Here is a 133,795-nt window from a genome sequence, read left to right as displayed (position 1 = left end):
CACACCTGTTTGCACTCTGTAGCATCATGTCCCAGAGATTAATCTGTGTAAAGTTCTCTGTATTCCTAGACAGAAATGTGTCGTTTTCTATACTTCTCATAATTGCGATCCTCACAACATGTGATAATACAGAATGTATGTTGTCCTCAATGTTCCATGAATTTATATTGATCAAGTCTGATCTTTTTGGTCATGGAAAGGAGATAAGGAAAAGATGCCATCTCAGATATTGGGACACAACCCGAGTCCTACCAAAACCATAAGCTGAGGTCCTATTCTCTACCCCTCTTCCTGGTCTGCACTTCCCCTCATTGTTGAAATGGTCTGGTGTAAGAAATAGGATAAACCCCCACTAGCTTAAGCTTACCTTACACCAATATAATATATGGAGCCGAGCAAGTGCATACTGCAGACATTGGAGAGGAGGATAGGGGAGCAGAACGCCACCCCAACAGTTAAATGTCATTCCATTTTTACCTCTGACCTCATTACATCATTGCACTGACAGGACATGAGTGGCATTTGACCCTTGGGCTAAGGTCTACTAGTTGTTGACAGGTGAATGTCAACATGTTACACAAGTATGAAATACCAGACAGAATCACCTCAAGAAGCAGCTTTGAAGATTGTCATTGTAAAGCACTGTCCACATTAACGAAAAGGTCAAGAGCTTTATATACAATCTATTAACATCATTACACTTTCCAATCTGTTTATTGGACGGTCACACCGTCCATACCTATCTTTATCTGAGAGACGGAGAGAAAAGAAGAAGAGAAAAGCAGGAGGGGAAGGGGAGGACGGGGGTAAGGCACCACATTAAATCTCCCTCCCTGGTTGGCAGTTAGACAGATGTTTCCTGAATGCACAGAGGCCTCCTCTTCATTCCACACACTAATGGACACATTAAGATAGAATATTCACTCACTCTCCCCCGTGTGCTCACGCGCACACACACACACACACACACACACACACACACACACACACACACACACACACACACACACACACACACACACACACACACACACACACACACACACACACACACACACACACACACACACACAGTGTACCAGTTCTAAGTCAATACCATGTTAATACCATGTGATGCACACATCTATACAAAGCAGCCAGACCGTGACCTATTGACCCTGACTAAGCCATATCTGCCATTTTGTGCTAAACTAGACAAAATCTAATCTTGGTTTGGACTGAAAACTCGACAGGGCAAAATGTGAAGAGGTGTGATATGAAACTAAACAGGGAGTCAAAGAGAAGCGAGGGAGGGAAAGAGAGAAGGACAGAAACACGAGCGATGGGGAGAGAGTTGTTTGTGTGATGGAGGGAGAGACCTGTCTCACACATACAAACTTCTCCCTCGCTCATGTTTCTGGTGGAGGGATGGACAGGGTGAGGTGAAAGAGGGAGTGAGAGAGAAAGAAAGAGAGATAAAGAGGGAGTAAAAGAAAGAGAAAGAGAAAGAAAGATAGATAAAGAGGGAGTAAAAGAAAGAGAGTAAAATAAAGAGAGATAAAGAGAGAGAAAGGTCTGTGCTGTGTCAGATTGTTTACTGCTGGGCTGAGGGAGCTTCTGCAGGCAGCTCTTTAAACACCATCATCAGCCAGTTGAACAGCCCTCGATCACAGCTGAGTGTACCACTTCACTTCAACCACTTCACTCTGCTGACTGCCCTAACATGACAAGAAAAAAACAGAGAGAGAGAAACATGGACAGAGAGAGTGTGCTAGAAAGGGAGTAAGACGGAGGGAGGGAAAGGGAGAGTCAGAATCAGAGAAGAGAGAGAGAACAGTTGAGAGGTTTGAAAAGGATGAACATGAAGAAAATATATATATTTTTACATTTCTCCTTGTTAATTTTGATGTGTTCTACTCACTGTCGCAATGTGGGAGACATTGACTTGCCATTTCCCGAGAAAGCTCATTGAATTGAATGTCAATTCAACTGAGGGAGAGAGAGAGTGGTATAGAACCCTGGTATAGAACAGTAACATTATGCCATTATAAAATCGATGGCAGAGTTCCAGTGGAAGTGTGTGTGTGTGTTTTATGTAACAGGAAGTGATGACATCATGACCATGTGACCTGTTTACCAGGGTCCTGTTCGGGAGCAGATAGAAACGACTTGCGTAGAGACTGACACGATTCCCTGTCCTACATGACAGAAAAGCATGTCTCTTCCACATGGTCTATTTATATGTGAATGTTCTCTAACATTACGTCCCATTGAACGTAACCCAGATGAGCAGGAAAGCACAATAGTTCTCGGCAACATCCCAAATGGCACCCTATTCCCTTTATAGTGCAATACTTTTCACCAGGGCCCATAGGGCTCTGTTCTCTTTCTAATGCAGTACTTTTCACCAGGGCCCATAGGGCTCTGTTCTCTTTCTAATGCAGTACTTTTCACCAGGGCCCATAGGGCTCTGTTCTCTTTCTAATGCAGTACTTTTCACCAGGGCCCATAGGGCTCCGTTCTCTTTCTAATGCAGTACTTTTCACCAGGGCCCATAGGGCTCTGTTCTCTTTCTAATGCAGTACTTTTCACCCGGGCCCATAGGGCTTTTGGGACATATCTCTAGTTTTTGAATAGAGATTCATCCGACAGGGTAGGAAGCCACTGTTAATTAATTGGTTGTAATAATGGTGGTAAACTGGATAAAGTGATGGAGTAAGCCACAGGAAGGAAAGGATGCAGACAGACACGGACTGAAGCCCCTCGAGATTGGTGTTGAACACAGTAGCCTAGCACACACACACACACACACACACACACACACACACACACACACACACACACACACACACACACACACACACACACACACACACACACACACACACACACACACACACACACACACACACACACACACACACACACACACACACACACACACACACACGTCCAGGGCAGCAGCCTGAAGAGCTTCATTAGTTCCTTTAGCCAGTGTGCTGCTAGGGCCATCTGGTTACGTTTGCCTTGTCCATCAGCTAGACTAGCTACTACTTACAGAGGTGCCTGCCCGTCTCCCATCCAACCCTCAGGGACTACTGAGTGGTATTACACAAGTACAGCTGCCCATGTGGCCCTCCCTACAGCCAGCATGAGACAGAGAGGCCAAGTCATGGGCATAGAAAGCAGAACTAGACAACAGTACCTTCCTCAGTGCAGCTGTGACCTAACAACCTAGTAGAACTTTACTGTGATGGAAAGATGACTGGATTCCAATGAATGGGAATGCCACATATGACTGCCAATGCCATCATGGCACAATATAAATGGATTCCAATGAACCACAAAATACTTTTTCAGGACACAGACATCTTGCTCAAAATTGTGCCAAGCACGAGCCTAACTAGATGAAGCGGATAGATAAGTGCATCACTACTGCCTTCCTGAGACTTGGGAGTGTTCTGGATCTGGGCATACAGATCTAGGCTATTGGGGCGGAATTTCCACTCAAACTACTTTGTGACCCTTTTTTTGCTTATTGTAGGCCTACTATTGGATATTCAATGTTGGTCATTGGCTGTAACTTTGTCTGGTGCTATTTTGGGCCAGGTCTCAGCAGCAGGAAGGCAAAAGGCAAATAAAGAAAGTGCCTGGGTATTCTGAGTCAGTGGGACCAAAGACTAATTCTGACAGATTGAGTCAGAGGTTACTTTCTCTCTGTCATCCAATAATAGGTTTTATCAGGACGACTTCCAAGACAGAACTGACCTAATTTCCAGTTGCTAGTGCAAAAAGAGAGGGAGGAGAGAGGGAGAAGAAGTGAGTAAATCATACACTTTTAACATAGTGAGGTAAACAATTAAACTCTGAGATTATTGAGCTGAGAATATTCTAAGACAGCAGTTCAGACAACTGACACACACAATCTCCACTCCAGCTCGAAGTCTGACTCTCTCAAGGATCTAATAATATATTATATCTTATATATGCTAAGCATCTTCTTCTCTCCTCTTAACCACTGTGTAATTGAGTCAAAGAGACAGACAGCGCAAACTTTTCAACATTCCACACAGAGCACAGGCGAGATTTAGAAGCCATGTTGCTGTGAATACGCAGGCAGTGAGAAAGCTCCTTCTCTCCCTCTCTCTGTTTCCATCTGCCTGCCTGTCTGTCTGTCCCACAGGTCCTTATGTACAGGGGCTACAGTAACATTTACACTAACCACAGTCATGCCGCCATGGGACACAAGCATGTACCTCCCCTCCCCCTTTCCACCAAATAAACAGAAGACACAGAGATTAAGATAATGCACGAGAGGATGGGTGGGTGGGTGGGGGGGGGTACGAGGCATGGGGAAGAGAGACATTGGATAGAGGGAGTGGGCACACAGAGCTGAGAGGGGAGAAAAAGCTTGGAGGAGAAGGTGGGAGAACAAGCGCATTTGGGTGAAAGAGAAGGGGAGACCTTGGGGTAGACAGAGAGAAATAACGATAGAAAGTGAGAGAGAGAGAGAGAGAGAGAGAGGAGAGAAAGAGGAGAGAGAGAGAATGAGAGAGAGAGAGAGAGAATGAGAATGTGAGCGAGCATGTGAGTTAGTGAGTGAAAGAGTGCTTGGGGGGTATCAACAGCTGAAAATGCCTTTCAACCATTGAGACCAGACAGATTTTGGTAGACCTCCTTACTTTAGACCCTACACTGCTCTGAGCGGTCATCAAGGCATTTGTTTGTTTGTTCTTCCATCAACTCAGATCTCTACTTGCTGTTCATGTAACAGCTTTACAAAGTGTACAGACCCTGCTATTTCACCATGTTTTTTGACACAGGCTCTCTCCATGACGTAGACTGACCAGGTGAATCCAGGTGAAACCTGTACACACAAACCTGTCTCTCTCTCTCCCTCTCTAACCCTTTCATGCTTCTGGATATTCTACTTCCTCTCTCCATGACGTAGACTGACCAGGTGAATCCAGGTGAAAGCTGTGATCCCTTATTGATGTCACCTGTTAAATCAACATCAATCAGTGTAGATGGAGGGGAGGAGACAGGTTAATAAGGATTTTTAAGCCTTGAGACATGGATTGTGTATGTGCCACTCAGAGGGTGAATGGGCAAGACAAAAAATGTAACGGAGTATGGTAGTAGGTGCCAGGGGGAAAAGTTTGTGTCAAGAACAGCAGCACTTCTGGGTTTTTCACTCTCAACAGTTTCCCATGTGTATCAAGGATGGTCCACCACCCAAAGGACATGCAGCCATCTTGACACAACTGTGGGAAGCATTGAAGTCAACATGGGCCAGCATCCCTGTGGAACGCTTTCAACACCTTGTAGAATCCATGACGAGTTGAGGCTGTTCTATTGGCAAAAGGGGGCGGGGGAGGGAAGCTCAATATTGGGAAGGTGTTCCTAATGTTTGGTATACTCAGTGTAACTCATCTAGCCAACTTCCTAGGCAAAAGCAACTATATTTGATTCATAAAAATCGATTAAACCCTATGAATCCAAAAGTCATGCCGGTAACAAAAAACAACTTAAAGACCCTTTAAGCCTCAGTAGTACCAGAGGTCTTGCCATGGCCACAGCGTGGAAAATAGCAACCCTCTAATCCCAGTTAGATGAGGCCTATTGTTGTCTGTATCTCCCAGCTCAGCCACACAGGAAATGAAAAACCCTGGGTAAATATAAACACACACGTTGTGTGTGGGCACATTTTCCCTGTATTGCTTCCATACTAAGTGGGGAGAAGGCTTAAGACATTTACGCAGAATGCATCCACTAAAGCATATACAGTGCATTTGAAAAGTATTCAGCCACCTTGACTTTTGCACATTTTGTTACATTACAGCCTTTAAAATGTATTAAATAGTTGTTTTCCCCTCATCAATCTAAACACAATACCCCATAATAACAAAGCAAAAACTGATATCACATTTACATAAGTATTCAGACCCTTTACTCAGTACTTTGTTGAAGCACCTTTGGCAGCGATTACAGCCTCAAGTCTTCTTGGGTATGACGCTACAAGCTTGGCACACCTGTATTTGGGGAGTTTCTCCCATTCTTCTCTGCAGATCCTCTAAAAGTCTGTCAGGTTGGAGGGGGAGGGTCGTTACACAGCTATTTTCAGGTCTCTCCAGAGATGTTCCATCGGGTTCAAGTCCAGGCTCTGGCTGGGCCACTCAAGGAGATTCAGAGACTTGTCCCACAGCCACTCCTGCGTTGTTTTGACTGTGTGCTTAGAGTCTTTATCCTGTTGGAGGGTGAACCTTCACCCCAGTCTGAGGTCCTGAGAGCTCTGGAGCAGATTTTCATCAAGGATCACTCTGTACTTCGCTCCGTTCATCTTTCCCTCAACCCTGACTAATCTCCAAGACCCTGCTGCTGAAAAACATCCCCACAGCATGATGCTGGCACCACCATGCTTCACAGTAGGGATGGTGTCAGGTTTCCTCCAGACATGACGCTCTGCATTCAGGCCAAAGAGTTCTGTCTTGGTTTCATCAGACCAGAGAATCTTGTTCCTCATTGTCTGAGAGTCCTTTGGGTACCTTTTGAAAACTCAAAGTGGGCTGTCATGTGCCTTTTACTGAGTGGCTTCCGTTTGGCAATTCTACCATAAAGGTCTACTAGCTGGAGTGCTGCGGAGATGGTTGTACTTCTGGAAGGTTCTCCCATTTCCATTGAGGAACTCTGGAGCTCTGTCAGAGCTCTGTCAGACTGAGCAAAAAACAATTCAACCCATTTTAGAAAAAGGCCAGGTGGCCAGCTCTAGAAAGAGTCTTGGTGGTTCCAAACTTCTTCCATTTAAGAATGACGGAGGCCATTGTGTTCTTGGGGACCTTTAATGCTGCAGAAATGTTTTGGTACCCTTCCCCAGATCTGTTCCTCGACACAATTCTGTCTCGGAGCGCTACGGACAATTACATCGACCTCATGGCTTGGTTTTTGCTCTGACATGTACTGGCAACTGTGGGACCTTATATGGACAGGTGTGTGCCTTTCCAAATCATGTCCAATCAATTGACTTTACCACAGCTGGACTCCAAACAAGTTTTAGAAACATCTCATGGATGATCAATGGAAACAGGACGCACCTGAGCTCAATTTCAAGTCTCATCGCAAAGGGTCTGAATACTTATGTAAATAAGGTATTTCTGTTTCTTTTTTATACATTTTCAAAAATGTCTAAAAACCTGTTTTCACTTTGTCATTATGGTGTATTGTGTGTAGATTGATGAGCAAAAAAATTATTTATTACATTTTACAATAAGGCTGTAACGTAACAAAATGTGGAAAGGGGGAAGGCCTCCTAATTGTCCCTAGAACTTCTAAGCAAACAGCTGGAGGCAGGGCTTTCTTCTATAGAGCTCAATTTTTATGGAACGGTCTGCCTACCAATGTGAGAGACGCAAAGTTGGTCTCAACCTTTAAGTCTTTACTGAAGACTCAACTCTTCAGTGGGTCATATGATTGAGTGTAGTCTGGCCCAGGAGTGAGAAGGTGAACGGAAAGGCTCTGGAGCAACGAACCGCCCTTGCTGTCTCTGCCTGGCCGGTTCTGGGTTGGCGCCCCCCCCCTTGGGTTGTGCCGTGGCCTTGTCTCAGGATGGTAAGTTGGTGGTTGAAGATATCCCTCTAGTGGTGTGGGAGCTGTGCTTTGGCAAAGTGGGTGGGGTTATATCCTTCCTGTTTGGCCCTGTCCGGGGGTGTCATCGGATGGGGCCACAGTGTCTCCTAAACCCTCCTGTCTCAGCCTCCAGTATTTATGCTGCAGTAGTTTGCTAGGGTCAGTTTGTTATATCTGGAGTACTTCTCCTGTCCTATCCGGTGTCCTGTGTGAATTTAAGTATGCTCTCTCTAATTCTCTCTTTCTCTCTTTCTTTCTCTCTCTCGGAGGACCTGAGCCCTAGGACCAGGCCTCAGGACTACCTGACATGATGACTTCTTGCGGTCCCCAGTCCACCTGGCCGTGCTGCTGCTCCAGTTTCAACTGTTCTGCCTGTGATTATTATTATTTGACCATGCTGGTCATTTATGAACATTTGAACATCTTGGCCATGTTCTATTATAATCTCCACCTGGCACAGCCAGAAGAGGATTGGCCACCCCTCATAGCCTGGTTCCTCTCTAGGTTTCTTCCTAGGTTTTGTTCTTTCATGGGAGTTTTTCCTAGCCACCGTGCTTCTACACCTGCATTGCTTGCTGTTTGGGGTTTTAGGCTGGGTTTCTGTACAGCACTTTGAGATATCAGCTGATGTACGAAGGGCTATATAAATACATTTGATTTGAAGGGGTCTGAATACTTTCCGAATGCACTGTACATTACAGTAAATGCAGAGGTTTCAGCTGGAATGGTGACAGAGATGACCAATAAGCTCAACACCGTAACATCTGCTCAGTCCACTGCTTTTGCATTTAGTTCTAAGGCTGCATGTCCTTTCTAAAGAACAATCCACTTCACCTCCTTTGCTAATGAGCTCTAGCACTACAGTAGAGAGCTCTATGTAAACTGACAGAACTATTTCTGACTTGCAAGCAATCTCCTGCTATACCTAGAGCTTGCTATGAAGGGATAGCATGTCTTGCATCTATCGGGTTACTAGAACATCAAATCCTGTACGTGTCTTTGCTATGTTGCCCAAGGTATTCCACATGAGAGAATTTCACCCTATCAAGACACCCTGCTACTATCTGTAGTTATTTGGCTTAAATTATACATTAAATGTATTGTAAGCAGGTCATTGCACAGTGCAATACAAATTCTTAGTGGACAAATTAATAAAGTATTAAAAAAATGGAACAAACTCCATAAAAACAGGTGACCTTTTTACCCTTTTATATTCTAAACCATCCATACACTAATACATGAGTAACATATCACTCTGATCTCTACCTCAATTCATTTCAACAGACCAGTGCTTTCTCTGAACAGCTGACAAAGTGCATATATCATGTCAATCTGTATTGCTCAGACGACCAGAAGCGGTAGGTCCACAGATATTGTTAGGACAGCTGGCTGTTTCCCGAACACTCTGTTGCTTCTGTGTCCTCTCAAACAGAATCGTCTAGACACACACAACAGACACACGCGCGTTCAAAGTATTCTTCCACTGCTTTCAACTAGCTAGCTCTTACCATACTTCTCAGCTTTGCTGTACTGCAGTACTCTATATACACAATACTCAATAATCTGTACACAGTACTACTCAATACTCTCTTCTAGTCACGTCTGCCACTTGAAAAACTATAATAGATAAGGGTTTAACAAATCATAGTGCAAACACAGTACACAAAGCAGTGCACAAGATGGGAAGATACAAACAGTATAATCTTTCCATTCAGTGCCCATTATAAACTCCACACTACTCTATTTCCTCAATATCATGAATGAACCATGGAGCGCATTTTACCTTTCAGCAAGCTGCTTCAGTTCCCTCTTAACTCTCTCTCTGTCACAGAAGAGCCTTCTCTGTAGAGAGAGAACATTATACAGCGCCTCTCTCGCTCTCTCTCCCTCTAACAGTAACCCACTCTGCCGTTGTGCAGGCATACGATACAGTAATATTTTCCCTCCCTCACTTCCTTTCTCTCTCTCACAATCACACACATACAAATCCAATGTGCGGGCACACACTCCCATGGGCACAACTGGGCAGTCAAAGGGCTCTGGTTACTGACGCCCTATTCCCTCCCTTGGGGTGAGGAAGAGGGATAGAGGGAGGAAGGGAGAGGAAGAGACACTGAGTTAGTGAGTGAGTGAGTGAGTGAGTGAGTGAGTGAGTGAGTGAGTGAAAGATAAAAAAGAGGCAGAGTGGATAGGAGGGGAGAGGAAGTGGACAGAGAGATAGTGTTAACGCGAGAGAGAGAGAGATGAAGAGAGGAAGAGGAAGGAAAACATTGAAAGAGACAGAGAGAATGGGAGAGAGAGAGAAACAGAAATGGTATGAAGAAAGCGACAGATGAGAGGGAAAGAAAAAGGAGAGGACTGTGATAGACAGGCAAACTGATCAAATTATCATCCAACTTGTATGATCAAATAACTGTGTATCACATTAGTAGGGTAACACTGCATTTCACAGCCATGCCAATCCAAAACAATTTACCAGAAACATTTACAGAAAGAAAAATAAATATTGGAGATAAATACATAGTCATAGGACATGAAGTAAAAGAGATATGGAGAGAAACAGAGGGATGTAGGGAGAATGGAAAATATATTGACAGGAACAGAGAACAATGGGGGGGGGGGGGGGGAGAAGAAAGATAGCATGCTGTGAAGCTTTTAAACAACATTTGTAGCCTTGTTTCGGCTCAAATCAAACCAAATTGTATTGGTCACATACACATGGTTAGCAGATGTTATTGCGAGTATAGCGAAATGCTTGTTCTTCTAGTTCCGACAGTGCAGTAATATCTAACAAGTAATCTAACAATTCCACAACAAACACCTAATACACACAAATCTAAGTGAAGGGATGGAATAAGAATATATACATATAAATACATGGATGAGCGATGACCGAGCGGCATAGGCAAGATGCAATAGATGGTATAAAATACAGTATATATATATATATATATATATATATATATATATATATATATATATATGGGATGAGTAATGCAAAAAATGTAAACATTATTAAAGTGGCATAATTAAAGTGACTAGTGATCTATTTATTAATGTGGCCAAGGATTTCAAGTCTGTATGTAGGCAGCAGACTCTCTGTGTTAGTGACAGCTGTTTAACAGTCTGATGGCCTTGAGATAGAAGCTGTTGTTCAGTCTCTCTGTCCCAGCTTTGATGCACCTGTACTGACCTCGCCTTCTGGATGATAGCGGGGTGAACAGGCAGTGGCTCGGGTGGTTGTTGTCCTTGATGTTTTTGGCCTTCCTGTGACATCGGGTGCTGTAGGTGTCCTGGAGGGCAGGTAGTTTACCCACAGTGATGCGTTTTGCAGACCGCACCACCATCTGGAGATCCCTACGGTTGTGGGCGCTGCAGTTGTGATACAGCCTGACAGGATGCTCTCAATTGTGGATCTGTAAAAGATAGTGAGGATTTTAGATGACAAGCCAAATTTCTTCAGCCCTCCGGAGGTTGAAGAGGCACTGTTGCGCATTCTTCACCACACTGTCTGTGGGGTTGGACCATTTCAGCTTGTCCGTGATGTGTACGCCAAGAAACGTAAAACTTTCCACCTTGTCCACTGCTGTCCCGTCGATGTGGATAGGGGGGTGCGCCCTCTGAAGTCCACGATCATCTCCTTTGTTTTGTTGACATTGAGTGAGAGGTTGTTTTCCTGACACCACACTGAGTGACCTTACCTTCTCCCTATAGGCTGTCTCATTGTTGTTGGGGATCAAGCCTACTACTGTTGTGTCATTTGCAAACTTGATGATTGAGTTGGAGGCATGCATGGTCACGCAATCATGGGTGAACAGGGAGTACACCAGCCGGGGGCGGCCCGTCAAGAAGTCCAGGACCCAATTGCACAGGGCGGGGTTGAGACCCAGGGCCTCCAGCTTGATGATGAGACTACTATGGTGTTGAATGCTGAGCTGTAGTCAATGAACAGCATTCTTACATAGGTATTTCTCTTGTCCAGATGGGATAGGGCAGTGTGCAGCGTTATGGCGATTGCATCGTCTGTGGACCTATTGGAGTGGTATGCAAATTGAAGTGGGTGTGGTGACAGGTAAGATGGAGGTGATGTGATGCTTGACTAGTCTCTCAAAGAACTTCATAATGACAGAAGTGAGTGCCAGTGGATAGTCATTTATTTCAGTTACCTTTGCCTTCTTGGGTACAGCAACAATGGTGGCCCTCTTGAAGCATGTGGGGACAGCAGACTGGGATAGGGAGCGATTGAATATGTCCGTAAACACACCAGCCAGCTGGTCTGCGCATGATCTGAGGACGCAGCTAGGGATACCGTCTGGGCCAGCAGCTTTGCGAGGGTTAACACGTTTAAATGTCTTAATCACGTCGGCCACGGAGAAGGAAAGGGGGGGACCGCAGTCCTCGGTTGGTGGGCCGTGTCGGTGGCACTGTATTATCCTCAAAGCAGGCAAAGAAGCTGTTTAGTTTGTCTGGAAGCAAGACGTCGGTGTCTGTGATGTGGCTGGTTTTCTTTTTGTAGTCCGTGATTGCCTGTAGACCCTACCACATACGTCTCTTGTCTGAGCCGTTGAAATGTGACTCCACTTTGTCCCTTTATACCTACATTTCACTTGTTTGATTACCTTCCCTCCGCAAGGCAATCAAACAAGCAAAATGTGCAGCTTTTAAACAACATTTGTAGCCATGTCTTGTGTCCCTCATGTATTTATGAATATTCGAAGATGGAATATCTCTCTCTCTCTCTCTCTCTCTCTCTCTACCCACCTTAGTGTCTTTTTCAGATTGATCATTACTCTGTGTGATGCACACTCCTCACAAGCCTTTCGGCCCTACTGTTGTTTTTGGTCATGTTACAGTTACTATAATACCACAGAAGAGGAGTACCAAAATATATAATCAAATCGTATTTGTCATCTGCCAAATGAATCAAATCAAATGGATGTATATAGCCCTTCGTACATCAGCTGATATCTCAAAGTGCTGTACAGAAACCCAGCCTAAAACCCCAAACAGCAAGCAATGCAGGTGTAGAAGCACGGTGGCTGTGAACCTGACTGACCCCAACCCTGAATAACACTAACCCTAAACCTGACTGATTTTACTGAACCTTTTTACAATTATTATTATTGTTTTTATTTGTTATTTTACCCACTTTTCTCCCCAATTTCGTAGTAGTAGTTACTATCTTGTCTCATCGCTACAACTCCCGTACGGGCTCGGGAGAGACGAAGGTCGAAAGCCATGCATCCTTCGAAACACAACCCAACTGTGCACCTAGCACAGTGCACAGTGCACTGCGCCCGGCCCGCCACAGGAGTCGCTAGTGCGCGATGAGACAAGGATATCCCTACCGGCCAAACCCTCCCTAACCCGGACGACGCTAGGCTAATTGTGCGTCGCCCCACGGACCTCCCGGTCGCAACCGTGGTGGCACAGCTAGCACTGCAATGCAGTGCCCTAGACCACTGCGCCACCCGGGAGGCCAATTAACTTGTGCCGACTAACCCTGACCACTCTAACTTGTGCCGACTAACAGTGACCGCTCTAACTTGTGTCGACTAACCCTGACCGTTGTAACTTGTGTCGACTAACCCTGACCGCTCTAACTTGTGCCGACTAACCCTGACCGTTGTAACTTGTGTCGACTAACCCTGACAGTTGTAACTTGTGTCGACTAACCCTGACAGTTGTAACTTGTGATGACTAACCCTGACCGTTGTAACTTGTGTCGACTAACCCTGACAGTTGTAACTTGTGCCGACTAACAGTGACCGCTCTAACTTGTGTCGACTAACCCTGACCATTGTAACTTGTGCCGACTAACCCTGACCGCTCTAACTTGTGCCGACTAACCCTGACCGCTCTAACTTGTGTCGACTAACCCTGACCGTTGTAACTTGTGTCGACTAACCCTGACAGTTGTAACTTGTGATGACTAACCCTGACCGTTGTAACTTGTGTCGACTAACCCTGACCGTTGTAACTTGTGTCGACTAACCCTGACCGTTGTAACTTGTGATGACTAACCCTGACCGTTGTAACTTGTGATGACTAACCCTGACCGTTGTAACTTGTGCCGACTAACCCTGACCGTTGTAACTTGTGCCGACTAACCCTGACCGTTGTAACTTGTGATGACTAACCCTGACCGTTGTAACTTGTGCCGACTAACCCTGACCGTTGTAACTTTTGCCGACTAACCCTGACCGTTGTAACTTGTGATGACTAACCCTGACCGTTGTAACTTGTGCCGACTAACCCTGACCGTTGTAACTTGTGCCGACTAACCCTGACCGCTCTAACTTGTGATGACTAACCCTGACCGTTGTAACTTGTGCCGACTAACCCTGACCGTTGTAACTTGTGCCAACTAACCCTGACCGCTTGCACTCAGTCGATTAAATCCTCAAGAAATGCGACAACAGGAACGAGCGCGTGCGTATATTGTGATTTGTTTAAGACTTTATGGGTTACTACATGATTCCATATTTGTTATTTCATAGTTTTGATTTCTTCACTATTATTGCACAATGTAGAAAATTGTCAAAATAAAGAAAAATCCTTGAATTAGTAGGTGTGTCCAAACTTTTGACTGGTACTGTATACATCAACGAATTGGCGAGGGCACTAGAATAGTCTGCAGTACCCGGCCTCACCTTACTAGAATCTGAAGTCAAATGTCTACTGTTTACTGATGATCTGGTGCTTCTGTCCCCAACCAAGGAGGGCCTACAGATCTTCTGCACAGATTCTGACAGACCTGGGCCCTGACAGACCTGGGCCCTGACAGACCTGGGCCCTGACAGACCTGGGCTCTGACAGACCTGGGCTCTGACAGTAAATCTCAGGACGATAAAAATAATGGTGTTCCTGTCGCCAGGACCAGAAATACAACCAGAAAGTCACAGAATGGGACAAATTGAGACTCTGCATGCAGAATTATGCAAAAATATCCTCTGTGTACAACACCAAATAATGCATGCAGAGTAGAATTAGGCCAGATTACAGACCCACAAAGAATTAGAAAGAAAAAAAAATCACATTTTGATAAACTCCCATATTTATTGGGTGAAATAGCACAGTGTGCCATCACTGCTGCAAGATTTGTGACCTGTTGCCACAAGAAAAGTGCAACCAGTGAAGAACAAACACAGATGCAACCTATATTTATGTTGATTTATTTTCCCTTTTGTAATTGAACTATTTGCACATCATTACATAACAGTATATAGATATGAGACATTTGAAATGTCTTAATTATTTTGGAACTTTTGTGAGTGTAATGTTTACTGTTGATTTTTTATAATTTTTTTCACTTTGGTTATCTATTTCACTTGCTTTGGCAATATAAACATATGTTTCCCATGCCAATAAAGCCCCTTAAATTGAAATTGAGAGAGAGTGACAGACAAGAGGCCTCTTCTCCTATTTTCCTCAAAACAGGAAGAGAGGAGATGTTTACACAGCTGCCTGGACTGGCACCGTCCCTTTCAGTGGAAATCTATATTAGACAGTGGGCACCAGGCAGGCACTACCAACAGTTGCCTCCGCAGACCACCAACTTCAATGATTAAATCTAGGACACTAAAAACAAAGAAAGGTCAAATCTAGAACAACAAATGGCATATTGGAAGCCACTGATGCTTGTGGCTAAAGCCAGGGCTAGTCGTGGCTTGCTGAAACATAGCTTGGTTTATTTGTGGGTCGCAAATACAACTTGAAAGGTTTTTATGTGAGTCAAATCACAAGATGTTGGGGAGCCGAAGAGGACAGGAGGGGCGCACGGGTGCACACAGACAGTCTCTGTTAGGGCGTAGCTCTATAATATTTACATCCTCTCCTGCCTCATTGTCCTTTATGCTTCCATACACTCTTAGCTTATTTTGGGCAAAAAGCAAGGTATGACAAATGTTTGAGAACATTGCGGCAACGCCTTCCTAAAGCAGTAGCATCTGACTGCATGTGAACTACATTAGCTCTTTAATCTATCCTTGAGCGAGAAGGGAGGAGATGAGGAGAGTGTAGTCTGGGTCAACAACTTACATCAACTCCAGCGACAAACACAGGGGTTTCTCTTCTGACTAAATGGCTGGTGAATTTCTCTGGACTGAAAGAACATTTCTGAAGTTAGCGTTTTTCCATCTACCTCAAGAACAGAAGGGGTATTGAACTAGGCACCCAAAACACCATCTCACAGTCTCTCTAACTCCATCAGACACACCCTCACAAACACCTTGATTTATTCACTCACTCCATCACAAGGCACATCTCTCCGTTGACCGCCCTCCCCTCCCCCTCTCTCTCCTTCCATCCTAAATTCTGAGAGGACACACAATCACAATATGTAGCTTTGCCGTGATTTAAATCATGTTGAGTGAAGACTGTAAAAGCTTAATAGACCATTAATGGGTCTTAGTACAGTGAGTGCTTAACGTATGCTTAAGACATTATTTATATATGTTGTGTGTGTGAATGTGTGTATTCAATCAGGATGAATAGAGTTCATGTAGACCACTGATGATGCCCCTGGCATGCTTTTAACATGTCTAGCTGACGTATGTTCAATAGCATATTGGCCATCCTATTGACATTCAGATTGCCAGAGCACAGTGTGAAAATAGACACATAGAACATTTATTCAATGATTGATTGATTGATATGTGTCCAGACTGGTCGTGGTCCCATCGCACGTTCACTAAAGTGCTACTAACTGGGACTGGATGCATCAGAATGTATGTATGGATCCGCGTGCCTGTCGGCCGCTCGCCTATCTCTGTCCGTCTCGGTCCCTCTCCCTCACATTCGATACTATGCCTACATTTTGTATTAGATCAGGCTATACACTGTTATATAACTCATTAGTGAGCTCTTCTGGAATCAATTTGAGTTAAGCAATTCTGTGTCCAAACTCCAGTGTTCTAAAAGAATAGTCAAATGATAAGGGAAAATATGTGATGAATTTGGGTGGTGGACACAATGTGAACTCGCCTACACCCCTAGCCAAGACAAGTAACTTACAAATTAAACAAATTAAGTAATGCTTTCCATCCATGGAAAATTAGACTACGTAAGATATGTGGGAAGCATCTAGAAATTAACTGACTCAAACTCAATTGTAAAAGTGGATAGAAAGTTCAGTAAAAATTGAATGATGATTTTTCACAAGTATTCTAAACTTAATATTGTAGTGTAATATGAGATGCTATACTAGCCTATCCCTTACAAAACAGATTGCCGTTTTTAAACTGCAGTCCACTGGTGTTTTGGACACAGTAACTGCAGAATAACTGCAGTTGAACTGCAGTTACTCTGCAAAATTACTGCAGTTAAAAAAATTAAAAAAACGTATTTTGGATGCAGAATTTGCAGCATGCTACAGTTATATTGCACTCTAAATGCAGTTACACTGCACTCTGACTGCAATATTTTTTCATAAAGTGATATTTAGTTTAGTATAAATGCTGTTGAATGGAGTCAATGAATTGGCATAGCAGTTTTGATAAGAGTACAATAATTTGGCACTGGTAGAATTTGAAGTCATTCACTTTTGCAAGCAGATAATAAGCAATGAAAAAAACGTTACAGACCAATAAGTTCGCCATAAATATCTAACACAGAAGTTTTTACCGTAGTGACGTGTGTGAGGAGCAGACTACACAAAATGTTTCTCAATTAAATTGTCGATATATTGATAAATAAGGGCATGTTAGGCTATGATAAATATGAATACACTACAAGTCCTCTTACCTTACTCATATCGGGGTTTGGTCCTCTTTTAAAACCTGTTCACATTGTTCATATATGATTAATGACGTCCATACATCTTAGCATATATCATTGCTAACATTATGTCGCTCTTCTCGAATGTGCGCTCTTTCAGATCTATTGCCAACATAGGGAGTAACGTCAACAACAAAGCAGATATGCACAAATCAATTGGCCAGGTCAGACTAAGGGTTAATTGTCTGATTCTGATGTACACTACCGTTCAAAAGTTTGGGGTCACGTAGAAATGTCCTTGTTTTTGAAAGAAAATCACATTTGTTGTGCATTAAAATAACATAAAATTGATCAGAAATACAGTGTAGACATTGTTGTAAATGACTATTGTAGCTAGAAAGGGCAGATTTTTTAAAATGGAATATCTACATAGGCGTACAGAGGTCCATTATCAGCAACCATCACTCCTGTGTTCCAATGGCACGTTGTGTTAGCAAATCCAAGTTTATCATTTTAAAAGGCTATTTGATCATTAGAAAAACATTTTGCTGTTAGCACAGCTGAAAACTGTTGTTCTGATTAAAGAAGCAATAAAACTGTCCTTCTTTAGACAAGTTGAGTATCTGGAGCATCAGCATTTGTGGGTTTGATTACAGGCTCAAAATGGCCAGAAACAGAGACTTTTCTTCTAAAACTCGTCAGTCTATTCTTGATCTGAGAAATGAAAGCTATTCCATGCGATAAATTGCCAAGAAACTGAAGATGTTGTACAACGCTGTGTTCTACTCCCTTCAAAAAACAACGCAAACTGGCTCTAACCAGAATAGAAAGAGTGGGAGGCCTCGGCACAATTGAGCAAGAGGATAAGTACATGAGTGTCTAGTTTGAGAAACAGACGCCTCACAAGTCCTCAACTGGCAGCTTCATTAAATAGTCCCCGCAAAACACCAATGTGAATAATATTACCACATTAATTTGGTTAAAATATTAAAAACATTTACAATAGGATAAATTGTGCACACTGTATTCCCATCTTTGCCTGTCATGTCAGTCCCTCGCAAACCTACAATGAGAGCAGATTATAAAATAGCAGCACCTAGTGGCGAAAAAGGAGAAGAGCAGCTCAGTCTCAGCCACATTGCAGCAGACATTCGGTACCAAACCATTTTGGAATACTTCTATCTCAAGGGATTTAAACTTTTCAAATACCTTGATTGATTTCACTATTTGCCTTATAAGTTATGTCTTGAATCCCCCTCAAAATAAGATTATGAGCCTTTGGTAAAGGTGGTTAGAATCTTACAAACAATATAATGTTCTCTTTATTTGAATTGGAAATAAAGATGACATTTAAAATGTTATGTTACAATTATTAAATAATAATAATATTGTCCATCCTAATTGTATCCCAATAATTTTTACCTGATAGTGAATTAACAAATCAATTAACAAAGAAAGTTCCCCAAAGCTCTCCTTCTCTGGCCAGGCAGCATCGCATCAGTGGAAACCAAGACCGTTCACAGGGCAGGCCAGGTTGTAGCTAAACATGATGGTACAGGAGAACAAGATGTGGAAGAAGGTGCTGAAGCACTGCAGGGATCACGGACCTCACCTGCTGTCTAAGAGTGAGCAGCTCCAGATCCAGAAATTGATTCATTTAAATCGTGCCCAGAGAGACCAGTCCATGCTTCTTCAGTGGTTTCTGGATGTGGGTGAACAGGGACCCCTGGAGTACCAGGCCTGGCCCGGGGAAAGGCTGTCCTACGCAACCCCTCCGCTGTTGGACCCTGGCCAGAGAGCGCAAGCTTTGGGGAACCAGGGACTGTAAGGAGAGGAGGAACTTCCTCTGTTACAAGTGATTTGGTAATTCATTATTATTGATGGGTAAAATTAGTTTTTAAATAACATAGGATACAATGTTTCATTGCTAATTAAAAAGGTTGACTGGAATTAGCTTTAAAAAACTAAGAGGACCATCAGTGGAAGAGGACAGCACTATGATACAGTAAAATAGGCTACAATGAATAGTACAGTGAACAATGTGTGCAACATACAGTACCAAAAGTTTGGATACACCTACTCATTAAGGTTCTTTATTTTTTACTATTTTCTATATTGTAGAATAATAATGAAGACATCAAAATTATGAAATAACACATACGGATCATGTAGTAATCAAAAAAGTATTTAACAAATCAAAATAGATTTTAGATTCTTCAAAGTAGCCACCCTTTGCCTTGATGACAGCTTTGCACTCTCTTGGCATTCTCTCAACCAGCTTCATGAGGAATGCTTATCCAACAGTCTTGGAGTTTTCACATATGCTGGGCACATGTTGGCTGCTTTTCCGTCAGTGTGCGGTCCAACTCTTCCCAAACCATCTCAATTGAGGTTGGGTGATTGTGGAGGCTTTGAATTAAATAAATACATCACAGTGTCACCAGCAAAGCACCCCCATACCACCTACTTCATGCTTCATGGTGGGAACCACACATGCGGAGATCATCCATTCACTTAATCTGCGTCTCACAAGGACACGGCGGTTGGAACCAAAAATCGTAAATTTGGACTCAGACCATTTCCACCGGTCTAATGTCCATTGCTTGTGTTTCGCGTCAGAAACAAGTCCCTTCTTCCTATTGGTGTCCTTTAGTAGTGGTTTCCTTGCAGCAATACAACCATGAAGGTCTGATTCACGCAGTCTCTTCTGAACAGTTGATGTTGAGATGTGTCTGTTACTTGAGCTCCGTGAAGCATTTATTTGGGCTGATATTTCTGAGGATGGTAACTCTATAATGAACTTATACTCTGCAGCAGAGATAACTCTCGGTCTTCCTCTCCTGTGGCGGTCCTCATGAGAGCCAGTTTCATCATAGCGCTTGGTGGTTTTTGTGACTGCACTTGAAGAAACTTTCAAAGTCCATTTTATACTACCTTCATGTCTTAAAGTAATGATGGACTGTCGTTTCTCTTTGGTTATTTGAGCTGTTCTTGCCATAAAATGGACTTGGTCTTTTACCAAATAGGGCTATCTTCTGTATACCACCCCTACCTTGTCACAACACAACTGATTGTGTCAGTTGAATCAGAGAGGTGCGGGGGGCTGCCTTAATCAACATCCACGTCTTCGGCGCCCAGGGAACAGTGGGTTAAACTGCCTTGCTCAGAGGCAGAACGACACTTTTTACCTTGTCAGCTCGGGATTCGATCCAGAAACCTTTTTGGTTACTGGCCCAATGCTAACCACTAGACTACCTGCTGCCTCATGGAAGGTGGCGATTAGCAAAGAACTCCAGACTACACTCCGACAACTGAAAAACAAAAGGCAAAACACAATAGTGTAACAGAGTTGGAAACCATATTCAACCATGGACCATAAAATGGATAAATACAACCATTCAAAGCTAGAATAATAATAATCACAGAACTCATCATACCTTATATTTTAAACTCCAGCTGTGCAGATTTATTCAAGACGTGTTACTGTAAATATGCTATCTTTTTGGCAACATTTTATTTTTATGGCAATGGGAAGTCCAACATGGTACAAAGGAAATCACCTTTTTCACTGTCTCCTTGATGTAGGACTTGTTGTTTGACAGGTCATGACGAGGGTACATTTTAAAAACCTGAAACCCATCGTAAGAGAATAAGCAAACTGTAAGTAACGACAATGACTATATATTATTATTTTTTAAATTGTTAATCTATCAGGTTCTTAAGATGCACTGCATAGCCTAAATTGATCCATGAGGAAATGTGTGAGCGTTCAGTGTATGAACTCAATGGACTAAAAGATTAGAATGACTAACCTTCTTGAAAATGTCCTTCATTGTGACTTTCTCCAGGTCGACATGGGCACCCAGTTTCTTAACTGTTGTTTTCAGCTCCTCATTTGATGGCCTCCTGGTCATCATCTTAACCAAGGGTTCGTCATCTGAACTGTCATCGGTGATGTCATCATCCGATTCTGAAAGCAGCACTTAAACCAAAAGTGAGAGAAACAATGAAAAATACACACGTTTTTTTTAAAGAGTTGTGTCAGTGCTGTAAAAAACACATACAGCACCCTGTGAAAGCATTTAATAGGCTACCCTGCAGTTAACATTGTTGTTTGTTCCGGACCTACACATCCTAAACTGCAATGTCTTAACTAAAAACTCACCCGTCTTCCTTTGCATCAAACGCCTTATCTTTGCTCTCCTCATTGCTTCAATCTGTAATCCAACAGGGGCCAATTTAATATCTGGCACTAAGAAACCATCATTCACATGACATTCAAATAATCTCAAATCGATCTAGAGACTAATGACAACCTGCTATGCACAGCCATTAAGCCTAGACCTGGGACGATAAACCGAAAATGATTGACACCGACCGTACCGATCACAGGCATTTTGATGATATTTATTACAATGAGTATTTTACACTAGAGAAATGTGAAGTTTGCAAAGAAATAAGTTTGCTAACATGGTGATTGTTAATGGGACAATTGATGGCTACAACCATTAAACTAGTAGTAGTAGTAGTAGAGAATAAAAACTGTGGTGTACATTAATGTTAAACTTATCATTCTATTTACCATTATCGCATCAGTTCAGGCAATTCATCGCGATATGGATTTATGTCCATATCGCCCAGCTCTAATTTAGCCTATATCATCCAAATTAATTTAAACTAGCCTGCTGTTCATATTCGTTGTCCTCAAAATCTGTTGAGGTAAGGTCAGAGATCTCAGAAACATCCTCATCTGAACATGGGTGCCACATATTTCTGTGTACTACCTCGATCTTTGTGTGTGTGTTTGGCAATACTCTCTTCAGGGGAGAAATAGTCTGCAGGGAACAACGTGTGTTAGTATTCCAGTGAAGTTCTGCACATTACTGCATGTAAACATTAGGATGAGGTGAATATCTATGGGAATATTTACAGTATAGCTTAAATGCATAGATTCGGATACATTATAGCAGATTCAATATAGCCCTGCTTGTTCAAAGCTTTGCTCAGCCAATAAATTCAAAGTATTGAAAGACTCCAAGACCTGAAGAACTCCCATTCCAAATCAGTCAGGTGAAAGATGATTACATTTTCTCTTACCTTGGCTGAGGCTTGATTGATACCATAACCATCCTCATCATTGGGAGTTATCACCATAGTCCAATCTCTTGTGCCTCAACCCAGCCCTCTTGGTTTGAGGACCTCTGCTATTTTGTTGTTCAGCTTCCAGTTCTCAGTCTCTCCCCTCCTCAGTACTCTGATGTGACCTGCTCGGAGTTCTACTGGATTTACTTGTTTGTTTGACTGTTGGACAAGAAACATAGCAGAGAGAGGGGCACTTCTGCTTAATTTGACTGTAGAGAAATTAAATATAATGGGGGTGTACATTGATGGCGTCGGTGGGATTTTTAAGGTGAGTATTTCAGCCTAATAACTTGTGAGTTGAAATGGCTGAAAGCATGATTCACATGCCTACATATATTTCATGATAATGAGCCACTCTATATCATTAACGTATTTCTCAGTCAGGCGTTATGAACTAAAATGTCTGATAATTACCTGCAGGAGATGCAGTTTCACCCTGAGGGAGAAGTAGCAAGGCTAGTTGGGGGTTCTCCGCGGCATCGGGGGTTGTGCTACGAGGAGGCGGTGTCTTGCTGTCTCTTTTCCTTGCCGACTCCAGTTTCATCTCCCTCTCATACTCTTCCTCAGTAATAACCCTAGCTTTCAGTGGGGTCTTCATCTTACTTGGTCTTGGGGCCGTCTTCTTTTGATTATCTATCTCTGTGAAGACCTCAGCCAATTCTGCATTATTCAGTCCTGCTGCCCCCAGGGGGTGGGACATGTACTTGCTGGGAGTTACTGCTGATGGTGGCACTGATGGAGTCGCAGTCCTTTGGGGCTGTTGCTTTTTGGATGTCAAGGGAACTATTTTACTCCAATCTATGGCACTGGGATTAAAGGGGAAGATCCCAGCTTTTCTGAACCCACTGACTACAATCTTCCGCTCTTTGCATTGCTGGTACGGCTGACGGAGAACCATGGGAAAGTCCATATTGGAAATGACTACGGAGTTTAAGTGGCAAAGGTCTCCAGCCACCTTGAAAAACCCAGTCTTCAAAGCAGAGAAGTAGGTCAAATCCAGGGGCTGCAGAATGTGAGAGCTGTTTGGAGGAAGAACTAGGAGCACAACGTTTTATTTTCTTGCTGCCTCAATCACCTCCGGATCCAGGTGACTTTTGTTTCCATTAAACACCAGCAGCAGGGGGCGTGTTTTCACAGCATACTTGATGAAATGATTCCCAAACCACCCCCTGAAGAGTTCATTGTCAATGTATCCTGATGGCAATGTGCCATAGAGAGCATTAGCTGTACCTTCCTTGGTGTAAGGTCCTCCTGGGAATCTCTTTCCAAAAATTATGAAAGGGGGGGGACATCTTCACCAGCCGCATTAAAGCAAGCCAGTATTGACACACGCCTGGATGCAATCCTTTTTCCAGCCCTTTGGTGCAAGGACCTTTCATTTAGATGCATCCATCTGGAACCCTGTCTCAGCACAGTTATAAATCTGACAAGGTTTATCCTTCAACCCATGTTGCTCCAGCGTCTTCTCCAGGAGCTCAAAGTATTCAGTCATAACAGGTTTTGTAGCCTGGTTGGCTCTGCATCTATTAAGGACGTCGTCTACCTTCTGCATGCTCTGGGGTTTTGCCTCCGTCTAAAAAACAACCACTATGTTTGGCCTAATGGCGTGACGTTATCTCCTGAGTTTCTTCTACCTCCTAATGGCAGTGCCGTATGCCACTATGGCCTTGGTCGGGGGGAACCTTTCCACTTTTTCTGTCACCTGTGGTGGACCTTGGTACTATAAACATTACATATGCCATTACTGATTGACATGCCCTTTTTGCATGCCCCTATAGCCTTCTCCGTGTTTTCATTACTCCAAACTTTTTCCTGACGGTGTTTTATTTTGGTTTGTAATTGAATATACCATGTGGTCTCTGCAAGGACATGCAAACAATATAAATACAAATGATCAAGTCAAGGTTAGTCACATTCGCAACTCAAAGTTGGCTAGTTAGCTACATAATTTTCAAAATCTCTTAATATAATGTCATAGTTTAACCCTAACAGCTAATTATTATTTTTTTTTTTTATTTAATGCTTAAATAAATCAAAGTAATGATAATATGATCACTAACACAGCCTATATGACTAATTGGTTGTTATGTAATCCATTGATTTATATAAAATTACTTTTTATAACTAACCTCAATTTATTCTACCCTTAACCTGCTGTCACTGCAAGACGTACTGCAAATTATATTCATTTGAATGGGACTAATAGGAAGTGGAATGGCTGTCCTAGAAGGGCTGTGTTACGCAAGCATACTTAAAAACAAAAACAACTATTGAAACATTGAAGTAGTGATGGCGCCAGATCACCATTGACAATAAACTCACATGATGATACAAACTCAAGCAGTACTACACCCCCCCTTTTTTTTAAACACTTTTTTTTCACCTGTCTTTAACCAGGTAGGCCAGTTGAAAACAAGTTCTCATTTACAACTGCGACCTGGCCAATATAAAGCAAAGCAGTGCGACAAAAACAACACAGTTACACATGGGATAAACAAACGTACAGTCAATAACACAATATACAAATCTATATACAGTGTGTGCAAATGTAGTAAGATTAGGGAGGTAAGGCAATAAATAGGCCACAGTGGCAAAATAATACAAATTTAGCATTAACACTGGAGTGATAAATGTGCAGATGATGATGTGCAAGTAGAGATACTGGGGTGCAAAAGAGCAAAAATAAATAACAATATGGGGATGAGGTAGTTGGGTGGGCTATTTACAGATGGGCTGTGTAGAGGTGCAAGCTGCTCTGACAGTTGATGCTTAAAGTTAGTGAGGGAGATATAAGTCTTGAGGATTTTAGACCATCTTGATCAAGAGCTCACAAGCAGAGATCTCCTCTAACCCTCACAAATAGTTAATGAAATACAGTATAATAAGGTAGTCTTTCCAGAATCTAGCTCACTTTTTCACAAAGCATCTCCAACCATTCCAGCTCCAAAGCCTCAGGTAGTCCCCTTCCAGTCAACAGTGAGAAAAGCATTAGACAATAGCATCACCACGTGGTGAGAAAGGAGAATTGCGACAACTCAGTTTCCTAGCTTCTGCTTCTTCCAGCGGAAATTCATGTACCAAACAATATAGGAACTCTTCTTTCAACTATCCATTCCGTATCAAAGGACCTAAAGGTAACTACAAACATTGTGCCTAGTTATGCTAGCTCAATGAGCGGGAATAGAGCACCCAAAGTCTGAGAGAAAGATTGAATATCCTCAGAATTACAAAAAAGACACTCAGTTGGGAAGGGCTACGGGGTCTATGAACAAACACATTCACCCAGTTGTCCTGGGCGGTAGATTTGCATGACTATTGTGAAATTGCTGGATTTGAGCACCCAACCACTTTTGTCATACTCAAGCCAAAGGCTAGCTCATTCCCCAGGCATCTCCAACCATTCCAGGCTCAAAGCACTCAGCTTCTAATATTGAGATGGGCGAGGAGCGAACAGTGCCATTATTTCATACATAGTGGGTTTCATTAATACCTTCTGGTAGATATTGTGTGTGTGTGAGAACTAACTCGTCAACACGGCTTCTGTTTGCAGCGAACATGTTGCCAGAGTAACAATTTCAGTTTAATGAACGTTCCAAAATGTAAAATTTTTAAAGGATTACTGTGGATTTTTAGCGACAATATTCAAACTGAAAACGACGACGCTATTCCTATAATATAGTCAAAGTGCATTGATTATTTTTTGCGGAAGTTTAGACCTGAAACAGACACTTGTGTTCGCGGCTAACACAAATGTCATGTTAGCAAACTATTTCCCTTTCCCAGGAAGGGACAGGGCAGATGGGAAATCTTATGCTCCTACGATGTCTGGGTATTTATATCCCCACTTTCCATGAGCAGGAGTGTCACCTCAAAAATAGCCATGAAACTCTCCGAATAGGAATGGGAAAGCGTGTGTAGGACAAAACAGCGCTCTCGGTTGAGGAATGCACCTAGTCAACAAGGACCCTATTTTGGCTCAAACATTGATATGAACAACTCAAACATTGGCAATGGCATACAAGAGAGCAATGTGCATTGGTGACATTGCAGTATCTGTGGGTTGGAGAAATGTAACGTGTAGACAACATTGCCCATCATAAACATGAATATTATACAACATATAAAGAAAGACAAATGGATCGCTGAGTTTACATGTGTATGTTTACACATGCCACTGTTTTTTCTTTAGATCAGGGATATTCAAGTCCTACCCTGGAGGTCCAGAGTACGGTTGCTTTTTTTGCTCTTCTACCTGATAATTCATTGCACCCACCTGGTGTCCCAGGTCTAAATCAGTCCCTGATAAGAGGGAAGAATGGGGGGGAAAGCAGTGCAACTGACATTTAGGTCCAGGTACTATATACGCTACATGACCAAACGTATGTGGACATTCATCAAAAATGTCATTACAAAATCATGGGCATTCATATGGACTTGGTCCCCTCTTTGCTGCTATGACAGCCTCCACTCTTCTGGGAAGGCTTTCCGCTAGATGTTGGAACATTGCTGCGGGGGCTTCCATTTAGCCACAAGAACATTAGTGAGGTCGGGCACTGATGTTAGGCGATTAGGCCTGGTTCACAATCGGCGTTCCAATTCATCCTAAAGGTGTTTGACGGGGTTGAGGTCAGGGCTCTTTGCAGGCCAGTAAAGTTCTTCCACACCGATCTCGACAAACCATTTCTGTATGGACCTTGCTTTGTGCACTGGGGCATTGTCATGCTGAAACAGAAAAAAGCCTTCCCCAAATTGTTGCCAAAAAGTTGGAAGCACAGAATCATCTAGAATGTAATTGTATGCTGTAGCGTTAAGATTTCCCTTAAATGGAACTAAGGGGACCATGAACATCAGCCCCAGACCATTATTCCTCCTCCACCAAACTTTACAGTTGGTACTATGCATTGGGGGAGGTAGCGTTATCCTAGCATCCGCCAAACCCAGATTTGTCCGCCGGACTGCCAGATGGTGAAGTGTGTCCAATGGCGGTGAGCTTTACACCACTCCAGCCAACGCTTTGCATTGTGCATGGTGATCTTAGGCTTGTGTGCAGCTGCTCGGCCATAGAAACCCATTTCATCAAGCTCCTGAAAAACAGTTCTGGTGCTGACGTTGCTTCCAGAGGCAGTTTGGAACTTGGTTGTGAGTGTTGCAACCAAGGACAGACTATTTTTACGAGCTACGTGCTTCAGGACTCGGCGGTCCCGTTCTGTGAGCTTGTGTGGCCTACCACTTTGCGGCTGAGGCGTTGTTGCTCCTAGACGTTTCCACTTCACAATAACAGCACTTACGAACTGACTTGTTGAAAGGTGGCATCCTATGAAGGTGCCACATTGAAAGTCACTGAGGACTTTAGTAAGGCCATTCTACTGTCAATGTTTGTCTATGGAGATTTCATGGCTGTGTGCTCAATTTTATACACCGGTCAGCAACGGGTGTGGCTGAAATAGCCTAATCCACTAATTTGAAAGGGGTGTCCACATTCTTTTGTATATATAGTGTAGATCTGGGGTATTCAAATATTACTCTATGAGGTCCGGACCACTGCTGGTTTTCTGTTCTACCTGATAATTAATTGCCCCGATCCAGGTTCAAATTAGTCCCTGATTAGAAGGGAAAATGACACTGTTGAAGGCCGAAAAGTTGCCTGAATGAAATAAATACTAAAAAGAAACCTTGTATCTCCTTTTTGACTGCGGACCAGCTACAACATTTTGGTATTCTATTTGCATTTTGGTCGATGCACCTGTTTTGAGTTTAAGGGTGACAATACGTTTCATTGATACAAGTATTTTCATAACAGCACAAAGTTGAGCTTCTCAACGGTCACAACAGGACCTGATTTATGACAGACCTAGATCATGTCAACCCCTCCCTGGTGTGAAGTCATACATACACGCAGTTCTCATTTTGAGAACCGACTAGTAAAAAGACCCACTGGAGCCATGTCGCAATGTGGCCACTTTTAATACAACTATAGCAGACGCGACGCATAGGTGCGTAACGGACACCACTTCCTCTTCAACTTTGACCCCCGGGGAGCATGAGTAACACCCTTCGATCGGCCGACGACTGCCATCCCTCGCTCATTTATCTTTTTACTTGACCTTTTTAATACTAACCGGTATATCATCCCTTCTCGCCTTCTGACAGCAAACTAAATGGGACTTGCGACATGGCGTGCGGTGAATGCCAGGGATACTTGAATACCTTTGACTAAACAAGAGCCATTTCTAGAGAGAGAGGGCACCCTACTGTCTGCACGTGTGTGTGTGTGTGAGTGATTGAGAGAATTCTCTAAGTTAGCCACCGATTCAATTTCCACCAGGTAATACCTCCATTGGAAATTATACTGTATTTCTTATCAACATCAATGAATGAGGTCAAAGCATCCAACAAAGTCCTGTGTCATGCTAAATCAGGTTGACATGGTTAAATACTGCCAACAGCTATGGAGTCATACATTGCCCAGAGTCCAAAAGACAGTGAGGAACAATCATTAGCAAACTCCAGTAACCACCATGCCATGTGATACTGTGATTAAAATGACAATTATCCACATACACTATCAGATTCAACTAATCGGGGTGTTGTTAAGTTAGGTGAAGTGTGGTAGGGCTGGGCTGGAACAAAAACGATTGCACATACATCTAGCCTCGAGGAACTGACTTTGAAACCACTGATTAGAAGTTCAATCTGAACCGTTTGTGATTGTGTTTGTTATATCTCACATGACACCAGGGGCGCCACTTTGGTTTTAGAAGTGGGGTGGCAATTGTACTAGTATTTTTTAAATGTATATATATTTTTCAGTTGGATGTACAGCCTACACGGCCACTCGGAGGTGTCCGCATGGTCCTAAAGCGCACCGCTACCGTGTTTTGTATCACATTCAAATGATAAAAATGGGGGAGGGGACAAAAATGCAATTTCAGAATGTGGGGGGGGGGCATGCCCACCCCATCACCAGTGAAAGTTGCGGTCCTGCATGACACTATCCATAAACATGTCCCGTAAATTGCTATTGGTTGTGTCACAGACAGAGCATTCTCCATAGACTAGGTGGACGTTGCTACATTATGGTTTAAGACTGGGGGTCCTGGCTAGAATCACTGGTTTTGTTTACATGTTGATGGGTCACAAGACAACTCCAAAAAGCATTAGGCGAGATACTCACAGCACAATAAATTGAGAAGTGCTATAACTACCTAGATACAGTGCCTTGCAAAAGTATTCGGCCCCCTTGAACTTTGCGACCTTTTGCCACATTTCAGGCTTCAAACATAAAGATATAAAACTGTATTTTTTTGTGAAGAATCAACAACAAGTGGGACACAATCATGAAGTGGAACGACATTTATTGCATATTTCAAACTTTTTTAACAAATCAAAAACTGAAAAATTGGGCGTGCAAAATTATTCAGCCCCTTTACTTTCAGTGCAGCAAACTCTCTCCAGAAGTTCAGTGAGGATCTCTGAATGATCCAATGTTGACCTAAATGACTAATGATGATAAATACAATCCACCTGTGTGTAATCAAGTCTCCGTATAAATGCACCTGCACTGTGATAGTCTCAGAGGTCCGTTAAAAGCGCAGAGAGCATCATGAAGAACAAGGAACACACCAGGCAGGTCCGAGATACTGTTGTGAAGAAGTTTAAAGCCGGATTTGGATACAAAAAGATTTCCCAAGCTTTAAACATCCCAAGGAGCACTGTGCAAGCGATAATATTGAAATGGAAGGAGTATCAGACCACTGCAAATCTACCAAGACCTGGCCGTCCCTCTAAACTTTCAGCTCATACAAGGAGAAGACTGATCAGAGATGCAGCCAAGAGGCCCATGATCACTCTGGATGAACTGCAGAGATCTACAGTTGAGGTGGGAGACTCTGTCCATAGGACAACAATCAGTCGTATATTGCACAAATCTGGCCTTTATGGAAGAGTGGCAAGAAGAAAGCCATTTCTTAAAGATATCCATAAAAAGTGTTGTTTAATGTTTGCCACAAGCCACCTGGGAGACACACCAAACATGTGGAAGAAGGTGCTCTGGTCAGATGAAACCAAAATTGAACTTTTTGGCAACAATGCAAAACGTTGTTTGGCGTAAAAGCAACACAACTGAACACACCATCCCCACTGTCAAACATGGTGGTGGCAGCATCATGGTTTGGGCCTGCTTTTCTTCAGCAGGGACAGGGAAGATGGTTAAAATTGATGGGAAGATGGATGGAGCCAAATACAGGACCATTCTGGAAGAAAACCTGATGGAGTCTGCAAAAGACCTGAGATTGGGACGGAGATTTGTCTTCCAACAAGACAATGATCCAAAACATAAAGCAAAATCTACAATGGAATGGTTCAAAAATAAACATATCTAGGTGTTAGAATGGCCAAGTCAAAGTCCAGACCTGAATCCAATCGAGAATCTGTGGAAAGAACTGAAAACTGCTGTTCACAAATGCTCTCCATCCAACCTCACTGAGCTCGAGCTGTTTTGCAAGGAGGAATGGGAAAAAATGTCAGTCTCTCGATGTGCAAAACTGATAGAGACATACCCCAAGCGACTTACAGCTGTAATCGCAGCAAAAGGTGGCGCTACAAAGTAGTAACTTAAGGCTGCTGAATAATTTTGCACGCCCAATTTTTCAGTTTTTGATTTGTTAAAAAAGTTTGAAATATCCAATAAATGTCGTTCCACTTCATGATTGTGTCCCACTTGTTCTTGATTCTTCACAAAAAAATACAGTTTTATATCTTTATGTTTGAAGCCTGAAATGTGTCAAAAGGTCGCAAAGTTCAAGGGGGCTGAATACTTTCGCAAGGCACTGTAGTACAGAATCATGGTCAATCTATTCATATCCCATTCAAGTCCCCCAAAATGATTGTCTCCTGAGGTAATATTGTAGTAATATTAGAATTTGCCATTTAGCCAATGCTTTTATCCAAAGCCACGTACAGTAATACATCCATACATCTTCCGATGGGTTGCCCCAGTGTGATTCAAATGCACAACCCTGACATTGCAAATGCCATGCTCAACCAATTAAGCCACTGAAGGGTTAAACGTTTCGCGAATTGCAGAGATGTCAACAAGTCCCTCACTTACCTCAGCCAGCTGCAGGATTTCAACGGGGACATCGTGAACCACTACTTTTGTGGATCCATCAGGTTCTGGAACGCATCTCTTTCCCTTGTGACGCTGGGTACTGTGAACGCTTCCCATAGATACGGTAGTACGCTTCTCTAGTTTTTTATGTCAGTTATCCGGTTATCCCAAGGACCTGCTCTCCTTCCTTATATTTCTTTTCAAAGGGACCCACTCTCATTTCTTCACTCCTTCACAGTGAATCTGGGTTCTGCCTTTGCTTCTTTGGCATTCTTATCTTAGCCCCCCCCCAAACCCTTCGACTGCTCACTCTAATCTGCCAGGACTGGACCCCTCAGCCTCCACTCAGTTCCTCTCTCCTCTCTCTGGCTGTCCCATCTCTCCCTTTCTCCCTCTGTCACTAGCTGTTCTCCCTTCCTTTCCAGCCTGCACAAACCTTCCTCTCTCTCTCTCTCATCTCCTGTTACACCTCTCTGACTGCCCTCTCTCTCCCCTTTCAACCTTTAAAGAAACACCCTTCTCTTGCTCTCTGTCGCTCCCCATCTCTTTTTACAATGTTCTCTCTAGCTGTTCCCCCTCTCCTGTCAGCCTGCTGCACAGACCCTCCCCTCTACAGGGAGAGGGGCAGCTGTTTTGGTCTGGCTGACATCAGGCCCTTCCCCATTTCTTGGTGTATGTTCAGCCTCTCTCTTTCTCTCCTCTCATATGGGAGCGATTAGATAGCGCCGCTCACTACGACACCCTGCACGGACTCCGCAACTTTGCGCTTGAAGGGAGCAGACAGTGAAACGGTTCCTTCCTACCATTTTTCATCTCCTCCTTCTCTATGTCATGTGGGAACGACAAGAGAGAGTGCCTCACACACTCAAATAACCTGTCCACCCACCCGGAACCTGAAACTCTACTTGTGGAGAGAACACACACAGGACATCAGCACTGTAGTTCTCTCCATTTCTCACCCCTTCACCCTCTATGTTTTCCCTAAAAATCTCTCTCAACTGAAAACAATGAAATACTCTGTTCCTTTAGAACTGTATACATCAAGGGGATGTTGTGGTAGTAAAAGTAGCGAGGCTGGAGAGGGTCTGCTCCTGTCCTGAAGGAGTCACATGGGGAGCTGGACCTCCTCGGAGAGCCAGCTGGTATTCCGGCCCAACCACCAGGAATAACACTCCACAGCAAAGAACAGGGGGTGGGGAACACAATCACAGTTACACCCCTCCCCCCCAACAATGCATTCCGATCCAAAATCCTATTTTCTCTGACCCTAAAATAGCCTTTTTACAATTAAGGACCGGCAAAATGTCCTCAATTCTCTGGATTTTAGGTGGTTTACTATTCTTGTGAGGACTTCTAGTACTCAAGTAAATTAAAATGTGTACACAAACACCTGTCAGTATTCCTGAGGCAAATCATCAAGAAGCTGATGACTGTTTTAGCAGAGGAGTCCAGGACCCTCATGTCCCTGTCGAGACAGGCGTGAGGGAGATGACGGGTGGCACAGCAGGACCCTCATCACTTGCCATCATGAGTTCTGTACACAGCGGGGGTTGAAGAGTGATCACCACCAGAGAAACAAACTGACATCCATGTTCAGGTCAGGACCACACCTGGGGTCTATTCATTGAGGTGAAATGTTCACAACGGTGCAGATTGAAATAGAGCAGACACTTCCATATTCTGCATGACAATCATATCTGTTCAACATAATTCATTTCTATCTGAAGGTTTAACTGCGGCACAATGCAAACTGACATCTAATTATTGCTGATTAATGGCCGTCCTTGTCAAGGAACTGCATAAATACAAATTCATATAATGGGCTCTATGGAATAACATTACATATACAGATGAAGAAGGAAGCCAAATACATTTAAACTCAGGTTTTCACAATTCCCAACATTTAATCCTAGTAATAATTCCTTGTCTTTGGTTAGTTAGGATCACCACTTTATTTTAAGAAGGTGAAATGTCAGAATAATAGTAGAGAATGATTTATTTGAGCCTTCATTTCTTTCATCACATTCCCAGTGGGTCAGCAACCTTTCGGTTACTGGCCCAACATTCTAACCACGACTACCTGCTGCACCACAGGTAGTCTAACATGATGCAGCCACCACTATGCTTGAAGTTATGGAAAGGGGTACTCCGTAATGTGTTGTATTGGATTTGCCCCAAACATAACTGTGTTCAGGACAAAAAGTGAATTGCTTTATCACATTTTTTGCAGTATTTAGTGACTTGCTGCAAACAGGTTTCGGAATATTTGTATTCTATACAGGGTTCCTTCTTTTCACTCTGTCAATTAGGTTAGTATTGTGGAGTAACTACAATGTTGCTGATCCATCCATCCATTAAACTGTTTTAAAGTCACCATTGGCCTCATGGTGAAATCCCTGAGCGGTTATCTTCCTCTCCAGCAACTGAGTAAGGAAGGGCACCTGTAGTTTTGTAGCAACCGGGCTCCTGAGTGGCGCAGCGGTCTAAGACACTGCATCTCAGTGCTATAGGCGTCACTACAGACACCCTGGCTCAAACCCAGGCTGTATCACAACCGGCCATGATTGGGAGGCCCATAGGGCAGCGCACAATTGGCCCAGTGTCGTCCGGGTTTGGCCGGTGTAGGCTGTCATTGTTAATAAGAATTTGTTCTTAACCGACTTGCCTGGTTAAAAAAAAAATTATACACAATCCAAAGCGTAATTAATAACTTCACTTAACTTCAAGCTCAAAGGGACATTCAATGTCTGCTTTTCTATTACATTTTTTACCAATCTATAATAAGTGCCATTCTTTGCAAGGCATTGGAAAACCATGGTCTTTGTGGTTGAAATCCACTGCTCGCCTGATGGACCATAAAGATAATTGTCAGTGGGGTACAGAGATCAGGTAGTCTTTCAAAAATCATGTTAAATACTATTATTGCACTAAGGGAGTCCTTAAGTCAATTTGTGACTTAAGCACATTTTTACTCCTGAATTTATTTAGGCTTGCCATAACAACAGGGTTGAAAACTTGACTCAAGACATTTCAGCTTTTAATAAATATTTCCACTTTGACATTTAGGTATTGTGTGTAGGCCAGTGGCAAAAATATCTTAATTTAATCAATTTTAAATTCAGGCTGTAACAAGACAAAATGTGGAAAAAGTCAAGGGGTGTGAATACCTTCTGAAGTCACTGTACATTTGGTTTGATCCTTGACATCCACCAGTTACTCACAAGCCCAATTTATCAATTACTTTGAAATGTTAAAAATGTCATCTCAAAGTAATCCTCAAATGTTTTCCCAAAAGCAGATATTTTCACAGAACGAAGTCTGAATCACCAACAGCTGGCTGAAATATATAGTTGATGGCTTTTTAATGTCACTATTGTGCCAGTCAGCGAGTGTTGAGAAATGTATACATCTGCACTGTGATGGGGGATAATGGTGATGAGATTAAGTTGAGATGAGTCTGTGGGGAGGCATTATTACTGTTGGCTGCCAACAGTAACAAAGACCCACCTAAAGGCCCCTGTTGAAATGCTGTACAAGTAACTTATGTCTGGATTACATTGATATGGTATTTCTTGTATATTGCTTAATTCTTGTGTATTTTGATTCCTTGCGTTATTTAAATTATATATTTTTTGAACTCTTCATTGTTAGTAATAACCTTTACGATAAAGTCTACACCGGTTGTATACGGTGCATTTGAAAACTAAAATTTGATGTCCCCTGTAGAACAAGTGCTGTACAAGAAACGTCAGGTTTTGAAGTTACTCATCAAAACTATCAAAATATTCATTTACATTTTTTCCAATTAATTGGGAATTGGGATGCAGTTTGCCACCCCATATCAAATATGGTATAATCAAAACCTCATACCTTAAATGAAAACAATTAATCTCATTTGTCACATATGCCCAATAAAATGGTGACTTAACTGTGAAACGCTTGATTACGAGCCCTTCCAAACAATACAGTTAAATAATAGAATGAAAAATAGTACCACATGGAATACAATACATAAGAATTGAGCTATATACAGGGTGTACCAGATCAATGTTCAGGTGTACGAGGTTTTTGAGGTAGTTATGTACATGAAGGCAGGGTAAAGGGACTAGGAATCAGGATAGATCATAATATGAGTAAAATAAAGGACAGAGTAGCCGGAGCATAGTGTGTTGGTGTTGTGTGTATGTGAGGGTTTTTTGCATTAGTGTCAGTGCAGTGTGTGAGTATATAATGTGTGTATATATAGTCTTGTGAATGTGGATAGTCAGGTCAGTGCAGATAATTAGAACGGTTACCCGGACTAACTATTTAGCAGTCTGTTGGCTTGGGAATAGAAGCTGTCTCGGAGCCTGTTGGTCCAAGAGCCGATGCTCCGGTACCGTTTGCCGCACTGTAGTCTATGGCTTGGGTGGCTGGAGTCTTTGGCAATTTTTCTGGCCTTCCTCTGACACTGCCTGATATGGGGGTCCTGGATGGCAGAGAGCTTGGCCCCAGTGATGCACTGGGCTGTCAGCACTTCTGTAGTGCTTTGCGGTCAAGGGTGGTGCATTTGCCATACCAAGCGGTGATGCAGCCAGTCAAGATGCTCATGGTGCAGTTGTAGAACTTTGAGGATCCAAAAGGCCCATGCCAAATCTTTTCAGCCTCCTGAAAGGGAAGAGGCGCTCTCTTGGCCTTTTCGTGACTGTGTGGTCCATGTTAAGCCCTTAGTGATGTCAACGCCAAGAAACTTGAACCTCTCGTCCTGCTCCACTACAGCCCTGTCGATGTGGATGGGGGCATGCTCTCCCCTCTAAAATGTAGTCCACAATCAGCTCATTGTTCTTACTAACATTGAGGGAGAGCTTGTTGTCCTGGCAAAACACTGCCATGTCTCTGACCTCCTCCCTTAAGGCTCCCATCGACATCGGTGTTCAGGCCTACTACCACGCCAGCAAACTTGGTGTTGGAGTTGTGGGTGAATAGGGAGTACAGGAGAGGACTATGCACACACCCCGGAGGGGCCCACATGGTGGTTGTGTTGTGGGCTACCCTTATCACCTGGGGCGCAACAGCCCGTCAGTGGGGATCTGATAGGTTGTCTCTGAATATATTGATAATTATTACACTGCTGTTACTCTGTCATCTATGCATAGTCACTTTAATAACTCTACCTACATGTACATATTACCTCGACTAACCTGTGCCCCCGCACATTGACTCTGTACCGGTACCCCGAATATAGCCTTGCTACTGTTATTTTACTGCTGCTATTTAATTATTTGTTACATATTTAACTGCATTGTTGGTTAAGGGCTTGTAAGTAAGCATGTCACTGTTGTATTCAGCATGTGACAAATAAAATTTGATTAAACATAATAATTTCCAAGCTACTTCCCAAAACACTGTCAAACACCTTCCCAGTACATCTCAATAGATCAGTAGCACTGCTAGCTGGCTAAAGTTCTGTCCTACACTAGTAGTACCAGCTTCAGACATTTCTCAAAGGTAGACTTTCTTTGGGTGCGTTCTTTTGCAGAGGATGTCTGGTTATTAGTTGTGTGGGCAGAGCTGGCACTCGATTTGCAATTTAGTAGTCTGGTGGTAAATGCCGATTGCTCTACTCAACAGACCAGCTAGAAGGAGTAAAAAAAAAAATTCAATGCTTGTGGTAGAGAACTTTGGATCATTAAGAAACATTAGAACCGCCACAAAACAATGCCTCCTTTATTGATCAGCTAATTTTTTTTGTTTAGTTAGTGACGACATTCACCTCCCAGTGCTCTACAATACTCAATTACAACGGCAAACTCTGCCTTCACTTACGTAGTTCAGTGTCCGCCAGCGGGGCAAAATACCCCCCCATTGAGAACGATGTCATTATGAGTATTGGCTGGACCAATCGGCGAGAATATATACTTTTATCCTACTTAGCCAGCTGTCAGGTAAATAAAACACTGCCTTTTTAACTGCACATGAGATTTAATAGGTCAGGCTGACAAGCAAGCATCCAGTAACCAATGTCATCCTTTTCCACTGGGGAAAAGGATGGAGCCCAACGCATACCATCACAAATGTAAACAATATTTGTTTTTACCCCACTTTTTTATTTATTACAATTAATTCAATATTCCATATTTTCTTGTGTCGACTATTCCTTTCCCTTTCCATTTAAAACAAGTCAGTATATGACTATTATTTTTAGAAACTGAAAAGTCCTGAAAAGGGGAGGGGAGGGAGGGTTACGAGTAAGGAAAGTAGGTAGGAGTGACGACCTCCCAGGTGCCTCTACACCAGGTGAGGAGACTTTCATATTTAATGTGAGATTCTTTCATTGACTGGATCTTCTTTTCACTCCCCCGCTCTCGCTTTATTCTATGCTGTCCTCCGCGTCGTCTCCTTGCTCGCTGTCCATTAGCAAAGCGGCGTATTTACTGGCTGAGCTGAATTTCTGAAACAAAAAAAACTCAGATCAGGAGAGATCCTAACATTGCTCATTTGGTCCCACATTACAATAAATGTCCTTAGTTATGTATTTTCATGGTACAGTGCTACTACAGGTAACGGGTCAAACACTTAAATACTATGTCACAATTTGCACCTAAACTGCACATTGTATTATGAAAAATAAATCAGATTTAAGTGAGACGTATTTGCGCCATTACATTCCTGTTTGTGGCCCGCCTGTTAGCTTTCACAATTCATGCCATTCTCCTTTTACCTATCATCAACGAGCTGTTTTCACCCACAGAACTGTCACTGACTGGATGTTTGTTTGTAGCACCATTCTCAATCAACTCTAGCCAAAGTAGTGCGCGAAAAGGCTAGACAGGCCATTCCTGACATATAGGCACTGACAATCATACCACGCTCAGTCGATTGTTTTGCCCAGTTCATACGAACAGTAACTGAATGAGTTGATGCCTGTCTACCTTCTTTATATAGCAAGCCACGGCCAGACTCCACAGTTGTGTCAAGTTGGCTGACGTCCTTTGGGTGGTAGATCATTCTTGATACACAGTGAAACTGGAGAGCGTGAAAAACCCAGCAGTGTTGCAGTTCTTGACACAATCCGGTGCGCCCGTCACCTGCCATACCCTGTTCAAAGGCACTTAAATATTTTCTTGCCCATTCCCCCTCAATGGCGCACGTACACAATCTGTGTCTCAATTGTCTCAAGGCCTAAAAATCCTTAATCTACACAGATTGAAGTATATTTAAGTGACATTAATAAAAAGGGATCACAGATTTCACCTGGTCAGTCTCACGGAAAGAGCAGATGTTCATAATGTTTAATACGCTCATATATATATACACACAGCACCAGTCAAAATTCATTCAAGGTTCCTTTACCATTTCCTACATTGTAGAATGGTGAACACGTCAAAACTACAGAATCATGTAGTAACCAAAAAGTGTTAAACAAATCAAAATATATTTTATATATGAGATTCTTCAAAGTAGCCACCCTTTGCCTTGATGACAGCTTTGCACACTCTTGGCATTCTCTCAACCAGCTTCATGAGGAATGCTTATCCAACAGTCTTGAAGGACTTCCCACATATGCTGAGCGCTTGTTGGCTGCTTTTCCTTCACTCTGCGGTCTAACTCATCCCAAACCATCTCAATTGGGTTGAGGTCAGGTGATTGTGGAGGTCAGGTCATCCGATGCAGCACTCCATCACACTCCTTGGTCAAATAGCCCTTACACAGCCTGGAGGTGTGTTGGGTCATTGTCCTGTGGAAAAACAAATGACAGTCCCACTAAGTGCACACCAGGTGGGATGGCATATCGCTGCAGAATACTGTGGTAACCATGCTGGTTAAGTGTGCATTGAATTATGAATAAAATCACTGAGTGTCACCAACGAAGCGAAGCACCCCCACACTTCCTCCTCCATGCTTCACAGTCAACCACATGTGGGGGATCATCCGTTTACCTACTCTGCGTATCAAAAAGATACGGCGGTTTGAACAAAAAATCTCAAATTTGATCTACTCAGACCATAGACTTCCACCGGTCTAATTTACATTTCTCGTGTTTCTTGGCCCACGCAAGTCTTCTTATTGGAGTGGGTTCTTTGCTGCAATTCGACCATGAAGGCCTGATTCACAGTCTCCTCTGAACAGTTGATGTTGAGATGGTGTCTGCTACTTGAACTGCTACTGTGAAGCAATATCAGTTGGTTTTGTGATGAATAAGCTAACTACTTAATTTTTTAATTGGCAAGATTGGCACATTTAGGCATGACATGCCAGAAACAAACACTAACACATCCAAGTTTATCTGACCAACTTATGAAAGACAAGCATTACAATTTTGAATTCTGTAAAGTGAATATGGAAGAGGTGAAAAAAGTAATTGTATCAACATGACAAGCCCCCGGGGTCTGACAACTTGGAAAAGTTAGTTTCAGAGTGGGTGGCAAGGAATAAGTTAGTCCTAAATATTTCTAAAACTAAAAGCATTGTATTTGGGACAAACCATTCACTAAACCTCAACTAAATCTTGTAATAAATCATGTGGAAATTGAACAAGTTGAGATGACTAAACTGCTTGAAGTAACCCTGGATTGTAAACTGTCATGGTCAAAACATTGTCAAGAGTAGCTAAGATAGGGAGAAGTCTGTCTATAATAAAGCGCTGCTCTGCCTTCTTAACAACACTATCAACAAGGCAGGTCCTACAGGCCCTAGTTTTGTCGCAGCTGGACTACTGTTATGTCGTGTGGTCAGTTGCCACAAGAAAGGACTTTGGAAAATTGCAATTGGCTCAGAACAGGGCACCACGGCTGGCCTTTGATGTAGAGCTAATATGAATAATATGCATGTCAATCTCTCCTGGCCGAAGGTAGAGGAGAGATGGACTTCATCACTACTTTTATTTATGAGAGGTATTGACATGTTGAATGCACCGAGCTGTCTGTTTGAACTACTGGCGCAAAGCTCAGAAACCCATGCATACCCCACAAGACGTCTCTCCCCAAGTCCAGAACAAACTATGGGAGGCGTACAGTACTACATAGAGCAATGACTACATGGAACTCTATTCCACATCAAGTAACTGATGAAAGCAGTAAAATAAATTAAAATAAAAAACACCTTATGGAACAGCAGGGACTGCGAAGCAACAAACATAGGCACAGACACATGCATACACAGAAGATAACATATGCACTATACACAGATTTTGTACTGTAGATATGTAGTAGTGGTGTAGTAAGGACCTGAGGGGGCACAGTCTGTTGTGAAATATGTGAATGTATTTTAATTGTGATCCTAAATAAATACAAATACAACTGATTGGCTCAACAACTTAACAAGGCACACCTGTTAATTGCCATGCAATCCAGGTGACTGCCTCATGAAGCTGGTTGAGAGAATGCCAAAGTGCAAAGCCGTCAAGGCAAAGGGTGGCTACTTTGAAGAATCTCAAATATAAAATATATTGATTCGGTTAACACTTTTTGGTTACTAAATTATTCCATGTGTTATTTCATAGTTTTATTCACAATTATTCTACAATGTAGAAAATGAAAATAAAAACCCTAGAATGAGTAGGTGTCAACTTTTGACTGGTACTGTATTTACACATTTTAATAGGACAATGTAAAGTCCATTATTCAATCCTAAGCAATCTGCATACTTCAAACAATGTGTACAATAGACCATCATAGCTACTGTAGTTGGTCAAAGCTGTGTGATGGAAAACCTTGGTGGAGCATGCATTGTGGTGCTCATGTGAATTTACTTTATTTTCCTGCTTCAGACCAATGCCTACTTCACACTTAATGGAAACTAAAAATTGTTGTTTTTACACCGGAAAGTGATTACAGATTTCCACATGCAAAAGGTGTCTTCAGAATTGTAATTTGCACTTCAAAGTGTAAATTGTCTCAATTTAATGTCCAGAACCCGGTTTCGCAAAAGCATCTTCATGCTAAATTCACCGTTAGGACCTTCGTAGGCACCTTGTTAAATCTCAGTCGTTTCCCAAAACCATTGTAACTAAAGTAGCACTTAGAACACTAATTTACCTCAGAGCACTCGTAGAACAGCTAACTGGGTCTTCAATAATTTTTTTGCCCTTCCGTGTCACTTCATACATACTCTCCCCGATAAACAAAGATTCAAGATTGTCTCTGACCACCGATATCTTCAGAATGAAATTGACTACAATACCAAGTTGCTAATGTCTTTGCAATTGTTATAAACAAGCATAGGGTAAAAATATGCTTTCTTTTCTTTTGATCCTATCAGTATCGACACATGCTCTAACACACTTATTGAAAGTTCTCCATACATCGTGTTTTGGGAAAGATGAGTTTTACGAACGTTATATTAACGATGCATCGTAAAAAAATAAATAAAAAAAACACATTCAATCGCTACCAGGAAACTGGGCCCTGGCTATTACTTCAGACATGGCTATATGCATTCATGCAAAACATGGAGTCCATCTTTAAAGAGGGGTGAATATCAACAGCTGCTTTACCTTTAGCACATACCAGTTCCTGTAAGTGACTTAATCATTTGGCTGAGTGCAATTGGAAAGTTTTGTTTACTTGTTGATGGCTACTTCCCACTAAGGGGACCTACACCAAGGTATTTTGCCTGTCTTTTCGGTCCTGCCCGGATGTGTTTTTGTTGGGGTCTATTTTTGGTGAGGTCCGGACCGGCCTCAATTTCCCTAAAAACACACCACTTCGATACAAGGACATTTTTGCAATGGGTTAGGGAGAGCAATTTTGCCAACTCTTTCACTAACCTTATACAAATTATCCTAAGTATAACAAAAACATTTTTAAAGGGTCTTAGCGGTATCGAAACAGCGTATTTAGGGAATCTCGTCCACGGATGTTGATTTTAGTTCTGGACCAAATCTGAACCAATCATAGACGTCTAATGATGGTTTCAGATTTGGTCTGGTCAGTAGAGGTAATCAAACTTCTCCATGGGGACCCCAGGCCGTTCCATGTAATTGATCTATTCCAGAGCTAGCACTCCTGAGTCAACTAATTCTCAACCTCTTGAATAACTATATCAGAGCTAAAGCAAAATTGTGAAACATCTGGGGTTCCCCGAGGAGAGGTTTGAAAACCACTGCAGTAGAGCAAAAAAAAAAAAGTATTAGTATTTCAATAGTATAATAGTAAATATTAATTCAGAACCAAAAATATACCTGATTTCAACATCCGGAAAATAAGCTTTAACGTCAGGAAAATATATTTGAAACATTGTCTAAAATATATCTGGAAAAATAGTCTTAAAAAGTATTTCGAACTGGTTCAGATTTCTGGGGACACACTGAACTGTAACTTGACAAGGTTGATTGGACTCCCGAGTGGCTAGAAGAGTCACCACAGACCCTAGTTCGATTCCAGACTGTATCACAACTAGCCGTGATTGGGGTCCCATAGGGCGGCGACACAATTGGCCCAGTGTTGTCCGGGTTAGGGTTTGGCCATCATAAATAATAATTTGTTCTTAACTGACATGCCCAGTTAAATAAATTGGTTAATACCTTTTGAATCAAAGTTAGTGCTAAGAAAATTGCATGGAAAGAGCATGTACTGAATGAACGAATCATAAGTTAAGCTCTGGAATTTGTCCTGGATGCTAGAGCAGCAACGTGTCGGTCTCGTGTGTTGATCTAACTAATTAAATAGCTAGCATGTGTACACTCCCAGCGATGCACAGCCAATGGGCTACTTGCATGTGCATTGGCCGGGTTTAGATTCAACATAGCTAACAATTTCTTAGCAAGACGATTCGTTTTAAAATCAGCTACAGTTTGTGTTGGTATAGGCTTATCTTGGTTGAGGAAATGTAGGCTCGCTAGCAGTGTTTCTGCTGAACCTGAACATCTGGCTGCACACGTAGGCATCTAGCCAGTTTGACTATCATGCTGGAGTAACTAGATGAGCATGCCAATTGAAGTTTGCAGCATGGCGGTTTATCAAAGTTTGGTGTTGACAATGCACTTTGCTTAGCTAGCTATGCTTTATGGAATGTAGCTACTGAATTTGAAGTCAACATTGGTACAGTCTTGTTGGCTTACAGTTACTGGCTGTAATAGCAGCAAAGGACATTTGCCATCTTGTTTGTGCTCTGATTTACAGTGCCTTCGGAAAGAATTCAGACCCCTTGACGTTTTTGTTATGTTACAGCCTTATTCTAAAATGGATTTTTTTAAATATATAAACACACACACATACACTCACATACTCAGTCTACACACAATACTCCATTATTACAAAGTGAAAAGATTTAGTAATTTTGCCAAATTTATAAAAAAAAAACTAAATACCCTTATTTACATTTAGTATTCAGACCTTGCGCTATGAGACTCGAAATTGAGTTCAGATGCATCCTGTTACCATTTCTCATCCTTGAGATCTTTCCACAACTTATTTGGAGTCCACCTGTGGTAAATTCAATTGATTGGACATGGATTTGGAAAGGCACACACACCTGTCTATAAAAGATCCCACAGTTGACAGTGCATGTCAGAGCAAAAACCAAGCCATGAGTTCGATGGAATTGTCCGTAGAGCACGGAGACAGGATTGTGTTGAGGCACAGATCTGGGGAAGGGTACCAACACATTTTTGCAGCATTGAAGGTCCCCAAGAACACAATGGCCTCCATTCTTAAATGGAAGTTTGGAACCACCAATACTCTTCCTAGAGCTGGCCGCTTGGCCAAACTGAGCAAATCGGGGAACAAGGGCCATGGTCAGGGAGGTGACCATGAACCCGATGGTCATTCTGACAGAGCTCTAGAGTTCCTCTGTGGAGATGGTTGTCCTTCTGGAAGGTTCTCCCATCTCCGCGGCACTCCACTAATCAGGAATTTCTGGTAGAGTGGCCAGACGGAAGAAACTCTTCAGTAAAAGGCACGACAGCCCACTTGGAGTTTGCCAAAAGGCACCTAAATACTTTCTGACAACGAGAAACAAGATTATCTGCTCTGATGAAACCAAGATTGAACTCTGGCCTGAATGCCAAGCGTCAAATCTGGAGGAAACCTGGCACCATCCCTACGGTGAAGCATGGTGGCAGCATCATGCTGTGGGGATATTTTTCAGCGGCAGGGACTAGGAGACTAGCCAGGATTGAGGCAAAGATAAACGGAGAAAAGTACAAAGATCCGTCATGAAAATCTGTTCCGGATGTTCAAGGTTTTGGATTTTTTTTTTTTTATAACCCAACCCTGATCTGTACTTCTCCACAACTTTGTCCCTGACCTGTTTGGAAAACTCCTTGGTGTTGAAGACCCTGGGGCCTTTCAGAACAGGTGTATATATATACACACAGCGATCATGTGACACTTGAGGTCCACCTGTGTGTAATCTAACTAATTATGTGACTTCTGAAGGTAAATTGGTTGCACCAGATCTTATTTAGGGGCTTCATAGCAAAGAGGGTGAATACATATGCACGCACCACTTCACCTTTTTGTTATTTGTAAACTTTTTTCTTTTTTTTTTTTACTTCTTGGTGACGGGGCAGTATTTTCACATCCGGATGAAATGCATGCCCAAATTCAACTGCCTGCTACTCATCCCCAGAGGATAAGATATGCATATTAATAGTAGATTTGGATAGAAAACACTGACGTTTCTAAAATCGTTTGAGTCATGTCTGAGTATAACAGAACTTATTTAGCAGGAGAAAAAGTATTTTGAAGTCACTCTTTTCAATGGGTTTTCATTGGGAATCCAGATTTCTAAGGGACCTTTTTGCAGTTCCTATCGCTTCCACTGGATGTCAGTCTTTAGAAATTGGTTGAGGTTATTCCTTTGTGTAATGAAGAAGTACAATCTTCTTGAAGTGTACAGTTAGAGGCACGTGACCAGAAAGCTATCTTCAGTTTGTTTTCTTCCTGTATTGAACAAAAATCATCCAGTCTTCAATTTTTAAACGTAAAAAAATACCTAAAGTTGTATTACAAAAGTAGTTTGAAATGTTTTGGCAAAGTTTACAGGTAACTTTTGAGATATTTTGTAGTCACGTTGAGCAAGTTGGAACCAGTGTTTTTCTGGATCAAACCGGCCAAATAAATTGACATTTTCGATATATATATCAACGGAATTAATCGAACAAAAGGACCATTTGTGATGTTTATGGGACATCGAGTGCCAACAAAAGAAGCTCGTCAAAGGTAAGGTACGAATGATATTTTTATTTCTGCGTTTTGTGTCGTGCCTGTAGGGTTGAAATATGGTTTATCTTTGTTTACGGAGGTGCTATCCTCAGATAAGAGCATTGTTTGCTTTCGTCGAAAAGCCTTTTTGAAATCTGACATGTTGGCTGGATTCACAACAAGTAACTTTAATTTGCTATCTTGAATGTGTGATTTAATGAAAGTAAGATTTTTACAGTAATTTATTTGAATTTGGACCTGTGCATTTAACCTGGCTTTTGGCCAGGTGGGACGCTAGCGTCCCATATATCCCAGAGAGGTTAAACAAGTAATTTTTTTCATTTCACCAATTTGGACTGTTGTGTATGTCCATTACATATAATCCAAATTAAAAATCCATTTAAATTACAGGTTGTAATGCAACAAAATGGGAAAAATGCCAGTGGGGATGAATACTTTTGCAAGGCACTAAGCACACAGCCAAGACCATGCAAGTGTAGCATCGGGACAAGTCTCAATGTCCTTGAGAGGCCCAGCCAGAGCTCGGACTTCAACCCGATGGAACATCTCTGGAGACCTGAAAATAGCTGTGCAGCAACACTTCCCATCCACCCAACATCGCTCGAGTGGATCTGCAGAGAAGAATGCAAGAAACTCCCAAATACATGTGCAAAGCTTGTAGCGTCATACCCAAGAAGACTCGAGGCTGTAGTCGCCGTCAAAGGTGCTTCAACAACGTACTGAGTAAAGGGTCTGAATACTTATGTAAAATTAAACATGAGCAAACATTTCTTAAAGCCTGTTTTTGCTTCGTCATTATGGGGTATTCTGTGTAGATATGAGGGGGGGATGGAAAAACTATGTAATCAATTTTGGAATAACTTAACAAAATGTAGAAAAAGTCAAGGCTTCTGAATACTTCCCAAAGGCACTGAACAAAAATATAAAACCAAACATACAACAATTTCAAAGATTTTACTGAGTTAGTTCACAAGGAAATCATTCAATTAAAATAAATGCATTAGGACCTAATCTATAGATTTCACATGATTGGGAATACAGATAGGCATGTTTGTCACAGATACAGTACCGTAATTTCCGGACTATAAACCGCTACTTTATTCCCACGCGTTGAACCTCGCGGTTTATACAATGACGCGGCTAATTTATGGATTTTTCCCGCTTTCAAAAAAACTGAGCACCGTCACATAATGCCGTGTTTCGTTAAAGCCTATTTATTTTTGTTTACAAGCCGTGTTTCGTTTAAAGGCTGTGTAAAGTTCATTTGTTTCAATGTACCGGTAGGCACCTGCGGCTTACAGACATGTGTGGCTTATTTATGTACAAAATACATCTTTTTTAATAATTCAGTGGATGCGGTTTATATTCAGGTGCGCTTAATAGTCCAGAAATTACAGTACTTTAAAAATTAAAAGGTACGGGCATTGATCAGAAAACCAATCAGTATCTGGTGTGACATCTTCACATGGAGTTGATCAGGCTGTTGATTTTGGCCTGTGGAATGTTGTCCCACTCCTCTTCAATGGCTGTGGGAAGTTTATGGATATTGGTGGAAACTGGAATACGTTGTACACGTTAATCCAAGAGCATCCCAAACATGCTCAATGGGTGACATGCCTGGCGAGTATGCAAGCCATGGAAGAACTGGAACATTTTTAGCTTCCAAGAATTGTGGATCTCGTCACGGTATCTCTGCATTCAAATTGCCATTGTGTTTGTTGTCCTTCGCTTATGCCTGCCCATACTATAACCACCAGGGAGCACTCTGTTCACAACGTTGACATCAGCAAACCCACACAACACCACACACATGGTCTGATTGTGAGGCCATTTGGACGAACTGCCAAATTCTCTAAAATGACATTGCGGCGGCTTATGGTAGAGAAATTAACATTCAATTATCTGGCAATAGCTCTGGTGGACATTCCTGCAGTCAGCAAGCCAACTGCATGCTTCCTCATCTGTGGCATTGTTGTGTGTCAAAACTTCACATTTTAGAGCTGCCTTACATTGTCCCTAGTACATGTTGCACCTGTGTAATGATCATGCTGTTAAATAAGCTTCTTGATATGCGATACATGTCAGGTGGATCGATTATCTTGGCAAAAAATGTACGCTCACGAACAGAGATGTAAACTAATTTGTGCACAATGAGATTAATAAGCTTTTTCTGCATATGAAAAACTTGGTTTATGTTTAATTTCAGCTCATGAAACATGGGGCCAACACTTTACATGTTGCGTTTAGATTTTTGTTCAGTGTAATTTAGAGGACTTCAGCCATATGAAAAATCCCCCATAGCAAAATATACCCATCTCGCTAACAACCTTTTGCTTGTATCTTGCTTCTCATCCAACTGGTGTTAGCTAGCTAGCTACAGCTGCTACTGTTGCGCAGCAACAGAGTTGTTGGTTCCGGTTTTAGAACTCAGATTGAGCTGAAAAGATGTTAGCATTGTCAGAAATGCTACAAAAGAGTAGCACATAATTGGTTCTTAAATGGACAGAAATGAGCATGAGAGAAATTAGAAATTGAACATAGGTGAAACAGTTAAGTCAATCCCAAAAATGCTCAAATCAAATTGTCACTTTATGGATGCTAAACCTTATTTTAATCCGATGCCTAGAATTTGAGCTAGGTAGGCACAGAAAATACTCAGTCAATTGCTAATAACCCTGTTAAAGACATCCAGTATGTGGTTCTCGGTAAAGGCCGGAACAGCTCACGACAAGAGGCAGGGAGTGTGTTGTGTATCTCCAATCAAATTGATTGGCTTAGATATGATGGTTGGGAGAATTTACTAACATTGAGCTTTAACCCATGCCTATCACCCCACAATAATATGTATGGATAACTATTTATACAAATATCAGTAAACTTTTCAGTAAGCGGGACCCATGTTTTTCCCTGATGTGTGAATTTTGCAATAAAAGCCAAACAGACAGAAGAACAAACAAAGACTGAGGAAAAAGCTGGCGACATTGAGGGATACTCTAAAAAGGTGCTACCATGGGCAGTTTCAGTAGAACACTGAAGCCAATGTGACAAGATTATGGGGTAAAGGACTGAAGACAATTTGGGGGACAGGTTCAGTGAAAGACGAGATTGTTCAGGGGGAGTTTCAGGTTTTGAAAACTGAACTACAGTGTGTGGGAGTTTGAGGAAAATCCAAATCCACTATGGGGTGGGTCAAGAGCACTTGATGTGACACCAGGACTCACGGGAGTTGGGGACTCTTCGTATTTCTTTGGCTCTGGTGCTGGTCTTGAGTCCCGATCTCTTCTGTTATCCTTTCTACAATCAGAATAAACACTAAGTTAAACTTCACTGTGCAGCTAAGTCTTGAGGGTCAGAGCCTGTGAGTGCACTAGCACACCGTTCAACAGTATGACACCAAATCATTCCCAGTCAAATTGATCCAATATAATCCACTCATAACTGTAAATGCAGGAGAAGACTAATAGTATTCACACCCTCACAATCTCTCGTATAACCTCTAAAGGCTGGTTAACAGTTAGTCATCAACAGGAGTGTTTACTCCGGTCCTCAAGTAGGCTACCCCAAACATGACACATTACTGCATTGTCGGAACTAGAAGCACAAGCATTTCGCTACACTCGCATTAACATCTGCTAACCATACCCCCCACACAAGCTTGCCTACTCAACTAATGATCAAGCTTAGGTGTGATTGTATGGGGCTTGATAAAAAAAATGTGTTCTGTTAGGGAAAGGAATCCAGGATCACTGCCTAACATCGGTGTGAAAAAATATGGCTATGAACACAACCTAAACCACTTCTATCCAGTTTAAAGAGGAGCTTTTGCGAAAGAAACAAGAAACACCCACATCTACTCCCGCCTGCAAGACACAAATTGTTGTTTTTTTAAAAGGCAAAAACCAGCCAGTACTTTAACCGGGGATATTTTCGTTCATGGAATTAGCTAGCTAAACAGTTATTTTATTCCCTAAAACTAAATCGGTTCCGTTATTAAGTTATATTAAGGTTACCATAACAAGGGGTCTCCAACCTTTTCTAGCATGAGAGCTACTTAAAAAAAAAACGTCACAAGCTAGCTTTCAAATAGGCACATTCTCCTCTAACCCGTAACTCGCCTGCAACTCCTCCCCAGGTCCTTAGTGTACAAGAGAAAGTAGCACACTAAGTTCTGCCAATATACTTGGTAAAACAATCTTTGTTTTAACCAACCTTAAAGGGGGGCCCAATAAAATCTGATTTTCCCTAAATTGTTTAATATTCTCAAATTAAGTTTGGTCAAATTCTGGTTTTCAATTTTTGGGGGGATTCACACAATTTGTTGTTCATAGAGAAACAACAAAATTGGATGTTCAGAGTACATGTCCATGCTTTAATCACAGATTTTTATTTTAAATGTAGCTCGGATTTTGTATTTAAAAAAAAAGTTAAATTCCCCTTTAGGAATGAATGTGCCATCTCATTTGCTGGTCTAGCAATGATTTTGTAATGTCATAATGTTTGCAAATAGATACAAATGTACTTCCTAACATTTAATTGAGAAAGTTTTGGGTAAAGTATGTGTCAACCCACAAGGCAGTTATCATATCAGAGTGACAGACAAACGTGTGCACCACACAGACGGGGGCAATATTGCTGGAAATTAATTGGCAGATAGTGTTAGTTTTTGGCTTGTTGGGAGCTTGGGGTGTCTGACACTTGTGAGATTTGTTAATGAAAGTTTGCGGTGGAACACGTGAAAATTGCATGTACTTTCAAAATTGTTTGGCAAAATACTCATTAGGTGGGCTGCAAGCTACTGTAAGAGACCCTGTTCTGTAGCCGCATCAATTTTTGTGTCAATATTTACATAAGTCAACACTTCAAACACTTCTAACTTCAGTGTTTGTGACATGATGTTCAAATCCTCCAAATTATAATTTTGTGCTTTTGTAGTGGAGGTAAGCGAGTCCTAATGTTGTGCCTTCACGTTCGGGAGAGCCAAGAGTTGAGAAATTACAGCTTGCATCCGTAATATCCTCACTGAGGAGAGTATTGGGCCCTAGTGAAGGCAGTTCCACACTTCTAATAACAATAGTGGCAATTGCATTGCTTTTAACTTTCTTAATTTCCAACAGTTGATGTACCGACCATAAACCAGCCTTTAGAGGTGCCCTGGCTGCAATTACCCTCCCTGCCTGTTCCACTAATGCAGCTCGTTTTGGGCTGACCTGTCTTCCTCCCTTCGTCGATCTCTGTTGGCCCCTTCTCCTCGGCCCCGCCCTGCTCCAGGCCCCGCAGCCCCCCCTCTCCCCCGTGGGGGGCCCCGGTCCCGACGCACACCGTCCACTTTATTCTCGTCTGGAAGGGAGAGCCCAAACAGTGAGGATGGAGGGAGGGGTTTGGGTGGCTGGAACTCCACTTAAGGCTACACTCCACAACAGCATTCCACGCCGCCTCTGGCCCAGGGTTGCATTCAAGATCGTAACATTTGCAGTTAAGCAAAACATGTATTGTCAAATGCGAGGTTCACACTTCTAACTTCTGTGATCTTGAATACAACCCAGGCCAAGGGAACCCATTTTCCTTAATGGCCGCAGGGTCTGCTGCTTTTGCTGACTGACAACCTTCACATGATTAATAAACCATACCCATTAAAAAATGAATAATCTTACCTCATTTCCCAGGAGCTAACCACATATTAATGGCAAAATCTGTCAAGAGCTTGACAACGTCAGGGTCATGTTCAGGAGGCACAAACTAGAACTTTCAAAATGTTTTATGGGAAGGGGTGTTGAAGGTTGAACATTAGGTGTTTGGTGCCTACAGAGCACGACCCTGGGAAAGAATCAGACACTGCACCCATACAGGATCAAGGGTTCCCCACTTTAACTTTACACCAGGGCTGCCCAGTTTGGTTCCTGCTGCCTCTTCTCTCCTGGGTTTTATACCAACTGATAATTCAGTAAATTAGAGCTGGATTCCAATACTTCAAAGTTGCTTCTGATGTCCCATCACATAATCAATTTGAAATAATTTTGTGAAGTACTGGTGGGCATGGTAGTTGGGGCCTTCCATATAGCTTTTTGCCAACCCTTCAGACCAGTGCTTTATAGTTGCAATATGGAGTCCTGAGATAGCTAGCCAATGAAACAGGCAAGATAACCAACAGGAGAGATTATCCAGGACCATAATTGGGCAGTGCTACACTATTTTGATCCATGTTAGTCAAGTTGTGGCCTCATCCCAATCCACCCAATCTCCCCTGCTTTAGCTAAATCACCAAACCCAGAGAAAGTGGAAACAATCAATCATTTCCTTTTAGAATTGGAATGTGATGTTAGATATCACAATCCAGCAGTCATTCAAGGGCGAGGGGGTAAATAAAACCCCAAAGTGTCAGTAACACTCACGCTTGACTTCAGAGCAAAATCTCTTAATCTGAGAGTAGGACCGAAAGGCCTAGTTGGTCCACTCTGGGATTAGATTAGGACAAAGTCTCCATTACACCTTATTTGGAATGAACCACTAACAAAAACACACAAGCACAAGTTCTTTACAGTCCGAGTGCCTTACCCCTTCCAGATCCTCTTTCATCTGCAGAACTTGAGCTGAAAGAGACCGGACATTCAGACCTTTAGCTAACTCGCTTGCAAAGCAAAAAGTCCAAGCATTTATTTTTTTGCCTCAGTCACTACAAGACAGGCTTTTGGTAATGATGTGACAAATTGGCCACACCGTTATCCACAGATGCTATACAATATACAAGACGTATAAGAACGTGTTCTGACCTCAGTTTGGGACATGCCGCGTCACTGGGTGAGACAGGGGTGGACCCAGCGCTCACCGCAGGGCGCTTGGCCCAGGCATTCTCCTTGGGTGGTGGTGCGGGCATCACCTTGAGGGGCTCCTTGGAGGAAGATGTGGAAGAGTTGGCGGAAGTAGGGCGAGCTCCGGGAGAGGGAGGGTCGTCCTCCTTACCACTGAATACTTCGTTCTCAACCGATCGCTCGCTCTCTCTGCGCCGCGAGACTGGACAAAAGAGGGTGAGATTTCAGTATTAAAACTGACTGTTTGGGTTGTCTCGGGCGTAAAAGGGGCTACCTCTGCTCCTCTCCTTTAACTTGTATTGAAAACAAATCGGCTAAAAAGGAATACACGTTACATTCACCCATGCCGTCTATTTAGTTCGGTGCAGAATGAAGAGGAAAGGAAGGCACACACACAGTAACAGTTGGAAGTACTCATTCAAGGGTTTCTCTTTATTTTTTACCATTTTCTACATTGTAGAATAATATTGAAGACATCAAAACTATGAAATAAAACATGGAATCATATAGTAACCAAAAACATGTTAAAATCAAAATATATTTTATGTGAGATTCTTCAAAGTAGCCACACTTTACCATTCTCAAGGTGCTCGACCAGTCGGCGAAAGCCAACATCATCCACGACAGAGAACGGTTGATTGTCAAGGGCAATGAAATCCATTATCTTGCCGTTAATGAATTGAGCTTTTGAGTTGTCTCGCTGAGATTCTTACTCTTTCAAATGACTGCTCGACTTGGAACTCGTTTAGTTGTTGGAGGTGCGTTCATTGTTTTTCTGCTTTTGTTCTAAGTAGTCGCTGAACGCCTGGGGATGATGCACTTTCAAATGAGTAATTACGTTTGTGGTATTGGACTTTCGCCCCTCAGGAAATAATAGCAGCACAAACGTTGCACATGGCCTTTTTGTTATCTTCCTTTGAAACTTCAAAATAGATCCACACAGCAGACATTGTGGGCTGGGTTAGGAATGCTGTGTTGCATGTGTAGCGCTGTATTTTTTTGTGGCATCATTGCATAATCTACCTACGTTATATTGGTATACACGTCAGCTTTGACATCTGTTTAACACATTGGTGTTAAACTAGACATCGGGCCGATACCTATGTTGGCATTTATAGCTAATATGTTTACCGAGATATCATGCACCCCTAATCTCAAAATCAACTGTTCAGAGGAGACTGAATCAGGTGTTCATGGTCGAATTGCTGCAAAGAAACCACTACTGAAGGACACCAATAAGAAGAGACTTGCTTGGGCCAAGAAACATAAGCAATGTACGTATGAGCAATTAGACCAGTGTAAATCTGTCCTTTGGTATGAAGAGTCCAACTGAGATTTTTGGTTCCAACCGCAATGCCTTTGTGAGACGCAGAGAAGGTGATCTTCGCATGTGTGGTTCCCACCGTGAAGCATGGAGGTGGTGGGGTGATGGTGCTTTGCTGGTGACACTGATTTATTTAGAATTCAAGGCACCGTTAACCAGCATTGCTACCACATTCTGCAGCGATACACCATCCCATCTGGTTTGCACTTAGTGGGACAATCATTTGTTTTTCAACAGGACACTGACCCAACACCTCCAGACTGTTTAAGGGCTATCTGACCAAGAAAGAGTGATGGAGTGCTGCATCTGATGACCTGGCCTACACAATCACCCGACCTCAACCCAATTGAGATGGTTTGGGATGAGTTGGACCGCAGTGTGAAGGAAAAGCAGCCAACAAGTGCTCACCATATGTGGGAACTCCTTCAAGCATTCCAGGTGACTAACTCATGAAGCTGCTTGAGAGAATGCCAAGAATGTGCTAAGCTGTCGTCAAGGCAAAGGGTAGCTACTTTGAAGAATCTCAAAAGTAAATATTGATTTGTTTAACACCTCTTGGGTTACTACATGATTCCATGTGTGTTATTTCATAGTTTTGATGTCACTATTATTCTGCAATGTAGAAAATAGTAAAAAAATAAAGAAAAACACTTGAATTTGTTGGTGTCCCCAAATTTTGACTGGTACTGTATATAAACACATATTTAAGCAAACAGATCACACCATAGATACGCATTCCTTTAAATAGTGATGAAAAGGAGTGGCTGTTGCAAGGAACCACTAATTTGATAGCTGACAGAAAACATATCTACAGTGAAAATACAATGGAGAGTGTGGTCACATTTAAAAGTTGATCATGTATGCGTGCTCACACCACAAGCAAAGAGACTACAAAGAGAACTGGATAAAACTCAGAAGATTAATATGGTTGATCACCTCTTCCTCCAGATGTACTTCCAGTCTGTGATGACTCACTTCCTGTGCGGGAGCGTGTTGCAGGTCGCTCAGAAGGTGGCTCCTCACTCCTCCAACTTGGGTCCCTACGCACGAGAAGAGAAAGATTGAGTAAATATATTCAACAAAAATGTAAAAACGCAACATACAGCAATTTCAATGATTTTACTAAGTTACAGTTCAAATAAGGAAATCAGACAATTGAAATAAGTTAATTAGGCCCTAATCTATGTACTTCACATGACTGGAGAGCGGTGCAGCCTCGGGTGGGCATAGGCCCACCCCCTGGAGAGCCGAGCCCAACCCCTGGAGAGCTGAGCCCACCCACCCACAACAAGTTTTTTCCCCACAAAAGGGCTTTATTACAGACAGAAATACTCCTCAGTTTCATCAGCTGTTTGGGTGGCTGGTCTCAGACGATACCCCAGGTAAAAAAGCCAGATATGGAGGTCCTGGGCTGGCATGGTTACACGTGGCCTGCCCGTTATGAGGCCGGTTGAACGCGCTGCCAAATTCTCTAAAATGGAGGCGGCTTATGGTAAAGAAATTAACATTTAATTCTCTGGCAACTGTTCAGGTGGACATTCCTGCAGTCAGCATGTCAATTGCACGCTCCCTCAACTTGTGGCATTGAGTAGTGAAAAAACAGCACAATTTAGAGTGGCCTTTTATTGTCCACAGCCCACGGTGCACCTGTGTAATGATCAGGCTGTTTAATAATCAGCTTCTTGATGTGCCACACCTGTCAGGTAGATGGATTATCTTGGCAAAGGAGAAATGCTCAATAACAGGGACGTAAACAAATTTGTGCACAATTTGAGAGAACATTTCAGCTCTGGCACTTTCCAGCTACACCCTCAACCCCTCACCTGTCTCTGTCACGGGGTTTTCTATCAAAGCCCCTGGACTTGTCCTCTTCCAGCTGCCTCTGGAGTTTCTCCTCCACCTCCCGCTCCTTGGCTGCAGTGTCCACGGGCTTGGCTGCTCCGAAGATGGAGGCACGGCCGGAGCTGGGGGCAGTCGCTGGAGCAGCTGGGGCAGCTCCCCCACCACCGCTGCGGGCCTGCTCCTCTTCCTTTGGCGTGCTGCGTGGCTTTAGGACCAGCTTGGGTCTCTGGGTGGGACCACCTGGGTGTGGAGGGAAGGGGGGGGGGGGGGGGTAACAGTGGATATGGGTTATAAGGATGACATTTTGCATGAATTTAATCTTTATTTGAACCTTGAATACATCATCACCAAGGGAGACCTGTTCATATTATATAATACAACACTACTCAGTAATTAAAAGGGGGACCTAGGCAGGGGACCTGAGGGGAGGATGGTGTCAGCAGGGGTAAGAGGATGGACATGTGGTTGATATCATACAGAATATAATGGAATAAGCAAAATAATGTTGAATGTAATTTGAGGGTCAATTACCCTCACCACCTCTCTCCTCGCGCCTCTCATATCGGTCCTCTCGATCCCCGCCGTAGCGATCCCGATCCCCGTAGCGGCCACCACCACCCCCGTCATCATCACGGCGGTAGCCACTGCCAAAGGCACGTCGCCCGCCATCATCCCGGTCCCTGCGGGAGCCAAAGGCTGTGGTGGAGTAGTGGGAGTACAAGGGCCAAGAATTTACAAGCTGTTCACAGAACAAAAAAATACAGCTGCCACACTTGAGAAACGAATAGATTTTAGCACCAGCAACCACAGTCAGATCAATGTAACTGCAGGATCTAAACTTTGCTACTCAGCATGGTGTGTCGGTTTGAGAGAAAGTATAAATGCTGAACTATTTATACTAGTGAAACGACACTGTCACGACAGAGCTGTAAGTCTCAAAGTGAGAACACCCTTCAGATAGAAAATCCCCATGATTTATCAGCTGCGATTTTTTTTAGCATACATCAAGACATTCCGATTTTCAAAAACACACTGTCGGGAAGGGCCAATAGTCAATTTTCCTGTGAGAATTAGTCCTAAGCAAGGCTAAGAGCAAAAAAAGAGCATATGGATTGACATTCATAATCATTCAGGAGGATTGATGGACTGATGACAATCTGACAGAGGAGGATCTGGATAACAAAGTGAAGCGTATTCTAGAGTGTCGATGATATGCTAAGTTTTGAGCAGTGGTTTCACCTCCGCTCTCACCTCCCCGGTCGTCATAGCGGTCTCTGCCGCCGAAGCCGCGGTCTCTGCCACCGTCCCGGTCGCCGCCAAATCCGCGGTCCCGGTCGCCGCCAAATCCGCGGTCCCGGTCGCCGCCAAATCCGCGGTCCCGGTCGCCGCCAAATCCGCGGTCATTGTCCCGTCTCGGCCCGTCACGGTCTCCATAGCGGTCGCGTGACCCTGAGGGGGACAGAAAGAAAATTGCCTGCCTGTTAAGATCTAAGCAATACCAAGAAAAAGTTACAGAACGTACGCAGTTCTTGTCATAAGGTTGAAGATAAGAACTTGAACTGTATGGACAGTCTAAAACATGACCATGCATGCTTAACATTTAAATAGATAAAGTGTAGCACATAGCCTTGAGACAAAGGACATTAAGAGGTCCGCCCTAGCCTCATTTGCGACACTGTGTCTTTTCTCTCCTTCCTTGGTGTACCCGTGCTTACATGCTTGAAAGAGCCAAGCCGTGAGGCTTCGCCCTCCCAATTTTAGCAGGGTGCTTTAAAAAGGGATGTGTGCATGCCGAGTCCACTTTGAGCTTAGAGGGAGTGACTCTCACCGAAAGCGGATTCCTCTCTCTTTGGGGGTCCATCATCAGCGTCAGCAGTGGGCCGGGCCCTCCAGTCGTCACTGTCTGTCTTGTCGGGGCCCCCCATGTCTCCCATACGGCCCATCCTGTCCCGTCCGCCCATCTGGCCATTATCTCTCCCCTCTGGACATAGGAGGTTAGGTATAAAATTAGAAGATAAAGAATGAAAAGCCAACACACTAAATGCCCCCAGGTGCTTTATTTCTGCACCACATTAGAAAAAATGTTTTGTTGCTCTTGCACTTCAGTGTTTTTTGCCCCGGCATTACATTTTATGAGAAATGTGGGATGTGCAACAACTGTTCTCCTGACACATATGACTGGTTTCCTGGAAGCAGAATAAGCCTAGTCCTGGACTAAAATCACTTGTAATATTCTCCATTAGCTTTATAGCCCAGGACTAGGCTTAATTTGTGCCCAGGAAACCACCCCATAATATCTAAGGATGGATTTAAACTCCTGTAGATGTACTCCAGAGACCCTGCAACATCTCCACAAACTACAGAGATTCCAGAGCATGCTTTAAATTGTAACTTTAGGTACGAGTCAATGAAGTCTTGCTTACGAGGAACGTTAGGCTGGATTTTTACTCCAAACATCAGACAAAATAGATGCTCCTACAGTTTTTGTGTGTTACTACCGTTTGTGCCTAAAATCTATGATGCTTACAAAGCCCAGGTCAAGTGATATAACATTTGGCCATTCTGTTCCCATAGTACAGTAGAAAGCTAGAATTGTGGGTTGTGTATAACTCATGGAAAACAAAGGAAAACGCAACACACTGCTGCTCATGCGCCCAGGTGATATTTATTTATAACGCTTGGACCCTTAGGTCTTCATCAGGCATCCATACCTAAGGGTCGAAACGTTGTAAATACATATCACCTGGGCGCATGAGCAGCAGTGTGCTGCATTTCCCTTTCTGTTTTGCATGAGTCTGCCTACAACTCCAGCAACTGGGGAAAGTACCTGGATGTGCCCATGTTCTTCAGATTGTGTGTATAACTCACCCTTGTCGTTGGACTGATCTGCAATATCCACCCGGATCCTGCGATTTCCCAGGTTCTGTTAGGACAGAGGGGCAGGGAAAAAGCAAGTCATTACCAATAATGTGGCCTAAATTAACAAACTCATCTTTCCATACCTGCATGTTCCAGTGTGATAGGTAAAGTTTCCAGCTGTCATTTACATTAAAATGCAATATATTTGTCTTGAACAATTCATTTGATTAACGCATTTACAAAAAGCTCTCGTGCTGTTACTAAATCAACATTTGTTTTTTGTACCTTGTAGTCAATTACCAAAGTTGAATGGATGTTGATATGGGTTGAAATTATAGAAAATGTCTATGGGATTAATCCCAACTAAGTGAGTGGGTCATCATACATTGCATTGATCAGTGTTCTGATAGATGGAACTCTAGTTAAGACCCTTTGACCATTCCTGCTGCTATTCCTTGCGCCCTTTCCGTACCTCCTCATTGAGAGTCAGCGCCCTAAGGAGGGAGTCCACATCATCAAACTCGGCGTAGCCAAAGCCCTTCAGCCTCTCTGGGTTACTGGGCTCCCGTGGCAAGCGCACAGCACTGATCTGAGAACAGAGGGGAGACAGAGCAGTCAGAGTGAGCTGATGGAGAACTTTGCTAGTATGAAGTCAAAAATTAGACTGATGAGTGATCGCTGATGCGGACAGTCTCAGAACAGATGAGAAATATTGCAATGACATAACAAGAATGAGTTACTGTATCATGAGATTAATACAAATGTACTTGAGGGCAATAGGATAGCTACAAACTCCTTTGCATACATTGGCAGGTCTCCTCACACATTCAACTTCTCTCCTTAACGTACAGTACTTACTTACATTTATACGAGTCAACTCCTTTAGCAAAATCTATATTTCTGATGCCTCCCATGGTAACATTGAAGATAGCGCCATATACTGAACTTGTTTGTGTAAACAGCTACATTTCAGGCAAGTCATCTTAACCTTTGGACAAGTAAAATAAAAAATGCTATCAACTTGCCCAATGGGCAAGTGTCCATCAAGTGTTAATGTCAATCCCCAGAAGACAACTGGTGGTTTCAAGAACAGGTTGATGGTTCCAGTTAAGCTTCCTATAGATAGGATAATAATATCCAGTGATACACCAATATGACATTTTCCTTGCCAAAAAAAAACAACGATATTTACAATTTGAGTGGCCCTTTACGCATTCTAGTACAGTTAAATACACATGGACGCAGGGGTCTAAGGCACTGCATCTCAGTGCAAGAGGTGTCACTACAGTCCCTGGCTCGAATTGAGGCTAGCACATCCGGCTGTGATTAGAGTCCCATAGTTTCTACAATGTAGAAAATAGTAAAAATAAAAGGAAAAACCCTTGAATGAGTAGGTGTCCAAACTTTTGACTGGTACTGTATATATAATAAGCAAGTTTATTTTATTACACTCATATAGCAGAAAACAATGAGCATACAAACATACAGTAGTGTAAAGTACTTGAGTAAAAACACAAAATACTTGTCGTACATTAAAGTATCTGTACTTTACTATTCACATTTGACAACTTTTACATCACAGCATTCCTCATAAAAATTATACTTCATACGCAAAAAAAATCTGACACCCAAAAGTACGGAACGCTTAGCACAGAAAAATTGTCAGATACATGCACTTATCAATGGAACACCCCTACGGCCTCTGATCTGGCAGACTCACTAAACACGTCTCTGACTATCTGTAAAAAAAGAAAAAAGAAAATGGTGCCGCCTGGTTTGCTTAATATAAAGAATTTGAAAGAAAATGATTTACACTTTTGATACTTAAATATATTTTAGCAATTACATTTACTTTTGATACTTAAGTATATTTAAAACCAAATACTTTTACTCAAGTAGGATTTTACTGGGTGACTTTCACTTTCGTCAATAAGGTACTTTTCCCATCACTGACGAACATGAATAAAAATAAAATAGAGTAAAACACATTAACTAATAATGTCCTGCGATTTTAAAGTGACTCAATCAATGAGCAGAAATATGGGATTGGTGACCTCGTGTACCATTCAGTTCTAGACTTTCGTAGTCAGTTTGTTTTGGCTGCGGACGTTCCTGCCCGTCAGTGAGGGGGTAGTCAGTCTCTGAATTTAGATTTTCGGTTACTGGCCCAACGCTCTTAAGTGCTAGGCTACCTGTTGTACTGTCACACATAGATCCTGGCCCTCAATCCAGAGGTGGCATGGGACAGGTGGATTTATTGTTAAGGTTACTGATAAGACCTTGCACTTGGTAGGGTTCAGAGGCATTCTGCTTGCATGAACCCACGTGTCGAATTTGCAAAAGGGTGTTCAACTCAATATTAAAGGTGTTACTAATGTTTTGCACACTCAGAGTATATTTACAGGCTAGACAGATTGATGGTTCCAACTAAGCCGCCTCCTATAGATATAGGCAATGATTAACCTCAGGTGGGTTGAATGTCCTTCAGTTTGACAGGAATTAGGAATGGTAACGGTTAACCGTTAAAAATCAGTTAACAGCCGAAAATTCATTTGACCGGTCATGCTTATGGTTCTTTAGGTACATTTGAATAATTTTGTGGAATTAAATATTTTGTTAATTGTTAAGCATCTTATCACACGCGTTCAGCATACATAGGCTATTCTGCTCCTCAAACTAGGAGGACCCAGTCATTGCACAACGAATAACAATTCTAAATGCAATCGTGTGTTAACTGTTTTATAGCCACAATTAACTTGTAATTACAGCAATCAACTCGTAATAACAGCATTTGAGTGCATAGGCTGTATCAACGGTCACACACCACTTTGCAATGTGAGCTTGAAGGAGTATAACTGTTTGAAACCCAAACGTTTAACTTTAAATAACGAGGCATGTATTACTTTGCTTCAAAGTAGCCTAGCCAAAATACAACCATAGAACGTGGCGGCAATTATTTTATGAAGATACAGAATGTCTCTTCTGTTCGATTGGTTTTCGTATCAACTTTCTTTCATTGTCAATAAGCCAAAGGCACAATGCTCATATTAGCAACCCATCCTAGTCATTACGATAAGATCCCCTTCTCTAAGTTTCTAACTGAGATGTGTCTATCACATCTCTAACTGATCGCTTTAAGTGTGCTATTTAGAACAGTGATTTCCCACGTATCGAACTTTGGCAAATGTTCAAAAATGACTTTTTATTGGCTGCTTCATTACAGGAGTTGCATGTTCAATAATAAACTATAGCCTTTTGACTAAGACGACAGGTTTGCATTGTTGCAGCTCTTAATGAAGAATGTCCGTTCTTTGTATACATGCATAGTATTTTCTGTCAATCACCTCATTTTACTGTTTGGGGGGGGGGGGGGGGGGGGGGGGGGATGTTTGTTGACCGGTTAATGAGGGGCCGGTTAGTCGGCAGCAAAATTGACCAAAATGTGCATCCTAACAGGAATACAAAACAACTGGTGTATAAACAGCTGACCACAAACATCAACACAGTCATTCAGTTTCTCATATCTCCTTCAAAACAGGAAACTTTTCTGCAGCGATCATTGGGGGACAAATCAAATTAGAATCCTGAAAACACTAGATCTGTCATTTAATCACAATGACGGCCAAGAAATACACATCACACTATTTCTAGGCACAATTTAGCATCAAGTGTCCTTCCCCTTAATGTTGCTAAGTCAGTTATTGTCAAACTGCACAGCGACCGTCGGTGAAAGTGTTGTTTTTGGCATCATTTGACCGTGTCTGCTACAAGAGAACAGCAACGGCTTCGATTGGTGCCAAGAGGCTCACTGTTGGCAGGTTCAATAGGTGTATAATTCTGAAGATAACGAGGCTGGTCAGCAAAAACTATGTTCGGTAAAGAGTCTAATAGATTAGTTTTTGGTGCAAACCCTTATAATAGTAAATGTTTTACAGTTCCCCTTTCCTATATAATGATAGTAACTGTCAATCAGTACAGATCTACACTCTGTTGAAAATGTAGATCTGTCTACAAAGAACTACATTTTTGGGCTCCCGAGTGGCACAGCGGTCTAAGGCATTGCATCTCAATTAGGGCTGGGCAATGTGGTCAAAATATTATATCATGGCATTTAAAAAAAAAAAAAGATGGTATTTGACTGTTTGAATAATAGAAGTTCCATATTTGTTTTATGAGTAGTGAGTGAACCCCCTACGTGGCAACACACACATTCTAAGTGATTTCAATGAGTCTTTCATTCTGATTGTTTTATACTGTTCAATTCAACCAAAACAAATTTCGGCACATCTTTAATTTCTGCATTTCCTGCACTCAATTGCAGTGGTGGAAAAAGTACAAAATTGTCATACTTCAGTAAAAGTAAAAGATACGCTACCAGAAAATTACTCAAGTAAAAGTCATCCCACTAAAATACTACTTGGGTAAAAGTCTAAAAGTATTTGGTTTTAATATCCTTAAGTGTCAAAAGTAAATGTAATTGATAAAGTGTACTTGAGTAACAAAAGTGAAAGCATAAATCATTTCAAATTCCTTATATTAAGCAAATCAGATGGCACCATATTTATTTTTTAACGGATAGCCATGGGAACACTCCAACACTCAGACCTAATTTACAAACAAAGCATGTGTGTTTAGCGAGTCTCTTAACCTCTTTGATCTCTAGGGGCGCTATTTCATTTTTGGATAAAAAACGTTCCCGTTTTAAGCGCGATATTTTGTCACGAAAAGATGCTCGACTATGCATATTCTTGACAGTTTTTGAAAGAAAACACTCTGAAGTTTCAGAATCTGCAAAGATATTGTCTGTAAGTGCCCCAGAACTCATTCTACAGGCGAAACCAAGATGATGCATCAACCAGGAAATGAGCAGAATTTCTGAAGCTCTGTTTTCCATTGTCTACTTATATGGCTGTGATTGCGCAAGGAATGAGCCTACACTTTCTGTCGTTCCCCCAAAGTGTTAGCAGCATTGTGACGTATTTGTAGGCATATCATTGGAAGATTGACCATAAAGAGACTACATTTTCCAAGTGTCCGCCTGGTGTCCCTGCGTCGAAATTGGAGCGTAAAGCCAGGTGCAATTATTTTTCCATTTGAGAGCAAGGAGAAACCAGGCTTCCACGAAGGATATATCATTGAAGAGATATGTGGAAAAACACCTTGAGGATTGATTCTAAACCACGTTTGCCATGTTTCAGTCGATATTATGGAGTTAATTTGGAAAAAAGTTTGCGTTTTGAGGGCTGAATTTTCGTTTTTTTTTTTTTTTTTTTTTTTTTTTGGTAGCCAAATGTGATGTACAAAACGGAGCTATTTCTAATACACAAGGAATCTTTTTGGAAAAACGGAGCATCTGCTATCTAACTGAGAGTCTCCTCATTGAAAACATCAGAAGTTCTTCAAAGGTAAGTTATTTTATTTGAAGGCTTTACTTGTTTTTGTGATAGTTGCCTGCTAAATGCTAACGCTAATGCTAACGCTAATGCTAACGCTAAATGCTACGCTAGCTAGCTACTGTTACACAAATGATTGTTTTCCTATGGTTGAAAAGCATATTTTGAAAATCTGAGATGACAGTGTTGTTAACAAAAGGCTAAGCTTGAGAGCTAGCATATTTATTTCATTTCATTTGCGATTTTCATGAATAGTTAACGTTGCGTTATGGTAATGAGCTTAGGTCTATAAATAGAATCCCGGATCCGGGTTTGGTCGTCGCAACAGGTTAACCTCTCTGCGCACGGAACCCGCTAGCGGGCTGAAATTCCACAACATACGGTGGTCGCTACATAGTCATATTAAAGATTCATGAAAATATAAGTGTCTCACCTGTATCGAAAGCCTAGAATCTTGCTAATCCAACTGCGTTGTCAGATTCAAAAAAGTATTTACTGTGAAATAATACGATGCGATTATCTGAGCATAGAGCCCCATAAAAAACAACTATTTCAACCAGCTCAGGCGCTGGTCAAAATCAAACTGCAATAAAATAGTTTAACTTTGACGATCTTCGTCTGTTTGCAATTCCAATGCTCATTGTTACACAATGAATGATCTTTTGTTTGATAAAATCCGTTTTTATAGCCTAACATGAAACATTTTGTGAACCGCTTGTGTAGTGAATTCCGTCTCATTCCATTTTCGAAGACACATTCCAGGTAAATAACCCACACAGAACGTGACTTTTCCAGTCATGTTGGGTTTCACTGCAATCAACTGGTTTTTTTGTAACACAACCAAACCTGATGGGTCATTTCGCGGGACGTATTGACTGAAAGAAACCGATTTGAAGACAACAAGTAATATCATTGTGCGCCAATGATTTGCCCGCTGTTTCATTGATTGACCGTCTTTTAACCCAATGACCACTGATCGTCTTGAAATCTAGCTGGGTAGATAGCCAGTGAGCTGAGCTAAACGGCAATATGCCATGTTTATGTGTTGCAAGACCAACCCATGTAGTAAGCTCCAGCGTAAAGAGAGTCAATACCATTTTGGCATTTTGTATATAGTTATTTGTTTCAAAATGTATACCTTCACCAATTTGGCCACTTGGGTACATTTGGGCTACTTGTGTGGGACACCTGGGTGACTTCATGATAAATGTCATGTAGCCCACTCATTTTGGAAGTTATCATTCTGAAACTTTGCACAAGTACTGCTGCCCTCATATTTTTCACTGAAATTGTCCCCATCATCCTATCTGAATGTTTGTTTTATCTGGTTCATTTTAAAGATAATACAAAAAGAAAAACGTATGTTTTTTTCCATTGTTTTATCTAAACCAGATCTATTGTGTGTTGTTCTCCTACATTCAATTCACATTTACACAAACTTCAGAGTGTTTTCTTTCAAATGGTACCAAGAATATGCATATCATTGGTTCTGTGCCTGAGCTACAGGCTGTTAGATTTGGGTATGCCTTCAGGCGGAAATTGCACAACAAGTAGGGGGGGAGCTGCAAGAGGTTACAAGTGCATGAATTGGACAACTTTCCTGTCTGCTAAGCATTCAAAATGTAACAAGTACTTTTAGGTGTCAAGAAAAATGTATGGAGTAGAAAGTACAGTATTTTATTTAGGAATTTAGTGAAGTAAAAGTTGTCAAAAATAATAGTAAAGTACAGATACCAACAAACAAAAAAACGACTTAAGTAAAAATACTTGAAAGTACTACTTAAAAGTACTTTACACTAGTGCTCAATTGAGAATTTCCACACTGCCACGTAGGGCTGCAAGATATGGGCAAATTATCAAGAACTTATTTTTAACCAAAAGTTGCAATTGCGATTTGACTTGCGAATTAGAGCAAAACTGTTGGAATCATGGAAATAGAATGACTGTTCTATGGTTAGAATATAATAGTGCGCACTTTGAATACAGTGTTGTTTGAGATGACAACAAATTAAAATGCCAGGGAGAGCTTTTGTGACAGGCTAGGAACTAAAATGTTGATAAGTGTTTCCTAGGAGACCCTATAAGCTTTGGCTACATTGCGTGTTCTCTTAGCTCCCATGTAGCTAACATATTCTTGCTTTTCATATTCCTCTGATTTAGAAGACACTGTTGCACAAACATGCTGATTTAGGTCTACACCATCACTGGTATTATCAGGCTGTATTAGCTAGGTACGTTTGCTCTTACTCAGTGCATTTATTAGCTAGATAGATATCTATTAGCAGCTAACGTTTAGTGTCTCAAGATTTAGGGCAACTTGCGAAGACGACAAACTAGCTGTTTGCTGATGTAAGAAACACAAACTAATAGTGTCATTATAGAACACTAGTGGATATATATTAAGAAACAAAGTGAAAACATTGTTGTTGTCAACATTGTTGCATGTGCTGCATTGACCATGCAGACTGAATGCAAGTGGCGTGGTTGAGGAACATAAATTGCGCTTCTTGAGTGACAGGGGGCTTGGATAGATTGTGGAAAGTGACATGGAGAGAAAGAGTGGAGAGAGAGATGACTCAAGTAGTAAAGTGAACTATAAAAAAGTGACATTACAAATGGCGTATCACATTTAACAAAGCAAACATTAAAATGCCGGTATAGAAGGTAAAGTAAAAACCCAAACTGGTCTCTGCATCAATACCAGTATATCATAAAATATGTTATACCGCCCTGCCCTAAACTCAATGCAAGAGGCATCGCTACAGTCCCTGGTTCGAATCCGGGCTGTATCACTTCCGGCCTTGACTGGGAGTCCCATATGGCAGCGCACAATTGGCCCAGCATCGTCCAGATTTGGCTAGGGTAGGCCGTCATAGTAAATAAGAATGTTCATAACTGACTTGCCTAGTTAAATAAATAAGATATATATAAATAATAATACACAAGTCAAAAAGTGTGTGGTATCCTTCCCACACCAGAGTCATGTTGAGTCGGCACAACGTAGACAAGTCCAGGTAGGAGAGCAAAGCATTTTTTCACTACTTTGTATCTACTGAAAACACAGATTTTGTTAACACAGATGCCGTTCTGACAGGATCTAGTACGTACCGCTAGGCCCCGGAAGAAGTCCATGATAGATTCCTCAGAGACGTCGTAGGGCAGGTTGCCCAGGAAGGCGGTGTAGGGGGGGCTGCGGGGGAGGCGCGACCGGTCCACGTTGGGCTCGCGGGCTGACCGTGGCGCCGTGGGCAGGATGTTGCGATCTATGGCCGGGGCCCGGTAACTGTCCTCCCCTGAGTGCCAGGAGGTGGACACTGAGAGAAAGAGTGGGAGGAGTAAGGAAGAGGGATATGTTTTTCCATGGACAGGTGCAATGTTACCGAAAACAGATAGAAATGAAATGTGGAACAACAAGACATGATTCCTAATGCTACATTTCACTGATCTGCATAGTTAGCATTGCACCCTAGTGAATGTGAAACCCTGGTAAGTTTGCATCTTTGGATGAGCCCCCATATGAGATCTCATCAAGCATCATGTGTCTCTCACCATCTCCCTCCACGTCATCCGTCTCGTCGGCCCAGCTGGTGGACTTGGCGTAGCTGGGTTGCGGTGGTGGAGCATTGCCTCCACTCCCATTGTCCTCTGCCAGGAAGTCAGTGAGGGTCAGGGTCTTCCCCTTCTTATTCCCCTTCTTCTTAGCTGGAGAGGGAGAGAGGGAGATCAGTGGGCTGCGTGAAACATTGAAGGGAAATGTAATGTACAGAGATGAACTGTCCAAAAACGACCACTAGTCCCCTAGTTTCCAATCTAAGGGGTCTGGATTAGCATGGTTGCCAGTCTCTTACGTAAGAGATAGAGGGTACATTTGGAAGACATTTTGACTGATGTAATTACGAAGTCATATCCCACTACAAGCGGTCCATTTAACTTGACTTGTAACTACTAGACTCGAGGTAGTGGTTTGCGAGAGATGGATTTATTCATTCCGCCCGCAATTTTTATTACCGCACTCTGCTGGATTTCTGTTCTACTCCCACGCGCAACAGGTCCAAACCCAACCATTCCTTCAATGTTATTTTAGGCGTATGTGACACAGCTCACTTGCAAGGTATGGTCCAAGCAATTTAGAGGCAATATCAAAACCCACAAAAATAACCCAAGAAATAGGTTAAATTGCCAGAGATTGTCACATGTCCCATTATTAGGCTTTCGGTATTACTAGCCGATAATCAAACAGGCTAGACGTAGTTTGAAGAGACGTGCACTTTCTCTTGAGATATGTTGTAGGAGTGAGACTATTTTCAGACAGAGACATATATGGGAGATAAATATGTATTTCTAGGCAATGTAGTAAACTATAGCCTAATCATATTTAGGAAGTACATTTCCTTGTAAAGATAATGGCCCTGTGCTTTGCCGCCCATGCATAGGCTATAGCCTACTAGGGTTGGGCGGTATGCAGATTTTCATAACGTCTCCTACCATAGTGGGGGATAAAATAAAATGTTTGAACGTACAAAACAATTTAGGCAACAGGGATCTTGATCCAGGAGGGGATAGAATGTCTCTGCTGTAACCAAGAAGCTTGATATCTAGCCACTTAGGTAGCAAACCAAATGCATAGCTGGAGCTCTGAGCTTGGTATAATCTGACATCTTAGATTTCTTATTATTATACTTAGTTTATCAGCAGTTGAGTAGCACACAACACCCCTTTGATTTTTTTAATTGGATTTTTTTAAACAGTATTGAAAATCATACTGTCTGTCCCCAGTATACGATAAACAGTATCACCCAAGCCTAGTCTTGAATTGAGACCACACATGCACCCGATCTTCACTGATACTGAACTTGAAGTAGCAAGAATGTTGAGAGGACAGTAACACTTTCTCTTTAGCATATAGGATATAGCCCACCTTTTAGGAGGACGATTTGCAGGCAGAGACAAATGGGCAAACAATACTTATAGAAATTGAAAAGGCAATACTTGCTCACCATTTTTAGCCTAAGCGCACATTGTGTCTTTTCAATAATCTATTTGTTTGATTGCACCTCGACTCAAGTCTGTTGAGCGCCCTCCACTTATTACCATTATTATTTATATACAAACACTGTAGTAAACTATTGTCTAGTCATACTTAATAAAAATTCCTTGGAAAGATAACTGCCACCTGATTCTCCGCCAATGCATAGGCAGCCTACTCTATTTAATTGAGACCACACATATACAGACGCACTTGATCTTGCACACCTATTTAGGAGGCAGGCTACTGAACTTAAAGCAGCAAAATCTGACTATGTGAATAATGCAACAAATAGGTGTTCTTAATACAGTAGGCAGGCTAATGCATACAAAGCAGAAAGACAGCCGTTTCCAAATCATCTGCGAGACAAATATTTTCATCCCAAAATAGTCAGACAGACTGCCCGCTCCTAACTGCAGCATGAAAAATGCTGATTGGCTGCTATGATCTCTATTGGGACCAGCAGGTCCTGTTGGCATTCCGCAGGAGTGCAGCCCTCTACCTCCAGGCAGTCCTGCATTGCGTTGGAAACCAATGAAAGTGTCTATACCGAGCTAGTGGAAATGCCTGAAACTATGTTGCATCATTTTCACAAACTGCCATTGACATTCTCTGACGAAGGCAAAACAAGCGCATTGGTTTAGAAAAGGCCTCAATCCGCCCTTTATGCCAACAGCTGCAAGTGAACAAATAGCAATTTCTCACTGTTGTGGAGTGCTCCGTCCAGCATCGTGTCAGATAAAGGAGCAGTGACGTGCAGAACATGATAATGAAACAGCGTGCCTGTCTAATAAGTCTTCATAGTGTGTGTGGGGCCAAAGCCAGCCAGATGAGCCTTGGCCCCACTGACCCATTCTAAACTGCAGGATGACGTTTATTGAGATTAATCTTGCACTGGAGGCAGAGCTGAGAGATTTCCACTAGATTGGCCAGCTGCAAAGTGAAAGCTGGCTACATATTGTAAAAATTAATGAAAACAAAAATGTGCTTTTTGGTCTTAATTTAAAGTTAAGGCATAGAGGTGTGGTTAAGGCCAGCTAGTGATTACCCTGCAGAGCTGCCTCCAGTACTTGAGTCATCCCCATGAATGCCAACCTTCTAAAACAGGGAGTGGTCTCACCGCATATTAACTGCCACTATATTGAAATGCTCTAAAACAAAATTGGGCATCACTGATAAGTGCTTTTACAGTTTATCCTATTTTCAGCAACAGAGAGTTTGGTTGTTTCTTCAAGGGCAACAACATTTTAGGTGTGTGTGACAGATATTAAATTAGTTATTGTGACTAAATTGGTTGACTACTGGTTTCAATGAGACCCAGCTCTTCTGATGGAGCAGGTTTGGTCGGTTTGTTTTGGTTTGAAGCGGACTGGGGAAAAACAAAGAGGGCTGGCGGCTTCATTGTGAAAATCCCAGCTGTCAGGGCATTCTTTTCACACACACAGCCTGTTTACAATTGGTATCTTGTCAGTGGGTCACACACACTGTTTACAATGAATGGTGATGGTACTCGTGCAGTGAGTGACAACAATACCATTAATACACACTGTAGAACAAGCTACAATATTTAATTATCCTAGCAAACAGCGTGTAAGTTAGGCCTAGGTGCAAAGTAGTGCCTTCCACGTGGTGAATCATTATGAATTACGTGAAACCAAACTGGGGAAATAGCCAGTGAGCCATTCTTGCCAATGTAGCCATATTGCCAAAACTAGCTAACATTAACCAAATAATTTCGAAACAACTGGATGGTTCCAAGCTAACTAACGTTAGCGGCCAATACAGCTTTAGCTACCACTGGTATGGTACGAGCTAGCTAGTTGCTTAGCTAGCCATTGTCATTACATCCACTGGCTTCGTCAGCAAAGGACTGCTTACCAGGAATACTTTAAGGCCTATGCTAGTGGCATGTGGCTGACATCATTAAATACACCAGCCTGCTAACATTTGAGGGGAGGCCAGCGATAGGACGCGTCCAGCAACCGTTCTGCTTCACCCATCGGTTACCAAATTCCGCACGTGGGAAATTCCTTGAGAACCCCATGCCACTGAACCAGACCATCCTACAAGAAATGCGCTTGCTTGTCTTAGCGCCACAGTAAATCGTCGACTACCTAGACACAATGTGTCAGTTGCTTATGAATCACACTACGACCTACTAAAATGTCTGATACAATCCAAAGGCACAGCCTAAAGTCAACGCAATACCCGTAACATATCACTCAAAGAAAAACACCGGGAAGAAATTATTAAATTCTGAGCAAATAGCTGCCTCGCGAAGCTAACGACGTTAGCTAGCTAGATCCCTTCCCCGGCAGCGGCGTCTTTATCCCTGAGAAACAGTAATTTTATGAAAATATACACATAGGACACCGACACAGATTGACACGACAAGGTGTAGACACTCGTCAAACGATATTTGCTAAATTGTGTCGAGCTAATACCCTCTGAAATCTCCCAACCGACCTAGCTCGTTCACCCACATAAACCTCACCTGGCGCCGCCATGTTGGAGAGCGAGTTCGTACCAGATTCCCGGATGAAGGCGTCAGAGGTTTATAATCGAGAACGCGCATCTGGTCGCGAGCCTCAAATCCCTCCAGCCTTGCCCTTGCTGTCTACTATTTTCTATTAATAATATTATATTATGGTGTTTAGCTAGAGACCAATTTCAGGCATTTCAAATAGATTTAAATACCTTTTGTATAAAAAAACAAATAGTAGAAGAAAGTAGTATGTATAGTAGTAAAACTGATGTGGTCACAATTGCATATATAGCTAGTTAAAGCATTATGAATGTGATATGTCAAGTATGACTGTATTTACAAATATGAAGTGGATAATGTCTTGGTGTTGCAGTTGAATAAAATAGAATATAAATAGAACAGCAGTTTTGACAGTGTGTGTGTGTGTGTGTGTGTGTGTGTGTGTGTGTGTGTGTGTGTGTGCATGTGCGTGTGTTTTCCTACATTATCCGGACCCCAAAAGTTCTAACATTTAAGACTTTTTTCAAGTCCTGAATTTGTTCAAATGCCATTTTAAGTTTAAGGGGTTTGATTTAGGGTTTTGGTGTTAAGGTTAATGATATGGCTAGGGTTAAGGTTAGGGTTAAGGTTAGGGTTTTTGGGGTTAAGGTTAGGGTTATGGTTAGGGTTAGATTTAGGATAAATGTTAAGGTTAGGGTTAGGGGTTTGGGAAAATAGCATTTTTAATGGTCAAACATTTTTACCCTCCAAAAAGTCATGACATTTCACGAAAACATACAATGACAACTTTAGAATTGTACAGTAACAGCTTATTTAACCAGGGGAAAAAATATACAATGACAACTTTAGAATTGTACAGTAACAGCTTATTTAACCAGGGGAAAAACATACAACAACACGTTATCCAGAGCTGATCTGGCCTACAGGAAACAGTTACACTCCTCCTGAACATAGTTTTAGGCCAGAGTTTTAAACCCACTAAGGGGCACTAGTACATCTAGGTGAAGTTCTAGGTGAATCTAGGTGAAGTTCCATGCCACATTTTGCAGACTGTTCCATGCCTCTTGTGCACAATAGGAAAAGGCAGTCTTGCCTTTCTCCGTAACTGCCCTGAGGCTTTACCAACAACCTAGTAGACCGTGTCTGGTAACTGCTACTGGTGAACAAGAGCAGGCTACAGAGGAAGAGAGGTCGTTTACTCAGAAGGACTTTGTAGATGAACACATAACAATGTAACTGTCTCTGCATGTAAAGCAAGGTCCAGCTCACCATTTGCTACAAGGTGCAATGGTGGGTGAGCGACTTAGCCTCAACATCAGCACATACCTCAATGTCAACAAATAGCTGTCAGCCTTTCATCACCTTACCTAAAGCAATCCAATAATATTACTTTATTGTGGCTTATAAGTATGCTATAACACACCAAAACAAAGATTAGGATGCAGTAATAATGATGTGCTGCTCATTGACAAAAAGGTTAGAAATGCATCACATTGAAGGTCATTATAATGCTGTATGATCCTTGAGGAAAAAGTGACCAGCAATTATGAAGCGCTACATATGTTGCTGTACATTATAAGTGATTATGACTATAATGCATCAGCAGAATTGTATTTATTTATATAATTGAACCTTTATTTAACTAGGCATGTCAGTTAAGAATCATTTCTTGTTTACAATGATGGCCTACACCCGCCAAAACCTGACTTGGACGACGGTGGGACAATTGTGCACTGCCCTATGGGACTCCCAATCACGGCCTGTTGTGATACAGCCTGGAATTGAAACCAGTGAAGCCTCTAGCACTGAGTGAAGCCTCTAGCACTGAGATGCAGTGCTTTAGACCTCTGCGCCACTCAGGGGCATGAGTTTATATGAGTCTTTATGTGTCTATAACTAAACTTATACTTAATTATTACTATATCATAGTGCATTATGGGTATATGTATAATGCTGTATAATGCATTATGCATATGGGTTTCATAGAAAGTATTACCCAAATATTATCTAAGGTTCAGGTCTGGGAAGGTAGACAGCCAGGGTTAGCTGTTCAACAGTCTGATTGCCTGGTGGTAGACCTGATGCTCCATTACCATTTGCCAGATGGAACGGAGTGAATAGTCCGTGGCTCTGGTGACGGAGTCCTTGACGATCTTCCAGGCCTTCCTCAGAAACCGTCTGGTGTAAATGTCCTGGAGGGCGGGGAGCTTGCTCCCAGTGATGTTTTGGGCCGTTCCCAGTTCCCACCACCCTCTGTAGAGCCTTGTGGTCGCAGTTGTTATACCAGGCGGTGATGCAGCCAGACAAGGTACTCTCGATGGTGCATATATAGAAGTTCTTGAGGATCTGAGGGGCCATGCAAAATGTATTTAGTTGCCTGAGGTTGAAGAGGGGCTGTCGCGCTTTCTTCACCACGGTGACGATGTGATGGGTCCATGTCAGGTCCTCTATGATTTGCACGCTGAGGAACTTGAAGCTTTTGACTCTCAGCATGATGTAACAGCAGTTTACAGCATTTTTTGTTTGTTTTTCTTCCTCTCCCCAGGCTTCACCCAAGTAGTGGCTGGAATATAACTGTATTAAGCCCCTTACAACACTACCCTGCAAAAATGCAATGTTGTCCCAAAAATTTCACTGACCTCAAAACAGAGGATGTAAGTACTGGTCAAGAGAACACCTGAGAAAACTGAACTAACACCCATATAACTGTCAGCGTATACGCTACTGGTGTTGGAGTCAGGTTCAGGAGAGCAGAGACACTTTATTCGACAGAAGCAAACAACAGACGGATGCAACAGTGTCCAACAAATCTCCAGCCAAAGGCAAAAGTGCAAAGCGCGACAAAGTCACAAATAAGCAAAAATGTTTAACAATAAAACATACTCCGGGTTGCAACATAGTACCCAAGGGAAAAAACAGCTAGGCGCATCAATACAAACCATGTAACAAAACAATCCCACACAAAGACATGGGGGGGAACAGAAGAATATATATACATGTTTATATATGCAGTTGATTAGGGAATATAAACCGGAGAACAAGACAAAATAAATTAAACAATGAAAAATGGAGCGGCGATGGCAAGAAGGCTAGTGGTTTTTTGGCGCAGTGTGGCCTGCTGGAGGTGAACATAGGCGGCTTCCCATGTCTCCTCCGCACGCCGGAACCAGTCGTCCACCGCAGGAGCCTTAGGTCTGACTCTGATGCCATTGCGCCAGAACCGGCTGGTTCCCCAATATGCACTGAAAGGGGGAGAGGTTAGTGGAGGAGTGGCAGAGAGAGTTCTGCGCCATCTCGGCCCAGGGCACGAACGCCGCCCACTCCCCCTGCCGGTCCTGGCAATAAGACCGCAGAAACCTGCCCACATCCTGGTTCACTCTCTCCACCTGCCCATTACTCTCGGGGTGAAAACCTGAGGTGAGGCTGTTCGAGACCCCCAGACGTTCCATGAACGCCCTCCAGACTCTCGAAGTGAACTGGGGACCTCGATCAGACACTATATCCTCAGACGTGTGTAAACAAGGCCTCCGCAGTCTGTAGGGCCGTAGGGAGACCGGGCAGAGGGATGAGACGGCAGGACTTAGAGAAACGATCCACAACAACCAGGATCGTGGTGTTTCCTTGTGAGGGAGGAAAATCAGTTAGAAAATCCACCGACAGGTGTGACCAAGGCCGTTGTGGAATGGGTAAGGGATGTAGCAGGTGTCTAGGAGCTTTACACTGGGCGCACACCGAGCAGGAGGAAACGTAAACCCTCACGTCCTTTGCCATGGTAGGCCACCAGTACTTCCCACTTAGACAGCGCACCGCCCGGCCGATCCCCGGATGACCAGAGGAGGGTGACGTGTGGGCCCAATAGATCAACTGGTCACGGACAGTAGACGGAATGTACAGACGCCCGACGGGACACTGGAGGGGAGCGGACTCTGTACGCAATGCCTGCTCAATGTCCACGTCCAGCTCCCACACGACCAGCGCTACCAGGCAGGAGGCCAGGAGTATGGGAGTCTGATCCATGGGCCGCTCCTCTGTGTCATACAGCCGGGACAGTGCGTCTGCCTTAACATTTTGGGAACCTGGTCTGTAGGACAGGGTAAACACAAAACGGTTATAAAACATGGCCCACCTTGCCTGACGAGGATTCTGTGTCCTCGCTGCCCAGATGTACACCAGGTTGCGGTGGTCAGTCCAGATGAGAAAAGGGTGTCTAGCCCCCTCAAGCCAATATCTCCACGGTCCCCCACATCATAGTTCCGCTTTGCAGAGCTGAGCTTCTTCGAGAAGAAGGCACAGGGCTGAACTTCGGTGGCATGCCCGAGCACTGAGAGAGCACGGCTCCTATCCCAGCCTCGGACGCGTCCACCTCCACTATGAACGCCAGCACGGGAGCTGAGGTATGGGATGGGTGAGCACGGGAGCCGAGGTAAACCGAGCCCATAGGGGCCCAAAAGCCCTGTCCACCTCAGCCGACCACTGCAAATGTACAGGACCCCCCTTCAGCAGTGAGGTAATTGGAGCAGCCACCTGGCCAAAACCCCAGATAAATCTCAGGTAGTATTTGGCAAACCCTAAAAACCGCTGCACCTCCTTTACCGTGGTGGGAGTCGGCCAATTACGCACGGCTGAAATGCGGTCACTCTCCATCTCCACCCCTGATGTGGAAATGTGATACCCTCGGAAGGAGACTGCCTGCTGGAAGCACAGGCATTTCTCAGCCTTGACGTACAGGTCATGCTCCAACAGTCGTCCAAGTACCCTGCTCACCAAGGACACATGCTTGGCGCATGTAGCGGAGTATATCAGAATGTCATCAATATACACCACTACACCCTGCCCGTGCAGGTCTCTGAAAATCGTGTCTACAAAGGATTGGAAGACTGATGGAGCATTCATCAACCCGTATGGCATGACAAGGTACTCATAATGCCCTGAGGTGGTACTGAACGCTGTCTTCCACTCGTCCCCCTCCCGGATACGCACCAGGTTGTAAGCACTCCTGAGACCCAGATGGACAGATCCATCGCCCTGCCTCAGGTGGAAAAGCCACTTCCCCGCGGGTGAACTCTTCGAAGTGGTCCAACGCCACATCTCCTTCTCCCCACACGGCGTTTGCCCACTCCAGAGCTATCCCAGAGGGGAATGAGACGAGGGCGGACACCCTCTCCCTTCCCGAGGGAGCTGGGTGAACGGTGGCCAGGTATAGGTCCAGCTGTAATAGGAACCCCTGGCACTGTGCTGTCGTCCCATCATACTCCCTGGGAAGGGAGAGACGCATCCCACTGGGACTGGATACAGGGGGGACGGGTAGAGGTACCCCTGGTTGTGCTGGTCGAGGCGCTGGAGAGACTCCCTGTCTCTCCCAGCGGTCCATGGTCTGGACAACGCAATCCATCGTGGCGCTGAGATGTTGCAGCATCGTCGTGTGTTCTCGGACGCGTTCCTCGACTCGACTCGAATCCTCGGTGTGGGATTCTGTCAGCATATGCGCTTCTGGTGTTGAAGTCCGGTGCAGGAGAGCAGAGAGTTGTGATCAGGTGCACACTTTATTTGGCAGAAGCAAACAACAGACGGATGCAACAGTGTCCAACAAACCTCCAGCCAAAGGCAAAAGTGCAAAGTCACAAATATTCAAAACATGTTTAACAATTAAACACACTCCGGGTTTCAACATATGTCATCGGAATTTCATAATTCCTATATGTGTACATTAATTAAATCACTCAGTCTATTTATAAGAATTTGTAAGATTCTTATATGCATAAAATAGACAGAGACCAGTCTTCTCAAAATTAGATAATAGTATTTATTCTCGGAGGTCACTTCCATGGAACCACGAACAACAGTTTATGTACAAAATATGACGTCATGGGTTATAAAATGTCCTTCCTCCTATCGACCAGGACAAAGCAGGTTCAAAAGTTTATTCCAACCTCCTAGCGCACACACACTATATCAAGATTAACTTCTGGAGTCTCACCTTCATGGCTAGAAGGTCGGTGACGTCGACTGCCGAACGCCGCCCGAATAAGGAGGGGAGCCGACTTCGGCGGAAGTCATGACAATAACTATATAGACATGCCCAGTCTACCTATATGGGCAAAGACGCAACTCCTACTAAACATTATCTCACTGTGATTAGTAAAGTCAATTTTTATTTTATTTAAATGAATAAATCTGAACATCTCTAATTCATATCCTGATAAGCGCTTGGCAGCCCTAAAGTGGCTCCCGAGTGGCGCAGTGTTCTAAGGCACTGCATCTCAGTGCTAGAGGTGTCACTCTAGACACCCTGGTTCAAATCCTGGCTGTGATTGTGTTTGGCCGGGGTCATTGTAAATAAGATTTTTTCTTAACTGACTTGCTTAGTTAAATAAAGGTTAAATAAAAAAATACATTAAAAAAAGTGTTAAATGTTTGGATGTCTCTGGGCCTCCTCTGCCGGGCTGAACGGTGGGGCAAGGTCATGGTTGACCCCAATGAATCAGTGTCCACTTCATCATGGGATGATTGAGTCTCTGAGCCCTCAGCTCCTCCCAGACCTCTATGCTGGAGTAGTTCCTTTCTCCACAGACCTCTACTCGATGCTTGAACTGGCTCCTCAAATGGTAGGGAATTACATGACATGAGCATATTGCGATGCAGAACCCAGCCCCTGCCTGTACCCCTCTCGGGTTTGACCTCATAGACAGGGCTGTCATCACCTTTCCTGTTTACCGCCACGCGTACTTGATCCTCCCAGTGTGATCTTAGCTTTCCCGGCCCCCCACGTTCTGACATGTTCCCCACCAGTACACGATCCCCTCAGACCAGAACCCAACCCGACTTTTCTTCTGAGGCTTTTCACTTTGCAGTTCATTTCTCCATGTTTCTTATGGCGATGTCGTAGGCTTCTGCCAGCTGTTGTTTCCACTTCTTAGCATAATCATGGTATGATTTTTCCTGTTCCTTTATCTGTAACCCAAAGACAAGGTCAACAGGTAGCAGTGGAGCCCTTCCAAATAGCAGGAAATACGGTGAGAACCCAGGAGCATCACCGGTGATATAATTACATGCATGAATTACCTTGTGTTACGCACGCCTCTATGAAGAGGGAACGCAACCCCCTGCTACAACTAAACTCTCTGTGAAGTGAAAGAGGTATGGACTGTAGGTGCGAGTAAGGATGACAACAGGCAGAATGTGGTACCGTTTACAAGAACTTTATTCCTTTACACGGTAATATGGGGAAAAGGGGCTGGACGGAACCAAAGCAAAGAAAGTAAATCTCAAAGCCCCCCCTCTCCTATCTTACCTGCCTACCCACTACTTACCTAATTTAGCACCACCTGGTGCACTAACCAAAATACAGGGAGTGGTCCGCCCAGGTCTTACCTAATGTGCCTAGACAGTGAATATACTACGAGTATATGTATGCCCGCGGGCCTCTTTCCTAAGCACTCCCAAGGTGCCTTCCCCTTCCCCCCTGGGAACAAATGAAACAGAATATTTCACAATTTTACAAACAAACTAAGAAACAAAGGACATCAACTAAGCTCTACCTGAGCAACAAACTCAGAACATACCCACTCTCAGCAATGAACTCCCAGCAAAATCAACCTCTAGCAAAAACTCTCTATCACAAACAATCGCTCAGCAATGACCTCAGCAAAATCTCTCTAGCAAAATCTCTCTCAGCAATCCCTACCTCCAAAATCTCTCTCTCCTGAACAGAACACTGGCTTTTATATAGCTTCAGAATGAATGTATAATTGGAGACAGCTGTGTCTTGACGAGGGGGCGGGGTCAGCTCTCCAATTAGCCCTGGAGTCGACCAATCAGCTGCTTGAGGGATTTCAGTAAGCCATTTCCTGAAATAAACACATGCAAGTACACAAACTACAACACAAACTGGGGAACGTAACACGCCCACCACAAAAATTGCAAACCTAGTTTTGCAATAACAAAAGCCGTCACTTCCCCAGTTAGTAAACCCGTAATAGAGCGTCAGCAACCACATTCGCTGAGCCCTTCACATAAGCTATCTGTACATTATATCCTTGTACAATCAGAGCCCACCGCATAAGGCGGCGGTTCTGGTTGTACATAAGCTTCAAGAACACCAATGGATTATGGGCCGTGAAGACCATAACAGGCAAGGCACTGGAGCCCACATATACCTCAAAGAACTGTAAGGCAAGCAATAAAGCCAGCGTCTCTTGTTCAATTGTAGAGTATCTTGACTGACACGAGTTGAACTTACGGGAGAAGAAACTGACGGGCCGATCCACTCCGTCTTCATCTTCCTGTAAGAGAACTGCACCCACCCCCACTATACTAGCATCTACCTCCAACTTAAAAGGTTTGTCAAAGTTGGGGGCGGCAAGCACTGGGGCACTACAAAGTAGCGCTTTAGCGGACTCAAAAGCGTAGTTACAGTCCTTGGACCACTTGAATGGTACCTTGGGACTAAGCAGAGATGAAAGGGGAGCTACTACCGTTGAGAAATTCTTACAGAAGGTACCCTACCATCCCCAGGAATCTGCGCAACTGGCGGCGAGTAGTGGGAGCAGGAAAAGCAACAATTGCTTCCACTTTGCCAGTTACTGGGCGCACTTGACCTCGTCCCACTTGTTTCCCTAAGTAAGTCACTGTAGCCTTTCCAAACTCACACTTGGCCAAATTGAGGGTTAAAGAAGCATTCTCCAACCGCTGAAACACACTTTTCAAAGTGGAGAGATGATCAGACCAGGTAGACGAATGAATCACCACATCGTCAAGGTAAGCAATACAATTTGGCAGATCTGCAAACACAATGTTAACTAGCCGCTGAAAAGTAGCAGGTGCATTACACATGCCAAAGGGCATCACAGTGTATTGTACGAAGTTATCTGGCGTAACAAAAGCCGATATGTCAGAAGCTCGAGAGGTCAGAGGCACCTGCCAATAACCTTTTAACAAATCTAACTTACTAACGTAAGCAGCAGAGCCTATTCTATCAATACAGTCATCTAAGCGAGGTAGAGGAAAATAATCAGACTTTGTAACTGCATTTACGCGACGATAGTCCGTACATAAGCGGGATGTACCGTCAGGCTTAGGAACAAGAATACATGGGGAACTCCAGGAGCTGTTACTGGGTTTTGCCATGTCATTCTGTAATAAATAAGCTACCTCACTTTTCATTACCTCCCTTTTCTTAGCATTAACCCGGTATGGATGCTGACGTATAGGAACAGCGTTCCCCACATCCACGTCATGTTCCAAGATGGATGTGCGACTTGGAATGTCCTGAAACACACTGAGAAAACTGTTTATCAATAGGATAAGATCCTTAGTTTGATCATTATCCAAATGTTCCATTTGAGAGGGTAACTTCTTCAGCATCTCTGAATTACATAAGCGTTCACCTTGCTGTAACGTATGGCGTAACTCCAACCCGTCCTCCTTATCCTCATCTAGGTCCCAGCCAGGCTTCAGCACCACCGCAGCCACACTGGAGACGGCGGGCTGGACCGCCTTACTTGAGGAGCTGTCTGGAGAATCACGCACATAATATGTTTTCAGCATGTTAACATGACACACACAGGAAGAACGCCTTCGATCTGGTGTCTTTATCACATAATTGGTGTCATTGAGTTTCTTTTCCACCAGATATGGTCCAGAAAAACGTGCTGACAGAGATGAGCCAGGGATTTGCAACAAAACTAAAACTTGATCCCCTGGTGCAAATGAACGGCCAACAGCCTTTTTGTCATAATGCAACTTCATGCGTTTTTGAGACGAGGAGAGAGACTTTTGGGCTAACGCACATGCGGTGTGCAGTCTCTCCCGCATCTTACTGACATATTCCAACACATTTTTAGGGGCGCTACTGGGTGTAGGAGATAAGATATGCTCCTTCAAAACTTTCAGCGGACCCCGTGGGGTGTGTCCAAACACAAGGTCAGCAGGGCTGAACCCTAAGGACTCTTGTATCGTTTCCCTTATAGCAAATAGGACAAAGGGCACCCCCTCATCCCAATCAGTACTGGTATCCATACAATACTTGCGTAGCATTGCCTTCAGCGTCTGATGCCAGCGTTCTAGAGCCCCTTGACTCTCTGGATGATACGGACTAGAGACCTGATGGGAAATACACAATGTCTTTAACACATTTGAAAACAGTTTAGACATGAAGTTGGATCCCTGATCAGTTTGGATTACTTTAGGGAGTCCAAACGTAGAGAAGAACTTCACTAGTGCCTTCACCACAGTCTTAGCCTTTATAGTACGGAGAGGAATAGCCTCTGGGTATCGAGTAGCACTGCACATTATTGTTAGTAGGAACTGGTTACCTGACCTGGTTTTCGGCAATGGACCTACACAATCAATTATCACTCTTTCAAACGGTTCCCCCACCACAGGAATCGGGCAGAGTGGCGCTCGTGGAACTGTTTGATTCACTTTCCCAGTGAGTTGACATATGTGACATGTTTTACAAAATTGGACCACGTCAGACTTCAAACCTGACCAGAAGAAATGACGAAGGACCCGGTTATAAGTCTTTGTGATCCCCAAGTGTCCAGACCACGCCTGGTCATGGGCGAGTGACAGCACCTGCTGTCGAAACGGTGTAGGAACAACCACTTGACACACTTCACTCCAGTCATTAATGGTGTCATGAGATGCCCATTTACGCATCAAAACTCCTGCTTCCATAAAGTAGGCGGTCTCTCTTGTTTTAGCTTCCTCAATGGAAATTACCGAAGCAAAACACTTGCGAAGACTGGTGTCTTCTTTTTGACATTCAATCACCTTCTCAGGGGTGACAGACAAAAGAATGTCATGTACTTGGGGCACAATTTCGTTTTCCCCTGCCTTAGTTTTTACGGGGGTAAAAACTGTCGGCATTGCAGAAGGCATACTCGGTGCATTGTCTTCTACCTCAACATTCTCAAAAATAGAACTAGCCAAATCCACCACATCTCCTAGCTTGCGAGATTGTGCCCTCGTTAACACACAAGCAGGAAAAACATGTGGAAATGCTTGAACCAATTTCTCATCTGTAGTTCTGATTTCTGGATTGTCTACTACCTCTAACACAGGAATGACATTACCACCAGCAATATCATTCCCTAGTAGCAATGTGACTCCTTTTACTGGCAGTGTAGATACTACACCAACACGGACACGTCCTGATACCAAGTCTGACACAAAGTGGACCCAGTGTAATGGTACAGGTACGGTTTTTGTCTCTATCCCCTGTAATATGACATGTGAGCCACAATACGTTTCAGGAGACCAGGGTAAAACATCAGTAATGATTACTGACTGCGCCGCCCCAGTGTCTCGTAGGATTTGGATAGGCTTTTGATCAGCTTGTTCTCCTGTTAAGGAAACATAACCGGTAGAGATAAACGGAGCATAGACAGGATCCGGTTTCTCAAATGCTGAATCAACAACTCGATCCAATGGACGAGCCAAAGACTTGACTAAACCCAAACTTTTCATTTTTGGGGACGGTGACTGGGACTGTTGCGGTTTATTTTTCAAAACTGGGCAGTCCGCGATCACGTGACCCTTTTGGTGACAGTAAAAACATTCACGGATTTCATGAAAAGGCTTAGGGTTGTCAGAGGAAAAGCGACCTGAACGAGGAACTGATGACGTAATCGTCCGGCCTTCAAAACGAGGTGCACCAAAGACAGTCTTGTGTGTCAAAGCGTACTCATCTGCCAACACTGCTGCTTGGGCCAATGTCACCACCTTCTGTTCATTTAAATGAACTACAATTCTATCTGGGAGGTTGCCTTTAAAGTCCTCCAACAGCATCAACTCCTTAATATCAGCAAAGGTGTTAGCTTTGCTGGCTGAACACCAGCGACTAAACAGAGACTCTTTGTCCCTAGCAAATTCAACAAATGTACGTTGAGAGAGTTTCTTGTGGTTCCTGAAGCGCTGTCTATAAGCTTCAGGCACCAACTCATAAGCCCGCAACACGATAGTTTTAACTGTATTGTAGTGTAAACTGTCTTCCAGGGAGAGAGCAGCTACTACTTCCTGGGCTTTCCCAGACAATTTACATTGTAACAGGAGCGGCCAAACCTCGAATGGCCAATGCAGCGCAGCGGCTACACGCTCAAACGCAGAGAAATAAGAATCAACTTCCGACTCTCGGAATGGAGGGACTAAAGCTATGTTTTTACTCACATCGAAGTGGGTTTGATGAGGAGCAGATTGTGGAGTCGCACTGGAGCGAGCCTCTAGCTCCAGTTGTCGGATCCTCACCTCCTTGTCAGCTTCTATTCTCCTAATTTCAAGTTCAAAATTCATCTGTCTCTCTTTATCTTTTTGCTCCATTTCTAACCGAGCCAGCCTGACCTTCAGCCTAGCAGTTCCATCTGAACGACCCGAAGCAGAAGATAAAGGATCGAATCGGGGCAATGTAAAAGGGGCACGAGGAACCCCTTCCTCCGCCTTGTCCTCCGACTTGGCATGAGAATGTCTACCCGTCTCCTCTCCTTGCAATGAGAGAATCCGTTCTCTCACTAAACCCTCCCTGACTAGCACCAAAAGCTCAGCCTTTAGGGCTTTCTCAGGGACAACAAATCCATAATGGTCAGCAATAGCTATAAGGTCTACTTTACGAAACCTCACCAAACAATCAATAGAGGGCGCTTCAAAAAACTTGGAGATGGCTGAGGCAGCCATCTTATACAATGCAGTCTCCTGAACACCCTAACTAAACAAGTCATCCAAACTCACAACCTACCATCACACCTCAATCACTAACCACAGAGAGCTCAGAGCAGCAGGGTCCGGTGGGTTTAATGGAAAAATCACAGATGAGCCCCCATTATGTTACGCACGCCTCTATGAAGAGGGAACGCAACCCCCTGCTACAACTAAACTCTCTGTGAAGCGAAAGAGGTATGGACTGTAGGTGCGAGTAAGGATGACAACAGGCAGAATGTGGTACCGTTTACAAGAACTTTATTCCTTTACACGGTAATATGGGGAAAAGGGGCTGGACGGAACCAAAGCAAAGAAAGTAAATCTCAAAGCCCCCCCTCTCCTATCTTACCTGCCTACCCACTACTTACCTAATTTAGCACCACCTGGTGCCCTAACCAAAATACAGGGAGTGGTCCGCCCAGGTCTTACCTAGTGTGCCTAGACAGTGAATATACTACGGGTATATGTATGCCCGCGGGCCTCTTGCCTAAGCACTCCCAAGGTGCCTTCCCCTTCCCCCTGGGAACAAATGAAACAGAATATTTCACAATTTTACAAACAAACTAAGAAACAAAGGACATCAACTAAGCTCTACCTGAGCAACAAACTCAGAACATACCCACTCTCAGCAATGAACTCCCAGCAAAATCAACCTCTAGCAAAAACTCTCTATCACAAACAATCGCTCAGCAAAATCTCTCTAGCAAAATCTCTCTCAGCAATCCCTACCTCCAAAATCTCTCTCTCCTGAACAGAACACTGGCTTTTATATAGCTTCAGAATGAATGTATAATTGGAGACAGCTGTGTCTTGACGAGGGGGCGGGGTCAGCTCTCCAATTAGCCCTGGAGTCGACCAATCAGCTGCTTGAGGGATTTCAGGAAGCCATTTCCTGAAATAAACACATGCAAGTACACAAACTACAACACAAACTGGGGAACGTAACACCTTGTTCAGATAATCACCCCAGTTGGCATTTTTCTCTTAATTTAGTGTGCACAACACTGACAATAGTGTACCGGTTAAATCTCTCCCCTGGATTCCCATGTGGAGGATATGGAGAGACTCTGGAATTGGCTATTCCCGTTCAGTTCTGCAAGGCTCTGAATAACTGATTTTCAAACTCTCTTCCCTGATCGTAATGGATTTTTGACACAAAGCCACATTTTGGGAAAAAGTCTTCAAAAAGCTTTTTTTGCTGCTGTTCTCCCTGATTCCTTTTTGGTGGGTAGGCTTGCGCAAATTTTGAAAGGTTATCTAAAATAATTAAATAGACTCGTAGCCCCCTCTGCTTTTCTTCAAATGCACATAGTCAATTAAAATAATCTCAAGCCCTTGCATGTTGCATTGGAGCCCTAGTTATTACAATGGGTTTATTTTATTTGATACACTTACACAATTTAGTGATTAAGTGTTCAATGGGATGTTGCATGCGTGGCCAATTAAAGTGTTCTTGTGCTAAGTTCATGTAGTGGTCTGGGTGTAGCTGGTGCAGAGGAGTCAGGCGCAGGACAGCAGAGATGAGTAACACAAGTAACTTTACTCAAATATCCCAATAATATGTCTTAATACCGAGCCCACAATAACGGACCGAACATACATAAAACAATCACACACAAAAACCATGGGGAAAACAGAGGGTTAAATAATGAACATGTAATTGGGGAATTGAAACCAGGTTTGTAAAACAAAGACAAAACAAATGGAAAATGAAAAGTGGATCGGTGATGGCTAGAAGGCCGGTGACGTCGACTGCTGACTTCGGCGAAAGTTGTGACAGTTCAACACTCTTTCTGTTCCTTAATGGATCATTTCAGTGTGTAAGTACTTGTAAATTAGTGTTCTGTACTGACTTGGTACCACAATTTGTGTCCTTTTTGCTGTTTTCCTTTGTAATAATCCCTCTGGTGAGACATGGAGTCTGTTCTACTCTTGCAGTAACTGTTTGATTTTGCATGACTCTTGTTGACATTCTGTTGGTTTTGGCTTTAGCCCTTTGCCTTTTCAGTTCCAAGATTATTGATACAGCTGCATCCTTTAATTGAACCTGCATGAGATCGTGTGGAGACAGTCAGTCTGTAATTGTTCCCCCTTACCTTGACAGATCATCTTGCACTGATGGCCTTAGCGTGACCACGAATATCCAAGTTACTCAGTCATGCTATTGTGCCTGGACATTATTGTGTGTTGCTTTTGCCGTCTCAGGGGAGTGTTTCTCTGTGCATTCTTCCATGTAATGTTCAGCAAGCAAAGGAGAACGTGACAGAAAGTCTGAGTCAGTGTTTACCTTTCCAGGACGATACTTCAGTGTGAGATTGAAGTCAGACAGCTCCGCCATCCAGCGATGACCAGTGGTATTCAGTCTCACTGTAGTTAGTACTTACAGTACCAGTGAAAAGTTTGGATACACCTACTCATTCCAGGGATTTATTTTATTTACTATTTACTACATTGTAGAATAATAGTGAAGATATCAGAACTATGAAACAACACATATGGAATCATGTTGTAACCAAAAAAGTGTTAAACAAATCAAAATATATTTAATATTTGAGATTCTTCAAAGTAACCACACTTTGCCTTGATGACAGCTTGGCACACTCTTGGCATTCTCTCAACCAGCTTCATGAGGTAGTCACCTGGAATGCATTTTAAATTAACAGGTGTGCCTTGTAAAAGGTAATTTGTGGAATTTCTTTCCTTAATGTGTTTGAGCCAATAATTTGTGGTATGAGAAAGTAGGGGTGGTATACAGAAGATAGCTCTATTTGGTAAAAGACAAAGTCCATATTATGGCAAGAAAAGTAAAGATGGACTGTCATTTCTCTTTGCTTAAGACATGAAGGTCAGTCTTAAGGAGGATTGCAGTCGCAAAAAAGTGCAGTCGCAAAAAACATCAAGTGCTATGATGAAACTGGCTCTCATGAGGACCACCACAGGAAAGGAAGATCCAGTTACCTCTGCTGCAGAGGATAACTTCATTCAAGTTCACTGCACATCAGATTGCAGCTTAAATAAATGCTTCACAGAGCTCAAGCAACCGACACATTTTAGCATCAACTGTTCAGAGGAGACCTTCATGGTCAAATTGCTACAAAGAAACCACTACTAAAGAACACTAATAATAAGAAGAGACTTGCTTTGGCCAAGAAACACGACCGGTGGTAATCTGTCCTTTGGTCTGATGAGTCCAAATTTGAGATTTTTGGTTCCAACCGCCGTGTCTCTGTGAGACGCAGAGTAGGTGAACGGATTACCCACCATGAAGCATGGAGGAGAAGGTGTGATGATATGGGGGTGCTTTGCTGGTGACACTGTTGGTGATTTATTTAGAATTCAAGGCACACTGAACCAGCATGGCTACCACAGAATTCTGCAGTGATACATCATCCCATCTGATTTGCGCTTAGTGCGACTATCATTTGTTTTTCAACAGGACAATGACCCAAAACACACCTACAGACTGTGTAAGGGCTACTTGACCAAGAAGGAGAGTGATGGAGTGCTGTATCAGATTACCTGGCCTCCGCAATCACCAGACCTCAACCCAATTGAGATGGTTTGGGATGAGTTGGACCGCACAGTAAAGGAAAAGCAGTCAACAAGTGCTCAGCATATGTGGGAACTCCTGATGGATGTGCTTTGCCCCTGATCCTACATCCTACTGCCCAATGGCTATCACTGATGACCAGTCTGATGACCAGTCTGTTGACCAGTCTGGTGATCAGTCTGATGACCAGTCTGATGACCAGTCTGATGACCAGTCTGTTGAACAGTCTCATAACAACTTTAGCATTTTCTTCTCTCTCTTTTGGTTGTACATGGTTTTCTGTTGGAGCGATTCCTAACTGAACTGTCACCCTGGCCCTACACTGACTGTACTAATGATGTTACCTGTCAGGTCAGTTCTTTGATTGCTTCATTGCTCGCATTAATTTTACTGAGGAGGAGATTGTATTTATTTTATTTTCGGACTGTGGTCTGTGGGGGTTCTGCCTGGTCACATTCCTCTCCACTATCCTATTTATCCTCACTCTGTACTGCGTTCACTACTGTGGGGGTGAACTTACCTGAAACCATGGCCTTTAGCATTTGTTTGCTTTCATTGCCCTGGGCAATTAGCATTTTCTCAAGCAAAGCACTCTCATCTCCACTCAAGATATCATTTGTTAATCTAGTAACAATGACTAACTCTGTGCCATATTTCAGTCCTGATAGGGCACGAGGCTGATAACACTTTCTGTCTCAGGTCGAAGACTCGGACTAGGAAGTCCAAGGCAGACTCTTGCGTTGTCTTAATCAACTTGTGATACGGTTCAGTGGCATCCTTCTCTGCATTATGTGTCCTCAAGATTTGCCTTAGGTTGTCATGTCTGTTTTCCCCTCCAGATGACTGGGCTCACAGCTCTGATTACTGCTTCTATGATTTCTAATTCACTGAATCCTTTTCTCAGTCCATTTTAAATCTGATGTTCTAGGCTGTTGAAGTTGAGATTATCTTTCTGATTCTGATCTCCTATCAGTCTTTATGACTGGGCATACTCACTCCACTCTCGCTGTGGTGTGTGCCTTTCTGGAGCTGGGGTCACGTCTCTGCTGGGCTGAGGAGCCCCTCCCCCCTCTTTTCATCCTGCAGCAGCTTCTGTCTCTCCACTGGGTTCGTTGTTCACTTGCATCGTTGGCGCCGACTGGCTGGGACTTGTAGGCAGTCTTTTCGCAGCATCCTCCGAGTCTGATATTACTTTGATTTCGTTTTTCACTTGAAGCAGCCAAGACATTCCCTCATCCTCTGATTCTATTAAATCCTCCTTCTCACAGTAATATTCAATCAGTTTGCGCCGCAACGCGCGACGGCTCTTTCCTTTTAATTCAGAGTCATCTACACTTCCTATTCCACAATTTACACACAGGTGTCATACATTGTCCTCAGTTAAAGTCCAGAAACTCTGTTCAATTTCACCCAACAACGTTTCCCACTTTCGACTCATATTGTCCTACTCACGTGGCAACAACGACAATGCAGGCAATGGCAAGATAGCTAAAATTCGTTCAGTGGTTAGCCAGCTATGGTTAGCTATGTAGCAACTCTCTCAATGTCTCTCACTCATTGTCCATTCAAGGAATATGGACCGGTGCTCACATGAAAATAAATCTCAGCTGTGCCTCCAAATTTCTTACCTTTATCTATGAGCTTATAATGTAAATTTCAACGCAAAAGGTACTGTTTACTTGAATTTTAACCATTAACCGTCAGCACGATGTAACAGCTCCCCCAGTCCACTTCAATTGTTCTTCTTCATTTTCCATGGGCTTCGCCCAAGTACCCCATAGTGGCTGGAATACAACTGTAATAAGCCCCTCCTTACATCTTCAGTCAATGAACATCATTTTCACAACCTCCTGTCCAGGTGGGATAAGCCTGTGTGCAGTGCAATGGCGATTGCGTTGTCCGTTGATCTTTTGGTGCGGTATGCAAATTGTAGTGGGTCAAGGGGTCAGGTAAGGTGGAGCTGATGTCGTCCTTTACCAGCCTCTCAAAGCACTTCATGATGACAGAAGTGAGTGCCACAGGGCGATAGTCATTTAGGCAGGTTACCTTTGTTTGCCAGTGTACAGGAACAATGGTGGAAGCATGTGGGGATTACAGACTAGGACAGGGAGAGGTTGAATCTGTCCTTAAGCCAGCTGGTCTAGTTTTGAGAGTATTCAAACGTTTAAAAGTCTTGCTCACGTCGGCCACAGAGATAGAGCACACACAGTCATCTTGAGCAGCGGAGGATCAATGTTATTCACCTCGAAGCAAGCATAAAAAGTGTTTTACTTGTCTGGGAGACAATGCATGCAGCTGGTTTTCCCTTTATAATCCGTGATTGTTTGCAGCCCTTGACAAAAACAGATAAATATTCTGAAGAAGTGCATTCTTTCTCTTTTACTTCTTCAAAACTATTTGACTGCAGTAATGTGGTAGGCTATTTGAGAGACAGCTTGCAGATACTGTATATTAAGTGGGTGGGGTTATATCCTTCCTGTTTGGCCCTGTCCGGGGGTATCCTCAGATGGGGCCACAGTGTCTCCTGACCCCTCCTGTCTCAGCCTCCAGTATTTATGCTGCAGTAGTTTATGTGTCGGGGGGCTAGGGTCAGTTTGTTATATCTGGAGTACTTCTCCTGTCCTATTCGGTGTCCTGTGTGAATTTCAGTGTGCTCTCTCTAATTCTCTCTTTTTCTCTTTCTTTCTCTCTCTCGGAGGACCTGAGCCCTAGGACCATGCCTCAGGACTACCTGACATGATGACTCCTTGCTGTCCCCAGTCCACCTGGCCGTGCTGCTGCTCCAGTTTCAACTGTTCTGCCTTATTATTATTGGACCATGCTGGTCATTTATGAACATTTGAACATCTTGGCCATGTTCTGTTATAATCTCCACCCGGCACAGCCAGAAGAGGACTGGCCACCCCACATAGCCTGGTTCCTCTCTAGGTTTCTTCCTAGGTTTTGGCCTTTATATGGAGTTTTTCCTAGCCACCGTGCTTCTACACCTGCATTGCTTGCTGTTTGGGGTTTTAGGCTGGGTTTCTGTACAGCACTTTGAGATATCAGCTGATGTACGAAGGGCTATATAAATACATTTGATTTGATTTGATGCCATAACGTGCTGGCCTTCACAATAAGGAGCTACGCATAAACTATGTATTGCACTATGGTCTTTCTTATTTATTGCCTATTATAAACTGGGTGGTTCGAGCTCTGACTGCTGATTGGCTGACAGCCGTGATACATCGGACCGTATACCACGGTTGTGACAAAACATGTATTTTTACTGCTCTAATTACATTGGCAACCAGTTTATAATAGCAATAATGTAGCGTAACTAAGTAGCCTACCTAAATTCAATAAGAGCACAATAATCTATTTCTTCCTAAAGCATTCTTCTCTATAGCCTATTCACAATTAGTTATAATGAATTATTTTATTGTATGTGCTGTGATTAATTAAGGACTTTATGAATGTTTAATTGCTAATTGTTTACCTCACATGTTGGTTTAAATGTTGACTATATTGTTATACACATATGATAAATATTCATCAATTTCTTCTCTCATTATTAAGCCACACCATCCTTGGTTTTAGGATGATACGCTTTTGCAATATCCTATAAGCTTTTGTTCATGGGTTTGGGGATGTGTGCCTCTTTCTGTACATTGAGGTAATTTCAGGACAATATTTCTGTCCGTTTAATCATTTTTGTCTTCTTCTGTTACTAACCCTACACTATGTCATGCATCATGTGTGATGATGGCTTTGAGTTTTTTATAACTTTTCTTGTATTTATTAGATTTCTACACAAGGGGTGTTTGTGAGTTTGGGACTTTTTGTGTATTTATTAGATTGCTACACAAGGGGTGTTTGTGAGTTTGGGACTTTTTGTGTATTTATTAGATTGCTACACAAGGGGTGTTTGTGAGTTTGGGACTTTTTGATTGCCCGTGCTTCGTACTATAAAAAATAAACCATATTTTAAAAAGGGAATTACAGTTTTCTATCCATCACATAAAGAAGATACATTTTAAGCTTTCCTAAAATCTCGCAATGGGCCCGGTTCAATGGGCTCAGTTCAATAGGCTCAGTTCAATGGGCTCAGTTCAATAGGCTCAGTTCAATGGGCTTAGTTCAATGGGCTCAGTTCAATGGGCTCAGTTCAATAGTCTCAGTTCAATGGGCTCAGTTCAATAGGCTCAGTTCAATGGGCTCAGTTCAATAGGCTCAGTTCAATAGGCTCAGTTCAATGGGTTGGCAGGTAGCCTAGTGGTTAGAGTGTTGGACTGAAATGTTGCAAGATCAAATCCCAGAGCTGGGAGATATGGGAGATATGCACGTGACAAGGTACAAATCTGTTGTTCTTCCCCTGAACAGGCAGTTAACCCAGTGATCCTAGGCTGTCATTGAAAATAAGAATTTGTTCTTAACTGACTTGCCTAGTTAAATAAAGGTAAAATAAAAAAAATGGGCTCAGTGGTTAGGTATAAATATGAGAAACAACACGTTAAATGATAAACCATTGCATCAAGGTTTTATTTTTATGACATGGGTTGATGGGTTTGACTCCTCTGTGTCTGTGGGTATCTCTCTCCATGAAATTGACAGTTGGTCATCACTTTTGTCCCGCCTCATTCCCTTAGGGTTTCAGGTCATCCATAGCGTCTTGGAGCCTGGAATAGAAAAAATAGGTATTAAAAAACAGGACATTCATTCATTAACAGGACAAACAATCATGCTATTCCTGGTTTATACTGTAGATGGCGTCAAACTACCTCATCCACTCACATTAGTAAGATGGCGCAGACAGATATGGCAGCTCTGCTTCAAGCTCCAAAGTACTATATTTCACTCATACAAGGCCTACTTGCTGCAGATGTGTCCAAAATCATTTTGTGTTTCTGCCATTTGACTTTGTCACAACTTCCAAGTATTTGACTCATGGTAAATGTCACCCCCACCTCATTATATTCTGTTTAACTCCCTAGATTTGATTTGATCCATGCACCATGGCGTATTGTGGTAGTTGAGCTTGAAGCATAGCTGTGATTGAATCAAGAATTTGACCCTCAACTATTTGTTCTTATTCTTGCGTGATAACCGATTAAAAATAAACATTTTATTTAATCTCAATCAGCTCAACACTTCTCAGAGCTAAGGGTGCATCTCAATAGTGTAAAGTTGCTTCCTCTCATTCTCGCCTTCTTTCCTTCACTGATGTCAACAAACTGGATTGCGAAAAGTCTGCCTAACTAACATCCACCTATCGATGTGTCTGTAAATCAGTGCACATGAAGGAAACAAATCTAGGCGAGAGGAAGCAGGTTTAGACTATTAAGATGCACCCCAATAGTCAGTCAATGGCCCAATCCTAAATCAACCTTCAGGCCCTATGTCACATGCACTTGTGGAGATCTGAGAAGATTTGATTGGAATAACCAATATGATGAAACTTCCACCTGGCCTATCAAGGTGGAAGGTGGAGCTATGAACATAATGCTTATACCTATCTAATTGGTCTACGGGTTGATTTAGGATTGGACCAATCTCCCTCATCCCCTCGTCCACTCACTTGAAGTCCCCTCCGTCGAGCAGGCTCCTGTAGGTGGCGATCTCGGCCTCCAGCTTCATCTTCATGTTGAGCAGCGCCTCATACTCCTGGCCCTGATGCTGGATGTTGCCCCGCAGGTTGGTCAGCTCGCCCTCCAGACGGATGAGGATGGCATTGTACTTCTCCACCTCCATGTTGGAACGCATCTCCACGTTATGCAAGGTGTCCTCTAAGGAGGATTTCTGTTTGAAATAACAGGAGAATTTTGGGAATGTTGTTGAATGACATTGGGATTATTAGAATGTTGGAATTTGGAGATATGAAGGGTATGGCTAAGGTATGGTGAGCGGCGCTATAGGAGGACAGGCTCATTGTATTGACTGGAACGGAATACACGGAATGGAGTCAAATGTGTTTTCCATTTGTTGGATGTGTTTGATACCATTCCATGAATTCCATTCCAGCCCTTACAATGAGCACATCCACCCATAGCGCCTCCCACCAGCCTCCTCTGTTGTACATAGAGGACATACTGGGGTTACTATCAGTTCCATTCCTGCTCTGGAGAATATAGGAATTTAACTGAAATATGTTATCATCATATTGAAAGAATATCTTACCAAGCTTTGTTGGGACGCCAGCTCAATCTCGAGGGTCTGTAGCTGTCTATGTAGGTCACTCATCTCAACCTGGGCCCCCTGCAGGGCCTCTGTGTTCTGTGATACCTGCACCTGCACGTCTGAGATCTATACCACAGCACAAAGGGAGAGAGATGGGAGGGAGGGAGGGAGAAAGGGAGAGAAGCTGAGTCAACTTGAGAGGTAAATTCATGTTTTGTAGTTCAGGCTTTTGTTGTGTGACTAGACTACCCAGATATGATACTGGTTTGTGCAACAAAACAAGTTTTTATTGGAAAGCTACACATTTTGCAAATACACATTTTTATATTGGCCTGTGGGTGTGAGGTAGTCCATTTCAATTCCAATTGCGGATCAAAAACAGAGTATTATAGGCTTTATTTTTATTAACTTATTTTATTTTATTAAACCTTTATTTAAATAGGCAAGTAATTTAAGAACAAATTCTTATTTATTCTTACCCCAGCCAAACCTGTACTTTATGTGGTGTGTAATGTTAGTATGTATGAAGTTATGATAAGAACATATCCATCCTTCTTTCCTTCTGAACACTGTAAAGATAGGATGGGCAAACCTGGTTTTCGTGCCACACTTTGAGGTCCTCTGCGTTCTTCAGAGCCATCTTCTCGTACTTGGCCCTCATCTCCTCCATGACCAGTGACATGTCCTGACCCTTGGGGGCGTCCACGTCCACCTGCACCCCCGACTGAGTGATCTGGTTCCTCATCTCCGTCACTTCCTGTTGGAGAGAGGGAAGAAGGGAAGGGGGGAGAGAGAGAGAGAGAGACAGAGGCATGAGAAATAGTAAGGCATTCCAAAATTGACCAACTGTGAAAAGTTCATAGCTAGCGATGAGGTTAGTCTGATTTTGTTATCACGTTATCATCATTCTTCCTGGATTATATCATTCTTAAATCTAGTCTGGAAATGTTCTATTTCATGCAAATATTAAATTGTTTGACATGGACATTCAATCTCAATCAGGGGAGAACAACTGCCACGTCTCATTGAAGCCATGAAGTTAAAGGCCGACCAAGGTACTGCAGGCTGTTGTTTTCGGAAAGCAGGATCCCCCATTATAGTGAATGGGAAAATGGCAATCTTCATTGGCAATATTTGTGTAAACATTTTTTTTTTCAGAAGATGGTAATGGTACCAATATTTGCTTCTATCACACCAAATGTATGTCCTTGAACCAACTATTTTAAAATCGCACACAGAAGAAGTTATAAGGATATTCAAATTGCTACCGGCAGCCTGCAGTACCTCAGTATGCCTTCAATTTGAGATAATCAATGAGAGGGGGCAGCACTGAGCTAGCCTGCAATGTCGCTACCTGGAGTAGCTCAAATTGAGCATGTTAAGTCTTGAGAATCCCCCCCATGAGACGCTTCCAATAATAATATTAGTCTTCAACCTATTCAAATACAATACAAATATTAATTTTAAAATTATAATTTGATGTGGATATTCAATATTAATACTATAGCTCACATTGTCATGGTTCTTCCTGAGGAAGATGAGCTCCTCCTTCACGGCCTCGATCTCACTCTCCGCGTTCATCCTGCCCATGTTGGTGTCATCGATGACCTTCTTCAGCCCAGCAATGTCTGCCTCCACTGACTGGCGAATGCCATTCTCAGATTCAAACCTGTGGGCATAGGGAGACTGTCACTACACTCCTTGTTGACATGAAATAGTTGGAAATTGTGACCTTGGGACTTTATCTGAGAAAAGCATTGTTCTGAGATATTAAGCAACAAAGTTTTCACATCCCAGATCTCTGAACTGTTTTGTAGTGAAGTCTTCTTTCATAACCCTCACCTTAAAGGTACCTAGTGCGGAGTATAAAAATCCTTAGACGTAAAAAAAAAAAAAATGTATCTTCTTTTTTTATTTTCTATCTAACATGTCTGAATTTGTCATGTTCAGTTAAAAAAATGTTTAACTATTTGAATACATAAATGATAGAATAATACAAAGATAGCATGGGTGAAATTGCCACTGGGATGGGAGAACAGGGCCCGGATTCCCGATAGCGACGGAACTTAGACTTACGTGTGTTTTAATGATGCACCTTTCTTACAATGGCCAAAGATGTAACATGCCTTTCCCAAAACACCACACAGAGACAATGGCCGCTAAGTGAGTCGTTGGAGCATGTGTCGATACTGGTAGGATCGAAAGAAAGCGAGCACTGCGCTCGGATCAGCTTTCTCCATTCAAATCTTACCGGAAATCTTACCGGCTGGAGATAAAATGTATGACGATGTAATGAGACGGACACTTTTTACATCCTGCAGGTTTCTCCGATCAAGTAACCTAACCTAAACTGCACCCAATCAAATAAAAATGCGCTGTCATGTTAACAAACAACACATCCTAAAAACAGAATAGGTAAAAGTAAAATGGACAATATGGAATTGACAATCACAACTTTTGTCCTGGGGTTTCACCTCATTGTCATGATCAGTGGTTTCAAGTTTGTATCCGTACATTTTTGATAAGCTGATCATAGCGAAAAATTAAATAGTTCTGCATTTCCAACTGTGTAAACACATTACAAACAGGCTTACGATAACTCCTGATAAAGTTGGGTAGCTGATATTCAGAGCTTAAATAGCCAAATTAATTAGTCACAGGAAACAGGACTAATAAAGCCAATGCAACGGCCTGTTTGACAAATGGTGGGCCTACCACATGAGGCTACACCCCAGTAAGCACGGTCAGTCGTAGTCCTTTTTTTTGGTGTTTTACAAATGGTAGGCTTACATCATAGAAGGGCATTCATACAATTCAATTTAAGGCAAAACAACAGGCACCTCAGTATGCATGGAACGACGCTGACGCTTTTTGAACGTTTTGCTTTGGTGCAGTCCAGACCGGACTTGATTTCTACATCCACGGAAATTCAATAGATTGGACATGATTTGGAAAGGCACACACCTGTCTATATAAGGTCCCACAGCTGACAGTGCATGTGAGGTCAAAAACCAAGCCATGAGGTCAATGGAATTGTCCGTAGAGCTCCGAGACAGGATTGTGTTGAGGCACAGATCTGGGGAAGGATACTAAACATTTCTGCAGCATTGAAGGTCCCCATAAACACAGTGGCCTCCATAATTCTTAAATAGAAGGTTGGAACCACCAAGACTCTTCCTAGAGCTGGCCACACAGCCAAACTGAGAAATCAGTGGAGAAGGGCCTTGGTCAGGCAGGTGACCAAGAAACCGATGGTCACTCTGACAGAGCTCCAGAGTTCGTCTGTAGAGATGGGAGAACCTTCCAGAAGAACAACCATCTCTGCAGCACTCCACCAATCAGGCCTTTATGGTAGAGTGGCCAGACGGAAGCCATTCTTCAGTAAAAGGCACATGTCAGCCTGCTTAGAGTTTGCCAAAAGGCACCTAAATGACTCTCAGACCATGAGAAACAAGATTCTCTGGTCTGATGAAGCCAAGATTGAACTCTGGCCTGAATGCCAAGCGTCACATCCATATGGTGGTGGCAGCATCATGCTGTGGGGATATTTTTCAGCGGCAGGGACTGGGAGACTAGTCAGGATCGAGGCAAAGATAAAAAAGTAAAAGTACAGAGAGATCCTTTATGAAAATCTGCTCCAGAGTGCTTAGGACCTCAGACTGGGGGCGAATGTTTACTTTCCAACACGACAACGACCCTAAGCACACAGCCAAGACAACACAGGCGTGGCTTTAGGACAGGTCTCTGAATGTCCCTGAGTGGCCCAGCCAGATCCCAGACTTGAACCCGATCGAACATCTCTGGAGAGACCTGAAAATAGCTGTGCAGCAACGCTCCCCATCCAACCTGACAGAGCTTGAGAGGATCTGCAGAGAAGAATGGGAGAAACACCCCAAATACAGGTGTGCCAAGCTTGGAGTGTCATACCCAAGAAGTCGTCTACTCTTCGTCCGTCCCCCCAATATCTAAACTACAATTTCGCCGTTGCAAGACAGTCAGAACACATCATAATATACATTAAGAAATGTATCATGATCAACAGAGAAATTACTGTCATCACTGAACAATGATGCGACAACATCATTTACTTTAAGATTTTTGACAGTGTTTTTTGTTGTTGCCATTATTGTTGGCTAAACTAGCCTAGATCGTACTTAGAGGGACATGGCAAAGACATGTGTTCTGATTGGTCCATTTGTATTTATTCAGGCGTGTGATTGGATTGCAGATAAAACCTTATAGCGCCAAGTTAAAATGGGTTTATGCAGATATACGTTTCTAGTTTTCCATTTTTTTTTTCATTTAAAATGTACAGTAGTTTATTGTATTTAAATATTTTACTTCACAATCATCTGAAGAACCTTCTTAAGATAATTTATGTGATTATCTCATTTTTGACAAAAATGCCAGATTGAACCTTGAACCAAGGTCTCGAAAAGATGGGGTGAAGGCACAAAATGGCTGCCGTGTTTCAGTTCACTATGAAAGGGAAAATGGATATCTAGTCAGTTGCTCAACCAAAATGTGTTGACTCAGACACTAATTTGAAGGCAATTTTGATTCTCTCCCTCCTTTTTATTATCATTAGAATTTGGGGAGGGAGGCCTCTTGAGTGGTGCAGTGGTCTAAGGCACTGCATCGCAGTGCTAGCTGTGCCACTGGAGATTCTGGATTCGAGTCCAGGCTCTGTCGTAGCCGACCGCGACCGGGAGACCAATGGGGTGGCGCACAATAGGCCCGGCGTCGTCCGGTTTAGGGGAAGGTTTGGCTTGTAGGGATGTCCTTGTCCCATTGCGCACCAGTGACTCCTGTGGTGGGATGGGCGCAGTGCACGCTGACACGGTTGCCAGGTGTATGGTGTTTCACCCAACACATTGTTATGGCTGGCTTCCGCGTTAAGTGGGCATTGGGTCAAGAAGCAGTGCGGCTTGGTTTGGTTGTGTTTCGGAGGACTCGTAACTCTCGACCTTCGCCTCTCCAGAGTCTGTATACAAAGTTGTGGCTCAACCAGTGTGCAGAAAGATGTAATTTACAGTGGTAAACTCACTTGACTTTGAAGTCATCTGCAGCTAAGCGGGCATTATCGATTTGGAGCACAAGGCTAGCATTGTCCGCTGTCGCATCAAAGACCTATTGGAGAAAAAGATTGTTAATGCTAATGAATACATGACAATAACAGACTAAATCTTTTGGAGGACAATTTTGCAGATGATGTGAGCATTATGATGCTTTACTTAACATAACTTTTGAATCCATGTCAGTTATAGAGGAAAGCTGTAGGCCTGTAGCTGTAGGCCTGTAGCTGTAGGTCTGTAGCTGTAGGCCTGTAGCTGTAGGCCTGTATGTTTCCCCCCACTTCTTAATTCTAACTATAATTGTGTGTGTCATACACAGATGAGCTGGCAGTAATAAAGCAGAACTAAAACAGATCACGGGATCTGCTGCTCATCACCACCATTTTATATCTAAGACTCTCAGGGGAGTGATATTGAAACTGCAGGTTGAGTGAATCACAAATGAATCTATGGTTACCGTCACATGTCTCTAAGAAAAAAGAGGAACCACAAACGGAAGAACAGGAAAATTAGTTCTCTCTCTAGGGCTGAATCTGTTCTCAATTTTCATTGTTAATAGACAAAGGCGGGGCTTCCTGTCCCCCACAAAACCATAAAGAGAGCCCCCCCCCCCCCCAAAAAAAAAGATCTGTGTGTTTCTACCATGGCATTCTGGTGTGAATCACACAAAAAAGGAACCTCTTGTCCCTTTATGTGTCCGGCAAGTGGAACAAGGCTAACATTCATCATAAGAGTGCCATCATAAACTATAGAGGGCCTCTGAATTCTTTTGGACAAAAGTCTGTTTTTGCCAGGAATTCATGAGATCTTGTTGGAATTCTTAGAGATCTTTGACTGTGCTGTGAGTAGTTTACAGAGACTTTGACTGTTCTGTGTGGAGCTATAATGGTTATACAACCAGCACACCCACCATGTGTTTCAAATCTCACAGGGGATTCTTTTTGTGTGTTGTCACACCACATCTGGTTCACATTGCTGGTCCCTCCCACACCACACTACGCCCCAGAGTAACCAAGGAGAGTGACCTGGCGAGTTGGAAACGATCTTGGAACATTGTTTATGGGTTTTGGTCAGTTTTTTGATGATGATTCACTGCTTCCACCAAAGGATTAATTTGAGGAACTATTTGACCAGTTTGAGGAGTGAGGGAACTAGGGAAGGAGGGGGAAGGAAAGGGGATATCTGCCCCATCCGGCCCCACCCTCTATTCAGTTGTTAGGACATTTTATAAGGCAGTTGTTACAAAGCAGGGTTCATCACAGAAATGTTGAAGTGAAGACAGAAAGAGTGAGAAGCAAAGTATAAATGGGTGAATAAATAATTTTCACTATGCTTAAATTAATTCTTGGAGGGACATCTCTCATACCATATGGGTTTTAGTTCACAGAAAAGTTGCAACAGTGGTGACATTACATGGATATTTTGATTTATAGGTTAATCAAATAAGGATGATCTATGAACACACGTATCTGAAGCAACAAAAGACAAAACAAATTCCTCACCTTAAGCCTTTTTCTACACACATTATCAACCCTCTCTCTCTCTCTCTCCCTCTCTCTCTCTCTCTGTCACTCTCTCTTTGTCTCTATCACTCTTGTAATGATACTGTATTATTATTTGTTTGAATGTAATACTACATCAAGACACCCCATATTGCTCTCTCTCTTTCTCATTCACACCCCCACCTTCTTGCGCAGGTCGTCCAGTATAGGGCTGTACTTGCTGTAGTCGCGGGCATCTGGTCCTCCCTTCTCCAGGGCCTCTCGGATCTTCATCTCCAGCTGTCCGTTGGCCTGCTCCAGGTTCCTCACCGTCTCCAGGTAGTTGGCCAGACGGTCGTTCAGGTTCTGCATGGCCCCCTTCTCGTTTCCCATGACGTGACCACCGCCACCACCTGCCGCCGTCGTCTTGATCAGACCACCCGTGCCCAAACCCATAGCGGCGCCCATGCCACCACCCATGCCCATACCACCGCCGCTCACCTTAAAGGAGGATGTGGAGTAGGAGGAGGAGCTGGCCGGGGCACCGCTGCGGAGGCCCCCGTAGGCTGTGGAGGAAATGCGGGTGCCCTGGCCTCCGGCCCCGCCATAGGTGCTGGCGGCCCGGTAGGAGGACACAGGCGCGGAGCGCTGGAAAGAGGTGTGGCTGCTGGACGGTCTGTAACTCATGACTGCTGATGGAGGAGTTAAAAGGAATTGAGAAGAGAGAGAGAGCGAGAGGAGACTGAGCTGAGATACAGAGAGAGTGACTCGGGTAGAATGAACCGGAGAACTAATACTCCCCCTACACAACTATCCTCTCTCTCTTTTTCGCAGGCCGGCCTCCAAGACCCTGCCTACATCCACACCCCCATCCTCTCTTTCCTACTCTCCTCCCTCTTCTCTCATGCTTTCATTCGCTCGGTTCCTTGTTTCCCCTGTTTTTTTGCATGCATCTAATGAAAAGCATACAGTACCAGTTAAAAGTTTGGACACACCTATTTTCTACATTGTAGAATAATAGTGAATTCATTGCAACTGTGAAATAACACATATGGAATCATGTAGTAACCAAATGTATTGACATTTTAGATTTTAGGTTCTTCAAAGTAGCCACCCTTATCCTTGATGACAGCTTTGTATTCTCTCAACTAAGTTCATAAGGTAGTCACCTGGAATGCTTGTCCAACAGTCTTGAAGGAGTTCCCACATATGCTGAGCACTTGTTGGCTACTTTTCCTTCACTCTGTGGTCTAACTCATCCCAAAGCCATCTCAATTGGGTTGAGTTCAGGTGATTGTGGAGGCCAGGTCATCTGATGCAGCACTCCATCACTCTCCTTCTTGGTCAAATAGCCTTTACACAGCCTGAAAGTGCGTTTGGGTCATTGTCCTGTTGAAAAAAGTCCCACTAAGTGCACACTAGGTGGGATGGCGTATCACTGCAGAATGCTGTGGTAGCCATGCTGGTTATGTGTGCTTTGAATTCTAAATAAATCATTGACAGTGTCACAAGCAAAGCATCCCCACACCATCACACCTCCTCCTCCATGCTTCACGGTGGGAACAACGCATGTGGAGATCATCCGTTCAACTACTCTCCGTCACACAAAAACATGGTGGTTGGATCCAAAAATCTCAAATTTGGACTCATCAGGCCAAAGGGCAGATTTCCACCGGTCTAATGTCCATTGCTCGTGTTTCTTGGCCCAAGCAAGTCTCTTCTTGTTCTTGGTGTCCTTTAGTAGTGGTTTCCTTGCAGCAATTCAACCATGAAGGCCCTAGATTCATGCAGTCTCCTCTGAACAGTTGATTTTGAGATGTGTCTGTTACTTGAACTCTGTGAGGTGAAATCTGAGGTGCAGTTCATTGCTGATTTCAGAGGCTGGTAACTCTGATGAACTTATCCTCTGCAACAAAGGTAACTCTGGGTCCTCATGAGAGCCAGTTTCATCATAGCGCTTGATGGTTTTTGCAACTGTATTGAAGAAACTTTCAAAGTTCTTGAACTGATTGGCGCAAACGCATTAAAAAGGAAAGAAATTCCACAAATGAACTTTTAACAAGACACACCTGTTAACTGAACTGCCTTCCAGGTGACTACCTCATGAAGCTGGTTGAGAGAATGCCAAGAGTGTGCAAAGCTGCCATCAAGGCAAAGGGTGGCTACTTTGAAGAATCTCAAATATAAAATATATTTTAATTTGGTTTACACTTTTTTGGTTACAACATGATTCCATATGTGTTATTTCATAGTTTTGATGTCTTCACTATTATTTAACAATGTAGAAAATAGTAAAAACAATGAAGAACCCTGGAATGAATGGGTGTGTCCAAACCTTTGACTGGTACTATATATTTAAAAAATTACCTCCTACTACTGTGACAGTCCAGCTTACAACTTCATGACATTGTAAAAAATAGGGAAAATGTTTTAATTGGAAAAAAGAAACAAACACATATAATTAAGAAAATAATGAAAGACTGGAGTGAATGAAGAAGAAAATCATTTAAGAGTTTTTAATCTGAGAATGCATTGGCATTCCTCTGGTTTTGCCCATAAAAGCATATTTGTAATGGTTGCTGCATAGTTTATACATACGTGGTCAGCCAAACCCCAAAATAGCTGGATATGGGCATACTTCTCAGCAGGGCTAAACAAAACTAATTGAATATGTTAGCTAACTTTGGCCAACTTTCACAAACTATTTCCCTGCACCTCTTGTTTGGAATGGCTAACTTTACCACACCAAACCTCTTTGGAGCGACCTATGATGAATTTGTGAGAAAACCAGTGATAACAATAGTTATCCCATTATCATTTACACTGAGTATACCAAACATTAGGAACACCTTGCTAATATTAAGTTGCACCCCCCCATTTTTGCCCTCAGAACAGCCTCAATTCATTGGACCATACAAGGTGTCGAAAGTGTTCCACAGGGATGCACACAGAAACTGTTGAGCATGAAATACCCAGCAACTTTGCAGTTCTTGAAACAAACCAGTATGCCTGGTACCTACTACCATACCCCGTTAAAAGGAACTTACATTTATTGTCTTGCCCATTCACCCTGTGAATGGCACACATACACAATTCATATCTCAATTGTCTCAAGGCTTAAAAATCCTTCTTGAACTTTTTATGGCTGCAGGGGCAGTATTGAGTAGCTTGGATGAAAAGGTGCCCATTGTAAACGGCCAGCTCCTCAGTCTCAGTTGCTAATATATGCATATTATTATTAGTATTGGATAGAAAACACTCTAAAGTTTCCATAATGGTCAAAATACTGTCTGTGAGTATAACAGAACTGATATTGCAGGCGAAACCCAGAAGAAAATCAAAACAGGAAGTGGCTTCTATTTTGAAAACTCCATGTTCCATAGCCTCCCTTTGCTGGATTTAAAGGGACATGAACCAGATTCCTTTCCTATCGCTTCCTCAAGGTGTCAACAGTCTTCAGACATAGTTTCAGGCTTTTATTTTGAAAAATGAGCCAGAACGATAACATCGCGTCAAGTGGTCACATGAGTTTTGCTCACGCAACAGAATTTGGATGGGTATTGCTTTTCCCTCTCCTACTGTGAAAGACATTTGCGGTTGATATATTATCGATAATATATTTGAAAAACAACCCGAGGATTGATTATAAAAAACGTTTGACATGTTTCTGTGGACATTATGGAAACTATTTGGAATTTTCGTCTACGTTGTCGTGACCGCTCTTTCCTGTGGATTTCTGAACATAACGCAACAAACAAACAAAGGTATTTTGGATCTAAAAATAATCTTTATGGAACAAAAGGAACATTTGTTGTGTAACTGGGAGTCTCATGAGTGAAAACATCCGAAGATCATCAAAGGTAAACGATTAATTTGATTGCTTTTCTGATTTTCGTGACCGAGCTACCTGATGCTAAGTGTACTTAATGTTTTATTGTGCGATCGATAAACTTACACAAATGCTTGGATTGCTTTCGCTGTAAAGCATAATTTCAAAATCTGACACGACAGGTGGATTAACAAAAGCCTAAGCTGTGTTTTCCTATATTGCACTTGTGATTTCATGAATATAAATATTTATAGTAATATTTATTGTATGTAGCGCTATGCTATTCAGCGGTTGTTGATGACACTTATCCCGATATCGGGATTGCAGCTATAACACATTTTAACCAGTCTCCCCCCTTCATCTATACTGATTGAAGTGGATTTAACAAGTGACATCAATACGAGATCATAGACTTCACCTGAATTCACCTGGTCAATCTATGTCATGGAAAGAGCAGGTGTCCTTCATGTTTTTGATACTCAGTGTAACCATGTATTGAAAGACCCCATAGCCCATATTAAACAGGAAACACCCAAACTTCAAACACACCTAGAAGATGTAAAGGTTAATCAAATTAGGTGTGCACAAAGACTTTGGTAAGCTGATACCACAGTGTATATGTCTCTCAGTCTTCAGGGATAGGATTGGGGGAGGGAAGGGGTGCTCTTCAGTCACCTTTGAGAGATAGAACACTGGGCACTATTTTCACAAAATTCTTCAGTTAATATCTTCAAGTTGATACCTTTGATACATTTGAGTAGATATCTCAAGATAGCTGTGACACCTTGAATGGTATCTTTTAGTCGAGTTTGTATCTCATTGATCTCATTGAGCAGGAGTGTTGATTGTGTCACCCGAAAGGTAATTAAGTCACACAGACAGATAGAGCCATTGAATTTTTAATCCAGTACACAAAAAGCCCATCAATATCCATTGTTCTTAAGAAAACACACTAGAATAGGACTGTGAGTGTCAGAAATAACATATAAGGTAATTCATTAATTACATAATATATGAATAAGAACCCAGTATGTAACATTTTACTCAGACTCTTGCCACTTTTAGTCTCACAATAAACAAGCAACTTCCTAGCCTCAAATTATGTTCACAAGGAATTGTATGGCTCCTTAGGCCCTGTAATAAACTAGCATCCTGTCCAGGGGGTGTACTTGTATGTCAAGCTGCTTCACGCTACAGAAATATGGGCCATTCTGGCTTGGACAAGGTTACTTACTTAAACATTTAAAAAAAACTTACAACAGATACAACAGTATCTTAGACATTATTAAATGAAGGGCTGGTTGTGTGTGGAAATGTAACAGAACATTCCAAAATAAAACCTCTGCCCTTAAGTAGATGGACTCAAATTTAATAGGTGGTGGTGTTTATAGCAGTGGAAAATAGTAGGTTCCCAACCACTTTCTCTGACGAGACTACTGTATGCCCTGGCTAGGGCGGATTCACAAAATGGACCACAGGGAACAAAATAACAAAACACACAGTACCCAGGGGACGTTGGCTAAAGCTCATACACTTCCATTGTTTTCTTTATACTGTCACTCTACCTCACCTTCATGGTTGATCAAGTTTCAAAGCTTCCCCTCTACATCAGAACAACTCTCATATAATACAGTACTTATGTTTGGTAGTATCATATATCAAGGAGTTCATACCTCAGTGATTTAGAATGGTTTAATGGCTGAGGAAGAGAAACTTCTCAATGGAATCAGAATGACTCATCTTACTATTTCTATGCCATTTCGAAAACGTTTAAAATGAGAGTCCACTTCTAAATCAAAGTTTGTCAGATATTTCAACTAATTTCATTGTGCAAATCAAATGCACTTCTGAAGTGCTACCTGGAAATTATATACAGGCCATGTCTAGCTTTAAATTCAATGGAGCGTGCGTTTAACTGATGAGAAGACTGAAGTCAGAAACTCCCCAAAATAAACAACAACTGAAATGACTGCAAAAAAGGAAAATACAAGAGTTTGGTGATGCCAATGGGTTGCAGGTTCGATGCAATTATTATGGCATGCAATATGCCAATGGGTTGCAGGTTCGATGCAATTATTATGGCATGCAATATGCCAATGGGTTGCAGGTTCGATGCAATTATTATGGCATGCAATATGCCAATGGGTTGCAGGTTCGATGCAATTATTATGGCATGCAATATGCCAATGGGTTGCAGGTTCGATGCAATTATTATGGCATGCAATATGCCAATGGGTTGCAGGTTCGATGCAATTATTATGGCATGCAATATGCCAATGGGTTGCAGGTTCGATGCAATTATTATGGCATGCAATATGCCAATGGGTTGCAGGTTCGATGCAATTATTATGGCATGCGATATGCCAATGGGTTGCAGGTTCGATGCAATTATTATGGCATGCGATATATAACCAAATACTTCATTCTTATTTACTTCACATGCTCAATATATAAGTGTACCCACACTGTGGTTTTTGTGCAGTTGCCATTTTTTGAATGGGCAAATAAACAGAATGGTTTTGGATACTGCAAACCTACTATTACTTCCTACACAACAGATGGCGACATTTGTGGACTCAACATTTGATATATTCTTGAAGTCCGAAAAAATCGGACCAACTTTGATTTCAGAGGGCACTATCACTTTAAACTGCTGCATGTGCAGTAGCTCTGGAGACCCTCAGACCAGCGAGGCCATGGGGGGAGAGGGAAAGAGGGATAAAAAGAGAAGAGAAAATGAAGACTGACTCATAGCAATAACAACAGGAATGTGGGAAACTCAACAGGAGCTCATGTGCTTCATGGGTTCTGGACAACCGTCAAAGAATGAAAGCGCCCAGCTTGATCGTTCTTGGATGAACTTGAACTTGTTTATTCTTGTTTTTTTTACTCACTTCCACTCTGTTACCACGGAGCTCGGGAATGCTTACCAAGCTAAAATAATTATACTGCTATAATGTTAGGTAAACACTTTATTTGGATAGTCCATCTGTAGATGCTCTACAGATTATCTACAGACTACTGATAATATTTCAACTTTCTACTAATCCAAACCCTAGCTCTAACCCCAACCTTAACCGTAACCTTAGCAAACAGTTACTTATCAGCAGATAGTTTGTTGATAGTATGACCATCTGCAGAGCATTTACAGATGGAAAATCCGGTCTATACAAATAAAGTGTGACCCAATGTTATGGCAACGGTACTTACTCAATCCCATGACCACGAGTTGTGCCATATCTGAGAGAAGGACAGCGGAAAATGGGAGGGTGGATATTGATCTCTTTAAATTAATTAGAGGTATTAGATAAAGACCCAGACACACCCGGAGACCCTGAATATTGTTGGATGCATTGGTTACACCCTGAGACCCTGAACATTGCTGGATGCATTGGTTACACACTGAGGTCCTGAATATTGTTGGATGCCTTGGTTACACCCTGAGGTCCTGAATATTGTTGGAAGCCTTGATTACACCCTGAGGTCCTGAATATTGTTGGATGCCTTGGTTACACCCTGAGGTCCTAAATATTGTTGGATGCCTTGGTTACACCCTGAGGTCCTGAATATTGTTGGATGCCTTGGTTACACCTTGAGACCCTGAATATTGTTGGATGCCTTGGTTACACCCTGAGGTCCTGAATATTGTTGGATGCCTTGGTTACACCCTGAGTCTCAACAATATTCAGGGTCTCGGGGTGTAACTGAGGCCTCCAACAATATTCAGTATTCAGAGTTTGACTGTTCTTCAAGGTAGGTAGAAAAGTATTCTGAGTTTTATCAGTATTCAGAGTTTAACCGTAGTTTAAATAAGTACAAAAGTATTCGGGGTGTGACCGTAGTTTAAATAAGTAGAAAAGTATTCGGAGTGTGACCATAGTTTAAAATGAGTACAAAAGTATTCGGAGTGTGACCGTAGTTTAAATAAGTACAAAAGTATTCGGAGTGTGACCATAGTTTAAATAAGTACAAAAGTATTCGGAGTGTGACCATAGTTTAAATAAGTAGAAAAGTATTCGGAGTGTGACCATAGTTTAAATAAGTACAAAAGTATTCGGAGTGTGACCATAGTTTAAATAAGTAGAAATGTATTCGGAGAGTGACCGTAGTTTAAATGAGTACAAAAGTATTCGGAGTGTGACCATAGTTTAAATAAGTACAAAAGTATTCGGAGTGTGACCATAGTTTAAGGATAGCGTAGCCGGCCGACAGAAAAGTATTGTGAAATTGTATGTGTGTATAATGGGTTACTAGAGATTTGACGATGTAACAAAAACAAACAAACATGAGAAAACAACAAAAGATATATACAGTTGAAGTCGGAAGTTTACATACACTTAGGTTGGAGTCACTAAAACTCATTTTTCAACCACTCCACAAATTTCTTGTTAACAAACTATAGTTTTGGCAAGTCGGTTAGGACATCTACTTTGTGCATGACACAAGTAATTTTTCCATTAATTGTTTACTGACAGATTATTTCACTTAACACTCACTGTATCACAATTCCGGTGGGTCAGAAGTTTACATACACTAAGTTGACTGTGCCTTTAAACAGCTTGGAAAATTCCAGAAAATTATGTCATGGCTTTAGAAGCTTCTCATAGGCTAATTGATATCATTTGAGTCAATTGGAGGTGTACCTGTGGATGTATTTCAAGGCCTACCTTCAAACTCAGTGCCTCTTTGCTTGACATCATGGGAAAATCAAAAGAAATCAGCCAAGACCTCAGAAAAAAATTGTAGACCTCCACAAGTCTGGTTCATCCTTGGGAGCAATTTCCAAATGCCTGAAGTTACCACGATCATCTGTACAAACAATAGTCTGCAAGTATAAACACCATGGGACTATGCAGCCGTCATACCACTCAGGAAGGAGACGCATTCTGTCTCAACGTACTTTGGTGCGAAAAGTGCAAATCAATCCCAGAACAACAGCAAAGGACCTTGTGAAGATGCTGGAGGAAACAGGTACAAAAGTATCTATATCCACAGTAAAATGAGTCCTATATCGACACAACCTGAAAGGCCGCTCATCAAGGAAGTAGTCACTTCTCTAAAACCGCCGTAAAAAAGCCAGACTACAGTTTGCAACTGCACATGGGGACAAATATTGTACTTTTTGGAGAAATGTCCTCTGGTCTGATGAAACAAAAATAGAACTGTTTGACCATAATAACCATTGTTATGTTTGGAGGAAAAGGGGGAGGCTTGCAAGCCGAAGAACACCATCCCAACCATGAAGTATGAAGGTGGCAGCACCATGTTGTGGGGGTGCTTTGCTGCAGGAGGGACTGATGCACTTCATAAAATAGATGGCACCATGAGGATGGAAAATTATGCAGATATATTGAAGCAACATCTCAAGACATCAGTCAGGAAGTTAAAGCTTGGCCGCAAATGGGTCTTCCAAATGGACAATGACCCCAAGCATACTTCCAAAGTTGTGGCAAAATGGCTTAAGGACAACAAAGTCAAGGTATTGGAGTGGCCATCACAAAGCCCTGACCTCAAACCTATAGAAAATTTTGGTCAGAACTGAAAAAGTGTTTGCGAGCAAGGAGGCCTACAAACCTGACTCAGTTACACCAGCTCTGTCAGGAGAAATGGGCCAAAATTCACCTAACTTATTGTGGGAAGCTTGTGGAAGTCTACCCGAAACGTTTCACCCAAGTTAAACAATTTAAAGGCAATGCTACCAAATACTAATTGAGTGTATGTAAACTTCTGACCCACTGGGAATGTGATGAAAGAAATAAAAGTTGAAATAAATCATTCTCTCTACTATTATTCTGACATTTCACATTCTTAATATAAAGTGGTGATCCTACCTGACCTAAAACAGGTAATTTTTACTAGGATTAAATGTCAGGAATTGTGAAAAACTGAATTTAAATGTACTTGGCTAAGGTGTATGTAAACTTCCAACTTCAACTGTATATATACAACTTGCACAACTTCACCTAGATGTACCTAAGTGGTGCAAGAAGTATTCTGAGAAATATTCAGTTGTCCCTTTATGGATCATTTGGTAATGATAACGTTAAAGCTCTGCATGCCTGTCTAAAGGGTCTGGAAAATAACGTGTCAGACAAAGATTGGCACATTTGACATGCTTTTAAAACAGCTTCCAACAAAAAATATAATCGCCATGTTAATCAGAGCGTTCGTCAAGAATAAAAGGAACACCACCCCGTAATATATGTTGAAACAAACCTCACGCCCTGTTCAATAGGACCAATGAATGGTGAACATGATTTTTTGTATTCACCCACTCAACCGTTTAACTTGATAGGTAGCGAGTTGTTAGCTAAGCTTAAGGATACAATTTATTGTATTCCGATGAAGTTCTGAACCAATTTGTGAGTAGGCAAAATTTAACCACTCCCCGAAGTGGGAAACTGTCTCTGTCTCTCACTCTATTCTGTCTCAAATGCCAGAAACCTTATGGACAGAGCACTCCAATGACAGTGGACTGATAGGCAGTGCTCGCCCAGTTGATAATTACTGTTGATCTGAGAAAGAAACTCTAGTCTCGAGAGCTACCTTAAAAAAAAAAGCTTCCTCCAAAGTTAATCTCTCCCCTTCTGAATTGGCTGATGTATTTTATAATTTCGGCACATTATTAATCTCAAAATAGACATTTCATGAGTGTGAAACAGAAAGTGAATACCCAACGGAAATTGGTAATAAATATATAGAGTAACATGGTTAGGGTAGATAAAAATCCAAACAATGCCCTCCAGTGGTATCCCGGTGAACATAATTTATCATCTTTGTTTTTAAACTTTATAATAGGGGTAAAAACAGAACACTGTTTGAGAGTGATTCTTGTGTATTTGTAACGGCTTTCTTCTGTGGACGAAGGATCGGACCAAAGCACAGCGTGGTTAGTGTTCAACATGTTTAATAAAGACAATAAACCTGAACACTACAAAATACAAAACAAAATGTGAAAAACCAAACCAGTCCTATCTAGTGCATAGACAGAAGACAACCACCCACAAAGTACCCACAGAACATGGCTGCCTAAATATGGTTCCCAATCAGAGACAACGATAGACCGCTTGCCTCTAATTGAGAACCAATCCAGGCAACCATAGACATACCAACTACCTAGAAAGGAAACAGCCCTATAAAGATACAAAACCCCTAGACAAGACAAAACACATACATCACACAAGTCACATCCTGACCTAACCAAAATAACAAGGAAAACAAAGAACACTAAGGTCAGGGTGTGACAGTATTAGAAGTAATATATATGCCATTTAGCAAATGCTTTTATCCAAAGTGATTTACAGTAATTAAATAGTTAAATAAAGCTGTAATAAAATAAAATAAATAAAAACAGTCATGGGTGCATACATGTTACGTATGGGTGGTCCCAGAAATCAAACCTACTCTCCTGGCATTACAAGCATCATGCTCTACCAACTGACATGACAACAACTACATGACAACAAATGCATTAACTACAGAAAATGCATAGTCAGCCCAATGGCCTGCTTAATTAATATGCTCCCTTTTAACATGCACATGTAGGGTGAGTATCGGTAAAGTGGACACTCTCTGAAAATGTGCTTTCACCTTATTAAATCCTTCCATTGTCTAAGCCCCCAACATGATACTATCATTAATAGCTTAGGAACTCTACTACACTATACAAAAGAAGGAACAAATAAACATTAAACACAGAATGGATTACTTCTTCAAACACAAATGGTCCTGAGACCATGTCTTTTTCAGTCGATACTGGCAAATTGGGACATCTTTATTGGCAAGATTGGCACTTAATTATTTATTGTAAAGAAGGAGAAATTAGAGAGAAGCCTATATAATTTCAAGATAAACTGCAATCATTCATACAAACTAAATGTATTTAATTATTTAACTAGGCAAGTCAGTTAAAGAACAAATTATTATTTACAATGACAGCCTACCCCGGCCAAACCTTAACCCAGACGACGCGGGGCTGATTGTGCGCTGACCCATGGGACTCCCAATCACAGCCAGTTGTGATATAGTCTGGAATTGACCTTGGGTCTGTAAGGACATCTCTAGCACTGAGATGCAGTGCCTTAGACCACTGACCCAGGGTCTGTAAGGATACCTCTAGCACTAAGATGCAGTGCCTTAGACCGCTGAACCAGGGTCTGTAAGGATACCTCTAGCACTGAGATGCAGTGACCCAGGGTCTGTAAGGACACCTCTAGCACTGAGATGCAGTGCCTTAGACCACTGACCCAGGGTCTGTAAGGACACCTCTAGCACTGAGATGCAGTGCCTTACACCACTGACCCAGGGGCTGTAAGGACACCTCTAGCACTGAGATGCAGTGCCTTAGACCACTGACCCAGGGTCTGTAAGGACACCTCTAGCACTGAGATGCAGTGCCTTAGACCGCTGAACCAGGGTCTGTAAGGACACCTCTAGCACTGAGATGCAGTGCCTTAGACCACTGCCCAAGGGTCTGTAAGGACACCTCTAGCACTGAGATGCAGTGCCTTAGACCGCTGAACCAGGGTCTGTAAGGACACCTCTAGCACTGAGATGCAGTGCCTTAGACCGCTGACCCAGGGTCTGTAAGGACTCCTCTAGCACTGAGATGCAGTGCCTTAGACCACTGAACCAGGGTCTGTATGGACACCTCTAGCACTGAGATGCAGTGCCTTAGACCACTGAACCAGGGTCTGTATGGACACCTCTAGCACTGAGATGCAGTGCCTTAGACCGCTGAACCAGAGTCTGTAAGGACACCTCTAGCACTGAGATGCAGTGCCTTAGACCACTGACCCAGGGTCTGTAAGGACACCTCTAGCACTGAGATGCAGTGCCTTAGACCGCTGAACCAGGGTCTGTAAGGACACCTCTAGCACTGAGATGCAGTGCCTTAGACCACTGAACCAGGGTCTGTATGGACACCTCTAGCACTGAGATGCAGTGCCTTAGACCACTGACCCAGGGTCTGTATGGACACCTCTAGCACTGAGATGCAGTGCCTTAGACCACTGACCCAGGGTCTGTATGGACACCTCTAGCACTGAGATGCAGTGCCTTAGACCGCTGCAACACTCAGGAGCCCATGTATTGAAACATTCTTTAGGTATTTTGTTTAACATTCATAATTATCATGTATTATTATTATTAATATCATCATACTTGATTATAATTATATGGTGCATATTTAATTGTATAGCTTATATAAAATAAAAGAACCATATCTAAGCCTTTCAGGTCAACATTCTCAATGCTACACTCTAGTGAACATTTTGTAGAATGCAACCAGAAAGACCCCTTACCCCTCAATGACTGTTTCAAATACAGCTATATAATTTTTTTTTGTCATACACAGTACTTGTATGGTTATAAATATCGCTAGCTAGGGCTAATGTTGGTGAGGTAATATAAACGCAAAGTGAAGTGTTGGCCCCACGTTTCATGAGCTGAAATAAAAAAAATCCCAGAAATGTCCATATACACAAAAGCTTGTTTCTCTCAAATTGTGTGCACAAATTTGTTTACATCCCTGTTAGTGAGCATTTCTCCTTTGCAAAGATAATCCATCCACCTGACAGGTGTGGCATATCAAGAAGCTGATTAAACAGCATGATCATTACACAGGTATAAGGGCACAAGGCAAGACCCAAATGCAGACACAGGAGGCAGATGGTTGAGCTCCGATATTTTTTATAACAAAAGGGACAGGCAAAAGGTAGTTCGGGGACAGGCAAGAGTTCATAAACCAGGTCAGACTCCAAACAGTACCAGGCATAAGGCAGGCTCAAGGTCAGGATAGGTAGGGGTTAGGTGAACAGGTCCGAATTCAAACAGTACCAGGTGATAGACAGGCTCAAGGTCAGGATAGGTAGGGGTTCAGTGAACAGGTCCGAATTCAAACAGTACCAGGTGATAGACAGGCTCAAGGTCAGGATAGGTAGGGGTTCAGTGAACAGGTCAGAGTCCAAACAGTACCAGGTGATAGACAGGCTCAAGGTTAGGATAGGTAGGGGTTAGGTGAACAGGTCCGAATTCAAACAGTACCAGGTGATTGGCAGGCTCGAGGTCCGAACAGGCAGAGTGGTCAGGCAGGTGGGATCAGCTTCAGGACAGGCAAGGGTCAAAACCAGGAAAAACAGAGACTGAGGAAAAAAGGAGCTAGGAAAACCGCTGTTTGACTTTTCAAAACAAGACAAACTGGCACAGAGAGACAGGAAACACAGGGATATGTACACCGGGGATAATAAGCGACATCTGGAAGGGGTGGAGACAAGCACAAGGACAGGTGAAACAGATCAGGGCCTGACAACAGGTGCACATTGTGCCGGGGACAATAATAGGCCACTTTAAAATGAGCAGTTTTGTCACACAACCCCATGCCACAGATGTCTCAAGTTTTGATTGTTCATGCAATTAGCATGCTGACTGCAGGATGGTCCACCAGAGCTGTTGCCAGAGAATTGAATAATCTCCATATTTCTATCATAAGCTGCCTCCAACATTGTTTTAAAGAATTTAGTAGCAAAAAGTAGAATGAAATCCATTTACAGTCATTTTGATTCACAATTACATCCTATTACAAAATATGTTGTAATGATACTCTGAATATACTTTTAGTTTATTTTAACCATAACATTATTTACCTGAGAATGCTATTTCAATTTACTTACCATTATGCCTCTGGAGATGCGTGTCATTACACAGGATGCCACGCCCACAATAATGACACCGTACCCATTAAAAACATTGTTAATCATCGCAAACTTCCTCAGTAACACACAGGCATTGATTGTTGGTGATGTTATTGTACACATTTAAAGAAAAACATAAAAGTTAAGTGTCCCACTTTGTTACATATCCCACTTAACCAATATTCACCCTACATGACAACAAGTTCATGAACACTCCACTGGAAATGCACAGTCACAGCATAATAGCCTCTTAAACGGATAGTTCACCCAAATTAAAAGCATATATATTGGTTTCCTTATCCTGTAGCTTTCAGTAAGACAGCAATCCTACTTAGGTTTTGTTGAACTTTTTAGCATGTGTGGCACAAAACCAACGCAAGTCAATATCCCATATTAGACTGCTCACAGGGTAAGAAATCCAATAATGATCTGTTTAACATGTTCCCTTTTACCATCTGGACATACAGTACATGAGCCTATAACACTTAATGGGAAATGCATCGTCAGCCTTCATACTCTTTAGGTACATAGGAATACAGTAAAACACACATTTCAAATGATTAGAATGGAGGTTATGAAAACAATGACATTTTTATAAATTGGATGACACCTCTTTTCTATTAGAATACTTGCACAGGAAGATTAAGGCAGTATGCCTTCACACACACACATTCACACACCAGAACATCTGGTTACATTTTATTTTACAGTCCTATTTCAGTAATTATTTATTTGTATTTACAGATAAATAATGTAGTAACAATAATGCAGAACTCAATCACTCCAGGAACCAACACATGATTAATGTGATTGTAACCAATATGTTTTTGCCATTTTACCTTGTAATTGTGAGCTAAATATCATATATATATAGTGGGCTGTAAAATTAAAGCTTATTTACTTTTGGCACTACTCAATCCGTAAAGCTGAAGATGTTCCCGCTGTTGCGGAGACTGCTTTCACGGTAAATACTGCATATGTCGACTCAATCGGAAATTACCTTCACATTTTAATACGGATGTTCCACAATGCTTCGGCAATACAGATTGAATCCAGCCCTAAGTGAGAATAGGCATTGGTCTGAAGTCGAAAAAGAAAGGAAATTCACAAGCACCACAATAACTACTCCCCCTATGCTCTACCAAAGTTTTCCAGCACACAGCTTTGACCTACTACAGTAGCTATGTTGGTATTGTACTTCAAATAATGTGTAGGCAGGTTGCTTAGGATTCAAACCTTCTCAAACAGCCTAATTCATACTCTTAGAGGTGCTGCCACAATAATGTGATTTGTACCGCAAGTTCAAATGTTGGATTCTTCACACACCACACACATCCCATCCACTACCCTTTAAAGCTTTTTTTATTACATGAAAGCAAGCTTTGCTTTTATACTTACAAGACCATCACACTTGATTGAGCGAGTTGTTTTGTCTTGTAGTAATGTGGTGCCTGCCTGTATTTCATTAAACCTTTATTTTAGCAATACATGACATTGAGGAAAAATAGATATTTGCTAACATATTTTTGGGGTCAGTAGGCACCCAACATAACAACAGGTTATGGTGTGTTGGATACAGTCACTCTTATATGACACAGTAATAAACCTAGTCCAGTGACTTATTGTACGGCATACTTGACGTATTATTCGGTTGTAGAACGTGATGTAGGAGATTCTAAGTTTTGTGGTGTGTGTTGGATACAGTCACTCTTATAGAGGTCTACAGAGCCTGTCTGTATTCCTGGTTTCTGTAACCGTTAGCTTACCTGTGTAATATCCACATCAGCTCAGAAACACTTGTTTTGCAAACATGGTCCTGTTTTATCAATTGCTGTGCGGATCAATGGGCAGTTCATTACCTCTGTCAAATGAATATGTAGCTTAAAGTTATGCCTGTATTTGTATTTGCAATAAAGATGGTGACACTACAATAATACACGTTTACAATAGGCCTATATAAAAAAAATACATACAGCCCAATAATATTTACAGTATCTGTTTGCATTTATTGATTAACCTCAGCTTGAATACCACCCTAGGGCTAGCTACCTCTTATGACAGGCAGTCTGTTGCAGGCAGCAGCAGCTGTGTTGTTAAACGAGCAACCAAGTTGCTCGACCAGGTTAGATAGCTAAACTCTGAGATTCAGCTAAAAATATGTTAGCATTGACAGAAACGCTACAAAAAGGTAACACATCGTGAGCTATAAATTATACATTTAATAAAAACTGTTGTACCTACAAATTTAGTCAATCTGCCTTTTTATTATCCACTTTATGGACGGTATAATCTCATTTTAATCCGAAGTCTGGAATTTGAGCTAGGTAGGCACAGAAAATACTATTTTAAAAAACGATTAAAAATCCGGTATGTGGTTTGTTATATGCATACTATAGTCAACTATAATATTAAAGCACAGGCACAACTATAATATTAAAGCATCGGATTCTTCCCAAGGGGCACTAGGGGGAGCCAGCCTCAAGCCAAGCAACCCAAACAAGTATACCTGAATAGTGTGGAGAGGCAGCCTCAAGCCAAGCAACCCTAAACAGGCATACCTGAAGAGGGTGTGGCAGTCAAGGTACAAATGGGCAGCTGTTCTTGCCTGTTTCCGTGACGACCCCTCCTCTGCCTTGGCCCTGACCTTCCCGTGGACCATCCCATTGCTATTAGGGGATGTTGAAATTTCTACCTTAGTGTTGACTCCACTTCAGACAAAGATGTTTATGACTCTAAGCGTAGGTGGCAGGGAGAGGCCTGTAGGGCAATTATGTGACCCATACCGCCAAGCCCTTAGGGTTATTTGAAACAGCAGCCCCATACACGTCAGAGTCAACTTCTGATATTTGTAAAGAGGCTGTTTCTTCTCGGCTATAATCGTTGTCTTCTGACCCTCCCACCATCATCCACTCATTGCATGTACAGTGGGGCAAAAAGTATTTAGTCAGCCACCAATTGTGCCTGCCCGGCCAAACTGAGCAATCGGGGAGAAGGGCCTTGGGCAGGGAGGTGACCAGGAACCCGATGGTCACTCTGACAGAGCATCATTCCAACAACCAGGACTTTATGGTAGAGTGGCCAGACGGAAACCACTCAGTAAAAGGCAGATGACAGCCCGCTTGGATTTTGCCAATAGGCACCTAAAGACTCAAACCATGAGAAACAAGATTATCTGGACTGATGAAACCAAGATTAAACTCTTTTGCCTGAATGGCAAGCCTCACGCCTGGTGGAAACCTGGCACCATCCCTGCGGTGAAAGAGGGTGGTGGCAGCATCTTGCTGTGGGGATGTTTTTCAGCGGCAGGGACTGGTAGATGAGTCAAGATTGAGGGAAAGATGAACGGAGCAAAGTACAGAGAGATCCTTGATGAAAACCTGCTCCAGAGTGCTCAGGACCTCAGACTAGGGTGAAGGTTTACCTTCCAACCTTCCAACAAGACAAGTTCTCCCACTTAAAAAGGTGAGAGAGGCCTGTAATTCTCATCATAGGTACACTTCAACTATGCAGACAAAATGAGAAAAAAAAATCCAGAAAATCACATTGTTGGATTTTTTATGAATTTATTTGCAAATTATGGTGGAAAATAAGTATTTGGTCACCTACAAACAAGCAAGATTTCTGGCTCTCACAGACCTGTAACTTCTTCTTTAAGAGGCTCCTCTGTCCTCCATTCGTTACCTGTATTAATGGCACCTGTTTGAACTTGTTATCAGTATAAAAGACACCTGTCCACAACCTCAAACAGTCACACTCCAAACTCCACTATGGCCAAGACCAAAGAGCTGTCAAAGGACACCAGAAACAAAATTGTAGACCTGCACCAGGCTGGGAAGACTGAATCTGCAATAGGTAAGCAGCTTGGTTTGAAGAAATCAACTGTGGGAGCAATTATTAGGAAATAAAATACATACAAGACCACTGATAATCTCCCTCGATCTGGGGCTCCACGCAAGATCTCACCCCGTGGGGTCAAAATGATCACAAGAACGGTGAGCAAAAATCCCAGAACCACACGGGGGGACCTAGTGAATGACCTGCAAAGAGCTGGGACCAAAGTAACAAAGCCTACTATCAGTAACACACTACGCCGCCAGGGACTCAAATCCTGCAGTGCCAGACGTGTCCCCCTGCTTAAGCCAGTACATGTCCAGGACCATCTGAAGTTTGCTAGAGAACATTTGGATGATCCAGAAGAAGATTGGGAGAATGTCATATGGTCAGATGAAACCAAAATATAACTTTTTGGTAAAAACTCAACTCGTCGTGTTTGGAGGACAAAGAATGCTGAGTTGCATCCAAAGAATACCATACCTACTGTGAAGCATGGTGCTTTGGGGCTGTTTTTCTGCAAAGGTACCAGGATGACTGATCCGTGTAAAGGAAAGAATGAATGGGGCCATGTATCGTGGGATTTTGAGTGATAACCTCCTTCCATCAGCAAGGGCATTGAAGATGAAACATGGCTGGGTCTTTCAGCATGACAATGATCCCAAACACACCGCCCGGGCAACGAAGGATGGCTTCATAAGAAGTTTTTCAAGGTCCTGGAGTGGCCTAGCCAGTCTCCAGATCTCAACCCCATATAAAATCTTTGGAGGGAGTTGAAAGTCCGTGTTGCCCAGCAACAGCCCCAAAACATCACTGCTCTAGAGGAGATCTGCATGGAGGAATGGGCCAAAATACCAGCAACAGTGTGTGAAAACCTTGTGGAGACTTACAGAAAACGTTTGACCTCTGTCATTGCCAACAAAGGCTATATAACAAAGTATTGAGATAAACTTTTGTTATTGACCAAATACTTATTTTCCACCATAATTTGCAAATAAATTCATAAAATTACTAAACACTTTTTTGCCCCACTGTACATGTCTATCCCAGCACATTCCAAACTTTATGTGTTGCATGTGAAGCCCAAAACATCTCTCGTCTCTGGAGGCCACAGGGTGAGACCGGTCAGATGTCAAACGGGTGTCTTAAAATTACCCCAGGCCTCTGACGACAGATGAGGAATGTGGTGATTTCAGCCAGAGAGGAAAGTAGAGATTTATCAAAGTGAAGATGATCACAGAAAGATTACAGCTGTTTTGTTTGTTTAGGGATGAACCTGATGAATAATAATAGGTCATTGGTCACTTTTTGACAAACATGGTAAGGCTTGAGCCAGATAAGGGCTCCCAATGGCCAATGCAAACGTAAGCCATGTTGCTTTTATATGGCAAAATAAAGATTGGTGTAGGCTCTTCACAGTGCAACTTCAAGTCTGTTTACAAATGGAGTTGTATTTTCCAACATTTGAGATAAACTGAAAAATAGTTCAAACTATTCACTCAACCAGATCTGTAAAAATGATTTAAAATCATAATGCTAAATAATGTTTTCCCAACTGAATCCATTGAGGTGTGTTATTGAGTTCATTGAGTGAGTCATTATTTATCTCTTCAACCCAGCAGTCAAACTCTGATAAGCCTTTCCCAGGGAGGTGTGTGGGTTAACATGTGTTACTAAGCAGCAAGGCTGTGTACACACACACACACACACACACACACACACACACACACACACACACACACACACACACACACACACACACACACACACACACACACACACACACACACACACACACACATCCTTTGTGTCTGTGACAACAGTGTCAGGGTGTTTATAGTAGCATTCCATTGCTTAGGGCTAAATCAACACAAGGCCCCTTCCTTTTGCATGTAAGCACAATAGGCCAGGCTCTTACAAGGACCACATTCTCTTAAAGCTACCAATTAACCGCGGCAGGTAGCCTATCTGTTAGTGTTGGCCCAGTAACCCAAAGGTTGCAAGTTTGAATATTGAGCTGACTGAGTGAAACATCTGTTGATCTGCCCTTGAGCAAGTCACGTAGCCCTAAAGGCTTCAGGGTTGCTAACAATAATGGCTGATTCCTGGCTGTGACCCCACTCTCTGAGGGTGTCTCACGGAAACAGGACAAACATTAAAACAACTATTTGACCTCTGTTTTGATCAACCGAATCACATTCTTTCAACTGAAGTACAGGGAGTGTCAACAATAGAAGAAGTGAAGCCCGAAGGTAAAGATATATATCGTACTTGATAGAAATGTGAAGGTACAATACTGACAATTTGTACAGGATGTGACTTCCAAATTAATTACAAATTAAAAGCTGAAGTGTTTTGAGTCAATAAGTATTCAACCCCTTTGTTAGGGCAGGCCTAAATAAGTTCAGGGGTAAAAATGTGCTTAACAAGTCACATAAGATGTATGTGTGCAATAATAGTGTTTAACATGATTTTTGAATGACTTTCTCATATCTATACCCCACACAAACAATTATCTGTGAGCTCCCTCAGTCGAGCAGTGAATTGCAAACAGAGTCGACCACAAAGACCAGGAAGGTTTTACAATTCCTCACAAAGGGCACCTATTGGCAGATGGAAAAAATACAGACATTGAATTTCCCTTTGAGCACCACACTTTGGATGGTGAATCAAAACACCCAGTCACTACAAAGATACAGCATCCTTCCTAACTCAGTCGCCGGAGAGGAAGGAAAACCATGAGGCCAGTGATGTTATAGAGTTACAGAGTTTAATGGGGAAAACGGAGGATGTATCAACAACATTGTAGTTATTCCACAATACTAACCTAAATGATAGAGTGAAAAGAAGGAAGCCTGTACAGAATAAAAATATTCCAAAACATTTCTCCTGTTTGCAACAAGGCACTAAAGTAATACTACAAAATAAATGTGGGAAAGAAATGTACTTTTTGTCTTGAGCACAAAGTGTAATGTTTTGAGAAAATCCAATGCAACACATTTCCAAGTTCCACCCTCCATATTTTCAAGCATAGTGGTGGCTGCATAATGTTATAGGTATGCTTGTAATCATTAAGTACTGGGTAGTTTTTAAAGATAAAAAATAAACGGAACGGAGCTAAGCACAGGCAAAATCCTAGAGGAAAACCTGGTTCACTCTGCTTTCCAACAGACACACAGAATTCACCTTTCAGCAGGACATAAAACACAATGCCAAGTCTACAATGGAATTGCTTACCAAGAAGTTAGTGAATGTTCCTGAGTGGCCAAGTTACAGTTTTGACTTACATTTACTTGAGAATCTATGACAAGACCTGAAAAGTGTTGCCTAGTAATGATCAACAACCAATTTTACAGAGCTTGACATAAAAAAATAAAATAAAATGGGCAATGATTGACTTGGGCAGGAGCTCACCAGAGCCGAGTAACCGGAACCTCACATTTTCTACTGCTTGAGCTCCTGTTTCTCTTACAGAATATTAGATCAAAAGTATTTTTTATTTAACCTTTATTTAACCAGGCAAGTCAGTTAAGAACAAATTCTTATTTCAATGACAGCCTAGGAACAGTGGGTTAACTGCCTGTTCAGGGGCAGAAGAACAGATTTGTACCTTGTCAGCTCGGGGGTTTGAACTTGCAACCTTCCGGTACTAGTCCAACACTCTAACCACTAATGACATATTTTTGTATTGTTTTCACTTTTTCATTATGGGGTATTGTGTGTTTAAAAAATATATATATTTTGAACTCAGGCTGTAACCCAACAAAATGTGGAATAAGTCATGGGGTATGAAAACTTTCTGAAGGCATTCCTACTCTAAGACACTTTCTGCATACGGGCCATGATCTGCCTTTCATGATGCAGGGAAAAGGGTATGTGACCAAGGTGGGCTTGGCATTATATTGAGGAAACTAGAGACAACCACTGTTTGCTATTTTTTCAGCAGATAAGAGAGGAATGTTAATCGATAGCCTATGTGACACTCTCCACACAATAAAGGTGTCTGTGTAAAATGTAATTGATCAATGAGAGTTGTTCATTGCAACATATTATACAGTATGTATGACTCACTAAAAGATGTGTTAAGATATGGATTGTGAATTAGGTTTACATTAAAACCCACAACTGTGAGTCATTCAGTCACTATCAACACAGACACGCCATATCTGAGGGTAAAAACCTGCGCCATCTACTTGATGTGGTTTAATGAGTCTAGAAGTACTTGCTAACACGTACAGTCTGTCTGTGGAAGATTTTTTGCTGCTCATTGGTCATATTAAAATACGTCTCTTGATTTTGGGAGAATCTGACTCATGGAATATCTTTCCTTGGACTATATTATGGTAGTCCACTTGAGAGTTGAAATACATGTTGTTTCAACTCTAACACAGTTCTGGGCATTATAAAGTTCATTTTTACACATGCAAAATACTTGCTGCAGCAAGGTACATCGTTAATGGTAACAAACTGTCTCGCAGGATGACACCAAGCACTAATTCCATTAGCCATCATCTAACACACCGTAACAAATATTGTCCTAGTTCCACTACTATACTTAATGTATTAGTGTTTGAAACAGTAAAAGTTAAGTGAAGTATAAAACAATGGCTAAGATTCAACTTAGTTTTATCAAATCCAGAACTGTTATCGTACATTAGATCTACTTAATCTTTCTAATTAGTTACTTTCATTGATCGTGTCTTACTGTTAAACATGGCTTTATGTCTTACTGTTAAACATGGCTTTATGTCTTACTGTTAAACATGGCTTTATGTCTTACTGTTAAACATGGCTTTATGTCTTACTGTTAAACATGGCTTTATGTCTTACTGTTAAACATGGCTTTATGTCTTACTGTTAAACATGGCTTTATGTCTTACTGTTAAACATGGCTTTATGTATTTCATCGCTTGACATTTGTATTCACTTTAGCAGGAATTGTTGAGCACAGTGCTCATTCCGCTAGCACTAACTGGAGGTCAAGCCGCAAGCATCGTAGCTTGATATATTTGCCTCTGTCAAGCGTGGCGGCATGATCTTACTAAGGATGAGAATGGGTGGTCTCATCACTGAACCTCAATTTGTCTGATGGTTTTGATATCCATTCATCATCATGATCCATTACACCTTACAGAATAACAAACTGTTTGATACAAACATAGAAATGTGCATTTCGTTCTTTAAACATGATTACAACATTGGGTAAAAGTATCGTAAACTAAAAAATTAAAAAATGTATCCACTATCCTCTGAAAACAGAGCCACATGGCAAGTTGTTGGAAGAACTTAAAATTCTTAAGTTGAACGGAAATATTATGAAAATTGAGTAAGTTAAACACAATTTTCCGTGTAGTTGTTTTTACACACAAATAGTTGTTAATATTAAGCATTTATTTTATGCTGAATTAATGTAAAAGAACATTTGGGTTGGTTGAACAAGTGAAGTAGAGTAAAGTACTAATTATATTCAAGTAAAGATGAACACTACATTTTGTATGTAATTATATTTTCTAATATAATTTACTAACCACCTGAATCATGTACAGTGCAGTAGCCCATTCCCAGAGCTGTATGTTTCTGTACAATTCAATACTGTTGGTGTGTTTGACGATGCATAGAATGCAGGGTTGGGTTGGTTAATTTATAAATGTAATCCGTTACAGTTATTAGTTATCTGTCCAAAATTGTAATCAGAAATGTAACTGATTACCCAAACTCAGTAATGTAATCTGATTACTTTCCCTTTCAGTGGCATTAGAAGAAGACAAAAATGATCCATCAAACACATTTGGTGTGTCATCATAGTGGTCTCTGACTTGTGGTCAGACTCACTCAGGTGAAACAAACATAACTTGCACCTTTTTTCAAGGCTGAATTGAATGTCATTGACAAAACAGAAAGGTGTCATAATTCGTTTTTTTTTTTACCGACATAATTTCTCAATTTTAGAGTATTACAAGAAGTACTCTGTTATCGAATTACAATATGTTTGCAGGTAACTGATTACAGTTGCAGTTTTTTTATAATCAGATACTCCCCAACCCTGATATAATGCATTCTGCACTGGTCAACTGCATTGACACTTTAACATAAATAAATCATCATAAGAATAGTCAGAATAGCATTATGATAATATCTTATGCTGCAAACAAGGAAAAGCAGCTCCAAATCCATCTAAAGCTTTAATGAGACAGGCAATCCCTTTTATGTAAGTTTTGTACTCTCTCAAATTCAATCTGTGTGCTGTAAATATGTAACATGACTCTATTATTTTCCTCCAGCATTCCTCTATTCTGCGCTCATCCCCAATGCACGCCAGCCAATCATAACTCCAATCAGACCCTCCCCTTTCCAGATAAAAAGAGGGCCAGGGAACAGTGATCTTCATCTACAGAGAGTCACTCAGTCTCCACAGACCACCTCCTCTAACACTGGCTAAAACGTAAGTTGTCATGTCCACCAGAGCTGTGAAGAGCTACTCTGTGAGGCCCTCTTCTGCAGGCATGGGCTCCCCTCAGAACTTCAGCAGCAGCTCCTACTCCGGTGGATATGGCGGTGCCAGACAGAGCTACAGCGTCCGCAGCTCCTACGGGGGCGTTGGCAGCAGCGCCAGGGGCGTTGCAGCAGGTGGTTATAGGGTAGTTGTGGCTGGGGGGTCCGTGCAAAGACGGGGTGTGATGGAGTTTGGGTATACGGTCATGGGTGTTGGCGGTGGTATGGGTGTTGGCGGCGGTATGGGTATGGGGGGTGGTATGGGGGGTGGGACGATGACCTGTACTGGACCCCCTCAAATCACAGCTGTTCAGGTCAACCAGAGCCTGCTGGCACCACTGAACCTGGCGATCGACCCCAACATCCAGGTTGTCCGCACCCATGAGAAGGAGCAGATCAAGAGCCTCAACAACCGCTTTGCCTCCTTCATCGATAAGGTCAGTTCCTCATGTGTTCCTATCACAACAGGGTCAAATGCATAGTGCATGCCAAATACTTTCATACACTTGAGCTGAGCTTGATTTAGCTCGTCTGGTACAATGGGGCCAATGGAGTGTTCCCAAAAGTGCAATGTCCACCCCTGGTTTGTATTAACTTGGCCTTTGAAGGATGATTTCAGTCATCTGTTTCAGATTTTCAATGTTACCTATAACCATTCCCTTTACCTTCATTTAATAAGCTCCCTGCTTTGGTCAATCATAACTGAATGTACATTGTGTACAAAGCATTGTGTACAAAACTGAACGTACATTGTGTACAAAACTATGGAAATAGATTATACTGTACATTTATGACTTATTGCATACTTTTTAGGCAAGCATATAAAAGACAAACTTGGTTATTAACAGAATAAATTGGGAACACCAAACTCCCTCTTACTAAAAAAAGGAGACAGGGTGGACAGAAATTGGGCCAGAGAGAGACCACAAGACGAGGTTAGTTGTATGAATACAGGGTTTGTTGTTCGGAAAACCCTTCTAGACATTAGTTACTGACTCTTAAGTCCACAAAACAATCTTTCTTCTCAGTAGAAGTTGTAGGCAAATAGGGATTTGTTGTTGGCCAGAAATCCATCTTGTCACAGAGTCCTCTCTTGCTCAATGTGTCCCATAGACCTACACAATCAAACAGGAAATGTCATGTTCACTGTCAGATACATCAGCCCATTCATGCACAGGGCTTATCAACGGTCAATTATCTCTACAATGATTACATGCTTCAACCATCCCTTATTGTTTTACCTACCTTAATGGGGCCCGTTATTTATAAAGAACCAAAGAACTCAAGGATCAATGTGCAGGTTAAGCCATAAATCGGTTATGTTTACCACCAGGTTAACCTTATCTATGTGTGGCATTCTACCCCTCTCCACACCTTAGCGATGCACATCACCCTTCCTTCCTTCCTTCCTTCCTTCCTTCCTTCCTTCCTTCCTTCCTTCCTTCCTTCCTTCCTTCCTTCCTTCCTTCCTTCACAAGTTTCAGTCAATGGCACTGACCATTTCCCTTTTGTCCCTGCAGGTGCGTTTCTTGGAGCAGCAGAACAAGATGCTGGAGACCAAGTGGAGCCTCCTGCAGGACCAGACCACCACCCGCTCCAACATCGACGCCATGTTTGAGGCCTACATCTCCAACCTGCGCAGACAGCTGGACGGCCTGGGCAACGAGAAGATGAGGTTGGAGTCGGACCTGCACAACATGAAGGGTCTGGTGGAGAACTTCAAAACAAAGTAAGTACTTTCTTCATATTAGAAATGTTTAACTAGGAGGGTTCATTTGCCCTGAAAAGGTCATTATCATTAATCAAATTAAATGTATTTATAAAGCCCTTCTTACATCAGCTGATGTCACAAAGTGCTGTACAGAAACCCAGCCTAAAACCCCAAACAGCAAGCAATGCAAGTGTAGAGGCACGGTGGCTAGGAAAATCTCCCTAGAAAGGCCAGAACCTAGGAAGAAACCTAGAGAGGAACCAGGCTATGAGGGATGGCCAGTCCTCTTCTGGCTGTGCCAGGTGGAGATTATAACAGAACATGGCCAAGATGTTCAAATGTTCACAGATGACCAGCAGGGTCAAATAATAATAATCACAGTGGTTGTCGAGGGTGCAACAGGTCAGCACCTCAGGAGTAAATGTCAGTTGACTTTTCATAGCCGATCATTCAGAGTATCGCTACTGCTCCTGCTGTCTCTAGAGAGTTGAAAACAGCAGGTCTGGGACAGGTAGCACGTCCGGTGAACAGGTCAGGGTTCCATAGCCGCAGGCAGAACAGTTGAAACAGGAGCAGCAGCACGGCCAGGTGGACTGGGGACCGCAAGGAGTCATCATCCCAGGTAGTCCTGAGGTATGGTCCTAGTGCTCAGGTCCTCCGAGAGAGAGAAAGAGAGAAAGAAAGAGAGAAAAAGAGAGAAAGAGAGAATTAGAGAGAGCATACTTAAATTCACACAGGACACCGGATAAGACAGGAGAAATACTCCAGATATAACAGACTGACCCTAGCCCCCTGACACATAAACTACTGCAGCATAAATACTGGAGGCTGAGACAGGAGGGGTCGGGGGACACTGTGGCCCCATCCGACGATACCCCCCGGACAGTGCCAAACAGGCAGGATATAAGCATTAGCATTTGCATGCTAATTTGGGAAAGTGGCGCTACTTTACAAATCTGGGTCTCAAATACAGTATTGTGATTTCAAGAAGCTTTATTTTTGAATGAATTCAAATCTTTAATCCTAAACATCATTTGATTTTAAGCTTGTCAGAAATGTTTCTTGTTCGATTAAAAGGCTTGCTCTATTCTCCACTCTCCACTCTCAGGTATGAGGATGAGATCAACAAGCGTAACGAGTCTGAAAACAATTTTGTTCTCCTGAAGAAGGTCAGTAGACTGAATCATTATAGAAGCCCCCCTACATGCATAACTTGCAGTGCATCGTTGCTTTACCACAACATCAACAAATTGGCTGAAGTAGAAAAGCACATTTACTTGCAGGAGCAGTTAGGATTAAGTGCCTTGCTCGGTTACTGGTCCAACCTGCCGCCCTACATGAAACTAGATATGTCTTGCTTTCTTAGGATACAGATTCTGCATACATGATCAAGATGGAGCTGGAGGCCAAGCTGGACTGTCTCACTGATGAGATTGAGTTCCTCAGGAGTATCTATGATATGGTAATGTACCATGTCCATACTGCAATGGGAGAGACTGACAGAAAACATTTGAAGGATTGGCCTATGCTGTCGATTCCATTGGATTTGGAATCAATTGAGTGAATAGTAGATGCCGGATGAAATCTAAAGGTTTCTCTTCATCCTCTCTTGGTTCTTCAGGAGCTGCGTGAGCTGCAGGGCCAGATCAAGGACACCTCTGTGGTGGTAGAGATGGACAACAGCCGTAACCTGGACATGGACTCCATTGTCGCTGAAGTGCGCGCCCAGTACGAGGACATCGCCAACCGCAGCAGAGCCGAGGCCGAGACTTGGTACACACAGAAGGTAAGCCATTTCCCCAGTGAGGCCCCCAGAACACCTCACGCCTTTGTAAACTTTCCGAGATTTAATACTGGCTGTGCTCTTATGTCCATACTTGCATATCACTGAGAATGGATGTCCATTAGAGGATGCTGGTGGGAGGAGTTATAGGGGGATGGGCTCATTGTAAGGGCTGGAATGGAATAATTTGAACTGTATCAAACACATCAAACATATGGAAACTACATACTTGACTCTGTTCCACTAATTTCATTCCAGCATTGCAATGAGCCCGTCCTCCTATAGCTCCTCCCACCAGCATCCTATGATGTCGAATGCCTACGTGGTATCCTAATGTGGATACTAGAACAACCACCGTAACCATAAAATCTCAAGTTCTATAGTTTGGGGTGACAGTTACCCCAGGGAGGATCTCTGAGGGAGGATAATGTCACTATGTGAGGTCATGACTAGCTCACCTCCACTACTTCATTATTACTATACATTGTGAAACCTCTCTCGATTACCATAGCAATTGTGGTAACAAAGGCTATTTCTACCATCTCAGGTATCTGCTAGCTAAATTACATGGACTTCACTATTTTGTTATGTCTCTATGTGTTGTCTCTAACAGTATGAACAGATGCAGGTGTCAGCCAGAAAGTATGGGGACGACCTGAAAAACACCAAGGCAGAGATCGCAGATATGAACCGTAAAATCATGAGATATCAGTCTGAAATTGACATGATGAAGGGTCAGGTGAGTGTCTCATACTGCATACCTCTCAGTCAATATGTAACAGAAGTGCCATTTTATCTAACACCCCTAGCGTGGATTATAGGTAGACCTATTATGATTTTTCAATGCCGATACCGATACCGATTATTGGAGGACCAAAAAAGCCGATACCGATTAATTGGACAATTATTATTTATTTTTTTGTAATAATGACAATTACAACAATACTGAATGAACACTTATTTTAACTTAATATAATACATCAATGAAAAATCAATTTAGCCTCAAATAAATAATGAAATATGTTCAATTTGGTTTAAATAATGCAAAAACAAAGTGTTGGAGAAGTAAAAGTGCAATATGTGCCATGTAAAAAAGCTAACGTTTGAGTTCCTTGCTCAGAACATGAGAACATATGAAAGTTGGTGGTTCCTTTTAACATGAGACTTCAATATTCCAAGGTAAGAGGTTTTAGGTTGTAGTTAATATAGTATTTATAGGACTATTTCTCTCTATACCATTTGTATTTCATATACCTTTGACTATTGGATGTTCTTATAGGCACTATAGTATTGCCAGTGTAACAGTATAGCTTCCGTCCCTCTCATCGCCCCTACCTGGGCTCGAACCAGGAACACATCGACAACAGCCACACCCGAAGCATCGTTACCCATCGCTCCACAAAAGCCACGGCCCTTGCAGAGCAAGGGGAATAACTACTCCAAGTCTCAGAGCGAGTGACGTTTGAAACGCTATTAGCGCACACCCAGCTAACTAGCTAGCCATTTCACATCGGTTACACCAGCCATTAGGCTGATAGGCTTGAAGTCATAAACAGCGCTGTGCTTGCAAAGAGCTGCTGGAAAAACACACTAAAGTGCTGTTTGAATGAATGCTTACGAGCCTGCTGCTGCCTACCATCGCTCAGTCAGACTGCTCTATCAAATCATAGACTTAGTTATAACATAACAACACATAGAAATACGAGTCTTTGGTCATTAATATGGTCGAATCCGGAAACGATCATTTCGAAAACAAAACGTTGATTATTTCAGTGAAATACGGAACCGTTCTGTATTTTATCTAACAGGTGGCATCCCTAAGTCTAAATATTCTTGTTACATTGCACAACCTTCAATGTTATGTCATAATTACGTAAAATTCTGGCAAATTAGTTCGCAATGAGCCAGGCAGCCCAAACTGTTGCATATACCCTGACTCTGTGTGCAATGAACGCAAGAGAAGTGACACAATTTCACCTGGTTAATATTGCCTGCTAACCGGGATTTATTTTAGCTAAATATGCAGGTTTAAAAATATATACTTCTGTGTATTGATTTAAAAAAAGGCATTGGTGTTTATGGTTAGGTACAGTCGTCCAACGATTGTGCTTTTTTCGCAAATGCACTTTTGTTAAATCATCCCCCAGCGTTGCATCGATTATATGCAATGCAGGACAGGCTAGATAAACTAGTAATATCATCAACCATGTGGAGTTAACTAGCGATTATGATTGATTGATTGTTTTTTATAAGATAAGTTTAATGCTAGCTAGCAACTTACCTTGGCTTCTACTGCATCCGCGTAACAGGCAGTCAGTCTCCTTGTGGAGTGCAACGAGAGGCAGGTGGTTATTGCGCTGGACTAGTTAACTGTAAAGTTGCAAGATTGTATCCCCCGAGCTGACACGGTGACACGGTGAAAATCTATCCTACTGCCCCTGAACAAAGCAGTTAACCCACTGTTCCTAGGCCGTAATTGAAAATAAGAATGTGTTCTTAATTAACTGACTTGCCTAGTTAAATAAAGCAATAAAACTTGTTTAAAAAAAAATCTGCGCCCAAAAATACCGATTTCCGATTGTTATGAAAACTTGAAATCGTCCCTAATTAATCGGCCATTTCGATTAATCGGTCGACCTCTAGCGTGGATAGACTGTCTCTCCTATTCAGCGGTAGGATCAACAACATTTACAAATAGGAACACAACTAAAAATATGATTTATCTGACAATAGCGCAACCACCTGGAGAACCAGATTGCTAAGGCAGAGGAGCGCGGTGAGCTGGCAGTGAAGGACGCCAGGCTTCGCATCAACGATCTCAAGGTGGCCCTGCAGAGAGCCAAACAGGACATGACCATGCAAGTCCACCAGTACCAGGAGCTGATGAATGTCAAGCTGGCCCTGGACATTGAGATCGCCACCTACAGGAAGCTGCTGGAGGGAGAGGAAAGCAGGTAGGAACCGTGAGCCCTGCACAAATTAAGTGGCTGCCTTCCCTCTTTCCCTCAGATCTGATCTGAGTTAGGCTTTCATGTAACGTTCTTTTAGATTAGTGAGTAGTCACAGGAAGTAAGGAGGATAGCATTCACACATGAGAGCATTAAGACATGATGTTGAATGACCTGACTCTAGCATTAGGAGAATTTGATGATGACCAATGAGTTAATTTTCTCACTGATAATATCCCTTCCACAGAAAGGAATGAATAGAAGGGACATCCCCATTCAAGTCAATGATGTCAATGATGGCATAATGGGTGGACTGGCAGCAATTTTGAGTGTACCCAGGCCAGGAAGTAAAAGCAAGAAGTTTACCCTTCAATACGTGCTGTGATTTGTTGAGTCAACTCAACTGACATTACAAAAAATACACAGTAGCGGTGCGTGGGTAAAATCAGTGGGGAATCCAAGCCAGGAAAAAAAACTATATTAAAACCTGTGTGTTGTGATAATTGTGTTGTTTGCTCTATAACCTGTTAGTTCATATGCCTTGCAACTGTGATATATAGGCCTAAGACCGAGACAATAAAAAGACAGTGGCAGAGTAAATTAAACGACACATTTGTTTCATAACAAAACCGGAGAGCAAGATCTGTCTGGTGAAGTCCACAAAACATATTGCATGAGCTGGACAGGTAGGGGGAGCCAAAGCGAAGGCTGGTGTGACAGTAACAACAGTTACATGACCTACAGCATGGTCAAGCAAGGTAATGTTTAGAACACTTTTGGACTACTAAACAACTATTGATTGAGAACCACAGAGAGATACCGCAAGTCATAAAGAAAACATGCGCTGCCTCCACTATTCCAGCACCATTTCAACTTCAACATTTCAACATCATATACAGTGCCTTGCAAAAGTATTCATCCCCCTTGGTGTTTTTCCCATTTGTTTGCATTACAACCTGTAATTTAAATGGATTTTTATTTGGATTTCCTGTAATGGACATACACAAAATAGTCAAAATTGGTGAATTGAAATTAAAAAAATATGTTGTTTAAAAAATGTGAAAAAATACAAATCTGAAAAGTGGTGCATGCATCACCCCTTTGCTATGAAGCCCCTAAATAAGATCTCATTCAACCAATTACCTTCAGAAGTCACATCATTAGTTAAATGAAGTCAACCTATGTGCAATCTAAGTGTCACATGATCTGTCACATGATCTGCTCTGAAAGGCCCCAGAGTCTGCAACACCACTAAGCAAGGGGCACCAGCAAGCAAGCGGTACCATGAAGACCAAGGAGCTCTCCAAACAGGTCAGGGACAAAGTTGTGGAGAAGTACAGATCACTGTTGGGTTATAAAAAAATATTATAAACTTTGAACATCCCACGGAGACCCCAAAATCCATTATTTAAACATTGAAAGAATATGGCACCACAAACCTGCCAAGAGAGGGCCGCCCATCAAAACTGACAGACCAGGCAATGAGGGCATTAATCAGAGAGGCAACAAAGAGCCCAAATATAACCCTGAAGGAGCTGCAAAGCTCCACAGTGGAGATTGGAGTATCTGTCCATAGGACCACTTTAAGCTGTACACTCCACAGAGCTGGGCTTTATGGAAGAGTGGCCAGAAAAAAAGCCATTGCTTAAAGAAAAAAATAAACAAGCACGTTTGATGTTCACCAAAAGGCATGTGGGAGACTCCCCAAACATATGGAAGAAGGTACTCTGGTCAGATGAGACTAAAATTTAGCAAACACTGTCTGGCGCAAACCCAACACCTCTCATCACATCGAGAACACCATCCCCACAGTGAAGCATGTACCACCACGCAGTATCATGCTGGGGGATGTTTTCATCGGCAAGGACTGGGAAACTGGTCAGAATTGAAGGAATGATGGATAGTGCTAAATACAGGGAAATACCAGATGGAAACCTGTTTCAGTCTTCCAGAGATTTGAGGGGTGAATAGTTATGCACACTCAAGTTTTCAGTTTTTTTGTCTTGTGTCTTTTTTGTTTCACAATAAAACATATTTTTAATCTTCAAAGTGGTAGGCATGTTGTATAAATCAAATGATACAAACCCCCCAAAATCCATTTTA

General features: G+C 42.4%; 4 protein-coding genes and 2 non-coding genes across 13 annotated transcripts in view; 1 reads left to right on the top strand and 5 right to left on the bottom strand.

The window, feature by feature from the left end:
* Positions 1 to 18,601: 18,601 nt before the first annotated feature.
* LOC139413814 (protein DEK-like) lies at positions 18,602 to 32,126 on the bottom strand. Of its 4 annotated transcripts, none has more exons than XM_071161597.1 (6): positions 22,876 to 24,656; positions 22,417 to 22,620; positions 21,485 to 21,536; positions 21,132 to 21,301; positions 20,880 to 20,948; positions 18,602 to 20,630 (listed from the first exon to the last, which is right to left on the bottom strand). In XM_071161597.1, exons 2-6 carry the CDS (start codon positions 22,471 to 22,473, stop codon positions 20,583 to 20,585), a joined length of 396 nt encoding a protein of 131 aa, XP_071017698.1. In that variant the 5' UTR covers positions 22,474 to 22,620; positions 22,876 to 24,656; the 3' UTR covers positions 18,602 to 20,582. The 4 variants fall into 4 exon arrangements, with proteins under 4 accessions (XP_071017698.1, XP_071017696.1, XP_071017695.1 ...); XM_071161595.1 differs by adding an exon at positions 22,104 to 22,154 and having other exon boundaries at positions 22,417 to 23,787; XM_071161594.1 differs by lacking the exons at positions 22,417 to 22,620; positions 22,876 to 24,656 and adding an exon at positions 31,571 to 32,126.
* A 5,509-nt stretch (positions 32,127 to 37,635) lies between these two features.
* Positions 37,636 to 71,514, bottom strand: LOC139413813 (eukaryotic translation initiation factor 4B-like). Of its 4 annotated transcripts, none has more exons than XM_071161590.1 (15): positions 71,462 to 71,514; positions 67,491 to 67,643; positions 67,050 to 67,255; positions 59,021 to 59,137; positions 58,558 to 58,612; positions 57,518 to 57,670; positions 56,941 to 57,138; positions 56,221 to 56,385; positions 55,671 to 55,929; positions 54,784 to 54,887; positions 52,485 to 52,725; positions 52,270 to 52,304; positions 50,925 to 51,054; positions 48,939 to 49,011; positions 37,636 to 38,000 (listed from the first exon to the last, which is right to left on the bottom strand). In XM_071161590.1, exons 1-15 carry the CDS (start codon positions 71,472 to 71,474, stop codon positions 37,920 to 37,922), a joined length of 1,983 nt encoding a protein of 660 aa, XP_071017691.1. In that variant the 5' UTR covers positions 71,475 to 71,514; the 3' UTR covers positions 37,636 to 37,919. The 4 variants fall into 4 exon arrangements, with proteins under 4 accessions (XP_071017691.1, XP_071017690.1, XP_071017692.1 ...); XM_071161589.1 differs by having other exon boundaries at positions 56,929 to 57,138; positions 71,462 to 71,513; XM_071161591.1 differs by lacking the exon at positions 50,925 to 51,054 and having other exon boundaries at positions 56,929 to 57,138; positions 71,462 to 71,512.
* LOC139414532 (small nucleolar RNA SNORA81) lies at positions 57,301 to 57,473 on the bottom strand. Its single transcript, XR_011634908.1, has one exon. It is a non-coding gene; the product is annotated as a small nucleolar RNA SNORA81 (small nucleolar RNA).
* LOC139414520 (small nucleolar RNA SNORA16B/SNORA16A family) lies at positions 62,215 to 62,349 on the bottom strand. The gene has a single exon (XR_011634897.1). It is a non-coding gene; the product is annotated as a small nucleolar RNA SNORA16B/SNORA16A family (small nucleolar RNA).
* Positions 71,515 to 92,192: 20,678 nt separating the features above from the next.
* Positions 92,193 to 101,226, bottom strand: LOC139413811 (keratin, type I cytoskeletal 18-like). Its single transcript, XM_071161588.1, has 7 exons — positions 100,612 to 101,226; positions 98,899 to 98,981; positions 95,364 to 95,520; positions 94,444 to 94,608; positions 93,852 to 93,977; positions 93,253 to 93,473; positions 92,193 to 92,353 (listed from the first exon to the last, which is right to left on the bottom strand). The coding sequence occupies exons 1-7, from the start codon at positions 101,092 to 101,094 to the stop codon at positions 92,320 to 92,322; spliced, it is 1,269 nt and encodes a 422-aa protein (XP_071017689.1). The 5' UTR covers positions 101,095 to 101,226; the 3' UTR covers positions 92,193 to 92,319.
* A 23,918-nt stretch (positions 101,227 to 125,144) lies between these two features.
* The window catches only part of LOC139414443 (keratin, type II cytoskeletal 8-like), a 14,244-nt gene continuing 5,593 nt past the window's right edge, over positions 125,145 to 133,795 (top strand). The window contains exons 1-8 of one of the 2 annotated variants that reach the window (XM_071162359.1): positions 125,145 to 125,687; positions 126,771 to 126,979; positions 128,070 to 128,130; positions 128,328 to 128,423; positions 128,583 to 128,747; positions 129,358 to 129,483; positions 131,478 to 131,698; positions 131,940 to 132,071. In XM_071162359.1, coding sequence (XP_071018460.1) covers positions 125,211 to 125,687; positions 126,771 to 126,979; positions 128,070 to 128,130; positions 128,328 to 128,423; positions 128,583 to 128,747; positions 129,358 to 129,483; positions 131,478 to 131,698; positions 131,940 to 131,949 — 1,365 coding nt within the window. In that variant the 5' untranslated portion in view covers positions 125,145 to 125,210 and the 3' untranslated portion in view covers positions 131,950 to 132,071. Of the gene's footprint in view, positions 125,688 to 126,770; positions 126,980 to 128,069; positions 128,131 to 128,327; positions 128,424 to 128,582; positions 128,748 to 129,357; positions 129,484 to 131,477; positions 131,699 to 131,939; positions 132,072 to 133,795 lie in introns of those variants that run through there. The other variant, XM_071162358.1, reaches the window with a different exon arrangement.

The sequence above is a fragment of the Oncorhynchus clarkii genome, chromosome 7 (genome assembly GCF_045791955.1).
Source record: "Oncorhynchus clarkii lewisi isolate Uvic-CL-2024 chromosome 7, UVic_Ocla_1.0, whole genome shotgun sequence".
Taxonomy (NCBI): domain Eukaryota; kingdom Metazoa; phylum Chordata; class Actinopteri; order Salmoniformes; family Salmonidae; genus Oncorhynchus; species Oncorhynchus clarkii.
The sequence above is the reverse complement of the archived record's forward strand: the minus strand, read 5'-3'. Positions and strand labels throughout refer to the sequence as shown.

Excerpts from the sequence above, each read along its gene's own strand:
- LOC139413813 (XM_071161589.1), bottom strand. Across the intron at positions 55,930-56,220 it reads CGAGGAGAGAGGTGGTGAGG|GTGGTCCCACCCAGAGACCC; the intron begins GTAATTGACCCT and ends CTCCACACCCAG. Across the intron at positions 49,012-50,924 it reads CGACGAAGGGAGGAAGACAG|AAAGGATAACAGAAGAGATC; the intron begins GTCAGCCCAAAA and ends TTCTGATTGTAG.
- LOC139413811 (XM_071161588.1), bottom strand. The coding sequence starts at position 101,094 with ATGAGTTACAGACCGTCCAGCAGCCACACCTCTTTCCAGCGCTCCGCG. Across the intron at positions 94,609-95,363 it reads TCAGGAAGAACCATGACAAT|GAAGTGACGGAGATGAGGAA; the intron begins GTGAGCTATAGT and ends TCTCTCCAACAG. Across the intron at positions 93,978-94,443 it reads AAGTGTGGCACGAAAACCAG|ATCTCAGACGTGCAGGTGCA; the intron begins GTTTGCCCATCC and ends GCTGTGGTATAG.
- LOC139413814 (XM_071161594.1), bottom strand. The coding sequence starts at position 31,687 with ATGGGAAGCGTTCACAGTACCCAGCGTCACAAGGGAAAGAGATGCGTT. Across the intron at positions 21,537-31,570 it reads AAATCCTGCAGCTGGCTGAG|ATTGAAGCAATGAGGAGAGC; the intron begins GTAAGTGAGGGA and ends GTTGGATTACAG. Across the intron at positions 20,949-21,131 it reads TGAAGGACATTTTCAAGAAG|GTTTTTAAAATGTACCCTCG; the intron begins GTTAGTCATTCT and ends GATGGGTTTCAG.